Source organism: Echiichthys vipera (genome assembly GCF_963691815.1).
Source record: "Echiichthys vipera genome assembly, chromosome: 13".
In the NCBI taxonomy this organism is placed as follows: domain Eukaryota; kingdom Metazoa; phylum Chordata; class Actinopteri; order Perciformes; family Trachinidae; genus Echiichthys; species Echiichthys vipera.
This window is the reverse complement of record NC_139838.1, coordinates 27316112-27452502: the sequence shown is the minus strand read 5'-3', so window position 1 is coordinate 27452502 and position 136391 is coordinate 27316112. Positions and strand designations below refer to the sequence as shown.

Sequence of the window (136391 nt, the reverse complement as noted above, 5' to 3'; positions counted from 1 at the left end):
GTCACAGGCACATGAGTAAATATGTCTCAGCTGATAAGGTCGTGGAGATGCTGTTTTAAACTTTATTTAAACTTTTAACTTTGGCAAATACAGTTCAGCGCATTTCCATTTAGATTTAGATTTAGCCACATGTAAAATGTGTTTATAATAAAACGGAGTGGAAACGATGCACTGGTGCATCAAACTGGCCCTGTGCCGGTCGGGTTTTGGAGCGCACCCAATGTTTACAATTCCAGTTTACTTTGTTATAAATGAAACAAGAAAACAAACCAGGTGTGAACACACTCTTGGTCTCATACCAGACCTGCAGTGTCACACGATCATTCAAATACAAACTAAATATAAAGCCCAGACTCAAATACTTAGATGCCAATAGACAATATATGCATTTTACACAAGGCTTTACAAAGTAGGTACTGTGAGTTATGATAATATTACCCATTTTTCATTAGTAAAACATCAGTCAGATACTCTGTGACCATAAATGATCACGTCTCAGTGCCTTCACGATTTCAACCTTTTATGCGAAAGTGAATTATGAAGATCAAATTCAAATTCAAAAAACTTTATTCGTCCCCGGGGGTTGAAGTGTCCAGGGGAGGGTGTCAAGAGTGGGGAGGGGGATGGTCAGAGGGGTCAGGAGTTGAGGAGCCGGACAGCCCTGGGGATGAAGGTCGCTCTTCTCCTCTGTGTCCTGCAGCAGGGACAGCGAACACGGCGTCCTGAGGGGAGCCATTCAAACACTGAGAAGAGAGCGTGAGAGGGGTCCTGCATGATCCGACCAGCTAACCCGAGTGTCTGCTGCTCATGGATGGTCGACAGAGTTCTAACAGGATAGAAGTCAAGTCCGATTTATTTATATAGCGCATTTCATACGACAAGCGTGAACTCGATGTGCTGCAAGAAATGAAAACAAAGATACATTGTATAACATGAAATAGCATATAGGATAAAAATAATTAAACAAACATTAAAACAGGACATTATTCAATCATACAAGAATGTATTATCATCATCATCTAAAAAGGAGATAGTAATAATAATGATAATAAAAGTCTTAAAGCAAACAAACAGGGCAAAAATAAAACTCATTCTCTGGTTTTTAGTTGTAGATCGGCAGAAATACGTGGAGGGGAAGAGGCTTATGAAATACAACAAAGGTCCCAGCTAAATTTGAACTCTGGAGGGTGTTGCAGTTACACGCCGTCACATGATACAGTACATACTCAGGCCGCCAGACCACCGGCATGGCCCCCTTACCTTATTCTTTCTATGAGTTATAATTCTGATATTTCCAACAGCATGTGAAGGCAGCATAAGAAGCAGATTACAGGTATGGTGATACTATTTGTACTAACTAACTATTTTAAATCAGTCTTTGGAAGAGTTTGATACTAAAGATCCCTGAGGTAAAGAGTTAAAATGGTGATAAGAACGCTTTTAGGTGTAAAGTGCTTGGATCCATTTCACTTGGTGGTTTCTGTCCATCCTCGCCCCCCCCCCTTCTCTCCGCTTACGTTACTACTGGTTAGGTTCTTGTTATCTTGCTCACAGCCCATCTCACTCACCACGCTGACCTCCTTCCAGGCTCACGTCTCTCTGAAGCGTCTCTCTCATGCTGTTTGGCTGTGACCTCCTGGCTAAATATAGACCGTGGCCGATGGGACTGACGTGGCAGGAGAAACACAAACCTGGAGACAAGCTGTGCTCACAATCACACTCGAAGGCTCTTGTTCGAATACACATGTGTCCGCTTGTACACACAGGATGTCTACGCTGCGTGTGCAGGAACGCACAGATCTGATGTCTCACGCTGCTTTAAAGTGAACCCCTGACGTCACACATTCCCAACGTCATCCAAGCCGCTCAACTGCACCGCAGGGAATCCAATGATCCTCATATGATGGCGAATATGAGAAGTCATGGGAGCACAAATCTTGAGATTTTATTAAGCTACGACTTTTCTTTTCGTGTCAGCAAAGTTTGCTACAAACTAATCTCCCCCAGTGTTACATAGACGTTTCCCTACAGCACCTGTCACTCACTGATAACCGGATACTGCTGGCCTGCTAAGTAGACAGCCTAAAACACTGGCTAATGTCCCAGTGGTCCATCAGTAAACAATCCAGTACCGGATCAGCCATTTTATATTTGCCATTATGTCTCCACCAACAAAAGTGTCCCACTGCCACTGGTGGGTGAAGTGTCCAAGGACAGAGATTATTTTTCTATGTTTTTATTGTTATTTCACCTCCGTTGTCAACATCCTCACCTAATTTCTCAGGTTGTCCTCCTTCACTGTTTGGCATTACACCTGCGAAAAGTAATGCACAATTTCATTCATATATAACCCCCGTAACCATGATCCAGGATGTTCAGGGCTGCCTCTGTGGAGGAGGTCCGGTGTCGTAGTCTAATAATAATAATGGATTGGATTTATATATACTGAAGGCGCTTTACAGAGTCCAGGTTCCATTCATTTACACAGACGTACATGTTGGTGGTAAGCTACAATAGCAGTCACATCTGCCCCGGGCAGTCTGACGGAAGTGTGGCTGCTATTCAGCATCTATGGCCTCCCCGACCACCTCCTCAAACATACACCGGTCATCCACATACACACAGGGCAAGGTGGGCGAAGTGTCTTGCCCAAGACACAATGACCATGACACAAGTAGGGCCCTTGTGACCCTTCAGACATTGGCGGACCCCCACAACCAACTGAGCTACAGCCACCAATCTAAAGCTGCGAGCACACCGCACGCAATAGACACGATGAAATCGCAAGAAACACAAGTAACGCTCTGCTTGATCCTATTTGGAACATCGTGCCTCTCACGCGTTTGAAGCATCGAGGCAGTTAACAGTCAACGTCTAGCCACTGTTGTGCTAAATGGGAAGCTATGCTCGTGCTTACCAGGCATCTGAATGCTTAAAAGCACATAAATTAGCTCTCAGGTGAAGTGTGTGTGGCCCTTAAAGGAGCCGTTGTGTTGCAGTGAGATCAGGCCTTCATTTATTTAACCTTCTCCCTTTTACCTGCTTGCATATCGCCAGACTATTAATCACATTGTTTTTGCAGGTGCTTGTTTTTGAAATATAGAGGAGGTCGAGGTTGATGAACAGGTCAAACACATAAAGGACTTTCACCCAGGAGGCCGCTGTTTGAGTCCCATGTGAAAGAAAAAGTCAACGTCAGGTTCTGCACTTCAGGGCTGGCGAACTGATCGCTCGTGTTGCTGGACATTTGTAGAATAATGATAATGACAATGATGTGCAGAACCTTTCCTAAGATATTATATGAATTGTCTTCTGAGGACACATTGAATCTCTAAATTTGTCTTAACATGGATTTAAAAAATTCAGGTAAACTTCGACAAAAAAAAAAGCAAACTTGTTAATTTTTCCTAATTTCCAAATTTCTCACTATTGGTGACAGGTTTTCAATGTTGATGACGCACCACAAAGACAAGTTAAACACAAAAATAGTAAAAAGTCTTGTTAAGTAACTTGATGACTGATGGGATAAAAAAAAAAGCGGTAGCAAATACCAAGCGCAGTGTCCCTAGAGATCTGTCAATGAAATGTGTCCATGGTAGATGGGTATGTAATGGATCCGACACTCATGCAGGGGAGTTTGCGTCACAGACTTTAAATTAATGTTCTCATTTTTTAAGACTAGACATCTGCTCTTTGTCTCACCTTCACCAAGTGTTTAATTGCCTTACCCTAGCATACACACTTTATTGACCATATCCACAATCTTTCCTAAACCGTACCGCAGTCGTCAAGTGCAGAAAGAATACAAAGTTTTAAAGGAGATGATAGAGAAAGGTGTGAATGGTGATGCATCTCAGCTGTCCGATTATAAAAAAGAATTAAATAAGAATGAGGAAATCATTAATTGAGTTTACAGCCACATTTCAAAGCGTGCAAGAACAGATGGGTGTCATCTGCATAGCAATTGAACTGAAACCTTTTTCTTTTTAAATGACCAGGAGGTAGAAGTTAAACAATGAATATAAAGGGGCCCAAAACAGAGCTCTGGAAGACACCATTCATAACTGAAAAGGACTGTGGTGTTGGACAGACTGTACTAAGATATATGCAGACTCTCCCTCCTCATGGCATATGGAAGGATTAAGGATTTTTTGACGGATGCAGCCGTGTTTTAAGCGCAGATGTTTCGGATACTGGAGGATAGACTATCTCACGTATCAAGGTGCTAAGTGCCTGACCTCTACTGTAGCTGCTAACTGACATTCAACCACACATGACCTCTTCACAGTAAATGGTCGTTTAGTTACTTTTGAGATAGGCTACGTTAATTCAGTCTTATCAGTTTGCTCCACATCGTTTGACTGTTTGATACTCTAATGCTGCACAGTGTGTGCACGGCCAGATCTGGATTTCAACCGCACCCCCCACAAGTCATTCACTCTTAACATTCAATCCACCAGAAAGAAAATACACTCCTCCGTTAAACATGAGAACTTGACAAGTGAAGAGTGTACTCGACGAAAACTGATATTAAGCCCTTAAATATTTGCAGCTTTACTGGCTTAAACCCAGAACAGAAGTGTGTGACAGACGTTAGTTGGACATTCAGAGCTGGTCTCTCTACAGTTACACCGACGAACACCAGGCGTATGTTTAAAAACGGTCCGACTCATGAGCTCAACGACGTCTAGACAACCATGAAAAAAAAGTGCTTATTAAAAAGGACCTTATAAAGCTTCATCTACAAATACATGTGAGGGAATATCAGATGTCTCTATACATAGAAAAGGGCAGGGCTCCAAGCATAGACACACATTAAAGAACAAAAAACATACAGTATATGTACATGATAAAGTCATGATAAGACTTCAAGTATATTCCCCTTTTTGTAGGGAACTACAATTCTTCTTGGGACTAAATTGCCCATTTTCTTTGTTTATACAAGTATACTTTTAGGTATATTCAAAGTGCACGAGTAGTTAGACAATATGTTTACATTTTTTACTCCAACTATACAAATTAACTTATAGGTATACTGTTATTTTACTAGTTATATATTTGTTGCCCGCTTTTTAAGATATTTTATATGAAGTACAAGTAAAAGCCACATATGCTTAATTGTGCATTTTTAAGTATATCTCTGATAAGTACATAAAAAGTAAACTGAAAGTATACTTTGTAAGGCAAGGCAAGTTTATTTGTATAGCACAATTCAACAAAAAGGTAATTCAAAGTGCTTTACATAAAACATTAAAAGCATTGGGGAAAAACACAAAAATATATTTAAAACATATAAAAGGTCGTCAAAGGCAAGAGAAAACAAGTTACAGTGCACTGATGTTTACTGAAAAGCAGCGGCAAATAGAAAAGTCTACAGTCATGATTTAAAAGAAATGAGAGTTGCAGCAGACCTGCAGTTTTCTGGAAGTTTGTTCCAGATTTGTGGAGCCTAAAAACTGAACTCTGCCTCTTCATGTTTAGTCCTGACTCTGGGGACACAGAGCAGACCTGTCCCATGTTTAGTCCTGACTTTGGGAACCTGTCCCAGAGGATCTGAGGGGTCTGGACCGTTTGTAGCTGAACAGAAGATCTGAAATGTATTTTAACCCATTCAGTTCTTTGTAAACCAACAGGTGTATTTTGAAATCAGTTCTTTGACGGACAGGAAGCCAGTGTAAAGATCTGAGGACTGGAGTGATATGATCAACTTTTTTGGTCTTAGTGAGGATTCGAGCAGCAGCATTCTTGATTAACTGCAGCTGTCTGAGGTCTTTACATTATAGGTCTTTTAGGGAGACCTGTAAAGACACCGTTACAGTAGTAGAGCCTGCTGAAGATAAATGCATGGACAAGTTTTTTAAGGTCCTGCTGACACATAAGTCCTTTAATCCTTAATATATTCTTGAGGTGATATTTGTTTTAATGTAGTCCATGACTACACATACGTTTCTGGCTTGGTTTGTGGTTTTTAGCGTTACCATTTAAAGCTGAGTCTAAACTTTGGATTGTTCATCCTTGGCTCCAAAAACAATTATTTGTAGTTTGGAAGGAAAGGCAAGTTCATTTGTGTGGCACAATTCAACAACACGTTGAACATTGGAAGGAGTATACTAAGGAGTACACTAATCGCACACTTGAATAACTTTTGGTGAGGGTTTCACTGTACTACTTTCAGTCTTCAGTATGTTCAGTATTGGTATGACTCATGTCACTTCTGCTCATATTCATGTGATTTTAGGGGAGTCTTGATTCGGCCACAAACAGGGGTCGCACAGCCGTGACAAAAGAGCTGCATGAGGGGAAAAGTGTCCTGCAACACAATCAAAAAACCCATCAAACAAAAGCGAAACATGTGTCTCAGGGAGGAGAAAGCAAGCAAGTGAGCTTCGAGAGGTTTTTTAAAAGGAGCTCTTGCACACAGGACCCAGGTGTTGCGATTGTGGCTGATGAGCCCAGGTGTTGCCATTGTGGCTGATGAGCCCAGGTGTTGCCATTGTGGCTGATGAGCCCAGGTGTTGCCAGTGTTGCTGATTAGCACATGTGTTGCCTCTTTAATGATGACTCCCTGCCACGCCCATGTCCAATACTGGCAAATGGGGAGTAACAGCGATGTCACAATGCAACATGAATGAATTAAACTTTGTCTGATGCTGTGTGGACTAATGCATACTTAACCCTAACATTTAAATTAAGTTTAACTTTATTTTTCTGATCAATTTAAAACTGTATACACAAATAAACGTCCAAATCTGCATCTCTGAAATGTGCATTCTGATTCTGTTTTTTCCAGTACCTTGACCGATTCAAATCTATTAAGCTAAAGCGGTGATCTGGCTCGACACTCGTCTCTTGACCCGTCTAAAACACACTACAGTAACATGAACTGATGTCCGCAAACATCTGACTCCCTGCTACCCTCCCCTGTGTACCCCTCCTCACAGCCATTACCACAGTGCATATATAGTAATAAAGTTTACCACCAAGTATTCAGTAGACGTGTTCTCCGGCTCGCTTTAGCAAAAAATCAGAAGAAATTTTCTAAATCGGCAAAACCACTTTGCTAAAAAGTGAGTTTCTCCTCATCGTACATTTAGTGTTTTGGGCCAGGACTTTTGTTTTTCTATATATTTCATTACATTTAATTTACATACAGGGGAAAAAACAGGAGCACATGTGGAGAACAATCAAGAATTTGGCATTTACGGACTCAAAACATCTCAAAGAAATGATTTGGAAGACATTTACTCACACAATGTTCATTCATTCATTCATCTTCAACCTCTTGTTCCTGTCGGGGTCGCGGGGGGCTGGAGCCGATCCCAGCTGACACGGGGCGTGAGGCGGGGTCCACCCTGGACAGGACGCCAGTCTATCACAGGACACATAGAGACGAACAGAGACAGACAACCATTCACACCTACGGGTGATTTAGAGTCATCAATGAACCGAACACCTGCACGTCTTTGGACTGTGGGAGGAAACCGGAGAACCCGGAGAGAACCCAGTGACTTTTCTTTCTTTTTTTTTACATATTTAAACATTTCAAAGTTGTATTGTTGCATAATTGCCCATCATATCATTCTAAATATGGTTTTTGGGCACAAGTGGGTTAAAGATGTGTTTGTACTGAACACCTCCTAAATGTAACATCAGATACATTTTGAACTTGATCTTAAAAGAGAGAGAGAATCAAAAGGGGAATAAATAGATTGTATATAGAATCAAACACACTGGGGTCTTTTGGATAACACTTGTCCTTTAGTAAAAATCATAAATGAGTGCATGCATAACACATGTAATATCGAATTATCCCTTTGTTGAGAAATGGATCCCAATGAATTCGTCTAGGATGCCTTTTACCTTACACTCATGAATGACTATATCCTATAATTTAGATTTTGTAGTAGTAGAAACACATGTAGAAACACTCTGCAGTTTAAGGTTCTATACTTTTATAAAACACGTGTTTGAAACAGACGTCAAACATGAATCCTCAGTCCTGTCTATGAAGTTCAACGTGTGTTTGAGTTTCTCGTGTGTTGCTCCGGCGGCCCAGGTTTCCTGTTGTGGGGTCTCCCTCTCTGCGAGCAAAGGAAGGATTGAGACAGGAGGAAATGAGAGCGTAATCTTGACTGACAGACCTTCCCGCTGGCATACGGACGTCTGTCAGCCGTTATCAGTGAACGCAGGCATGCGCTCTTTACCACCAAAGAGCCCTGGGAGGAGACGCAGCCGGACAGCGAGCGTCAGACTGAATGAAGAGAGGAAATTAAAATGCAGGATGTCTTCACAGGTGGCAGACTCCTGTTGACTCATGAAAGCTGACACAAGGCGGTAGCTACTATCGTATCGTATTGTGTGTATGACAACTGTGGCGCTGGCTTCAGACATAATAATACGGGAGAGCCAGGTGCACCATGGGAGAACCCATATCACACAATAGGATGATATGATGGAGGTTCCTCCCTGGGGAAAACATGTCATCATGTGTTCTTTATTTCCCACGTATCCTCCAATCCACTGTGCATCTAGGCCGTGGGCCATGGATTATAACGCCGCTGTGTTTCCCATTAATCCCATCAAAGGTAGCTCACCCAATGCGTATACCAAGAAATTATTATTAATATTCTCTCCCGCCCGAGCTCATTAGTGGTTCTTCCCCTCAATCAGCCGGCTCCTTCTATAGGTTTTAGTGGCTCAGTCCATAGATGACTCTGCTGGGATCCGGAGGGTCGCCGGCTCGAGTCCCCGTGTGTGGAACATGAATGAAGTGTGGACTGGTGGCTGGAGAGGTGCCAGTTCATCTCCTGGGCACTGCCGAAGGTGCTATTGATCAAGACACTGAACCCCCAACTGCTCGGGCGCTGATCCATTGGCAGCCCCCTCGCTCTGACATCTCTCCATTAATTGCATGTATATAGGTCCTGTTTGTGCATGTGTGTATTTCGGGCCTGGAGATCTAATCTCTCCACCTGGTCCCGGGTCTTCCCCGAGGCCTCCTCCCAGCTGGACGTGCCTGGAACACCTCCCTAGGAAGGCGCCCAGGGTTCATCCTTACCAGATGCCCAAACCACTTCAACTGGCTCTTCCTTTTCTTTAAGTCTCAAATAGAGATACTACAATTATTAAAACTTTACAGCTTAAGAATTCATAATGCAAAGACTAATAACTGACCTTGTTTGCAGTTCAATAGCAGTTCTGTTGCAGTACCACAGTTTTTTGGGAGTAAGAATGTGCACCATGTTGGTTCTGCACAGTTACACAGATATACTGTTGGCTTTTGTAGGAGCTGCTGTGCCCGCTCCGGCGGCACAAAGACATACAGACAGCGCTGTAGCGTTAGAAGGGTTTCCAGACCAGAGAGTGAGGCCAACTAATTAAAACTTTGACACCAAATCTCATTCCTCGCTGCTTCAGCCAAGCACATCTCCATCTCCCTCGTGCTCCGTCAGCAGATCTATTGTCAGCGGGATTAAAAACTGTCACTTTTCCCCTGGGCTGACAGTCCCTCCCTGTGTGTCTCTCCGGAGAAGACATCGCAGCATCAAGAGACTGCACAGTCTTAATTGCTGCTTGTCACTGTCTGTACCTTTTCATCAACCATCTATCTATCTATCTATCTATCTATCTATCTATCTATCTATCTATCTATCTTTCTATCTGTCTATCTATCTATCTATCTATCTAACTATCTATCTTTCTATCTATCTATCCATCTATCTATCCATACGTTAGGAAGGAAATGTAGCCCCTCGTCCCTGTATATGAGGGAAACCTTATTGTCCTAAGAGTTTAAATAAAGGTTGATTTCATTGAATGATTGTAGCCTGGACGTGATGATCCAGGTAGTGAATATGACAAATTTGGAGCCTTTGCTAGCTTCAGCTGAATTTAATGTGGGCGACAAATCGCGCACTTCTGCCCTCGGACCGACTTTTTTGAGGGTGGAAGTGCGGTTAACTGCCTTTATTTGGTTGCACACTCAAAAATGGCCAAACCGTTGCTCTATTATGAAACCTGCTCCTAGTGGACACTCGAAGAACTGACATTTTTGGCACTTCGGTATTGGATCAACAGGGGAAGTTGGCCTCTCTCTCTGGCCAAGTCAAAAATGGCCAAACCGTTGAGTGTGGATCAATGGACACCGGGAATGGGAGTCAGTAACAGGGTTTTTTCAGAGGTAACTGACAAGGGGGTCAGTCTCTAACCGAGCACTCCCGTGTCAAATAGTGACTTCTTAAAACACATTTTCGTAGCTTTTATGTGATGTCACCTTTTATCATTGTCACCATAGGGCGCACTCACACTGTCCATCCGTACCATGCCCAAACAGGTTCCATGGGTAAAGTCTAGTTGGTTTGACCAGTGTGAGTGCAACCGCACCGCACCTTGGGAGAGAGGGGCTTTTGTAAAGCACGTTTGCACATGTACGAGCAGGAGGCCTACGGTGGTTCTGACGCCATTTTATGTGTGCCTGTTGGGATATAGACTGTCCGCACATGGTCCCTCTTTTTTTTCTGAGTGTGCCCTTACCCTCTCAACTGTTCATTTCATGTAATTTATTTGTCTTTTTACCGTGTTTAAAAGGCGTCAAATCGTTTATCTTGCTTGGTTGATGTGTATAATTGTGTATATATTTGTATGCGCTTTTGCTGTCAAAGCACTTTGTAAAATTTTGTTCTTAAAGGTGCTATATGTTGTTAGCACCTTTAAAGGTGTTGCTTTCGTTGTGGAAGCGTAGGCAGACCCTGTTCATATACTGGAAAACTGACTCATATGGTTCAGTTTGAGAGACACTGACACCCTGGAGTCGCTGGTGCACCGACACAGGACTCAATAATCCACATGACAAGCCATTTTTAATATAGAACTTTAATGAATATATTTATATATTTATATATATGTATATATACCTCATATGTTTTGTATTTTCCAGCGTGGATCAGTATATTGTATTGCTTCCCCTTTACATTATTGTCCTTTACGTGTGTCGGTCTGTGGAGTGGAAACATAGCGGGTTTCCACCTGAAGAGTTTCAGGTTGGACTGCTGTCAGTAGCCAAAGTGTTGAGAGAGGAATCTGGCTTTAAAATGGCTTTTTTCACATCAGGATAAGAACTGAGAACAAAAGGAACACTTTACAAAAGGTAAAATATAAGTTTAGGAGGCGCATTTAGTGATTTTATAACAATTCACATATATCTCAGAAGCATGAGGCTTATTGTTTACCATGTAGGAACCACTGACGACACCAACACACATCACGTTTAGCCCACTCTCCCAGCACTTAGGCTACTGACGACGTCCCAGGCAGGCGTTTAGCCTTCATAGCCCAAAGTTACAGGTGTAGGAACTCAAAGAACATTTAGGATATCTATACACACCACCACGCAAAATAAATAGATTAATATAAATTCTATCGGCAACAGTTATACACTAGTCAGAACATTAAAAAACACTGATTATTAGGCTACGTTGGTAATGTTTAGAAAATGTAAAACAGAAAAAAACAATATCTTCCAAGGAATTTAAGATAAAATGATGATGGAAGAGCAACGGTGGAGGAATATAAAAGATGAGAGGACAAGAAACAAAACCAAAAAGGATAAACGAATGTGCAATTAATAAGGGAATAAAACAAATAAGTAAATTATAAAAAAATAATTGTACAGAAGGAGCAAATATTTGTAAACATAATAAAAAAATTCTAAGAAAGAGAAATTATTTTTAAAAATAAATAAGACAAAAATACATTGAAATAGATCAAAATCAGTGCAAAATAACATTAATTTAAAAAAAAAAGGAATGCACAAGAATGTCTACAAGGTTGCCCATGAGAACAACTAAAACGGAGGAAATAAAATGACAAACGCCATCAATCGTCGCTCCCGGTTGTTCAAGGAGAGCTGCTCAGTAACCAGACGGGTTTTACTGGACGGGCGTGAGTGTGTGAGTGCAGATGAAGCAGGGTGTTGCTGAAAAAAGAGCATGCACGCTCAGTCAACTCTCCCCGCACACGATAAACGATAACGACAACGATCTAAGGATGAACTTGCACATCCTCGCCCTCCCTGTGCACATGCTTCCCACCGCTGACATTAGTGTACGTACGCAAGCAAGAGAAAGAAAAGTCCTTGAAAGGAATATAAAAAATTACAAAAAGAAAAAGATCTCAAAAATGTATAAATACCCTGCAATAACCATTACGATCATAGAAACACCAGCGACATATTAATACTCAAGGAGTTACAATCTCATGTAACCTAGAGATGAGAATCAATCACTCAGAATGAAGAGACAACCCAAAGATTACCATTTACAGACATTATGTGCTTTCATTGAATGGATCGATAATATACTCAATAATACATTTATTATTCTAGTTTGTGAAATAGTACATAGTTATAGCTGAAAGAGGGACGGAGGGAAGGGGGAACCGAAGCTAGCTGACGTGCTCTTTTCCTGTTCCCTCCTCCTCCAACTCGTCGTCGTTGAGTTCACTTTGCAAAACGCAGCTGACCCAGAAGTTCAGTACGTTTGTCCGAGAGTCAGATTCAGGACATGTGAAGATGTTCAGTCCAAAATCAACACAGAATATTTGTACTCTCCTTGAAATGCCTTCAAAAATAAAGACTGCACTTAAAATTGTTTTGTTAGAAATTCTATTAACGTCACTAACGACTAAATGTGCTTTGCTTTTTAGTTATATACTCGACGTGGACTTGGTTGAATTTTCATAATTGGAGTAACACAATTTAATTGTTTAGCTTCTGATCTGAGTTCTTAGTTAAACTTCGCCCCCTGAGTGTAAACTGCATCGACCCCCCGCTTTGACTCTTGTGGTTGCAGCCCTTTGCGGGACCACTCAACGGATGCTGCCCTGTAGCCTTTGGTATCCAAACATATTCATAAACAGTCATACAAACCCTAAGCATCAAACAGAGTGCGTAAAAAGTCCATCTTAACGTGCACTTCCATCGACCTAAGAGGTGCATAAACAAGATATGATAGAACTGGGTACAGGTTCGCGAAATCGGTTCCAGTCGGCAGACCTCGGAGCATAATAGCGACTCAAAGGAAGAATGGTGCTCCCAACGTAGTGAGGTGGAAGGTAAGGTCATGGTGGTCATGGCGGTGGATGGACGTATACATCTGACAATAGTACACAAGACCATCACAGTCACAGAGCTGCAGGTACTGCCTAATATTGACATTCAACCGATGCTAACAGATTGTCCCCCCTGCTTCTTCACCCTGCTCACTGTCACCAGCAGAAACAAACTCCTCCAAATCTGACACACAGCAGCCTGGATGATCAGCCTCCCCACCCCCAGCCTCACAGAAAACAAATGACCTGGCTATCATACGCCTGGCACATGTGATAGCCAGCAGCCCGGATCACCCCCTGAACCCACACTTCACTCTCCTCCCATCTGGCCGCAGATAAAGGGTGTTGGACTGGAGGAAAGCCCATTTAAAAAAAACTTTTATCCCCTCAGCGATCACAGCACTGAACAAGAATATGCAGATGATGGTGTGCTGTATATGTCTATATGTTGATCTGGGTATATGTGTGAAGAGGGTCTATTTGTGGGGAGAGGGTGTGTTATCTCTATATGATGTCCATGTGTTGTGCCTTTTTAAATGTTCCCTTGGGGAAAACAAAGAACCTAACCTAACCCAACATTGTCCTCTGGCTATAGGGTTGGATACAAACCACTTAAAGCTCATAACTTAAATTTAAGACTTGAATGCCGAACATTTCGTGATGCCATTCATATTGGTTAGGGAATAAGAAACCAGTGAAATTATCCTTGAAATAAGAAGAGTCTACATCCATTAACTCTTCATACATTTGAACGAAGACTCGAGGGATTTAACGTCAGACGAAGTTACGCGTTCAGATGGACGTTTGTTGACTCTGTCAGCTGGCAGTGGTGCGATGGAGGCAAACAGCGAGAAACTTGAAGTCTATGGCTGTGTGCCGTTCACTGGGAGTGTGGAGAAGGCCCATCTGCCACTGTCACTACCTTCGACACAATGAACAAGAAATAGGCTCACAGTGTGTCAGCCTGTTTTCTGTGTGTGTGTGTGTGTGTTAGTAGTTTAGGCTGAGGTCACTCTCTTGGAACCAGAGGTTAAAAAGCTACTGTTGACCTTGATTTGAGGGTCAACTCATCACTGAGCAGCTTGTTACTTGGCTGAATGTACCCGACTGTGGCTCAAACCATCTGGCCATTTTGTTATTTTATTCTTTAATAAGTTTAAAAGTGTTTTGGAATAACAGAAAGCATTGCTATGGTGGTTTGCAGGTTCAAACTGGACGTCTTGCTGCGTAAAACACAGATTTAGTCCAATCTGAATCTTATCACAAATCACAAAATCAAAGCTTAGTGATTTCTACTTGTGAGAGTGAACTCCAAGTTTAAATCCCAGCAGCAGCTGATCAAACGTGGAGAGGAGAGTAAATGTTGAGCTTCTCTGCCGCCTCAGAAAGGCACTTAACCCCCGACTGCCGCACCGTGAGTCTGGTTTAACTGGTTTAACTCCCAGTTTGCATGTGACACAACCACTGCCTCGTGCAGAATCCTCCACCGCACCATTGCTGTATAATTAACTTTTAAAGCCAAAGTCATGACCAGTTTAAGGCGGTCGTCATGACTTTGCACATAATATCAGGTCTTCTGTGACTGTTAATGATATTGGTAAGTACTTATGGCAGTTAGATACCCCAGGCTCAAGGACAGAAACATTACCGTTGAAGTGTCACCCGCACATTTTCGGTCCTACCCTCCCTCTCTCTAAACTCAGATGTCGCTTAAACTCTGTCTGAGGTTTAGTTTTAAACTGGTGTGGTCTTCCTGTTCAGTGTATCTGAGTTGCTATCCCTGTCCCTTTTGGCCGTCAGTCGGTCCAGGGTTCCCATGTTGCCCCTGTCCCTCTCCATGGTGGCTGTCGACATCGGAGCCGCCTGGGTCGGAGTGACAGCTGAGGTGGAGGTATTCAGCGGTGCGGCATTCTGGGCTACAGCCGCTGCGGCCGCCAAGTTGGACTTTGAGTGAGATGGGAGCGTGCCGCTGCTTATCACTGCTCCTCCTCCTCCTCCGCCACTGCCGCTGGAATCTTTTGGGAAGTAGTTGTGGAGCTGGTACAGCGTGGCGCGGTCCACCGTGCCGTACAGAGGTGGGGCGCCGCCTCCCAGGCTGCCCAGCTTGGAGTCCCTCGTCAGGGTGTACATGGAGATGTCGCCGCCGCCTCCGCTTCCACTGCTGCTGGTGTGGTGAGGGTTGGGCAGAGTGGCCACAGAGAAGGGCGGGGCGGAGGGAGGCAGGCTGAAGGTCTTGGACGTGCCGATGGGCGAGGTCTCCGGTGAGCGCGGCGGGTCGGTTGAACGGGAGCTGGAGCGAGAACGCCGTCTGAAACGGTAGCTCGGCAGCCGCAGCATGGCGTGCGTGGTGCTCTTGAAGAGGTCGGTGCGGGAGCGGCAGCGCAGCTCTTTGTTCTTTTCAATGTAGATGTTGACGGCGAGGACGCCCACCATCTCGGCCAGGATGAAGGACAGCCCGCCGAAGTAGAAGGACCAACCATAGGAGTAGTGCCACTTCTTGTCCTCGTCTTTCTTGGGGGAGATGTCGCTCAGCGCTGCAGAGATGTACACGATCACTCCTATGATGTTGCTGAGGCCTGAGGAAATAAACAAGGCTTGTACTGTAAGTGCTCCTCTGAGACACATTAACCTGCAGCTTCATTAAATTGTTTTCCAGGCGGGGAAACTGGAACTGTTTCCTTTCAATTATGCAGAGCGGAGGCAGGCGCATTATGAAAATCAATCTGCATATCATACATATTAAAACTCCTTATAATGTCTGTATTAGACAGATAGATCTGAAACATCCAAGTGTGAAATAGGACGGTTTCATTTTAGGTTTGAGTGGAATAAGACACATCAGAAGACACTTAGGGCGTACCCACACTGTCCTTCTGGCCGGGGCCAAAACCGTTTTTTCAGCTAAAGCCTAGTACCTTTAAGCAGTGTGAGTGCACCCGTTCCGCGCATAACTGCGGCCAGCGGGCCGTCCGCGGCCCGCTTGAAAGAGGTGGGCTTTAGCGGAGCCGTTTGCACATGTACGAGCACGAGCGTGCGCACGTGCACGAGCACGAGCACGAGCCCTACGGCAGTAGCGTTATGTCCGCCTGTTGGGACATGTAATTAGAAGGACGGACCATGCGCGGACATTTAACAACAACAATGGCGGTGAAAGGTTCACGTTGGTGTGATGCGGAGGTGGAGTGTTTACTGCAGATTTGGTCGGATGAAAATATTCAAAAGCAGTCGACAAGACGCACAAAAACTCCGACGTCTGTCGAAAGATTTGTAAACAAAGCCACACACACGCGATCAATGCGTGTGACGTGTTACGGCGTGATGGCGTATGGACAGCAAGAAGCATTGGCCGGCCCTGGCAGTGCGAGTACAAACGGGGCTGGGGCGCGGGGGGAGAGGGAGGGGGACAAGTACCCTAAAGCACGGGTCGCGGTGCGGAAGGACAGTGTGAGTACGCTCTAAGAGTGATCGAGCCACAGCTAAAACACTAAAGATAACACATTGTGAGTCCAACGTTTGCTCTAAACGGTGAGAATACCCACAAGAAACTTTATCTCTGCCAAAACACAACAAAGTTGCAGTCTTACCTGCAGCTACAAAGAGAATCCCTCCGCCGAGAATGATGTTCCTTTTGCTCTTGTAGAAGCTGCTGGAAGCGACGCACACTCCCCCCAGCAGGAGCAGGATGGCGCTGAGGATGGGGAAGATGCTGGAGGCTCGCACCACACCTGCAGACGAGGACACAAAACACATCCGAAACGTTATGATCAACTTTCTCTGTTTTAGTGTCGTTACGTTTTACGTGCAGTGCAAGAGAGTTGAGGGTTTAACACCACATGAAGGTGCAATGTTAACAGCCTTGTGTGTTACCAAGACGTGCTCTACTTGACACTACAACTTGGCACACCTACGTAATATTTAGTTCATAATGGAGTTTCACACATTTGAGCAGAAAACATGCATTACAATTGGGAGGTTTTTGAGATCTTATATATTATATATATGTATTTTTCATTATAGAGCAGATCGAGTTGGTACATTAATACTGTGAAAGCATCAAAACGCTCAATACACAGAGAAATACACTCAGCCCCTATTCAGCAACTCTTACTTTAAACAAGCCGTCAGGACTTCCTGTACAGTTGTCATGGCACAACTACACCAAATATAGGTAGAAAGTGTCGCTACAGTGAATCCAAACATGTTCCAGTAGATTTCAGCATCTTGAGTATAAAGCAAAATGTTGCATTTCATCACTTAAAACCCCTCCACAGTCAATTCCTCTGCAGACCATTGTTCATCTCCCCCCGGTCAAGTAAGGAGCAGTGGAGACACTGTATCCTGAGAAAATGTCCCTTTGTCACTTTATATCATCACTGCATCACTTTATTCAGTTGTACTGTAACTTAATGCTGCTACACTTCACTGTGTTTTACTGTAACTTACTGCTGCTACACTTTACTGTGCTTTACTGTAACTTACTGCTGCTACACTTCACTGTGCTTTAATGTAACTTACTGCTGCTACACTTTACTGTGCTTTACTGTAACTTAGTTCTGTAGGAAATGCTGCTACATTTCACTGTGCTTTACTGTAACGTATCTCAGTAAAAATGCTGCTACACTGTACTTTACTGTAACTAACTGTAACTTAGTTCTGTAAGAAATGCTGCTACACTTTACTGTGCTTTACTGTAACATACTGCTGCTACACTTCACTGTGCTTTACTGTAACTTAGTTCTGTAGGAAATGCTGCTACATTTTACTGTGCTTTACTGTAACATACTGCTGCTACACTTCACTGTGCTTTACTGTAACTTACTGCTGCTACACTTTACTGTGCTTTACTGTAACATACTGTTGCTACACTTTACTGTGCTTTACTGTAACATACTGCTGCTACACTTCACTGTGCTTTAATGTAACTTACTGCTGCTACACTTCACTGTGCTTTACTGTAACTTAGTTCTGTAGGAAATGCTGCTACATTTCACTGTGCTTTACTGTAACGTATCTCAGTAAAAATGCTGCTACACTGTACTTTACTGTAACTAACTGTAACTTAGTTCTGTAAGAAATGCTGCTACACTTTACTGTGCTTTACTGTAACTAAGTTCTGTAGGAAATGCTGCTACATTTCACTGTGGTTTAATGTAACGTATCTCAGTAAAATGCTGCTACACTGTACTACACTGTACTATACTGTACTTAACTGTACTTTACTCTAACTTACTCCAGTAAGAAAGGCTGCTACACTCCACTGTCACTTTATATCACCACTGCATCACTTTATTCAGTTGTACTGTCACTTACTGCTGCTACACTTCACTGTGCTTTACTGTAACTTAGTTCTGTAGGAAATGCTGCTACATTTTTAACACTTATAACTTATCGCTCCTTCTCACTTATCTAGTTTGTACTTATTTTATTTCAACACGCTGCTAAACTGCACGCTGCGTATTGTTGTATATTGTATAAACCTACGTTTAACCGCAATGTCTGTTGCACTCTGTCACACTTGGTTATTGTTTGATTTATTTTACATTAGCTTTGTTTTTATTTGATTTATGTTTTTATGCTTATTGTTACTCTGATCCTTTCCCACCTTTGTACTGAAACTGTTGCACAATCATTTCCCTCGGGATAAATGAAGCTTCTTGAATCTTGAATCTTGAGACACCTCCCACCTCTAAACAGTAGTGATAAGGTAGAGACACATTAAAGAGATTAAAGTGTTGAATAGCTCCATCTCTAGCAGGGACTCGGAAAATCACAGTCTCCAGCCGGTCTTGAAGGGGACTTCCTCAAGCTGTGTTAGCTTCTGTTTGACTCTGAAGGGACGAGATAATGCTGCGATAAGCATTTATTCATAGGAGCTTCGGTCAGACATGGCAAACATTGGTTGCAAATAAGTATTTTTTAAGAGGAACGGGGGACTGCGTGGGTGGTGTTTGCCTCCTTCAGCACTATTTATTGATTATCTGGAAAAGGAGCTGATGAGAAACAGTCTGAGCTGTTTGGGGTTTGTGGTGATTCTCTGACCTTTGGTTCGCTCGTGGGACGAATCCCGACCGTGTGGTACCTCAACAGAATAATGAGTCAAGTGATAATTATCTCCTCCAATTAAGGTCGAACTTTTCAGTCCTGCTTGGTTTGCAGAGCGGCCTCGACAGAAAAAAAGGCTACATAGATCAAGTGTGCAAGCAGCTTATTACGACCCATATTTCTTAGGCAGTGAACTCTAGTAAATAGTAAATGGACTTTTACTTATAAAGCGCCTTTCTAGTCTTCTGACTACTCAAGGAGCATTTGCAGTGTTTGTCACATTCACCCGTTCACACAGACATTCACTCTGATGACAGTGGACATCTACATACCATCTATTCCAACCATTCACACCACATTTACACACCAATGCGCAGCACGATCAGCTGAAATAAAAAATCTGTGATAAGAGAAATCATCAGTGAATGTGTGCATGGGTTTATCTTTAATTGTATTTATTGTTATTTATTTTGTTTTAATTGCTCACATGATCAAAATAAAATAGAAATACAATATAAAGAAAAAAGGAGGTTTTCAACATAGTCACCATTTTTGCATTTTTACCAGAATGTTTAGAAAAATGCTATTAAATATATGTGAACGATTGTGCAGCCTTTGCAGTGTTGCATAGCAAAGCAGACGCAGGAATCCAAGGTGGCATCGCAGCCTCCGTCACAGAAATAGAAATCTTTACGTAATACATAGATGGAAAATATACTTTGCAGACTGAAGGGCGAACTGAAATTGCGCTCGCAAAGGAGGCAGGATGTGAAACCTGCACTGAAAATAATCCATTAGTGAAGGCTGTTCTTTCAATCCATCTGTGCAAAAAAGGCTTTCTGTACACCCCCAGACTCCCAACCTCATGCACCTGGGCATTTAAACACACACACACACACACACACACACACACATACACACACACGCACACACGCACACACACACACATACACACCTCCAGGAACGCTTTGCTTGAATCTGACATCCGTGCATTGATGTCCGCCCACCATCCCCTTCTGTCCTTTCTGTGTCCGTGTGTGATGGAGACTGTAGTGTGTGTGTGTATGTGTGTTTGTGTGTGTGGTGTTCTGTCGTACATTTGTGAAATGTGTGTGTGTGTGTGTGTGTGTGTCACTCACGCAGCAGATACTCTGCAGAATCTTGGTCGTAGTCTGCGTCGTCTGGGAAATGATTGATCTGGGAACACACACCTCGCTTCAAGCCTGAGAAAAAAAAACGACAGAGAGGAAGAGGAGAGGGTGAGGGTGAGGAAGAGAGGAACACAGGTACAAGACAGAATGAGTCATGTCGCTTGTCTCCATCTGTTTTTCCCACTGTACCAATTCTGCCAGAGAGAAAGTGAAGGGGAGAAAGTGAAGACAGACGTAGGAATGACCAACGAATATGTGAAAAATGTGAAAGAGTGGTGAAAAAAAAGCAGCAAGGGGAGAGTAGTGATATCTGGAAGAAGAGAGGTAAATGGCAAGGGAATGGAAAGAGAGAGAGGAAAAAGGAGATGAAGAAAGAGAAGTGAACAAGACGGACAGATGAACTGATGATGAGAATGCTAAACATTAGTAGTGGACGATGAAGACAGCGAGAAAGACCCGAGCTGAGTCTGTAAGAACAAAATATATTGTCCAGCAGGATTCTTACGGATGTCTTGGCATCGTTACCAAGAGCCAATCACAGAAATAGTTAGTGAATAGTAGATGAACGTTGTGAACTAATGCCTGGTTCAGACTTAATATCAGCCCGATTATAGCCCGACCAGGCCGCCGTGGGGTGTCGGCCTGGATTGTCGGCTGCGTCAATTGGCCATTTTATCCTGTGCAGTGAGTTATAGTAGATGACAACTGACGCCGAGACTAGCATGTTCAAATTTGACCTTGGTTTGGGTATCGCTAGTCTTGTGAGACCGTGATCGTGCGATCTCCATTGTATTTTACTCACAGATCAGTCTGGTGACGTGTGGCAGAGAAAATTTGGAGAAGTTTGCCAAGTGACTGAACCAATCAGCGTTGGTTTAGAGGCGGATTTAAGTGACGAAACGAGAAGTGACTGTTGAGTGTAAACAACATGGAGGCTTCCTAGGATGAGATGAGCAGCTATGGAGCAAGCCGCTCACTAACTCTTTGTTCTCTGGATCCTTCTGTTGAATATGGACCAGGCTCCTGAAATTGGGCCTTTGATCTACCGGTCAATCTTCGTTCCTACCCTCACCTGTGGTCATGAAAGCTGGGTCAGGACCCAAAGAACGAGGTTGCGGGTACAAGCGGCCGAAATGTGTTTCCTCAGGAGGGGGTCTGGAGTCTCCCTTAGAGAGAGGGGGAGAAGTTCAGCATCCGTGAGGAACTCGGAGTAGAGCCGCTGCTCCTTTGCGTTGAAAGGAGCCAGTGGAGGTGGTTCAGGATCATCTAGTAAGGATGAACCCTGGGCGCCTCCCTAGGGAGGTGTTCCAGGCACGTCCAGCTGGGAGGAGGCCTCGGGGAAGACCCAGGACCAGGTGGAGAGATTAGATCTCCACACTGGCCTGGGAACGCCTCAGGATCCCCCAGTTAGAGCTGGTTAATGTGGCCCGGGAAAGAGAAGTTTGGGGTCCCCTGCTAAAGCTGCTGCCCCCGCGACCCGACCCCGGATAAGCGGCTGAAGATGAGATGAGATGAGTTAAAGATGTTGTTGGTGCTGCAGGTGGAGCTGTAAAACAGATTAAATGTAGAGTTTTCTCTTTATTCTTTTAGGCTTGTCTTGTCTGATGCCTACCTCGACCATATGGCTGGTACAAACACAACTGAACGAGCGAATGCCATAAAATACTCTGCACACACAGCAGAGCAGCTGGTATCATTTTTCTCTCTGTGGCATCATTATTTCACCAACGATTAATGGCACAATAAACCTTGATCGTTCTGACAGATCCATGCTCTGTTTATTTATGCTCCACCTGCCGGCAAACGTTCCCCCCTCCATTTAGGAGCCCGCGCTGCCTGTCATCACTTTGATAAGTGCCGGATTGTGCCCTGGTTGTAGGAAAAAGAGCGCACCCACTCTATAATCCCTGAATCTGACACAGTGATCATCGTTAACAGAGAGAAATATTGTGTATTAGAGGCTGAACGAGAAGGTGAAGGCTAAATGCTAAAGTCGGCATGCTAAATTGCTAACAATGTTGACATGCTGACGTTCTATATGGGAATATTTTTCAAATCAAAGTAAATCCTGTACTTTTTCTCATCCATAATACGATACAGAGGAAACTAACAAGAAAATAAAGGAAAAGATAATAATGCAGGTTTAATGATTAGCATAGTAGCATGCTAATTGGCAATACAGATAAAGTACAGCTGACTTTTTAAGGTACATTGTCAACATATAGGAAAAATAACTACTTGGAGGTGATAAGTCTCATCTAATCTCATCTTCAGCCTCTTATCCGGGGTCGGGTCGCGGGGGCAGCAGCTTTAGCAGGGGACCCCAAACTTCCCTTTCCCGGGCCACATTAACCAGCTCCAACTGGGGGATCCTGAGGCGTTCCCAGGCCAGTGTGGAGATCTAATCTCTCCACCTGGTCCTGGGTCTTCCCGAGGCCTCCTCCCAGCTGGACGTGCCTGGAACACCTCCCTAGGGAGGCGCCCAGGGTTCATCCTTACCAGATGATCCTGAACCACCTCAACTGGCTCCTTTCAACGCAAAGGAGCAGCGGCTCTACTCCGAGTTCCTCAGGGATGCTGAACTTCTCACCCTATGATGATAAGTGTGTTTAGTAAATTATTAAAATTAGGATATAAAATGAGGATACGCCATCAAAGGACCATGACTGTCTGTATAATATTGGATGATTTGATTTGAAGGATGCAGTATTTCAGTGTGGGCCACAGTGGTGGACGGACCAACATCTCGCCTGATGTGGAGATAAATCTTCCATGATGCCCGAATCAACAAGAATCGAATCAACGATGGTTACAACAACAAATGCTAACTGCGTCTTCCTCTCCTCTGTGTGGTGTTGCACAGTTAGTTGGCTCTCCACTCCCTCCACCACCTGCCATTACCAGACACAGTGAAAGCTTCAGCCTGGGAGGAACCACAGCCTGCTTCGGTTTTCTCTTGTGAAAAACTGAAACTGCATCTGAACATCTGTTAGTGAGAGGGACTTTTGTTTGCCTCGACAGCTATTTTTACATGGACAAAAAAAAAAACATCAAGAGGAAAAGTAAGACTCCATGTTTGCAATAAAATGAAAGACAGGAAAAACAAAATGGTCAGAAAAACAAAAAGGTCAGCCAGGAGAAATCTGGCAAAGTCAGCTCTTTTCCAGAAGGACTATCGCATACATCGCAGACACAATTCATTAAACTAATTAAATAGTTCTTCTAAAACAGGGGGGTCAAACTCAGGCCTGTGGGACAAATCTGGCCCGCGGTGTAATTATATTTGGCCCCAAGATCATATCATGGTTCTCTGAACGCCGGCCCGGGAGTATAAAGCACATACACGTCTACTTTTCTGTTGACCAACATGAGCATCCATGCTACCAGTCTCTGCAGACAAACTGAATCCATCCCCCCCAAAAACGACCCAAAGAAAGATGGAGGACAGGAGCTTTCAGCAGATGATCTGTGTCTGAAGGTAAAGAGCTGTTTGTCACCGTGGCTGTAACCAAAGAATCAAACAGAAGAAACACCACGACAAGAACAAGGAGCTGCATTTGAAAAGGTTCAACGTTACACATCTGGAGAGAAGGAAAACATGCACATTTGCAGGCTTTTTTTGTAGATATTGGCAACTTTGTCCCGGTTTATAAATGTGGCCCACTGTGAGCTGGAGTTTGACACCGCTGCTCTAAAAGGACCAGAAACTGGTTTAAAGAGGGAAGAGGAATCCACCAATGGGCCCAGGAGACAGCAGAGTGGGGTGTAAGGGTAGAGTACCTTGTCTAACACCTTGGATGATGTCTAAGCATCTGGCAGGAAAGGTATATGAAAACCTGGCAACGCATGTCACACCACAAACCACAAGAGGTCTGTCCACATGAAATAGCAGGCAAAACTAACTTCTAAATTTAATGAACTCATTCTAGATGAAAGTTTTGTGGCTTGAAATCCGAAAGAATCATCCTAATTTGATTGAGGAGCAGAAAAACAGTGAAAAGGCTGCTGTGCTCTTTTATTTGTTCTCGTATTCATGCCAATTGTTCTAATGCCTCCTAATGAATGTGGTAATTCACTGGTGTTAAAATGCAACTTGTCACACCTTTAACTCCAACACAACAGATCGCTGGAGCCTGGAGACTTCATCTTGCGTATGTGTGTGTGTGTGTGTGTGTCCTGTGCTATTAAAGCTGTCCGTTGGCTGTAGCAATGCAGGGAAACTACTTGATCAGTCAGTGGATGAGTCACCACTCATATCTGAGCTCTTGGGCATCGTGATGAGCTTCATGTTAAATGCACAGTGTGAGTGAATATACTGTATATGCATACGCGTATAGTGTTTGTATGTGTGCAGCAAAATGAGTCAAAGCTCGGATCTTTTCATCCTGAATTCCTCTTATCTGTGATGTGCAACAATGCCACAATATAGCAAAAGAAGTAGACACAGGGAAGGACGTTAGGTTTTCTAATGGCCACAAAGCCGGCACAGATCAGCTGGCATCGACGTGCGTGCAGTGACAGTGTCGTACCTGCACCTTCAGCCCACTTCAGACCAAAGATTTGCCACAAAGACCTTTGGGAAATGTTGCAGGCACCTGTTTCAACAGCCATTAGCTCTTAGCAATGTCTAATGTCACATCAGCAAAAAAACCCTGCTTTGTCGAAATGGCAGCTTTGGACGAAGGCTCAAGGAGCATGCATGCAAGAGAGAGAGGGGGTTGAACGAGCTAGAGAGTAAATGAAGTGAGGGAGGGTTGCAGATCTGCACGTTTGAAGTAGTTGCAAGAGTCAACTTGTCTCGTGAATCGTTGGCCTGAACCGGACTTCTTGTAATCAGTTGATAACATGACTGACCTCACAATGAATCCAAAAAGATAATATCTTACTGGTAGTACGTGTGTGTGTGTGTGTGTGTGTGTGTGTGTGTGTGTGTGTGTGTGTGTGTGTGTGTGTTTGTGTCTGTGACAGAGAGAGAGAGAGAGAAAGTAAGAGAACACCTATTTACGTCTGTTTTGATTACACTGATGGACACACTGACCTCAACAAGACCATCAAGTGACCAGCGCAGAACACACACACACACACACACACACGCACACACACATAGCTGTACCTTCCAGGCAGCAGATCCTCCACAGGCCGGAGTGGGTAAGCGCTCCAGGGTCTTTCTTGTCCTTGTTGCTGGACTCCTCCTGTGAAGAGTTGGCCGTGCTGTTGCAGATGAAGGCGCGGGCGTACAGCCAGTAGTCTGTACCGATAGCCACAGTCATCAGGGCAAAGGCCGCAAACGCCCCCATGGTGGTCAGCAGCACCTGGATGCCCCGCTCACACCACACCATCGCCGGGCGTGGAAGGAAACTGATGTCTGACAAGAACACAGACATGGAAATCAGAAATCAGAAACACGGGATAATTCTTTGTTTCAGTAACCATAGCTAACTAAAACTCATCCTTGAATGATTTAAGGTTCGTCCTGTTGGAAGTCTTTAGGTTTACTTTACTGTTACCATTAAAAAACAGTATAAATAATATCAGCTGTGGCTGTACCACTACTGTATTAGCATGTTTTTTTTAATTATCCAAGGCACTTCAACAAAAACCTTTATTTTGTAAAATAAAAAAATTAGAGAACAGTGTTGATTGTGTCAGAAGAGAAGATTTCAACAACTTTTTCTTCTAGGGGCGCACTCACACTGTCCATCCGTCCCGTGCCCAAACAGGTTTCACGGCTAAAGCCTAGTTCCTTTGACCCGTGTGAGTGCAACCGCACCGCGTCTAGCTGCGGCAGGCTTGCCTGCCATGGCCCGTTTGGGAGAGGTGGGCTTTTGTAAAGCATGTCTGCACATGTACGAGCACGAGCGTGCACACGTGTACGAGCACGAGCGTGCACACGTGTACGAGCGCGTGCACGAGTCTGTTCCAGTATATTCAGGCATTTATTTGCATGAATGTTCAAAAATGCCCTCAAAGGTTGAAACTGAAAAAGACACCCTAAACATAAGACACATAACCACTTTTGCATTCCACCCTGTTCACAATTCATGTACTGAACTGTCAAATATTTACGCATTAATAGAACTGCTGCCCCCTCCACGAGCTCCTGATGTGGTCGAGTCGTTCCACTGAATTCTGTGTGAGTGGTTTTTTTAAGGAGAGAAACAGCGTCGTACGCTGCCTGAAGCTGTAGAGGAATGTTGGCAGCATGCAGCACATGAACAAAATGCCGACCTGATGCATCAACCAAAATAAAAAAACATCAAATGTGGGGATAAAAATGAAGAACGGAGGGTGGGGGACGGCCTGCCGAGAGACAAAGACAATCCTCCTTTGTGAGTAGGTCAATGAGTCTCGCTGAGAAAATTTAAATAAAGTCAGAAAACCCATTATTTCATACATCAGTGGGTGCTCTCAGCAGGTAGGCACATGTGAATTCTGACCTTCCTGCCAAAACCTGGATTTTTCAAAATGGCTCACTTTAAGAGGTGTTAAGAGCGACAGAGTTTGATGGTTTCGAAGAAAAGTATTTGGAATTTGATTGCTGATAAGATCAACAGGACTTCAGGTGGGAAAAAGTCTATTAACCTCAGGCGGAAAAAAGGGCAACTGCAGAGGCGCGAGAAAGAAAATGTAGCAGGCTGCAGGAGAGTAAAGTAGACAAGAGTGGACAATGAGAAGAGAGGAGAGGAAAAAAGAGACGTAAATTGACGCTGAGAGGCGACGACAAGAGGGAAATTGAGCTACGACACATCTGTTGTGCTTCAGGAAACATAGATGAAACATCCGAGGAGAGACGGAGGGAGGAGGGGGTTCTGCAGAGGCTCCTTTTAACCATTTAGTGCCTGGGTAAGATTTGAGGGTGGACCCTGACAATGTGATGTTCGTTCTGTTCGGCATCCCAAAGTCAGGATGTCAATATAAACAATCGCCGCACGCACTGAGGATAGTAAATCACTGCGTGGGATTTTTTTTTTTTAACTATTTGGCTAATTCAGCGGGCCTCGGGGTGGTTGCCATGGCAACACAAATCCCAAAATAAGACCACTGGTACTCTGACCCTGAAACTGACCCGCCTGCTGCCTGAGGTGAATCCTGTACTGACGGCAGAAATCACGACACTGGGCAGTAAACGGGAATTGAATTGAAATGTCAATAAATATTTTTAAATTAAACATTTAAGTTTTCTTTTCTTCTTTTAATTCATTGCATTGAACTTATTTAAGTGCTACATGTTGAGATGTTCCCACTAAACATTTGACGTCGGATAGACGTGAAGATCATGTTTATCTATTTGACGTCCAACCATGTCCCAACTTGGACGTCCAACCATGTCCCAACTTGGACGTCCAACCATGTCCCAACTTGGACGTCCAACCATGTCCCAACTTGGACGTCCAACCATGACCCAACTTGGACGTCCAACCATGACCCAACTTGGACGTCCAACCATGTCCCAACTTGTTCGTCCAACCATGTCCCAACTTGTTCGTCCAACCATGACCCAACTTGGACGTCCAACCACGTCCCAACTTGGACGTCCAACCATGTCCCAACTTGGACATTATATCGACGTTCTTCGTTGACCTGGGGACGTTTTTGGACGTTATTTGAACGATTGACAGGTGCAGGAAATGTACATGAAGTGTTTTTTTTGTTACTTTACATTTTCCTTATTTTCTTTAACTGGCTTATTTTAAATAATACAATTATTTATTTACGCATATATGTATTTTTTCATTTATCTGTTTTTTTTAACTTGGAAATGCAATTTGTGGAAAATAATTTCATGGTCGCGTGTCCTCCTTATTATGACAGAACTCTCAAATACTACAGAGCCAGAAAACATTAGCAACAACATTAGCTAATGTTAGCGCCTTGGCTAGCACCAATCAACCCGTTGCTGTTGCTGCTGTTGCTGAGCTGTGGCTCAGGTGGTAGAGCGGGTTGGCCAATGTTCAGAGGGTCGGTCACCCTGCCTTGTGTCATGATCGTTGTGTCTTGTCTGAATGCTGTATGTTTGAGGTGGTGATCAGAGGGGCCATAGGCGCTAAATGGCGGCCTACGGAAGGGCCATGCTATTCGTAGTCTAAATTCAATATTGAAAAGACATCTACAAAAGACGTCATGACCGAAAGAACGGGGTCGCAGGTACAAGCGGCCGAAATGTGTTTCCTCAGGAGGGGGGCTGGAGTCTCCCTTAGAGAGAGGGGGAGAAGTTCAGCATCCGTGAGGAACTCGGAGTAGAGCCGCTGCTCCTTTGCGTTGAAAGGAGCCAGTTGAGGTGATTCAGGATCATCTGGTAAGGATGAACCCTGGGCGCCTCCCTAGGGAGGTGTTCCAGGCACGTCCAGCTGGGAGGAGGCCTCGGGGAAGACCCAGGACCAGGTGGAGAGATTAGATCTCCACACTGGCCTGGGAACGCCTCAGGATCCCCCAGTTAGAGCTGGTTAATGTGGCCCGGGAAAGGGAAGTTTGGGGTCCCCTGCTAAAGCTGCTGCCCCCGCGAGGTAAACGCCGTTTGACGCCCGGTCTGACTGACTTGGACATTTGCGTTCTCAGATACTTTAAGTCTAGATCATTTCAGGTTTGCAGTGCATGTGTGAAAAGGGTCGTAGCATCTTCGCCGTACTCGATCCTGATTTGTTAAAACTATTCACAGGATCCAACCAATCAAGGCGGCTTTTTGCATGGAAAGACAACATAATGCAAACTGAATGACACTTCAAGTTTCCCGTGGATCACTACAACACTGCAATAGCTGTTCAATTAAACCCCCGCTGCATATTTTTTACAGCATATCCCCCTGAATGCTCTGATCACGTCTCAGCGCTCCCGTCAGTCATCTCTAAATAAGAACAAGCATTTAGTTTTTGCCCACACACATGCCAGCGCAGATCCATCAAAACCACCTGCCCTCTGAATCCACATCTGCACTCTAGTGTGTGTGTGTGCGTGTGTGTGTGTGTGTGTGTGTGTGTGTGTGTGTGTGTTACCTGGGGGCATGTTTCTGCCTTTGGCTTCCATCTCTTCTCCCCCCCGCTGCTGCTGGTCTTCTTCTTAGTCGGTGAAGAGCGCTCCGTAGCACCAGTCCGAGCAGCCTCCATCCACCGTTTATCCTTCTTCTTCTCTCCCTTTCCCTCCGCAACTCTGCCTCTTCCTCTCTTCTTATCCCTTCTTTCTTCTTCTCCCTCTCTTTACCTTGAGCACTCCTTCTCTCCTTTCCGGTGAGCAGGGGGGGGGGGGGGGATACTTCACTTGGCGTCCTCTCCTCTCATTGAATTGCCATGGCAGTCATCTTAGCTACTGAGAGAAGGAAGACAGAGGCGGAGGGGGGCAAAGAGCAGATGAGTAAGAGAGTGAGAGGGAAGACGGAAAGAGAGGGAGAGAGGAGATGAGGAAGAGATAGGAAAGAGTGAGAGAAGAGGAAATTGAGGGAGGGAAAGGATGAATTCGATTAACGAACGAGACACAAGTCTTGAGACCAGGGGATGCTCCTGTACACAAGCACCTGCCATGCAAACATGTTTTCTACACGACAACGATGATGACATGTCTATGGATAAAAAGACAAACAAACAAACAAACAAACAAACAAACATCCACAACCTGATGCCGACGGCAGCAAACGAGCCCCCTGTCAAACAAGAGAAGCTGTTTGTCTCCACTGAGAGAGAGAGAGAGAGAGAGAGAGAGAGAAAGAGAGAGAGAGAGAAAGCAATAGAAAAGAACAGGCGATGCGAGAGAGCGTGCTCTCTTCCATTGCCATGGCAACAGTGAATTCCAAAGTCTACGGCGGCGCTGGTGAGTGCGAGCGTGTGTGTGTGTGTGTGTATATATATATATGTGTTTGTGTGTGTGTGTGTATACGTGTTTGTGTGTGTATATATGTGTTTGTGTGTGTGCTGGGGGAGTGAATTGCACTAACACACACACACACACACACACACACACACACACACACACACACACACACACACACACACACACACACACACACACACACACACACACACACACACACACACACACACACACACACACACACACACACACACACACACACACACACACACACACACACACACACACACACTCTGGATGTACACGGTTGCATATAGCACATGAGGAATGAACATTCACGGTAAAGATGACAGACGTGTGAGTCGTTAGCGCCGCGGTCGCAGTGTCTCGGCACTTGTTTCGTCCGTCCAACTTTCCTCGCGTCGGTGCGGCGGCTCAGTCACACGCATTTAGTGCCGTTTCATGCTTTGAAAACACACAACGCAGATCCCTTCAAGATCCCGAGCAAGTAGGGAGGCAATGCCTTGCTCAAGGTCATTGTGGCAGAGCGGCTGCTTTCACATCCAACATTTCAACAAGCGAGAGTCTTCCTGTAGAGAAACTCCCCGCTGGCACCCACACAGGGTCGGGTTTGCTAGTTTTTTCTTTTGCAAGCTGTTACTGAGACTGCAGGGGATCTCATCAACAGCACATCTAGAAGTGCTGTTGACCACAAACTCCCTTTGGAGTCTCCCAAGAAAAATATAGTGTTATTCTACTATTCTACAACAAATCTCCAGGTTTGTGAATTTTGAATGTTGTCTGGCAGCGGCTAGACTACCAGGGCAATTGTATCCAGCTACAAATCTTCATTTAGACAAAGTTTGGGTTAAAGAACTGTCGAACTTCCCATTTCCTCCAGACAGTCTGCATCAGGGATGTCAAAGTGATCCAGTAAAGAGTCGCTGTGGCTGCACGTTTTCATTCCAACCAAGCAGGAACACACCTGACTCGACTTACTCAATCACCTGAACTGTCTTCACACAGTTTATTTGTTGGACCAGGTTTGTTTTTGATTGGTAGGAATGAAAACCTGCAGCCACACGGCCCTTTACTGGAGCAGTTTGACACCCATGCTTTAGATGTTGTTACCGCAATTGTTCCTCTCACCTTATCCAAGTATTTCCTTGAACCAAAGCTGTGATAGTATTTTTTTGCCAAAAGCCTGAACGAAGCAAAACCATCACAGAGTCAAATTAGAAACTCTCAAATCGATCTTTTGTAACTGCTGTGGAGAGCTGTGAATATTCTCTGCTGTTGAAGACCATTTGGTGAACCAAAGTTCGTCTCTCATGAGAGTTCTTCACAGGTCCAACATTTTGGACCAGGCACAAAACAAATATGTGGAAAAAGTAAATGTCAAACTAAATGTCAAGCATTAATTAAAACCTGATTCAAAAGAACCTGAGGTCCCGAAAAATAAACAAACGTTGGCATTTTACATTTCTGCAAAGCCACAGAAATGTTGACATCTCATCTTCAGCCTCTTATCCGGGGTCGGGTCGCGGGGGCAGCAGCTTTAGCAGGGGACCCCAAACTTCCCTTTCCCGGGCCACATTAACCAGCTCTAACTGGGGGATCCTGAGGCGTTCCCAGGCCAGTGTGGAGATCTACTCTCTCCACCTGGTCCTGGGTCTTCCCCGAGGCCTCCTCCCAGCTGGACGTGCCTGGAACACCTCCCTAGGGAGGCGCCCAGGGTTCATCCTTACCAGATGATCCTGAACCACCTCAACTGGCTCCTTTCAACGCAAAGGAGCAGCGGCTCTACTCCGAGTTCCTCACGGATGCTGAACTTCTCCCCCTCTCTCTAAGGGAGACTCCAGACCCCCTCCTGAGGAAACACATTTCAGACGCTTGGACCCACGACCTTGTTCTTTCGGTCATGATTGAACAGGAAGTAATGAATCTAAATAACAAACAAAAATCAAAGCTTGTGAGCGAGTGAGTCCATCCAGAGAAAAGAGTCCACACTAACACTGAAGCTTAATGAAACTCAGCACCTCCACCCCTTCCCCAGCAGAGAGAGTTTAACTGCACATCAAACTAATAAAATAAATAATATATTGAGACAATAGAATCACGTCTTTGTCATTAGATCATTTCAGAGTTTCGTCATTAATGTAATGTGGTCTGAGCTTTATTGGATGGCTCATCTAGTGGTTTTTAGAGGACTTCAGCTGAAAACAGTCCAAGATTACACTCTGTATTCATCCGATCGCTGCCTTTTTAAAGCCCCAGAGGACGGCCTGGGAGGGCCTGCAATCAGTAACAGCAAACCATGCAAAAACAGGAACTCAGACAATTGTAATTAGTGCCCTACAATGAACCTGCCTCTCAGGCCGACAGTGTGGATTATGAGGAAGGTTCCTGCAGCAAGACACAGAACAAACACATGGCAGAAGGGCACGCCGGCGGCAGCACAGATGCATGATGCAGAGGACGAGAGTTCAAGGACAGATCAGCCACGCTCTGCATCGTGAATTCAGCGACGGTTTGAATCCTGCCGTGAATACAGAGGAGCAGCAGAACATGGACGTACTGGAGGGGCAACATAGTGTTAGGGCGCACTCACACTGTCCTTCCGCACCGGGCCAAAACAGGTTTTTCGGGTCAAGCCTAGTGCATTTGACGACCGTGAGTGCACCCGCTCCGCGCATAACTGCGGCCAGCTGGCCGTCCACGGCCCGCCTTTGAGAGGTGGGCTTTTGTAGAGCACGTTTGCACATGTACGAGCACGAGCGTGCACACGTGTACGAGCACGAGGCCTACAGCAGTTCTGACTTCATTTCCTGTGCGCCTGTTGGGACATAGAAAAAAGAAGGAGGGACCATGCGCGGACATTTAAAACGATGGCGGTGAAAGGTTCGCGTTGGTGTGATGCGGAGGTGGAGTGTTTACTGCAGATTTGGTCGATGAAAAGATTCAAAAACAGTCGACAAGACGCACAAAAACTCAGAGGTCTACGGAAAGATTTGGAAACAAAGCCACGCATCGCCATGACGTCATCAATGCGTGTGACGTGTTACGGCGTGATGACGTATAGGCAGCAAGAAGCATTCTCCGAGGCCCAGGTAGTGTGAGTACAAACGGGCCTGGAGGGGGGGACAAGGACCCTAAAGCCAGGGGCGCGGTGTGGAAGGACAGTATGAGTGCGCCCTTAGTGGCGAGCAATCATATAAAAGCATGTCCAAAGAGAGTTGAGAGGCATGAAGGGATGGATTTTCCTGTGTTTGGTGCATGAAGAGCAACTTTGTTCAGGCTACATGTCCAAATTACACTATAAATACCAAAAATACAGCACAGAATGTCTAATTTTACAAAAACGTTGAAAGGTTTTGTGTAAACAACTTTACAGAAACATGTTATGGGAAGATTTTAAACATTTGTTCTCTCTCTGACGGTGTGTGTGTGTTTTTAGAATATGTAATAATGACTGAAATATTAAAGGATTTTAACCAGGAGAGTGCACAGACACACATGAATTGTGTTTGTTTGTGTGCCTGAGATGACACATGTTCCTTATTTTATTGACTGCACATTAACTTGAGTGTTGAAGTTCTGAAGTAACAGGGATGCTGAGAGTTGAACTGCTTTTGCTGTTTGTTGATCTTTTTCGTGTGAATCAAACCGATCGCAATCAAATCGATATCGTGCAGAAACTCCAGCTGCAGCAAAGTGAAACTGGATAGGTAGGAAGCATGAAGGAAGCAGTTACATCCAACACTCAGTCAGAGAAATCTAAATCCAGACGCCCTCCTGGAGCCCACACAACGTACATCCCGCCTGCACAGCAGATCCTACACATACTATCACAGACTGTTCCAGAACAAGAGGACACAACAAATGAAACACATCCATCAAGTCGATCGTTCGATGTTCTCATCATGTCATACTTATAATCTCCTTAAGAGAAGAGCTTTACATTCATCGTACACAGTCTAAGAGGCTCTGTGGTGATATAGTGACCCTGTTGCCCTGTGTGATGTTTGCATCTCGTGTTCATGTGACATCCTGACTTATAGTTCTGATTTTATAGCATGCTTTGAATGCATCATATTGATTCCCCCCTTCTAAGGGCTGCCTTACCTGCAAAGCGTCTTCATGCACATCTCTCTCTCTCTTCACTTTGTTTCTAACTACTTTTCTTTTAATCTTCAAATGGACACAAAAGCAAAGCAGTGCGCTCGTTCCCAGATGCTGTTGTCGAGAGTACAACGTGTACCTGTGGTGCGCGCCTCTCCAGCTCTAAGCATGCGCACACCGGCGCGAGTGAACCGCTGTCACGCCGGTGATTATAAATAATAATAAAGCGGAATGAATCTGGTTTAAACTGTATTTTGATCATTTAAAAGCTTACCTTTGCAGGAGCAACTTTCGCAGCTGGTGCTGATGCAGGTGGCGACAAGGCGCGTGATTGTGTGTGTGTGCGCGCGCGCGAGAGAGAGAGAGTTGGAGAGAGAGAGAGAAAGGAGAGAGAGAGAGAGGGCTAATATATACAAATTTAGTATATTATTCATTCAATATTTGCTGCAGTTTTTCTACAAAAAATAAAACATGTATAGCAAGTTCTGTGTAAAGTAGTCAGAGTGCAGTAGAACTGGACACGTGTTGACTGCTGTTGTGCAATAAGAGGAACAAGCTCTGAAATGTTGTTTGTGATGATTCAGAATCGACTTTATTGCCAAGTTTGAAATCAGAACCTATTGGGAATTTGTCCGGGTGTTGTGCCGTATTCAGCACCCCTGACATGAAATGCATCCCCTCGCATTATAGGTGATATTCTGGATCAGAAGGCTGTTGTTTCCACCTATAGCAGTAGCTTACATACAGGTAACCCACAAGGGTCAGAACATGTGTTACTTACAGTCTTTAAACTATTTTAAAGAGTTAAAATCACAATCTCTGATTATAGTGAACACAAAACAACACCTTTTTGTGTGTTCTGTGGAAATAAACTGCAGCCATAATTACAAAATGAGTGAAATGGATCTTTTGAGCAAGTTTAATGTATTTGACTCAGCGTTTCCTAAATATAATCCCAGCTTTTCTTGCAATTCATTGGTTCAAAAGTGTGTTTTTAATGTGGTTACCTGTATATAAGCTACTCCTATAGGTGGAAACAACAGCCGTCTGATACAGAATATCACCTTTAATGCCAGGGGGTGCGTTTCATGGCAGGGGTGCTGAATACGGCACAACACCGATGTTGTGTGCACAGTGGATGCAGAAAAATACAGAATATACGCAGAAATAATACACTAAATGTAAAAGCTACACATAAATTAGGATATTATGACCAGGCTCATCTGATTACATCAGTAAAAGTACGACAGCTGCCTATGTTTTTGTTATTTGATGCCTTTATTATTTCTGTATTTGATACAAATATTGATGCTAATAGATATTATTATAGTAACTGGAAGTGTGTCTGTCTCTGTCTTTGTGTCTGTCTCTGTCTTTGTCTCTGTCTTTGTGTCTGTCTCTGTCCATCGGTCCGTCTTTTCTCTCTCTCTCTCTCCTTCTCTTCCTCTCTCCGGTGCAGACAGATGTCCGTCCTCCACAGAGCTGGGTCTGTCTGACGTTCCTGTCTGTTATAGTGAAGGTTTTCAACGCCACCGTACTCTACGGGGGAATTGTTGGGTCTATGTTTATCATAGTGTGGTCTTTACCTAGTTTGTACCTGTCAATATAAATCAAGTTTTTAATTAAGTCTGGGAACAAAGATATCCCATTTCTGCACAAAAGGACCTAAGCACACGCCATTCTTTGAATATAGTAACCACCGGGGGAGCTTTGACGTAAATGCATGATGAGATGTGTGTCTGTTGCTGAGTCTCGACCCCTTCAGGTCCATGCAGACTTCCTGACACAGGTCCGTCATCCATTCCCTCCCTCCAAACTCTTAACCCTTCCCTCGTGATCATCACGGGGCTCCACCTACAGTCTATATTCTTAACTCATATCTTTGTTGGTCGGCTCTTTGTTAGTGAAATGATTTGGTATAATAAAGGTTTCTGATGTCATGCCTATGAAGCTTATTTGAATTGGATTGACAGTAAGTGATGGAGGTGGGAAAGGGAGGATGTCAGGGCCGGATGTATGTGCGTGTGTGTTGTTTTCGTTAATCAGAGATGGATGAACTTGGGACAGACTGGAGCTCTCTCTTAAATGCATTTATCAGCTTTTGTAAACCGTTATCCAAGCACATCGTTTTCCTGCTCCTGTACCTGTGAAGCTGTGCTGTGGGGGCTGCAGACTGAGGGAGCAGGTGCATCAGTATGAGGTGTGGAAAAAAAAAGATCTGACAAGTCGGTCGAATCAGAAGACAACAGCAAGGTGATGCTAAGAATTCTGGGTCCTACACAAATGGCTGTAACCTCTGGTATATTTCAGGGCTCTAATCCTCTCCTGGCTCAGTGGATTGGTCGCAGGTCTGTGGGTTGATTGGCAGCAGGAGTGGAAGTAGAGTGCCACGCCCACACACACACACACAGACAGACATAGACAACAAACAGGGGACCAACAAGCAACACCAGGGAGACGGGACCATGGCAGGACATTAGGAAGACCTGTTCTTTACCCAAACCAGAGCGCCATTACTCATCTATCTCACTTCCATTAAGAAGGGGAGGTGTTGAAGAAGAGCGGTCTGGTTACTTATTTTGACCTTGACATGGAAGAAGCACAGTGGTGTGGAACTCCAAAATGACCTGAGTGCCTAATAATGTGTGTCTGCAGGGGTTTGATGGTCCCTGTGTTACGATGGAAAGGTGCTGAGATTTGTGCTGAGTTTCCGGTCACAAACTAAATTTAATAGACATTTAATGCAAATCTTTGTCAAGATATGAAAGCAAAACCTTCACATGATGACCCACCAAGGGCATTTGGGGGGTTGATAAAACGCCCGCACTTCCTCGACAGAGTTTTCCATTTGGATTTTGTATTTTCGCAGAAAAATTAACTCTGTAGCAAAAGAAAGTTTATGATACTCATAGTTTTGTTCTACACAAATGGCCGCTGTAAATGCAGTCGCCAACTTCAGCTTCACGTTGATGTTTAATGTCCCCAAAACCCTCTGTCGTCTCATTTAGCCGCTTGTTAGCAACCACCTTTTTAAAGACACAAGCTAAAAAATGTACGATGTTGTAAGATCTAAACATGGAACGCTCTTAAACATGTGTTAACCGTAGACTTTATTTCCAGTAACCCATTAAAAAAATACCCATGGACTTCGAGACAAGGGAACCGGAAGTGCAGAAGGCTAACGGTTCGTGTCCACAGTGGCATTATGCACGCCCCGCTCCGCAGCATTTCACGTGTGATCGGATCGTCACTGCCAGTTAAAGTTCTCTGATATGATGAAAATACCAAAATTTGTGTCTGGAAACACTTTATGTGAGAAATAAGCCGTGCAGTCGGTGCAGCTGTCTTGATTTCACATCAACGATGGTGAGTTTAAATTATTTTTGTACGTTTTCCAGATGTGCTGTTGCCTATGATTTACATTAAGTCGCCTGGAAATCAACCTCTGCCGTACCACAGTGTATTTTCAGGCTGCTTACATAAATAATGAATGGGAAGCGGTGGAATGACGGCCCCCGTGGACTTGTACCTTGACTCATTTCCAGGCATCGGGACTCGTTCCTGCAGCATTCAGTGTAACTCTGCCATTAGGGGTTACTATAGCAACTGAATGTTCATCTGACACCGACGGCTGGTGGCAGAATAAAGAAATCAATAGTAGTAGTAGTGGTAAGGTTGTATTTTTAAAGGTGTATTTCAGCAGGATTTGGATGGTGGCTGATTTTATTCTTCTTCTCAATTTCAAAAAGCTGTGGAAAAGTCCAAATGTGTCCAAAAGATGCATTTCATATAAAAATTAGAGACAATTAGAGAAGCCGTCTCAGGAGATGCATTCAAGTACCATCAGGATTTGATGCAATATGACATCATGCATATTTTTGTGCTCGCTCTCGCTCTCATTGTTGCCGTCCAACAAAGAAGTCCAAGACAGAAGAAACAAGAAAGGAAGGAGAGAAGAACGACAGTGGAAAAGAGAACAGACAGGGAGAACAAGACAGCCTTTACAGGTTTAATAAGCAACAGTGAGGGAGCCAAACGAAGACGGATCGTCAATATGGATCAGAGGATTGCCAGGGGAAGGGGATAGTTAAGATGTGTGTGAGTGTGAGTGTGTGAGTGTGTGTGTGTGGTGGGGGTACACCACACACACACACAGGAGGGGAGCCAGAGTAATAAAGACAGACAGATAGGAGATCAATGCCCAGGCCAGCAAGACAAACATTTAGAAATGAAGTGCAGTCCTCACTGTAGCCACGGTTAAAGCCAGTCAGCCAGAACTTCCAGTGACATTCACAGTCCAGTCACACGGCGAGCAGCAGCAGATTACACAAGACCGCGGAGACTGTCGCAACAGGGCAAGAGCCGAGAAACTTCTCACTTCAGTGCATGGGAACAAATATTAGCAGTAAAATGTGCCGCAGTGTCCTAAAGTCAGAGTATGACTTTTGTAAAGAAGGGTAAAGTTTTGTTGGGCAGCAACTTTTTCCCTGCTGATACCAACACGTTCTCATCTCGTCACATTCGGCCGCTCCGTCAGGACCCCTTTGGCATCATGGTTCAACATGCAGGGCACGGCTGGGTTTGGGCAACTGTTCATGACGTCTTTAAGAACTACATAGGTTGTCTACGTTATTCAACATAAGTCAACGATGACTTTTGGTTTCACACAGGACACATAAGTGGTCTCCTATGGGGTGTACTACGAAGCTCGATTAGTGGGTTAGCGGGGTATGTTGCGATCAAAGCCTGGGTCAGCTGTGACACAAGAGTCGCTCCCTTTTAGCGTCGCTGTATCACCGTGGTAACCTATGCTTACAAACAAACCCGGACGGGAGGAGGTTATCAGCTGAGACTTAAAGCTTAGACCTAGACTTTCGTGTTGGATCGACTACTTAAAGCTAAGTGCAGCTCACTAGACTTCCATTATGAGAGATACAGGTTCTTATCAGAAGGTGTTCTCTGTTGGATCGTCCTCGTTCGACCTTTCGTTGGCAATGTTACTCAAAGAAGCCGTGCAATTAGTGTTTCACTGTGATTCTTTGTCACTGGTACATTTTATCATAATGCAGTTGTTGATGCTGAAACTCTGAGCAGAAATACGGTTTGCTGTGCTATCCGCAAGGTTGTAGCTGTGCTATCCGCAAGGTTGTAGCTGTGCTGTTCGCAAGGTTGTAGCTGTGCTGTCCGTAAGGTTGTAGCTGTGCTGTTCGCAAGGTTGTAGCTGTGCTATCCGCAAGGTTGTAGCTGTGCTGTTCGCAAGGTTGTAGCTGTGCTGTCCGTAAGGTTGTAGCTGTGCTGTGCGCAAGGTTGAAGCTGTGCTCGACTCAGTGCTCAATATGTTGGTGAAGTTTCACCCACTCAAACTGTTAAGGAAGTATTTCATAGTGTTTCAAGTGAAATGAAACTCTTGGCTCCGTGAGACAACGGGAGAGTTGAGGCAGCACGTTAGCCTTGAAATTCTGTGTGTGGGGTTTGTCTTCTTTGCGATGTGCATTTTCATGTAGCTTAAAAAATCCAATTCTTATGTTACGTAAAAGTTATTCACTAAAGGTTACGGGATTACGGCCAGTGTGGTGTATTGCACCTTTGCATTCTCTGAAATATAAAATAAAGCAGGTTGGACGTTGCTTTTTGCATTTTTAAATCATCGTCACTCTTTTGGGATTAATGGTGACCAATTCTCCATTTGGCCCAGTTATTTTGAGACAATATGCAGAATCTCTTCACTTACAGATGTACACGATATGCAAATTTGTTTCTGCCATCACACCTTTATAATGATTTGAATGATCTGCTGCTCTTGAGTGGAATATGCAGCCCTTGATCTATCCGAAAGCTGAGTCAAATGACGCGATACAAACCCCTTTTTATGAGAACATGCATTGAAACTAAAGCAGAAGCCCTGGCCTGACAAATAAACCCGAAAGTGAGCTTTACGGTACTGTTTAACTCTGATTGCGAGTTATCCAAGGAAACCCTGGGTAAGTTCTTTACCCAAACCAGAGCACCATTACTCATCTATCTCACTTCCATTTAGAAGGGGAGGTGTTGAAGAAGAGGGGTCTGGTTACTTATTTTGACCTTTTGACGAACAAGTAGTAGCCCCTTGTCTCCCTGTCAACATATTATTTGAACACTCTCCATGAGTTTATTTGGTGTTTCTTTTGGTGTGTTTGGCGCCCCTGCACACCTGATTCCTATCAACTAATCACACCTGTGCCCTGCTCTCTGCCTGCTGACTCTAATTGACTCGTCAGGGTGCCTCAAATGTTAAAAAATAGCTTTATGTTAGGGCTGAGTTGCCTTGGTGTTCAAGCCACTGTAAATAAGTGTAGCTTGGATCTGCGTCCTCTGGTCAGAGGAGTCTGAAGTGCAGCTGTGAGCTCAGCAGTGCAGACAGCATTACATCACTCTCACTCCCATGTAACACCAAGTTTGAGAGGAACTTACAAACTTTATAATTAGCGTCAGGCCACTTTATCTGAAATCACACAGGAGCAATAAGGTCGTCCAGAATCAAATTGGTGCTCCAACAAAAGGTGTGCTCTGTTATTTGGGCTGATTAGACTTTTTCTCCATAGGTGTGAAAAAAAACACTTCACTAAACACTCGGTATGATTGGATGCCTCTTATATCGGGCAGGACTAATGATTCCTCTGACCTCAGCTTATCTGCAGCCAAGTTCAGACTGAGAGGAGCCCTGATTAGCTTCAGTGCAACATCATAATGCACGGTTAGCTTTCATTTTAACATGTTTAATTCACATTTCCTCACAAACACTGTGGCATTTATTAACTAAATGTTTACAATGCCCAAACCAAAAACTAAATCAAACTGAATAAAAACAGCAAACAAATGAAAACTGCAGCTTTCTTTCAGCCCTCTTCCTCCAAAGAATGTATAACATGTCTGCAACATGTGCACTGTACCCAGATGCACAAACAACAGTGCTGTACGTTTCAATTCAATATCGCTTATTATTCCACAAACATGCAACTTCAATGGTCATTTAGTAGGCAAATGTGTTATGCAAAGGCTGACTCATGCTTTAGTAATGCACCATAATGCATTTCAATTTCAGGCCTGTGATTGTTACATAAGTGCTGGTATCAGCACATGCAAATATGTTTTTCCAACTAATGAGGCTGACTCATTTTGTAACTTCGTCTTTGTTTTGTCCCTTCATTTGAAACACATCCATGTCCTCGGAGGGACACATTCTTTATTCATAACTATTAAGTTCTCAGTTTCTGTACTAAAGGAGCAGTTTGAGTCATTATTGGTTAAAAAAAATAACCTGGAACTGTATTTAGTCCAGTCTCTGAGGTCATGACAAATAAGGTTCATTTCAACAAATGCAGCAAAGATGTTGACGCTAAAAAAAAACGTTGTCGGGTAAACTTTCCCTGACATTAGAAATAATAATAATGACTTCAGAAATAATCTGTATAGGCCCCGAAAGGCCCGTCGATGTAACGTGACACTATTCAAGAGGAATAGGAGTCCAACAGATGACCAGGAAGGGACGGGCTTTAAGCAGCCTGGGGACAGTGACCAGCTGCCACCAATACTATAATGAGCTTCAGCTCCAACCAATCAGGGACCAGCAACACACACACACAGAAACACACACACACACACGCATGCACGCACGCACACGCACACACACACACACCTTAACAGACTTAATTGACATCACCTGAGGTATTTGAGTACGAGACGGCATATCGTGCTTTTTAATCAACTCTTTAATCAATTTACCCCCTTTTTTCTTAAAGAACAGAAGTTTGAGTCCCATAAGTGTGTAAAATGAGAAAATTCAGAATTCTATCAGAGGACGAACAAAAGTTATTTTGTTTTTTTACATCATAGATTATAAATCATAGGAGGAAGTTTGACTTTAAACATCAGCATGCACGAGCAACATTAACACAAATGTGCTCATCTGTTAAAGGGGTAAAACTGCGGAGGATGAATGAAAAAGTTCTCTGAATATTTTTAAATTTAAAAGATCCTTTAACTAAACATGTTGTCCCCGTGTCTGCGTGGGTTTTCTCCGGGTTCTCCGGTTTCCTCCCACAGTCCAAAGACGTGCAGGTGTTCGGTTCATTGATGACTCTAAATCACCCGTAGGTGTGAATGGTTGTCTGTCTCTGTTCGTCTCTATGTGTCCTGTGATAGACTGGCGTCCTGTCCAGGGTGGACCCCGCCTCACGCCCAATGCCAGCTGGGATCGGCTCCAGCCCCCCCACGACCCCGACAGGGACAAGAGGCTGAAGATGAATGAATATTGAATCCTATAAACTTGACAACTAGCTTGATGCACGTCTTGTATAAACGGTTCTATAGGTATTACATTTGGTGAGAACTGTGCGAGGGTCGGGGAAATCAGGGGAGCTCATCACGTGTTTGTGTTGTGTGACAAATATAAGAATTGTCGTCTTCTTATCTGCTCCTTTCCATTCATGTAAATGTTTAAATGTATTGTAATTTATCAGTGTGTGTACAATGTAATGAAGAGGCGTTTTCATGAAAGGAACAAATAAATACAAATACAAATACAAACATGATACGTTAACAAACAGGAGGCTGTAACCAGGCAAGCTTTATTGGTTTCAAACTTAACAAAACACTGCTGGCAGATAAAAACCACAGTCCTGGATATAGCACATCTGCAGGAATCATGAAAACAATTAGTCACATGAATTAAATGGTCAGATATCGAGTCGGTCCAATGTCACGAGACCCAAAACATACGTAAACGTTTGAGATGTCTCCGCCTTGATAATGTAAACAGGTCTTGGGTAGACTGTGTACAGTGTTCAGTATGAATATTTACACCTTTTTATCACAGTTTGAAGAAACGTCTGCGTGGAACAAAGGAAGTAAACGTTTGAAAGTAGCGTCTCGCTGCAGCAGAGCTCCACGTCTCTGCTGAGAAGTCCTCAGACACACGGACGCTTCTGATTTATTTGTACCAGAAAACGGAAAACAACTCCTCAGAAGTCAGCTACATAAACATATCTATCTATGCGTGTGTGTGTGCGTGTGTGTGCTCACTACACGGCATGAATGCTCAGCTTTGGCAATTAAAACAAACATCTCAACACATCAGCAAAAAGCTCCCATACTCAGCTGCTTAAATGATTTCCTATTTAATTTCCACACAGCAAATATTCATAAAAGACGCTAACACCGCGGTAAACTTGCTACACTGTTTTGTCTCTCAACAGTACCGCAGCTCGTGAGCCTATAACACCCCCCCCCCCCCCCCCCCCCCGCAGGTCTAAAAATGGCTACAGACAGTGCCCTCTGCTGGACACGATTGTTAATGACTACGCTACAAAAACAAGCTTTAACTGTCCCTTTAAGACACGCTGCAACACGAGAACTCTAACGGGAGGTAAACTGAAACCTTCTGCTACAATATCACTTCTTGGTGCGGCGGTAGCTCAGTCCATAGGTGACTTGGCTGGGAACCGTAGGGTCGCTGGTTCAAGTCCCTGTGTGGACCATGTATGGAGCGTGGACTGGTGGCTAGAGAGATGCCAGTTCATCTCCTGGGCACTGCCGAAGTGCTGTTGTTGGGCAAGGCACTGAACCCCCAACTGCTCGGGGCGCTGGTCACTGGCAGCCCCCTCTCTCTGACATCTCTCCATTAATTGCATGTATAAGGTGTGTGTGTGTGTGTGTGTGTGTGTGTGTGTGTGTGTGTGTGTGTGTGTGTGTGTGTGTGTGTGTGTGTGTGTGTGTGTGTGTGTGTGTGTCTTAATGAGAAGAGTAAAAAAATTAAATTTCCCAGTTGCGGGATGAATAAAGTAATTCTTCTTCTGTGAGCACATGATAAAAAACAATACATGCAAACTGTCTGTGGACACCTCTTGCCGGTGTGTTACCATTTTTTAACCTCAATGAAGCGAACACAAACGAAATGTGTGCAAAGATGTAGGATCGTACTCCAATTAACGGCAGCTGAGCTCCTCCATTAATAATAGATTAAACCAGCAGGTACATTGGGATGCAAAGCCATCTGTCTCAGTGCCCTCGGGTTTTCAGTTTGCCTCCCGTCACGTAAGCTTGTGTTCGTCAAAGTGCCGAGTCCGTACTTACATCTATTCCCTACATAAACATTTATATTTCATTTTGCGTAAAACCAGGAAGAGTTGGATCCCATTTCAAATCTGTCAATCCAGGAAGCACGTCAACATTCAAGTAAACAAACGGTTTCTCAACTGTCAGGAGTAACGTTACCATGGTGGATGCATGGAAACGTGTCTCTGACTGTCCCATTATTGTTGTGACATACCTGTATTTTGTAATGTGGCTGTGCAGAGCAGTGTCGTAAACAGGTGAACCAGGTAACTTTAGGTTTTCTGAACTAAATGGATTCAAATGGAGTGCAACCTGAACCTGGCTTTAAGAGGTCTGGGGCCTCCGTACAGAACCTTTCCATGTCTGAAACTCCGTCTTGTCTCAGTTTAGGACGGCATTTAGTATTTTTGGTTTCATAGAAGCATGTTTCTTGCAGCTCATTTAGGAAAATCTCATTTTAGGACAGGAATGTAGTCAAACAGAAGCGTCCCGATTTACAGTGGGGATTTCCCAGGTGGGTTAGGATGGCTGCATGGCTGCCAGTTCGTTGGACTTAGGGTGCATTCACACTGTCCTTCCGCACCGGGCCAAAACAGGTTTTTCGGGTAGAGCCTAGTGCGTTTGACCAGAGTGAGTGCAACCGCTCCGCGCCTAGCTGCGGCCAGCTGGCCGTCCACGACCCGTCTGAGAGAGGTGGGCTTTTGTAGAGCGCGTTTGCACATGTACGAGCACGAGCGTGCTCACATGTACGAGCACGATCACGATGCCTACAGCGGCTCTCACGTCATTTCCTGTGCGCCTGTTGGGACGTAGAAAAAAGAAGGAGGGACCATGCGCGGACATTTAAAACAATGGCGGTGAAAGGTTCACGTTGGTGTGATGCGGCGGTGGAGTGTTTACTGCAGATTTGGTCGATGAAAAGATTCAAAAACAGTCGACAAGACGCACAAAAACTCCGAGGTCTACGGAAAGATTTGGAAACAAAGCCACGCATCGCCATGACGTCATCAATGCGTGTGACGTGTTACGGCGTGATGACGTATAGGCAGCAAGAAGCATTCTCCGAGGCCCAGGTAGTGTGAGTACAAACGGGCCTGGAGGGGGGGACAAGGACCCTAAAGCACGGGGCACGGGACGGACGAACAGTGTGTACAAGCCTCAAAATTCACAAGTGGGGATTTACTGACGCATTTTATCTTGTGGAACAAAACAATAAAATCTCTTTGAGTGTGTGTTTACCACAGACCCTTTCAATGGCATGTAACCAAAAAATCCATCCAAAAAAAACGTATTCAGCATTCTTAGTAATTTCGGGGTTTAAGGACTCATTCCTGCAGAATCTTATTCAAAGACACTGCCGATATTTTGTCTCCCACTCCACCGACACAATCAAGCTAGTGCCTCCGATTCCTCGTAGCGTAAACTGAACGCCTGTCTTTTTTTGTCTGTGACCCCAGGCCAGCCAGTGACAAGTCAAAGTCGTTGATATTATGGTTTGTCCATCTCGAGTAGACACGAGTTGGTACAGTCCAATCAGAGCTGCAGACAGCCATGAGTTCAGGAAGTGCTTCTGTAACATGTAATCTTTGAAAACTGAGGTTAAGATCGGACAAGCAGTTAGGATCATTTTCTGTACGGAAGCCCCGGTTTCTTATATCAATATATACAAACCTAAGAAATTAAATCCTCACCACCATGGCAACGGCATCTCCAAGGCAGCCATTTTGATTGCACCAGGGGTGACCCCCGTGGAAACAGACAGTCCCTGTTCAGTCACTTTAAAAATTCTCTCAGTTTCATCCCGCGACATGTTGAACATTCATCCCCGAAGCTTCCCTCTCAAATACAAACAGCTTAGAAAATCCAATAGCTAAAACATCTACAACATACTGTGATATTTACACCCCGTGATCGATACGTTTCTGTAACACTGGTTTCAGCGTGAGGGGGAAGAGTCGTTTCTCTACAGCTGAAGTAAAAACCTCGATGCATATACAGTTTACGGCTGATTGTGTGTGTAATAGTTGTGTTTGTAGGTCACGGTATGTAATAATATGGACATTCTTTATCATCTCGGCATCATCCTGTTTCTTTTTTAATACAGTTTTTCCATGAACAGGGTTGGGAAGTAATGGATGGTGTTGGTGGTTTTCAATTTACAGATAAATGGCAAATATACAGCAAAATCATAGTTACTGATGTTACACTACAGTTGAGTAGGGATTGGGAACATGGTCTACAACAGGGGTGTCAAACTCAGGCCCGTGGGCCAAATCTGGCCCCGCGGTGTAATTATATTTGGCCCGCAAGATCATATCAAGGTCCTATGAGAGCTGGCCCGCGAGTATAAAGCGCATACTACGTTACTTTCTGTTGACAAACATGAGCATCCATGCTACCAGTCTCTGCAGACAAACTCAACCCACCCCTCCCCAAAAACGACCCAAAGAAAGTCTTGTCTTGTCTGCAGAGAAAACTTAAGAAACACCACGACAAGTACAAGGACCTGCACTGAAAAGGTTCAACATTACACATCTGGAGAGATATTGAGTTTGGCCCGCAACGTTGTCCCAGTTTTTAAATTTGTCCCACTGTGAATTTGAGTTTGACACCGCTGGTCTACAACATGGGTGTCAAACTGATCCAGTAAAGGGCCGTGTGGCTGCAGGTTTTCATTCCAACCAAGCAAGAACACACCTGACTCGACTTACTCAATCACCTGAACTGTCTTCACACAGTTGATTTGTTGGACCAGGTGTGTTTCTGATTGGTTGGATTGAAAACCTGCAGCCACAGCGACTCTTTACTGGATCAGTTTGACACCCATGGTCTACAACTTAAATATTGTTTGCAGTTTAAAGGTAAAACGTGAAAACTGTTTCCTGTACACAAACTAAATACATACGGAAACGTGGCTAAGACCCACTGGCATCACCTTGTAACTGCGTAGCCCGGTGATGCTTCACTTCCTGCAGTTTTAAACACGTGGCAAACATTATATATTCAAACAAAACTACTTGGTTAGGTTTAAGAAGAGATCGAGGTTTGGGTCAAAATAAGTGCGCTTATGTTATGTAACTTGATGTGGTGAAAGTCGTGGGTTTGTCTGACCCATTCATCAACCCGGACTTCCTCCCTGCATGGACTTTGTTGCTCTTTTTACGACGTAACCTAACATCCAAGCGTCTAATGTTGCAATGACAATAACAATACCAGTGTCAATGCAAGCGACACTGGTATTGGCTTCAGTTTGTGGGTCCGTGTGTGTCATCACGGCAACATGTGGTCCTTGAAACCTACGCACCTACTGTAGTGACAAACGCCAGGAGGTTTGGAGTATTTTGCCAGGTGTCTGCCTGTCTGTCTGTCTGTCTGTGGACAGATTCTGTCTCTGGATAGCGTCGCGACCGCGCAAGATGCAGGGAACTTTACAGGTGTGTAGTTGAGACCAAATTGAAGGCCAAGCTCAAAGATGGCCGCGGTGCGAGCAAGAGCGTGGGAAGTAGGGGCATAGTAAGACGGTTTTGTTGTTTTTTATCTACCACCTGTCTGCGATAGACTGGCGTCCTGTCCAAGGTGTACCCCGCCTCACGCCCCATGCCAGCTGGGATAGGCTCAAGCCCCCCCCCCCGCGACCCTGACAGGGACAAGCGTTTGAAGATGATGAATCTACCACCTGTTTCTCATAAGTCAAAGTAACAGGAGTCTACTTTTAATTTCTAATTCAGCCTTTTATGAGCGCTGCTTTCATGGTTTCACCGTGTATTTAGAAAGTGAGTGACGTAATGAGGTGACCTTCCCAACCGTGTCCATGGAATTACAAAAAGATGTTAAATCTCAGAAGGTATCCTTAGTCCTTGTTTGATGAAAGGATAATATAGCTAGATATACTGTTTCACTTTGTTGTTCTCTTTGTGAATGGACAGAGTTTTGGAAATGATTCAGCTTCCTGTTTCCTGTGCTGCTTCACCCTGTCACCTGTGTATCACGGCCCCGATGATGAATGTACCCGTCTTGTTGCTACTAATCATCGTATCCCGCTCTCCTCCCCTCCTGTGTTCCCTCCCGGCGTGTTAAAAGTTTTGTTAAGTGTCTTCATCTTCGGGCTCGGCATCAGCAGTGAGTCATCCCTCCGCCCACTTGCTTCTCCTCCCCTCCTCTTTTCTTTCCTCCTCTCTCCTCTTTTTGATCTCCTTAAACATCCCTCCTTCTGCTGCATCCCTCCTCCCACACACTTTGAGGATACAGGATTCGTGTGTGTGCGTGTGTGTGTGTGTGTATGTGTGTGTGTATGTGTGTGTGTAAGAGCTGTAATGGATCCAATCTAATCCCCCTGGTTGTGATTCCCCTCCCCCCCTTCTCTGCGAACATAGCCTAGCATGGCGAGGCGTTCATTCGCATGTGCGTGTGATAGCGTGGAGGAGGCACGGCTGAGGGTGGCATCCCCATGGGCAGGGACTGGGGCGGGGGCCCGCTTGGGTGAGGGTGGGAGTGAGGGTGGCCGTGGCCATGCGATGCTCTGGATAGGGTGGAGGTGGCACCCAGGTGGAGGGGGTGTGGGTAAGAGGAGGAGGTGGAGGAGGAGGAGGCCGGCTGCAGCTGGTAGCTGGCTGCTGATGAAGGCCCGGAGGAAGAGGGTGTGGGCTGGGAGCTGCTGCCACCCTTGGGTTGCGCCTTCGAAGGTGGCGTCTGGTTGAGCTGGATGGAGATGTCAGAGGAGACGTCGGAGGCGCTGCGGCCCCGCTGCGGCGGAGGCCAGGAGTCTGGATGGAGAAACTGGCCGCTGTAGTCGCTGCATTCAGACATGCGGGGGCGGTAGAGGGCGGGGTGAGGCCTGTACAGCTCCTCCTCCGCATAACGCTTCATGAAGAGGTAGACGGACATCACTCCTGCACCCTGGGACACATGGACACGCACAACGATACAGTGGTTACTGCTACATCATATACAACATACATACTGTATCTCTTAAGTATAGACGAGTCCGACAAAGTACTCGAAGTGAACAGGACGCCAATGCTGCGGTGGCGTCTCCCTCCAGTATGTGCGTGATGAATGGGAGCTGTCATTATAGATGTACCTTTTCTACAACCTTCTCAAACCTTGACCTCATGAAGAGTGCTTGTGATTATTTACCTCAGCTACTTGACGTTAACGTTGTGCTCATTAGGTTGTCCTATTAGAACTTACGTTATATTTCACAATCAAACCACACTGAGTGAATTTAGTATGTGCGACCACGGCAGCCTTGATAGAGGCGTCTAACGTTAGCTAGCTAAGCATACTTAGCTTAGCTGACATTACTTTGTCACTGATTTAAGCGAGGCAGCCGCATGCTGTTCACTGTAAGACTGACGAGTGTGAACCAAAACTGAGCGTGCTGTTTCTGTTGGGAACAAAGTCCCCTCTGTTAATATACTTGATCCACTTCCAGAGAACATCTGCACGCCCAGGGAATCAATGTAGACCGTACGGCCTCATACAGGGGTGCTCTTCATGAGGTAAAGGTTTGTGTCGTTCGCATTCAGTTTTTTTCCAAAGTTCAACTTTCCCAATGCTGTTGGAGCAGCAGAGAGTTGCACGGGTTCTTCACGACTTCCCTGGATCGTTGTCAAAAGTAAAGCTGCATTAAAAGTACAGGTAAAAGTAGAAAAGGTTCACTTATAAAGACAGCTCCCATTCAAGCCTGCGCACACTGGAGGGAGACGCCACTGCAGTAACGACGGCTCGCCTGATTCGTCTATAAGCTCTGTAAGTGGATTTACTCTTCAATGAAAGCGTAAAGTGTTTTACTGCCCTCTAGGGTTGAAGTCTGTTGCACCAGACCACGCCCAGCCAGGGGCGGTGAAACTCATAGTAACCTGCTTTATCTTTGTCACATGTTTCACGGCTCCGCCTCTTTAGGAGACCAGCTGCAGGTCCTGAGGGTTTTGAGTCCAACGGGAGAAGTGAACGTGAACAGATTATGACTTCGCACCATAGTCAGTGAAGTCAGTAATGACATTGATGGATCAACTTCGCCTCAGATTACTGATTTATGTAATGCAAAATATGGCTGAAAAATAACATTTACTGCGTCCATTTAGGAGCGCGGACATCTGAACCATTTCAATCTTTGGTATAGAAATAATCTTTGGCTCCGCCTCCCTAAAGGTGCACTGAAACACCAGCGGTTCACTTCTACTTCACTGCAGCGAGGTGAGAAGTTGACTCATTCCATCAGGGTTATTCCTGGGCTTAGTGACTTGACGTTTATAACAGAAAGCCTGAATCGTGCCTGTTTGGTGTGGGTAGGATGTGAAACGTAAGATCTTCCCAAGAAAGACAGCACTCCAATTTGAGTTTTTGTCAACACACGGAAGTTCTGGGCAGGAGGTCGTTCTTCAGTGTGTATTCTGGCAATTTCCCAATCGATACACACGAGTGGGGTCAGGGGGAGCCACAACCTTTTATTATAACTGTGACGTTGCCAGAGTACACACTGAAGAAGCGCCTCTTCCCTCAAACACTTGTGTGGCACTAAAAAATCCAATTGGAGCGCTGAATGTCTCAGCCTTTCCTTTTTTATGATCTCCATTAAGGATCCAGAGCCCTCACTCTTTCTCAAATCCACCAACTCTGTGGAAGTGCAATACCGATTATATTCATATGCACCGATACTTTTATTACTCACTCCTGTCGGCACGTTATATCTCACAAAACACAAATTGTTGTGTTATGCTCTTGTTTTTATTGTTTTGTTATTATGTAGATCAGTATATTGACAGTAGTGGGGCGGCAGTAGCTCAGATCCATGAATGGAGCGTGGACTGGTGGCTGGAGAGGTGCCAGTTCATCTCCTGGGCACTGCCGAGGTGCTGTTGAGCAAGGCACCGAACCCCCAACTGCTCGGGGCGCCGGTCACTGGCCGCCCACTCGCTCTGACATCTCTCCATTAATTGCATGTATATAGGTCCTGTTTGTGCACGTGTGTGTATTTCGGGCCTGTGTGTGTGTAACGTGAAAAATTTGAATTTCCCCGTTGTGGGACTAATAAAGGAATTCTTCTTCTTCTTCTTCTTCGTAGTAGTAGTAGTAGTAGTAGTAGTATATTGAGAGGCAGCGCTGGGGATCTTTTCAAATGCGTTAAAATTAAAACATTTTATTTTTAAATTCAAATTAGATAGAAGGCAAAATATTTCAGTACGTGTTATTTCAGTCATATTTAATAAAAGGGGTGGAATTTAATACGTTTATACTTCTTCCTACTCCTTTTAGTGAACAGAATTTATATTTTTTCAGTTTACTTTGTTAAACTTTGTTATTGTACATTTATTTTTCTCTATGTGTTTTTTCCCCCCTTTTCTTTATGACTGCCCATTAATGTATGATCATTTTGTTTTTCCACATATTCGAAATGAACTAAACTAAACCTAACTAAACAAATAAATAGTTCACCCCCTATTACCTACTGGCTGCAGTAATTGGACATTGTATTGTATTTATTATTGACTGACTGTCGTCTTGCGTTGAAAGGAGCCAGTTGAGGTGGTTCAGGATCATCTGGTAAGGATGAACCCTGGGCGCCTCCCTAGGGAGGTGTTCCAGGCACGTCCAGCTGGGAGGAGGCCTCGGGGAAGACCCAGGACCAGGTGGAGAGATTAGATCTCCACACTGGCCTGGGAACGCCTCAGGATCCCCCAGTTAGAGCTGGTTAATGTGGCCCGGGAAAGGGAAGTTTGGGGTCCCCTGCTAAAGCTGCTGCCCCCGCGACCTGACCCCGGATAAGAGGCTGAAGATGAGATGAGATGTCATGCTAATAATGTGTATCTGATAAATATACACATCAAACAGCGCTGAAAGTCTATTTTTAAGTCTATTTCTATCAATGAAAGCTCAACATGAATGAATCCAAATGAGCTGCAGACGTCTCCGCACATCCCCTGACTCACAAAGGCGTTTCTGAAACACCAACAGGAACAGCCTCCCTTAAACTGCGACACACTGCCACCAGGAGGGGAGGAAATTAAATAATCCCTAGTCATTTTTGCTGAGAGAGCTGACAGAAAGGGCTCGCCGCTCAAAATGTATTCATGTTTTTTAAGCGGGGCATCTGCTGAGCATTCACAGCTCATTCACTATTCATCCACAACATCATCGTTACAACCGCCCTGGAAGTGTACGCGCGCGTGAAACAGCCCGTGTTACGCAGCTCCAGCAGAGATTAGAAGAGGAGGAGCGGAGAAAAACAGGAAAACGAGGAGCATGAGGGAGGAGGAGACGGTAGATGGTGAGAGGAAAGGTAACAACGGGGAGAGAAGGGAGGAAAAGAGGGGAGGGGAGGAAGGATGGATGAAGGGAGAACGATAAAGATAGAGTGATGGAAGAAGCAAGGATAGAGAGATAGAAGATAAAAAAGCAGGAGATGAAGAAGAGGAAGAGAAAAGATAAATGTAGATGATAAAAGAAGAGAAGAGAGGGAACGGTGGATAAGGGAAGAGGAGAAGAAAGAATGAAGAGGATAAGGAAATGGAGGAAAGGCAGAAAAGAAGAAATAGATGAGGAAGAGCGATACGAGAAGGTAAAGATAAAGAGAGGAGAAGAGAGAACAGATGATGAGGACAAAAAGATAAAGTCAAGTTGGGAAATAACGAACGGAGGAAGGGAAGCACATGTGAAAGAAGAGGAGAGTAAAATGGGAGAAGGCAAGAGGAGAGGAGGAGACGGTAGATGGTGAGAGGGAAGGTAACAAAGGGGAGAGAAGGGAGGAAAAGAGGGAAGGGGAGAAAGGATGGATGAAGGGAAAACGATAGGGATAGAATGATGGAAGAAGCAAGGATAGAGAGATAGAAGATACAAAAACAGGAGATGAAGAAGAGGAGAAGAGAAGAGAGGGAACGGTGGATAAGGGAAGAGGAGAAGAAAGAATGAAGAGGATAAGGAAATGGAGGAAAGGCAGAAAAGAAGAAATAGATGAGGAAGAGCGATACGAGAAGGTAAAGATAAAGAGAGGAGAAGTGCGAACAGATGATGAGGACAAAAAGATAAAGTCAAGTTGGAAATAAAGAACGGAGGAAGGGAAGCACATGTGAAAGAAGAGGAGAGTAAAATGGGAGGAGGCAAGAGGAGAGGAGGAGACGGTAGATGGTGAGAGGAAAGGTAACAAAGGGGAGAGAAGGGAGGAAAAGAGGGAAGAGGAAAAGAGGGAAGGGGAGAAAGGATGGATGAAGGGAAAACGATACAGATAGAATGATGGAAGAAGCAAAGATAGAGAGATAGAAGATGTAAAAAAGCAGGAGATGATAAGAGGAAGAGAAAAGATAAATGTAGACGATAGATAAGAGAGGCAACTTTAAGGAAGAGAAGAGAGGGAACGGTGGATAAGAGAAGAGGATAAGGAAATGGAGGAAAGGCAGAAAAGAATAGATAGATGAGGAAGACGAGGAGGGATGAGCGATACGAGAAGGTAAAGTGCGAACAGATGATGAGGAGAAAAAGATAAAGTCAAGTTGGGAGATAAAGAACGGAGGAAGGGAAGCAGATGTGAAAGAAGAGGGGAGTAAAATGGGAGGAGACAAGAGGAGAGGAGGAGACGGTAGATGGTGAGAGGAAAGGTAACAAAGGGGAGAGAAGGGAGGAAAAGAGGGAAGAGGAAACGAGGGAAGGGGAGGAAGGATGGATGAAGGGAAAACGATAAAGACAGAATGATGGAAGAAGCAAGGATAGAGAGATAGAAGATGTAAAAAAGCAGGAGATGAAGAAGAGGAAGAGAAAAGATAAATGTAGAGGATAAATAAAAAGAAGAGAAGAGAGGGAACGGTGGATAAGGGAAGACGATAAGGAAATGGAGGAAAGGCAGAAAAGAAGAAATAGATGAGGAAGACGAGGAGGGAAGAGCGATACGAGAAGGTAAAGATGAAGAGAGGAGGAGTGAGAACAGATGATGAGGACAAAAAGATAAAGTCAAGTTGGGAAATAAAGAACGGAGGAAGGGAAACAGATGTGAAAGAAGAGGAGAGTAAAATGGGAGGAGACAAGAGGAGAGGAGGAGGGATGAAGGGAAAAAGGAGGGGAAACAGGGACGAGTCATCAGGACTAAAAACTAGAAAGCACTCGGAGGAGATGGGGAAAAAAGAGACAGAGAGGAGATAAGACAGGAAGGCAAGAGGACAGGGAACGAGATAAGAGAAGAAGAAAAGAGAGAGAGGAAGGGACAACAGAGGATTAAAGAACGGAAGATAAAAGGAAGAAGGAAGAGACAAGATAAAAGTAGAGGACGAAGAGAGAGAGAGAAGGAACATTCGGATGCATTTGAAGCGGGGCTGCGACCGAGCTGCTGCCCTCAAGTATTCAAGCTATTAACATTTATGAATATTGATGCAGGCAGGATGACGGGCTCCTACGCAGGCACTTTTCAATGTGTGTGTGTGTGTGTGTGTGTGTGAGAGAGTGTGTGTGTTTAGCTGGATAAAGCCATTTTAGTAGTGAGCTACAAGCAATCTGTGTGTCTGCGTTTGTGCACATGCTCGAGTGTGTTTAGCAAAACGGTGGTTGGTCCGCATCCAAGTCAGGATCCAAACAATCTGTGTGTGTGTGTGTGTGTGTGTGTGTGTGTGTGTGTGTGTGTGTGTGTGTGTATGTGTGTGTGTGTGTGTGTGTGTGAGAGTGTGTGTGTTTAGCTGAATAAAGTCTGCATTTGAGAAGCGAGCTACAAGCAATCTGTGTGTCTGCGTTTGTGCACATGCTCGAGTGTGTTTAGCTAAACGGTGGTTGGTCAGCATCCAAGTCAGGAACCAAACAATGTGTGTGTGTGTGTGTGTGTGTGTGTGTGTGTGTGTGTGTGTGTGTGTGTGTGTGTGTGTGTGTGTGTGTGTGTGTGTGTGTGTGTGTGTGTGTGTGTGTCTGTGTGTCTGTGTGTCTGTGTGTGTGTGTGTGCGTATTATCTCCTTTGTCAGTTACACAGTGTCAGTAAATGTTAAGCATCAGTGCACATTGGTGTCACAGTGAACCGCGAGTGTGTGTTTACTTTAACACATCTGCAGTGTGTGTCTGCATTTGTGTACATTAGAGATCGACCAATGTGGGTTTTTTAGGGCCGATCAGCTTTAGCCCACGACGATGAGTGAGATGAGTGAGATTAGTGATGAGTGAACTTCAAAAAGGCGTCTCCAGCAACACACACCTGCCTTCGGACGCCTGATTGGAAATAAAGAAATCGGCGAACGCAGCAGCACGAAAGTTGGCCGATAACAACGGCACGCCGACGTATCTGTCCATCACTAGTGTACATGCACTACACACGCAAATGTTTATGCATGACAAAATCTGTGTGTGTTTGTGTGTGTGTGTGTGTGTGTGTGTATTGTGCTTCCATTACCTCTTTGAGCAGGAAGGAGGAGGCGGCGAAGGCGAAGGACCAGCCGTAGCGGTAGTGGAAGAACTGCTCTGGCTCTCTGGGTCGATTCATCACCTCGTCATTAATACTGGAGATGTACAGGACCAGACCTACCACCAGACTGAGACCTGCACACACACACACACGCACACACACACACACACTGATTACTACAGATACAGAAGGTTTCATGGTAGTGCACTGCACCCTCAGAGGCTCATTTGTCCTGTTTGAGCGTCAAACCTTCACCTCCTGCATCTTTAAAGTGAACACACACTCTGTCCATGGTGCTGACCTTACTGACATCCTCACTGCTCTTCCAGCCGTGTGGATGTTAGCTGACAGCCAGATATCTCGTCTCGTCAAACCTCCTGGAGGTCAAAGAGAAACTCATGCGGAAACTTTTAATGAAAAATCACTGTAGGTACACTTTAAAGCACCAAGTGTTCGGGGGCGGAGAGGTTGTTCTGAGTGGAGCAGCCGGGCCAGATAAACTCACTGAGACATTATGACATTTAGTTATTTTTGTTTCTTCCATCCCTCACAAAATTCCTACAAACGATGGAAAACTAGAAAACCCAGGAGGCTAATGCTGCGTTGCCCGTGTTACCCTGCAATAATAATCCCATTTGAATAGGTTTTTATTCTCTTTGTGTTGTGCGTGCTCTGTAGCTGGTGGAGCTAATGATAACATGTCCTCCTTGTACTGTAAATAGGCTGAGAAACCCCAACAGCAGGCTGTGCTGTATTACAGAGATAAACAAGGACAATCACACACACACACACACACACACACACACACACACACACACACACACACACACACACACACACACACACACACACACACACACACACACACACACACACACACACACACACACACACACACACACACACACACACACACACACACACACACACGGACACAGTGAACCCTCATTAGGAGTGTGAGTTCCTCCACCCCTGTCGAGAGACTAAACCACTGCAGCTGACCTCCAAAATCCTCCAGCAGCGAAAGTCTGACACGCAGAAAAGATGCTTTGAAAAAATCACCTCACAGCTCTTTTTCTCTCAAAAACACACATACGTGATTTGTTAACGTACAGTACAACGCAACTTTATCAGTAATGAAACACATAAAAACTAGTCAGCGTGGACTTTCATTACAAAACACGTTAAGCTGGATTTAGGCTTTAGAGTTTAGGGGTGTCGCAGAGGCTCTGTGGCTCCGTGGAGCGGACGTGCTCCTCCTAAAATATGTTACTACACGTGCAGAGGATGCGACGTGATCGGAGAGGTATCACAGGTCCTTCCTTCCTGCTGCTGTCAGACTTTACAATCAGCACTGCTCCCAATAGACTACTGACCTCATCCTGTACCCTGCACTGTGCAATATGTCTGTACTATGGGCACTTCTGCTTTTTGCACTATTTGGACTTATTTAATCATATTTATTCATTTTTTACAAATAAACAAAACAAGAACAACTGCACTATATCATGTGTATATGTACATATGTCTATTTCTATTTCTTCCCTTTTAAATTTAACTTTATTGTTTATTTTTGCTATTTTTTACCTTATTTTGTCATATTCTGTTGCTGCTGTGACAAAAGAATTTCCCTGTCTGTGGGACATTAAAGGTTTTCTGATTCTGATCGGTCAGACAGCCCGTGCTGCTTGTGGTCTGCACTTACAGTATATCTATGACTTATATATAGTGATCTAGCGAAGCCATTTCTAGTGCTAACTCCTCCTCCCTTCTACCTTGAAACGGTTTAATGTAACAGAGGTGGTGTTAGCAGTTACTAGAAGCACTGTCTGACTTCTAACAACCAGTGCAGCTGCGTCAATGTCAACTATATTTGCAACCCGTTCTCAATCCCAACTTGTCAAATACAGCAGTTTGGTCGGTGGCCCTCAGCGTCTGATAACGACTACTCTGCCTCACAACACATCAGGCGCTCTCCTCCCCCACTGCTATCTCTGCTATCAGGCTGTGTCAGCGATGTGGAGACGCACAAGGCACCCTTTGGTGTCCGTATGAGACGCACCAGGCTCAGTTTAAGGCGTATTCAAGGGTAAGGGTAAAACAAACACATGGTTTTGACCCAAGAGATCAGTCTGTGTCCTGTGTGAAACCACAAGTTGTGTTTACAGTCCCCCTCCACTGAAAAATATGTTTCTGTCCTCTAAAATGTCATTGACTTTAATGACTTGTGCTTTAAACTTGGGTTTGATTGACAGGTAACCTCCGGAGAGCGTGCTGCAGAAAGAGACTTAAAACATAAAGACTTGAAACACGCTCTTTATTTCATGTTTTATCAGTCACTTCCATAATACGGAGGTGATGTCAAACTGTTGGATTTAACTGTGAAAAATGGAAAGAGAATATTAAAGTGAGACTTGTAATTCTCCGTGTTGGCCATCAGATGGCAGCGTTGTGACTGAATGCACACCTCAGCTCTCTTGTGCGGGCGACACGTGCATGAACACGCGCACACACATTCACAGAGGGAGAGAGGGGGAAAAGAGAGAGAACTGGAGGAGAGAAGTTAAGGACAGACAGGAGAAACGGGAGGAAACAGCTGCTCCACAGCCGCCATGTTGAAATGTCAGGCTGGACTGTGACTGAAGGGCATTTTTCATGACACTCGCTGACTGAGACAAACTGGTTTTGCTACAGAGTGGCTCTAAAACACCACTGATTGTTAAACTTAAATATATAACAAAATAAAGAAAGGATAGAAAGCATTTTGTGCTTTTGTCCAACAGCTGCCAGTGTGTTAAATCTGCACACACACTGATCTGGTGTGTGTTCAGATCTGTATGTTTTGATTTATGTGTATGCATGCATGTGTTTTCCTCCATCTTGGCTCGGTGACATGCCCATGACATCATGGTTGTCGCGTCTGTCCAAGTGTCCAGTCAGCAGTCCACCATGCTAAGCTAGCATCTGTGAGGTAAAGCTCACTCGTGCAAAAAAACAACAACCACGAGCTGCAGAAACAGGAAGGTGATGTCATCCTGTCTGCTCAGAGCAAGAGACAAAAATCCAAACAACCCCTTAATCAGCTGAACGCTCGACCCTGCACTCGAGGTAACTGACCACAGACGTCACCCAGCTGTCCTGCAGCGACACGGGGAAGTGATGTCACCCTTTTGGCTTCAGTGACTCTCCTGCACAACAGGACTCGGATACACATGAAGCAGGAGGTTCAGTGAGAGAACAGAGGACACACGTTTATCCTCAGAGACACAAAAAGATGAATTACATGAAGGTGCAAACTTCTTATTTGTTATGTCTTTTTCACTTAAAAAGGAGCAGTGTGTAGGATTTGAACTGGTTGTAAAAATAGAAGAGAATATTGCTAACAATGGTGTCATTGTTTTATAATCACCTGAAACTAAGAATCTGTGTTTTTAACGAGCCCTTCATATCTACACGGGGAACAAGCCATGTGGCACCACCATGTGGTATAGCCCAGAACGGACAAACCAAACAATGGCTCTAGAGAGGGTCCCTGTTGTTCTGTCACCTAAAGGCCACCGTAGATTCTCCTATACGCTGGTAAAGGGAGGGGTGAGGGGAGGGGCATTCAGTTGCAATCTGCAACCTTACTGCTACATGCTATTCAGAGTCCCTCAGTTTAAACGCAACAGGCAGATGAATTCTTTCATACGTTAGTGTATCCTGCTATTTTAGACCCTTCGTCTGCAGATTGTTGGTGTCTGGCTTTATGTTGACTTGTGTGCATCTTTGAAGCCAATCAAACAACGTTCCTTTCCTAAAAAAATATGCATGCCAATTTAAAAAAAACTACATAATCTTCCCTTCTAATGGCCAATTGCCGTGTTTTGGTGCATGTGAAACACCATGGTCAAACTCCTGTGGTTCATGTTTGAGTGCAAGTCTTTCCTAAGGTTCCTTTTGTCAGGAGCAGGCTCTTAAAAATACACTGTGGCCAAGAGTATCACTCACTCACTCATCTTCAACCTCTTATCCGGGATCTAGCAGGAGAACCCAAACTTCCCTTTCCCGGGCCACATTAACCAGCTCTAACTGGGGGATCCCGAGGCGTTCCCAGGCCAGTGTGGAGATCTAATCTCTCCACCTGGTCCTGGGTCTTCCCCGAGGCCTCCTCCCAGCTGGACGTGCCTGGAACACCTCCCTAGGGAGGCGCCCAGGGTTCATCCTTACCAGATGATCCTGAACCACCTCAACTGGAGCACTAGGCTCTACTCCGAGTTCCTCAAGGATGGCCGAACTTCTGACCCTATCTCTAAGGGAGACTCTGGCCACCCTCCTGAGGAACCCCTTCGCTTTATCGCACCGTTGTGACGAAAAGAGAGCTGAGTCAGAAGGCAAAGCTCTCGATCTACCTGTCAATCTTCATTCCTTCCCTCACCTGTGGTCATGAAAGCTGGGTCATGACAGAAAGAACCAGGGTGCGGGTACAAGCGGCCGAAATGGGCCAAAAGTACGTGTCCACTAAAACATTACATAGATGTGTGTGATGTGATTGTTAAACATGTCATTCCAAAATCATGGACACTACTTTACTCCTCAAACAGCCTCAACTCTTCTGGTTTTCTTACTCTGGGATTTGCCCCCATACAGCCACAGGCGCTTCAGTGAGGTCCAACACTGATGTGGGGCAATACGACCTGGATCACAGTCAGAGCTCCAGTTCATCCCAAAGATGTTGGATGAAGTTAAAGTCAGGGCTCTTTTCAGGCCAGACAATGTCTTTACGGAGCTGCCTTTGTGCATGTGCCTTTGTGAAACTGGAAGGTGAGTCCGTGTCTTTCATACAGTCTGCCATGTGGGTCTATAAAAGGGTGTGATGAACCTTTTCCACACAGCACTTCCAGCTACATAGCTCGTATAGATGTGACTGAACTGAAGGTTGGTGTCCAGTCCGCTTACTGCAGCAAGACAATGTGAGATTTTTGGCTCAGACCAAAAACGTGTCATCCTGAAGAAAACCGACCTCCTCATTACCAGCTCTCTGACTGAAATGTCAAACTACAACAAAGTCGCCTTCCAGACTGTTTGGTTTAAGTCCTCACTTTTACCCAAAAGCCTGCAGCGAGACATCACATCACTGGCGCCCTGTGGCCGCCTCGGTGGAGGGCAATTATTAGGAATTAAATCCTGTTCACTGTTCAGCCAGCAGCAAGAACAAGGTACGGTCTGACGAGCTGTCAACTGGAAGGGAAATGAGATTCTTCCATCCACTCAGATGTCTTCATTAACCTTGAAGAATGGTGAGTCTAACAAGCTTGCTTCTCAACCTCTGCTCCGCTGCATCTTATTTAATCCGACAGGTGAGGGAGGAGCTTAACAGGGACAGGGACAAGCGGTTGAAGATGAATGAATGAACTTCATACATCTTACCGTAGCTGTTTGACTCTTAACAAGGTGCTACAAAGTCTTTGCACACACTGTTTATATATTGTGGTGCTGTAACCTGCAGCTGTGACGGTGTCTTCAAGGACAACCGGCAAAACAAAATGTTGAAAGCTGCAGAACATAAAAGAAAACTGATGTTGCAACAGACAGTTAGAGGACAAGCCGGTCAAAAAGTAATCCCACAAACTGTAACTTCAGCTGTTCTTAAATCTCCGATACGACACCAGCTCTGAAGCTTTATCATCTGTAGTAACGGGAGAAGTTTTAAGTCTTCTCCAAAGCCTTCGATTTAAAGCGAGGCAAGGAAAAGAGTGACCCCAGAGCAGCCGAGGAGAGTTCCCGGCCCCGATTCAGTCACTTCATCATAAACCTTTGGGGGCGCGTCCGGCCGGGACACAGAGAAATAATCCTCACAGCGCTGCATCTGCCCTATTAGTTGGACGGAGTTTGCTGTATTTTACTTTTGGCATGAATTCACTAAGCAAGGCGCATTTAGTATTCCTAGAAAATGTGGTCGATCCTCACAGATTCTCCCACCGCTGTGTACTGAGGTTTGTCTCCCAGGCTGCTTTGCGACGACTCCGAGACACAGCAGAGTAATTGGAAAGTGTGGAAACAAACCGTGACAAGAAAAGCCTGCAGTCTGTCGTGGTTCCACAGGAGGATAAAATTTGTGTTGTGTGAATTTTTGATTGTTAGCGAACCTCGTTTCTCCTGCTGTGAAACGAGGCGGGACGGACTTTAATGACTTGTTTGTAGTGTACGTTCCCCCCCCCTCTGTGTGCGCCTTGTACCTGATAGTATGAAGAAAATCCCGGAAACAAAGGCGAGGATGGTGCGCTGCGGCCGAATGTGTCCAATGTTGCTGATGACGAAGGCGGTGAAGACGAAGAGCAGGGAGACCATAGGGAAGGGGGTGGCAGTTCGGACCATTTCTGGAGGACAGAGAGGACGTTTGGAGAAGAACAGACGTGGTTAAAAACAGTGAGACACGTCTTATAACCCACAAAGGGATGCCAGGTTGCAATGTGAGGTGAATTTGAGTTCAAGAATTTCACGTGTTTTCCTGGAAACTCATAACCATAACGTGCAAAATGTAGAAAATCCATGATTTGAATAACTAAATAGGTATTTTCTGATTAGGATGCCCCCCCCTCTTTAAGTCACTTAGTCATCTAATGGGCCATTTGGATCTTTGTCGACCAAGATCTCTTTGGTCGATTAGTGTGTTTATGCTTTTTCATGCTAAATAAATTACTATTATTTCTGAAATTGAGGATAGCCCTTTTTCTGATGACGGGTTTTTTAAAAAACCTTTTTATGTGTTTTCAAATACCCATTTTCATTTGTCTGGCTCCAGACCTCAGACTCCGCCCACTCCACAGACTGATTTGTGTGGCATCGTGACACGAAACTGTGGTTTTATCAGTTAAAACAACACAGAAGAGCCAGTCAGCACCGTGTGGGGAGTAACTATTACACAATCAGCGCCATGATCAGAACTAACACTGTTGTCAAGATGTGTTTTTCCATTACTGGCCAATCACAACCAACTTTAAGCTAAAAGTGCTTCCACAGAGTCTGTTGTCGCTACTGTTGCAGCTGTAAAACGGTGAATACATTGTTTTGAGCGTCCAAGTCTGATAACCCCTCGGAAATCAGCAGCATGATTTAATTATTTTACCCCTGTTCAAGTGAGCATAGTGAATGTCGACGCTCCTGTCTGACATGAGGCAACAGGTGTGTATCTTTACTGCACACTCTTAAGCAGAGGTCTGCAGGAGATCACTCAGGGTTACGTTGAACGAGGCAGCGTATGATTTATTTAGCGACTTCTCCCACGGTGCAACTGCAGTGTTATGACTCGTGCTCTTACCCGAGGACATTTATCCAGCATTAAATGGACCAAATGCCCCCCCTCCAACCTCCACCCCCACCCCCCGGTGCCTCCAACACCAGTGTGTTGTACTTCACAGAGATGGAGGGCAGAGCACTCTGAAGCCAGTTCACAGTGTCAACATCTTTAATCATTAAAACAGCTCAGAGACAGGATAGCTCCGCGGGGACCTTCAGCGAGCTCCTCACATTCATTCACTGTTTGGCCCAAAAATGATTCAGTGAACACGGGGGTCTTTAAAGATAAACATGCTTTCTTTGGCTAGCATAGTTAGCCTTGTAGAAGGGAAAAGAAGCTTAAATCAAATCGATTGTGTTGATATTTTTTTACTTAAGGGGGGACTACCGGAAAAAAACATTTTTTTAAAATGCACAGGTTCATTTTGAGATGTTAGGCTATTTTGCTTCAAAGAAAACAAGCAAATACACATTTAGGTTGGTTGCTTTAGGCTGTGTTTGGTGTAAACCCGCGACACATGTTGAGTATCATTTCTGGAAATGTTTGAAAATTAGGTCATATTTCCAAAGCTTGTATGAAATATTTATATTTACATGTGATTGTCCTTCAGGGCGGGAGATCAAGAATAAATCAGGAACCTTTATACATGAGATAAAGAAATGTTCTGCAGTGGGACTCCATTTCTACAACACTCAGATTTAACGTTTGGCCTCAGGATCCCCCAGTTAGAGCTGGTTAATGTGGGGTTAAGGGAAGTTTGGGGTCCCCTGCTAAAGCTTCTGCCCCCGAGACCCGACCCCGGATAAGAGGGTGAAGATGAGATGAGATGAGATGAGATGACCTTTTATATCTGCCGCTCTAATGCAGTAACGGCGTGGCAGTAACGATGTGGCAGTAAAGGGGCGGGTTAAGTTTTGGCTGCACTTGATAACTGCGGATGCCGTGTGGCTGCAGCAGCATGCGTGAAGCCTGTTGACTTTTAGGACTTGAGGATAATACACCCTCCGACCACAGATCAGGCTATAATGGCCGCTCTCTGCATTTCTGCACACTGACTCCGTTTTAGCCAAAAACTAATAATAAAAACAACAAAAGAGAGATGATTGTTTTCTTTGTTTACTCAAACAAACTGTGGATAAAACACACGTTGGGTTCTCTTGGAAAATACCTTAAATAAGCCCCGATGAGGACCAACAATGGTCCGCATATTTTTGCTTTTTTTGCGGTTTAAAGTGCAATAAAGTCGGAGTGTTAGGGCGCACTCACACTGTCCTTCTGGCCGGGGCCAAAACCGTTTTTTCAGCTAAAGCCTAGTTCCTTTAAGCAGTGTGAGTGCACCTGCTCCGCGCATAACTGCTGCCAGCGGGCCGTCCACGGCCGGCTTGAAAGAGGTGTGCTTTAGCGGAGCCGTTTGCACATGTACGAGCACGAGCGTGCGCACGTGTACGAGCACAAGCACGAGCCCTACGGCAATAGCGTTATGTCCGCCTGTTCGGACATGTAAATAGAAGGAAGGACCATGCGCGGACATTTCAAACAATGGCGGTGAAAGGTTCACGTTGGTGTGATGCGGAGGTGGAGTGTTTACTGCAGATTTGGTCGGATGAAAATATTCAAAAACAGTCGACAAGACGCACAAAAACTCTGAGGTCTACGGAAAGATTTGTTAACAAAGCCACACACACACACGCGATCAATGCGTGTGACGTGTTACGGCGTGATGACATATGGACAGCAAGAAGCATTGGCCGGCCCTGGCAGTGTGAGTACAAACGGGGCTGGGGCGCGGGGGGAGAGGGAGGGGGGACAAGTACCCTAAAGCCCGGGTCGCGGTACGGAAGGACAGTGTGAGTACGCCCTTAAAGTAAATTATTCTGATGTCTCCTTAAACAGGTTTGCTGTGCTGTGAATCACATTTAAAGCTTATATAAAGAATATAAGTTGTAAATCTTAAAAGGTAAAGATGGTAACGACGATGGTAAAATCCATCAAACTCAAGTGATTATGATCTAATGTACGTGCTCGTGTATGTGGGGATGTGACTTACTGAGTATGTTGGCTGTGTTTTCGGTGGTGATCTCTATCTCTGGCTCGGTAAAATACTCTGACGCCACGCATCTGCCCTTCTCTGGTCCTGAGAGAGAAAGAGAGAGAGAGAAGGGAACAGAGGAGAGAGAGATGAGTGGGAGGCATTTGTGTCTTGTCTGGGTCAAACACAATATGGAGATATTTAAATATGGAAATGAAACCAGAATAAACTAACAAATAACAAAACAGAAGTTTAGAAAACAGTGAGAAAGGGCAGACGGAGAGGCCGAGAATGAGACAAACAAAGAGATTTCCAAAGGGCGAGTGAAAAAGAGAGGTGAGAGAGGATAGAGAGACCCCAAAAGAGATTATGAAGAGAGGGAAACGGAGGCAGAGGACGGAGAGAGAGAGGAAAAAGTGAATAAGACGCAGGAGACGGATGAAGGTCAGGAGGTTCAGGAGAAAACACGGACTGGGCTGAGAGAGAGGAGCTGAATACAGACGCGATAATTAACATTAAACTGTATGTACACACACGCACACACACACGCACACACTCACACACACAGGCACACACACACTCACACACACGCACGCACACGCATGCACACACACATGCACGCACACACACACGCACGCACAAACACGCACGCACACATGCACACACACATGCATGCACACACACACACACACACACATGCACGCACACAGGCACACACACACACACACAGGCGCACACACACAAACACACGCACGCACGCGCACACATGCACGCACACAGGCGCACACACACACACACACACGCACGCACACACATGCACACACACATGCACACATGCACGCACACAGGCACACACACACACACAGGCGCACACACACACACACACACACACATGCACACGCACACACACAAACACCTATATACGCACAAAAATATGTCAACAAAATGATGCATGTAGACTTTTTCTCTCCTTTCTCAGACACACACACACACACTCGCTCTCTCTCACACACACACACACGCACGCACACACACACACACACACACACACACACACGGCTGTTCCAAATGCCACCAGCGTTTTCTCCTCCTCTGACCTTTTGTACCAGGCGTCAGACAACAGGGAAACACAAACATGGCCGCCTCCCCAGAGCAACACCATCCTGACCCGAAACACTGAGACAGCTACTGCAATAAGGACAGTTATTTGTATCTGTGGTGGCCACCCTGCTCTGTGTGTGTGTGTGTGTGTGTGTGTGTGTGTGTGTGTGTGTGTGTGTGTGTTCTGTATGCATGAATGAACACTTATCTTTTTGTTTTGTTTTTTGAATGGGTCGCCACCATCTTTAAAGGCAAAATTCAACCGGAGGTGACACACAGCTCTACTTGTTTGTGTTGTCTCTGCTTTAAATGTAAAAAGTGACATTTGAACAGAATCTTTGGCTGTAAACCTGCAAACGTTAGATGTGATGTCAGGGGTTTAATAGCCATCTAACGCAGGTGAGTCTGACCCTCTGTCCATGGGTGTCTAAAGACAAATGGACGCAGCGTTCGAGGACCCGTTCGATCGAAAGCTGCTCAGTGTCACATGAGGCCAAAAAAGTTCAACTGATGTTTATTAAAAACAGTAAAAAATACTTGGCTACTTCCTGTCGAGTGCTTCAGCTATGGATATGGATAAAATGGTTTAATCAGGAGGCTCTTCTAGACTTTCTAAACCTTATCGGACTAAATGGATCAAATTCTAATAGTGACAAACGTTTCACGGGGGGTTCAATGTCCTCAACCCAACTCACATACGTTTTTTTACGGGACCCTTTGGCGTCACTTGTCAATGCTCTGGGTAGCCCTGCGTGTCGAACACACAATGCTCCTCTACAGTTGTGTGTCGTGTTTTTAACGTTATGAATTCAATCAAAACAACATGGTTAGGTGAGGGTTGGTAAAAGCATTGTGGGTAGGGTTAAAATAAGTGTGTTTGTAATGGTTTTGCTGTTACTTTGACCCATCTACCACCCAAACCTGCCTGTGCTCTCCTGTACTCTCATTCATGCCACCAAGGCCTGATAACAAATTTTGCAGGGCAATAAATGTCCCAGAAATGATTGCGAGAAGCGATAATATCCTCGTTTTGAGGCCATTTTCAACTGATATAATGATAATCACATATAAAAATGGAAGTGCACCCACAAAACAACCAAACACAATCAATAAAAGGGACTCCATCAGGTGAAGTGCTTCACCGCGGTCATTCAGTTTGAACCCGATGTGCTCCCACATGGCAGCTGCGGCGTTCGGCTTTGAAACCAACCCCATCTTTGTTTTTATACCTCCAAATCTCAACTAGCGTGTCCTCTAACTTGCCCCTCACAGGGCTCTCATGCTGCACTCTGGGGAACACCAGGGGCGCCAGGGCGTGCGGACGAGGAGTGACTGACACAAAACGAGGGTTAACTGCACCAAAGTGAAAACTCATGTCGTCCAGTCTCTTTCATAGAGGGACACAAAAAAAGTTATCGCAGTATCGCAGCCGGCTAAATGATCAAGTTATCATGCAATTAGCCGCCTGCCCATTCATTGTTCTACATGTTGCCCATGTTTGTTGAAACAGGTCTATAAGTGGAGTCATGGGGGACTCGTCACATGTTGGTCTACATACTTTAGAGATGTAAGAATCAGCAGATAGATTGTTACCAACCGGCCACGAAGCAGACCCTCCAGAGGCCGGAGTGAAGCGCCATCTTAACCTCGGTGGTCTGGTTCTGCTGCAGGATGATTCCCTCCTCCATCAGCAGCCAGTAGTCTGTTGACACGGCGACGCCGACCAACAGCAAACCGCAGGCACCGAAAATCGATGAGAGCAGCGTCAGAGCCCTCGTACTGAACGAACTCATCTGTGGAGACAAAGGAAACATGGGTCCTGATCAGATGTGGGATCAGGAGAGAACATGGATACATGCACGGATTCAAATGAATAAACATAAGAAGCTGATAGGAAAGAGTTCAGTGTGTTTATTTAAGGATACGTGATGAATTCAAGAACAGAAACAAGCCAGTGTGTGAGAAAGAAGAGGCGATGAGGGGACGGACCAAGATTGATTTAACTCATTGATCTTGGAAATCTTAAAATATGCACGGGCAGATCAGAGAGGTGCGGAAACGGTGAGTGAGGAGCCTCTGATTTGAATCCTTCTTGACATTCATTGACTCCAGCTGTTAAATATGCATGAAATATCGGACACGAGACGAGATGAAAGACGATGGGAGGGAAGATCTGCTCAGAAGAGAGGAGGAGAACAGCCTTGGACGAACTGAACCGTTTTCATGTTGAAAATATCAAAGCACTGAACGGCTCTTCGTACCGAACGTGCTGTTTTTTTTATTAACATACGCTCGAAAAGCTTTTACAAAAAAGCGTGGAGTGGCGGTTCTATGAAAGGTCTGGGAGGTAGAGGACTTTTTGACAAATAGTGGAACTGATAAGACGTGGCAGGGAGAAAGGGAGGCTGTTAGATGGGAATTAAAGAAAAAGGTTTTAAGAAGAAACCATAATGAGGTCGTAAGCCAAACGTGTCCAGGTCGTTGTTCTCCTCAAAGCAATTTCAGTCAAAAGCAACTGGACTTGGTTATTTGTCAAGGAAGACGTTTCACCTCTCATCCAAGAGGCTTCATCAGTTCATGTACGCATCTGACCAGGACCAGGACCAGGACCAGGCTGGGACTGGTCCAACTAACTGGTGTGGAGATCCAGGTATTTAACCTCTCACAAGGACAATGATGTCACTGAAACCTTTTGTGCTCCAAGTGCCAACGACCGTCGTTAGAGTGGCAGTCGTTGGTGGGAAGTTGGTTTCGACTTCGTTAGTGCTGGTCCAGTCCAAGCCTGGTCCTGGTCCTGGTCAAGTCTGGTGCTCTATTGAGTCTAAATGACAGTCGTTGGAGTCACAGGAGGCTGTTTGTGAACAGTTGTTCTTTGAGGTTAGATTGTTGAATGAAGGGATGTAAGGGCAGCATTGTGAAATGGAGATAAGTGGTGTCTCAGACCTCCTCCTCTGGTTAGCGATGGTTTCTCTACTTTTACTTAGATGCTTCTTTTACTCCTCTTTCAAACCATCTGTCCTCTCTGTCCAGGATGTAGACATTGTGTCCTCAAAGGAGTGGGCTTTCTCCTCGAGGTGTAAGTGGACAGCGGAGTCCAGGCCTGAGGAGTACAGGATGAAGGCCCTCATCAACATTAACCCTTCATTATCAGCACTGAGGGTGACTAGCTGAAAAGAATAATACCCACAAATATTCAGTCCATCTCCAGGATGGAAAACACTTTCTTCACACCACAACGGAGGAAGAAAGCAAAGGAGGAGATGGAGGATTTGAACACAAACAGCAAGAGGTGAATCCTCTGAGATTAAAATAAGACAGAGTTGGACCCAACAGACAATAACATCACACAGAAGGCGAAGAAGAGCAGGTTATTCCTTTAAACACTAAAGTGACCAAGAGTGACAGACTCACATGCTCCTGTTGGGATTACTTTGTTAATGCTGGGTGCCGGCATTAACTAATCATCCACCACAAACCAAAAGACGGTTCACAGACACAGAGGTCTCCATCATCTCCCCTCAAGTGGGAACAGAACGTCCAAAAATCCTCAACAGACGATGCACTTCCTGCAGCAGCTGCCAGACACCATCAGCGTCTGGTTTGCTGCTGCCACCATCGAGCACGAGGGCAAAGTGCAGCTGATTATTTGCTCCGCGGAGGAGGCGATTGGTTGCATTCTGCTATCCTTCCAGGAGCTGTACGCCTCTAGGACCGGGGATGGGCAAGAAAGATCAGGGCTGGTCCCTCCCACCCCACACCCACACCTACATTAACATATAGTATTTTAATTGTATCTATTTCACATTTTTATGGTCATTTTTCTATGATTTTTTTTGACTGCAGCTCTTTGTTTCTTTGTTTTGTTTATTTCATTTGATTGTTTTTTTTTGTGTGCACCAACTGTGGCTCAGTGTAAGAGTGTGTCGTCCTCCATTCGAGAGATTGCGGTTCGATCCCCACGTCGAAGTGTCCTTGGACAAGAACTGAACCCAGAATAGCTCCTCGTGCTGCACATGGGTGTGTAAATGTGGTGTGCATGGTTACATTAGACGGTATGTAGATGTCCACTGCCATCAGTGTGAATGTCTGTGTGAATGGGTGAATGTGACTAGTGTGTCAGAAGACTAGAAAGGTGCTATTTAAGTGCAAATACAAATTCCTTTTACCTGAAAACCTTGTTAATTAGCTAAATTTTGAATCTTTGAAAATGACGAAAGCATCTTATTTATAATAAAATCATTGTTTGATCCAGAGACAGAAAAAAAAAACATTAAAAAGGTTAAAACTTCACTCTAAAACAGACAGAAAACGTGGCCGTGATCACAGCCCGATGTGTCTGATCATCCACTGAGCCCGCGCTGGTCTCCTGCAGCACAGTGTGTGAGGCTTCCAGGTAACACGCAGTGCAGTTTTACACTCACTAGGTGGCAGAAACGCTGTCTCTCCTATGCATCATTTCAGATGACACACTGAGAATAATCCCCAATCTGTCTCTCTCACACACACGCACACACACAGACACATACACACACACACAGTGATTACTACAAATACAGAAGGTTTTATGGTAGTACACTGCGCCCTCAGAGGCTCATTTGTCCTGTTTGAGCGTCAAACCTTCAACCTCCTGTATCACACACACACACACGCACGCACACACGCACACACACACACACACACACACACACACACACACACACACACACACACACACACACACACACACACACACACACACACACACACACACACACACACACACACACACACACACACACACACACACACACACACACACACACACACACACACACACACACACACACACACACACACACACACACCCTCATCCATCCAGTCAAAATGGAGGTCACATTCAACATGAGGTGGTCTCTGTCAGTGAAGCCGGCGTTAGAAAAACCATGGACTGCTAACGCCAAAACAGTAAACACCGACCTAAAATGCTGCCGAACACACTGGTGGACTGAGCAGACACAAGCGAGGCCTCCCTGAATCCAATTGCCTTTTGTATTACTATCTGACATTTATGTTAAATCAAACTATTTTCACATGACCCTAAAGAAACTTGTCCTGGCTCTGCGACAAGGCTGCATACAATCACATTAACAGCCAGGCCACATGCCGCGCACCCCCTGCAGCCACAGTGCAAACTATTAATTAATTCAATAAAACATGCCGTGGGCTCAGTGTGCATTTATAAATTGTCTGCAGTGCTGTGAATAAACAACATTTATGGAAATATTGACACATGCAGTCTGAGCAAATCTATACTTTGGGCAACACGTGACAGGATGTAGGTGTCAGAGGAATACGTCGATGTGTTAATGTCAGCGTCAATATCATTTCTGATGCTGTGATTTCAGAGCCGTTTGTCTTTCTTTCCCTTCTGCAGTGGGTTATGTTCGGATTTTTGAGGAGTTTTTTTGTTTGTTTGGTCTCTAAATCTCATCTCATCTCATCTCATCTCATCTTCAGCCTCTTATCCGGGGTCGGGTCTCGGGGCAGCAGCTTTAGCAGGGGACCCCAAACGTCCCTTTCCCGGGCCACATTAACCAGCTCTAACTGGGGGATCCTGAGGCGTTCCCAGGCCAGTGTGGAGATCTAATCTCTCCACCTGGTCCTGGGTCTTCCCCGAGGCCTCCTCCCAGCTGGACGTGCCTGGAACACCTCCCTAGGGAGGCGCCCAGGGTTCATCCTTACCAGATGATCCTGAACCACCTCAACTGGCTCCTTTCAACGCAAATCTAAATCTATGGACAACAATTCACAAGAGAAATATTTCTAACTGAATTTGCTCTTAATGTGTTTTATCTTCTGATTTATATCCTGTTAATAGAATAGTTATTGCTTTTCTGTCATTTGTTTTTATGTGAAGTACGTTGCGGGGAACGTAGACTTTAAGGGTCAATGAAGGAAGATGAAGAGACAATTTATTGTGAGTTTATTCCAAATCATTTCCCTGCAACAAAGGCCGTCTTCAAGATGCCTGCACAAACGGCGCCCGCCAGAGAGAGCGCCCTGAAGGTCAGGCTCTGTAGAGTTTAAATACGGATAGCGCAAACAGCCCAGCTGGCATGACGATTACAGCTTCATACCAGAACACAAGGGCGACTAGAGTCATGATTATAAATTTCAGTCACAAGAACTTTGTTTTTGCATAATTAACATTGCATTGAATTTAAAAATACAGTTAATTATTGTTACATATTATAAAGAGCAGAAAATAACGGAGGTATTTCTTTAGATCCCGTGATTTTATTGTGTAACATCGTCTTATTTCAGCTGCAAGTCACGACTATTTGTCATGGATGGGACTCTATGAAGGTTGAAAAAGTGTGCTGAAATATGTCTGTTCATTTTGAAATTTAACTGGTGGTTAGCACTGTCGCCTTACAGCAAAAGGGTTCCTGGTTCGAATCTCGGCCGGGGCCCTTATGTGTAGAGTTTGCATGTTCTCCGGTGTCTGCGTGGGTTTTTCTCCGGGTTCTCCGGTTTCCTCCCACAGTCCAAAGACGTGCAGGTGTTCTGCTCATTCTACATATTCAACCTTTAATGTCTTTGCCATAGAAACAATACCCACAGGCAAAGTAAAACAAAGGCCCTAAGAGTGCACGCCATGTTTGCAACGCATCTACAGATGAACGTTATCTCTCCCTTTTGAACAGCAATATATATTTCAATGTATCCATTCAGGATAAACATGTAAAGCACATACATACAGCCTGAATACAGGAAATTGGTTGCCTGTTTAAAAGCATTTTTACGGGTCAGCTGCAACGGCTAACGCTAACAGCTAACACTAACTGTCAGTCAAACTCCTCTATTACCTGTTTTTATGGCATGATTTTCTGGAGGGGACGGGTTCAAACAGGCTGAAACAGACTCTGGTCTCCTGGAGCTACTGGGCCGGGTCTGACCAACCTGGCAACCCCACTGCTGGAGTTATTTTCTTTTGTTGCGACTACGATCTTGAGACACTAGATGGCGGTGTTTTGCTCATTCTACATATTCAACCTTTAATGTCTTTGCCACAGAAACAAAACCCACAGGCAAAGTAAAACAAAGGCCCTAAGAGTGCACGCCATGTTTGCAACGCATTTACAGATGAACGTATTCGCTCCTTTTTAAACGGCAATATATATTTCAATCCATACATTCAGGATAAACATGTAAAGCACATACGTACAGACTGCATACAGGGAATTGGTTGCCTGTTTAAAAACATTTTTATGGGTCAAACAACTCAATATTTTACTACAAATGTCTGAGATTGCAAACAGGATGCGGAAGGAGGTTCAGGGAGTTTTAAGACGTTGTTTACGAGGCAGAGAAAGAGAGGAGCAGAGCCGATAACAGAACAGCCGAGAACGAAATGAACTCAGCAGACAAGATCAGAGGGGGACAGATAAGAAGCGAAGAGAAAGTTGCTGTCAGGCAGGAAGAGAGTGAGGAGTGACCTCATCACACGAGCGATACGCCGCAGAGCAGATTCAGCGGTGTCAGAGAGGATTCGCTCACGCAGACATGAGTCACACGTTGCAAATATTTGATATGGTAAAACACCCCTCGCCTCAGGTGAACCCAGCCAATCAAAGTCCCCCGCAGAGATAATGTCACACACATCGGGTCGATGCGGTGGTGTGCGTGCAAATACGCACTGGCAAAAAGGTCACATGACGAGAAACATACAGTACATGTGCAAACACACGGAAGACCAGAGGAGGTCTGATCCCTGACTTAAACAATGCCCCAATATGAATTATACAGCAGCGCCTACAACTCAATACATCAAACGTGCAGCAGAACATACAGTGTTAGTGTGGGAGGAAGGGGGAAGAGAATGCCTCTGCAGAGTCAAACACGAAGACGTCACCGAAAGACGTCGGAAACTTTGAAACGTCAGTGCCTCGTTTAACTAAGACGGAGGTGATTTGCGCTCGGCTCGTGTAAATAAGCATCGGTCTTAGTGCTGGAAATGTCAGGCTCGACATGAGAGGCAGTCAGACGCTCAGAGCTGCTGAGTCAAAACACACAAATCCATCCTCCGCTCGGAACAGAGGAGACAGAGCCGAGTACCTGCAGGACTCAGATAACTGTCTCTCCTGCGGGCTCAGACGGCACGCTGTTTAACATTCGTCTTGACTAAAACACACAAAGTATAAAGGCTTGCAGACATAGTGCCGGCACAACGATGAAGTTGTTTTGTTACATTTTGAGATGTTGTTAATTACTTCTATGTAACACTGTGAACCCGTGACCTGTAGGTGCTTGTACTTCGGTACATGAATCAAGCCCCCACACAGATTTCCTGGTTGATCCAATCAGGAAGTGCCAACGACTGCAGTTCTCTGAGTGTCCACTAGGGGCAGGTTTCATAACAGAGCAGTTTCTCATTGAGCCCCATGTTAAACAGGGCGTTTACACAGCATCATTAAACCTGTTTAAGGACAAAAGAACATTCTCATCTGTGTGTTTAGCTCATATCTCCATGACAACACTGAGGGGGGTGAATATTTTTGTACCAGGCTAGTTTATTATTTTATTGGAGGTTAAAGATTAGGAATAATTAGGGGCGTGGCCTCTTGAGTGACAGCTAGCCTCTGACCCTCACTTCTCCTCGGAGGCTACTTGTCAGGATTAGCATGCTAACTCTGTCATCTTGCCACCATTTGTGTGGTGTTGTTACCATAAATGACAAGATGGTTTATGAACATAACATGTTAGCTCTGTTATGCTAATTAAATAGCGGCACTTGCACCATGACTTGCAATATAACCTGTATCTATGACACATACATTAGATGCTAATCTGGATCTCCGGGGAGGATTTGGGTCATGTTAAGGGTCGGTCTATGGGCATGGTACTGTGTTGAATATCAGTTTGAATCATAAATCATAAATGCTGGCTGCGTGCACTTGGCTCCCGGAGCTGCTGTGTTTTCCACCAGAGACTGACACAGGAGTGCCTGCACTTGACTCCTGTGTTCTCGGCTAGAGACTGACCTCCCGTGTCAGTCTCTGCCCTCTAAAAATCCTGTTCCTGTGACAAAATTAAACAATAACTCCCACTCCTGTTTATCTAGCAGCATGTGCTGTTAGCCTAGCTTCCGGGCGGTGGTGCTAATGTGGCTAATTCAGATTACGTCAGCCAGATGGACGTATCTCCCTACACCGAACGTCACATCAATGCCCTTTTTTGTTTAGAGGAAATGAGGCAGAGTCCTGTGTTTGGGGAATCCATCCACCCTCTTCCATAGATGTTAGATGTTAGCGCTTTTATAGCCTAGCAACTGATTTTCAACCAGATCTGTGTCACTGCAGTGAACGGCGACCGGAGCTCCCCGCTTGACAGCTCACCCGCCATCATAGTCGACCAGATGATTTGTGTAAACTGGTTGAAATATAGTCAGTCTCTCTCTTTAGCATTTGGCTGAAACCACAGCAGAGCACAGACTGATGGAAAACGTTAATGTCAGAACCTGCTCCTCTCCATTTGCCAGTAGACGCGTACGCCTTTATGTTTTGTTCGTTCGACATCACAAATGCACTTTAAAACAGGGTTAGTAAAGAGTAGAACGCAGCATGAAGGCCAGAGACAATGCTACTGTGGTTATTTGTTTTATCTGTGGCTTATTCAGGCTCTCTCTCTCTCTCTCTCTCTCTTGGTGCCGACTAATTTGAAACGATCTTCCAGTGCTGCTGCTTGTTTCTGGAATTTCCGCAGAAGGCCTCCCTAAAAGGGAGTGCAAATCTGAATATCATGTCACGTTTCCGTCTCCGCTGATCGGAGCTGGAGTCGATAAATACCCATGACTAATCATTCAATCATTTGTCCCAGGAGTGAATGGGAATTGTAACCTTTCCCGCTAAAGTAGGGGTGTCAAACTGATCCAGTAAAGAGTCGCTGTGGCTGCAGGTTTTCATTCCAACCAATCAAAAACACACCTGGTCCAACAAGTCAACTGTGTGAAGACAGTTCAGGTGATTGAGTAAGTCGAGTCAGGTGTGTTCTTGCCCATGCATTAGATCGTATGTACAGGTGTACCTAATCAAGCTGCCAGTAAGTGAGTGGCTATCAGCTTGTTCCAGCTCTTCAATGAAGCAGATACAGAAGGAAATATATCAAAATCCAAGTCCTGAGTCTTAGAAATATCCAACATTTTGTGCATCATTTTATCAACATTTCCTCCAAATCCAACATGGCTTATGTTGGGTTTTTTTTAAACATTGTCTGCACTAGAAATTTCAATATGTCTATTTGTAAGTACAGGTATGTGTAAAGCATTGCATAGAGCAACCATTTGCTGGGTTGGAATGAAAACCTGCAGCCACACGGCCCTTTACTAGATCAGTTTGACACCCCTGCGCTAAAGGAAAGGGCCAGATGTTAGCGGTGGGTTTTTAGGGTATTTATAAACCGAAACATGCGGTGACTGCTATTTGGCTTTGGTAGATGCTCTAAATCTTGTGTGTTTTCCTCGTGGAGATTATACAAACATACAAAATGATGTGTTTGACCGACCTGGTCATCAATTTCTCTTTCTCAAACTGTGACTTTATAACAGACGGACGGATGCCTGTGGAAATGTGGGTTTGGAGGACAAGAACGGTTGTGATGGGTCAGTGCACTAAATATTTTAGAGAGACACACACACACACACACACACACACACACACTTAGATAGCGCCCAGCAAATGGGCTGGGATGAGATTCTCTTTGTAGTTTAAGCCTTGAGAATAAAACCACGATTCCCAGGTGGCTCCGGCCGCTAACTAACTCTGCGTGTGCGCTGGGAGGATCCAGAAACTGAGGCGATGTAATGAATTACAGATGAATGGAGCGGCGGTGCTTAGGAACAAACAGTCCGAGGTAATGGTGTGTGCGAGAAGGAGTGAGGAAAGACGGGGAGAGAGAGAGAGAGTAGAGGAGAGGAGGAGAGAAGGTGGACGCTTGTGAGGAAGAAGTTAGGAAAGGAGAGGAGGAGGAAAGCAACGAGGAAGTGGAAAAGGAAAGTTGAAAGGTGGGGAGAGGAGGAGGGAAGGGAGAAGGGGAGAAAAGGAGAAGCCATCAGGAGGGGAAGTAGGAAAAGAGGAGGAAAGGTATGAAGGAGTGGTGAGTAAGAAGGTGAAGGATGAATAAATATGATGTAATATTTTGAAAATATTTGTTTAAATAAAACAGAAAAAAACGAAAATCAAGGTCACGTACTGGAATAAAATGAGTGACTCTAAGTTTTGCATGTCCGTGTAAATCCGTGTTCTCTATTTATATGCTGTGTTTTTCTCTCCACCTTGAAATGTTAAGGTCAATATTTTCCTTATTTATGCTACGATTTGGGGCGACACTGTGGTAAAGTGGCCTCACAGCGAGAAGGTTACAGGTTCGCATCCCTGCTGGGGCCCTTCTGTGTGGAGTTTGCATGTTGTCCCCGTGTCTGCGTGGGTTTTCTCCGGGTTCTCCGGTTTCCTCCCACAGTCCAAAGACGTGCAGGTGTTCGGTTCATTGATGACTCTAAATCACCCGTAGGTGTGAATGGTTGTCTGTCTCTGTTCGTCTCTATGTGCCCTGTGATAGACTGGCGTCCTGTCCAGGGTGGACCCCACCTCACGCCCCATTTTGTGGAATGGCTCATATGAACTGTCAGTGGTAAAATCACTTAAATCCACTTTGCTGATTAATTATGGTTTGTTTTTAATCTCTAGAATTTACGTTAATTGAACAATTGACATTGACTGGAGAGACTTTTGTTACTGACTGCATTGAGCGACTGGTTTAATTGTAAAGCTGTTTTTGACTCTGTTCTTCAAAGTTATCACCCTACTGTATACCCATACCTGTACCATCCTGTTCAATCAAAGTAAAGGATCTGTATGAGTTGTTCAGTGTCCTCTGCAGTCCTCTATGTCCCCTTGAGTTCAGGCAGGCATCGAGGGGAAAGCCAGTGACTCCACAAGTATCGTTGGGGCGGCAGTAGCTCAGTCCATAGGTGACTTTGCTGGGAACCGGTGGGTCGCTGGTTGGAGTCCCTGTGTGGACCATGAATGGAGCGTGGACTGTTGGCTGGAGAGGTGCCAGTTCATCTCCTGGGCACTGCCGAGGTGCTGTTGAACTGAACCCCCAACTGCTCGGGGCGCCGGTAACTGGCAGCCCCCTCGCTCTAACGTCTCTCCATTGATTGCATGTATATAGGTCCTGTCTGTGCATGTGTGTGTATTTCGGGCCTCTGTGTGTGTGTGTGTGTGTAAAATGAAAAATAATAATAGAGTGAAAATTGAATTTCCCCATTGCGGGACAAATAAAGGAATTCTTCTTCTTCTTCTGTGTTTAGTAGGACGCCATATCTCACAACATAAACTCGTGTGGACGGCCCCAAAACCACACTACACCTGCCAACAATCTCTGAGGTTAAGTGTTAAATGTTTTAAACGTTACACGTAAATGTTGAAGCGTCACCGTATCTCCCGCTCCAGATTCACTCTGGTGCAGCTCACATCATGAGTTCAGTGGATGACGGCGGACATTTTGCCAGTGGGTGGGCGGTGAGCGTTTTGAGTGGAGCGCCTCTGAGCGGAGGGGAAGAGCAGATGCTGTCACCGCTCCACTCTGCTCACATGCTCTGTCTGCTACCGTGTTACTGAGGGTGAGGCTGACACAAGGGGGAGTACTAACTCCATTGTATAGCAGCCACACTGAGCCCAAGCGTTGGCCGATACTGGTTATCTCAACATGGCATTAATCTGCCCTTCACTAATAAGCCTGTGACTGTTCTCATGTGTCCAGATCCTCCCCAAAGCAGTTTCAGTCAAAAGCAACTGGACTTGGTTCTTTGTCTAGGAAGACGTTTCACCTCTCATCCAAGAGGCTTCATCAGTTCATGTACGCATCTGACCAGGCTGGGACTGGACCAGGACCAGGACCAGAACCCGGACCAGGCTGGGACTGTTCGTGTGTTCATGTTTAAAACTGGAAAGGCCAAGTGGAGATTACTATTTCAGATTTTGAAAGTATCAGCTTTCAAAATGTCAGTTCTTGACGTTTCCTTGATCTAGTTTCTGTACGATGTTGAGACTGTCCGTGTTTGTCCAAACTGACCCGACGGCCTTCACAAGGACCTCTTGAAATCATGTGAATACCGACTGTTGACTCTGTGAAGGACGCAGCGTGATGTTGATACAGCACCTCAAAACCTTTCAGGAAGGATGTTAAGGCGGAGAGTTCGGTCAACAAAGCTGCCGGCTTTAACTCGGTCAATGTCGGTCAATGTTGGTTTATTAAAATGTGAAAACACCACTTCCCTGTCCATTGCACACTTTTTTAACCTAAACCACACGTCTTTAGGAGTCAATATCTTTTGTCTCCAGGCTCTCCTCCTGATGGCAAGTGTCCCTTCGGGAGGGAAGGGGTGGTCAGAGGTCGGGGTCAGGGGTCGGGGTCAGCTGCAGTGCTTATTTGCGCTCAAGGCTACTTCAGCAGAGATAATCTCACTGTTCCTGGTTTCATTTCATCTCTCTTTATTCTAGCTGCTGCTGCCTGTCTTCTTGTTGTGCATCATCCCCTGAATGCGTCCATTTTCTCTGTTAACAGACAATAAACTGGTAAATAGAAATGACTTCACATCATCACGGACCCGAAGCATCGTCAGCTGTGCCCCTTCAGCAAAATTGTTCAAAAGTGAAAAAAGTCGTCGCAGAGGGTTAACTTTTTATCTGCTGCCTCGCTTCTTCATTACAAAGCAACAGGCTCGGCGTAATTGTCCTCGGCAGAATTAAAATTTTGATTTGGATTCCTTATTAATTCTGTTTAATATCATCGGAGGCTTAGAAGCATCCTGAATGAAGTCCAACTTAATGAATGAGGGCGCGTTGCTAATTAAGACATTAAAGCAGGGTTGTCAGTGTAGGAGTGCTAATAAGTTCCCTTAATCAGGAGCTTTGTACGTATGAATTAAATCCCGGAAATAGGTCATTTACTTAATAAAGAGCCCATTGTTGAGTACAGTGGGAGAGATGTTTCTTTATATCTACCATCAACGAGCTTCTTTATTAGTGATTCTTGTGTTGGTAATCGTGCGTCTCACTTAATGAATAAAGACATGATCGTAGCCCTCTGTGAGACGCACAATGAAGGACTGAAATAAATTGGGAATCAGATAAACATAGAGCAATAATAAGGGATTAATACGGGATATACAGAATTTGGACATGTAATAAAAGTGTTGCTGAGTTATAAAACAAAAGATCACGGTAACTTTTACCTCTCAGACTTATAAAGAAAGACTTTTGGAGGTTAAAAAAAGAAGCATTTTTCTGCTTAAACCAGAACAATTCATCTTTTTTTGTGTCCTCTGTGTTCTTGTCACTTCCTTTTTACATGAACCATCAATTGGCAGAAAAGGTTACGTTTATAATCCTGTGAATGTTCTCATGTGTCCAGGTCATCGTGATCCCAAAAGCAATTTCAGTCAAAAACAACTGGACTTGGTTATTTGTCTAGGAAGACGTTTCACCTCTCATCCAAGAGGCTTCATCAGTTCATGTACGCATCTGACCAGGCTGGGACTGGACCATGACCAGGACCAGGACCGGGACCAGGCTGGGACTGGACCAGGACCAGGACCAAGACCAGGTTGGGGCTGGTCCAGGACCATTACCAGGAACAGGCTGGGACTGTGCCAGGACCAGGACCAGGACCAGACTGGACCAACTAAGCTCAACTCAATCCCAGGAGATTCAACAATCTAACCTCAAAGAACAACTGTTCACAAACGTCCTGTGACTCCAACGACTGTCGTCAAGACTCAATAGACCACTAACCAAGTCCAGACCTACTTCCACCAACGACTGGACCAGGACCAGGACCAGGACCTGGACCTGGACCAGCACTAACAAAGTCCAAACCAGCTTCCCACCAATGACTGCCGCTCTAACGACGGTCGTTGGCACTTGGAGCACAAAGGGTCCCAGTGACATCATCGGCCTTGTGAGAGGTTAAATACCTGGATCTCACACCAGTTAGTTGTAGGGACTGGACCAGGATCAGTACCAGGACCAAACTGGGACTGGTCCAACTAACTGGTGGGGAGATCCCCTGGTCCAGTCCAAGCCTGGTCAGATGCGTACATGAACTGATGAAGCCTCTTGGATGAGAGGTGAAAAGTCCAGTTACTTTTGACTGAAATTGCTTAGAGGATTACGTATATAATGTTTTTCCCTTTCTTAATGGGATACAGGCTCCACTGTACTGTATATGCACACAAGTCTCCGTCACAATTATCCTGGTCATTCAAAATAAAGCATGAACGTTACCCAGCAATTTATGTGATGTCATTATTTAGAGTTTCTCTCAGCACCCTAAACTCTGAGTGACTTCCAGCGTCCTTGTTTGGGATTAAGAAACATTTAATTTAAAATCTGATGACGGACGAGTTGTTTGATCAATTTAATCCGGTCAAAGTCCAGTTTTTGAGTGTCGAATAAGTCCTGAAGATTGTTTATTTCGTCATGAACATTTAATGTTATAGAGAAATTAAAGCTGATATTTCACTGGCTTTATAATTAATTTCATTCCAAGTTCTGCTTCAAGGGCTGGTCAAAGCAATGACAGGACTGATTGACATGAGTGACCTTTGGACTTTATATCCTCACTGTTAGAGGTGACAGCTAAATTAATTCAAAGTATTCCACACCAGAGTTATAAAGCTGCTAATACAGCGTACGCTCTAAAAGAACATTTAGCTATAAAGTCCTACAATACCGGTTGCCGTTGCCATGTTGATTGTCAATGATCAAGTGCGCATGCAGGTCACTTCAGTAGCTGAGCTGTTCACACAGCAATCTGTAGACAGGCCACGTTTAAAGACGTAATGTGAGCAGACAAACAAAAGATCGGATTTGAGCGATGAATTGAAATTGTGCATTAAGACCTGCAGTGTGAACGAAGCCTCAGGAGTCCTCTTACTTCTGTCAGACTGGAGGCGATGCTTTTAGAGCTTTAACTCTTTGTGAAATACTCTCAGACAAATCTAGGAGACGACAATAATGACTGACCTTAACCCAATATCAGTCACCTTTAGGGCGCACTCACACTGTCCTTCCGCACCGGTCCAAAACCGTTTTTTCAGCTAAAGCCTAGTGCGTTTGACCAGTGTGAGTGCAACCGCTCCACGCATAATTGCGGTCAGCTGGCCGTCCATGGCTGTGAGATGTGGGCTTTTGTAGAGCCTGTTTGCACATGTACAAGCACAAGCGTGCGCACGTGTACGAGCACGAGGCCTACGGCGGTTCTGAGGTCATTTCCTGTGCGCCTGTTGGGACATAGAAAAAAGAAGGAGGGACCATGCACGGACATTTAAAACAATGGCACTGAAAGGTTCACGTTGGTGTGATGCGGAGGTGGAGTGTTTACTGCAGATTTGGTCGATGAAAAGATACAAAAACAGTCGACAAGACGCACAAAAACTCAGAGGTCTACGGAAAGATTTGTAAACAAAGCGACACATCGCCATGACGTCATCAATGCGTGTGACGTGTTACGGCGTGATGACGTATAGGCAGCAAGAAGCATTCTCCGAGGCCCAGGTAGTGTGAGTACAAACGGGCCTGGAGGGGGGGACAAGGACCCTAAAGCACAGGGCACGGGACGGACGGACAGTGTGAGTGCGCCCTTAGTTTAAGATTTTCTGGGAATAAAGGCCCTGGACATTAGTTAACACAAAAAATTTTAAAATACTCTACTACAGCCTTTTGACAAGCCACCAACAATCTTTCATAAGTACCAGTCCAAGTTCTAGTCCTGTTCTCCGACACTAATATGAATTACTATTCATTACATGTCATTACTCACTATAACAGGCCCCCTGGAAGGATTCAGATTTTGGCTCCCAAACAGAAGATATGGTGACGACATGAAGAAAAAATCAGATGAAACAGATGAAAGACGCTGCAGCAACGGCAGGTCAATATCAAGCAGGGCATAGCAACTGCTGAGCATCACAAAACTACACCTCCCATGGTGCCGGGCGTGTCACCACAGATGGCGTTCCCAGGTTAGACTGCTAGCGTTGTGTGTGTGTGTGTGTTTGTGTGTGGGGGGGTGTGTGTGGGGGGGGTTGTTTCCTGTTGAGAACGCAATATGTCCCTCTGTCAACCGTGAGGGGCTTGTGCCAACTTGCGAGAAGAGAGATTGACATTTAAAGATGGGAAGAACGGAGAGCACGATGAAGAGAGGTGAGGATTTATGCAGGAAGGGGGGATGTAAGGAAAGACAGAATAAATAAAAAGGGAGAGAAAAAGGAGAAGGAAGAGGAAGGTCAGATACATCTGCAGTATGAGATGGAAAAACAAATTTGTAAAGAGGGAAGGGACTAAGGAAGGGAGGCCGGGGTAGGACGCTGGAGAGAGAAGAAATGGGATTATTGAAGTAAGGATAGAAATGAGGAAAGAAAGGAGGAAGGAGAAGGAGAGAAAGAAGAGTGAAGGAGACAAACAAACAAATCATGTTTCAAAATAGCATCAAAACACGAGACCAGACATTCGTAGGACCGACGCTGAAACCACGTTCCCATCTCAGGGAGCCGCACGAAGACTCATTTCTCAAAGCGGTACTTAAGACGATGAAAGCTTTGGGAAACAAACCCTCGTCCTGCAGTCTGTAGAACGACTGCTCGACTGATAAAGATAATTAGCTTATGTGGTGGGTAAGAAAACACACACACACACACACACACACACACACACGCATACACACTGGAGAAAATGAGGCACGGCCAGCAAGAGACTGTTAATGTGCTGCGGAGAGGTAGATAGAATAGAGGGCGAGATAAGCAGAGATAGAGCGGGAGAGAATAACAGGCAGGGGGAAGAGAAGGAAAGGAAAGGGTGCTCACAGGGAAAGACCTTGGCCCAAAAACAGAGGAAAGTCCTTGTACCACACACATGCGTACTGTACTGTACGTCACACACATGCACCAAGGCTGGCAGTGCGAAGTGTGACACATCCTGGGTGCCTCCACCACCCAATCTCACACATGCATTCACCTTCAGTTCCAATGTTGTATAATTTGAGTTGGAGGTCACATCAGGCTTCGGCCGGAGGGGGAATCGACCTTAAATGTGCATGATACAAACACTGAATATGTAACTGCTGTCGAGTGCAGAGCAAGCATCTCCAAAAGGTCTTTTTGTCAGGAAAAACAGCTGTTTTCTGCTCGACTGCACGGATTTATTTTTAGTTTAGGTTTTGACTCTTGGATTGAACCTGAGATGACCTAACCTGACTCCACCAGATGGGTTGATTCGCATTTGCTCAGCACGTCCATCTGGGACCTCTGGTTTGGAGATCTGTTGGGAAGGGGTGAAAATACTGGTTGCTGATTGGATAAACCATCTGTCTATCACCAACATACTGGCCAAATCAACCAATCAGATCAACGAAGCATGTGACGTGCTAACAGCGTCAAGTCAAAGCTCAGAAAGTAAACCACATGTGTATAAGCCTGTGAATGTTCTCATTCGTCCAGGTCGTCTTTATCCTCAAAGCAATTTCAGTCAAAAGCAACTGGACTTGGTTATTTGTCTAGGAAAACGTTTCACCTCTCATCCAAGAGGCTTCATCAGTTCATGTACGCATCTGACCAGGCTGGGACTGGACCAGGACCAGGACCAGGACCAGGACCAGGCTGGGACTGGCCTGGTCAGATGCGTACAAGAAGCATCTTCCTAGACAAATAACCAAGTCCAGTTGCGTTTGACTGAAATTGCTTTGAGGAACACATGTGGGTAAAGGATATTTTCCCTTTGTGTAACGTGCATTTACGGATCAAAGGCCCAATTTCAGGAGCCTGGTCCAATTTCAACAGAAGGATCCAGAGAAAAAAGAGTTAGTGAGCGGCTTGGCTCTTGAGCTGCACTCATCTCATCCACGGAAGCCGCCATGTTGTTTACACTGAGCAGTCACTTCTCGTTTCCTCACTTAAATCCGCCTCAAAACCAACGCTGATTGGTTCGGTCGCTTGGCAAACTTCTACAAACGTTCCCCGTTGCACGTCATCAGACTGATCTGGGTAAAATACAGTGGAGCTCGCGTGATCAGGATGGTTTCACGAGGCTCGAAATGACCCGACCCAATGGGTGAATGTGGGCCAGGTTGCATAAAGGCAGATTTTGTGTGTTGCTGACTGCAAACACGTGGTTTGGGACGTATTGGAAACTCGTCCCCTCACACCTTTCTGACATCAACAGGGAGCGAAAACATGCAGGATTTTATCTTTTGTCACTAGTCACACAACTATTCAATATGTTTTGTACGTATAACCGCTGTGACACTATGAATGCCTTTGAGGAGGGACTGCATGATAGTGTTTTCCCTTCTCCTCCTTTGTTGGATTTACAACAATGGTGCAAAACACACAGCTCCTGGAGAGAGCTCAGAAAGGCGGTATGTCATAGCCGACCTTCCGATCATCGGAGCTCACAATGTCAGCGCCTCGCTCTTACTTTTGAGAGGAACTTCTACATTAGAAGCATGGGTCTAGCCACTTTCAAACATGCACGGCAAACCTGGAATGATCTGGATATTACCCAGCGGGGTTGGATGCATGAACACAAACGTCCGATTCAGTCGGACCGGGCATTTTACGGAGTTTACCCGGCCAGCTCCACGGTACAAAGATGGATTAATCTCTCTGAGTGGGCTCATGTATGAACACAGACATTCATTCTCTAGAGTATTCACAGAGAATTAAAAAGGGGTTGATGATGTTTATATCATGCAAAAGGCAAACAAAAATCAGACGGTAAAGAGGCAGGAAAATGTCGAATTAGAGAGGCGACAATCTCCGGACCTGATTCTCCTGACATTGTGCAGGGTTCATACGTGAAAATGGCTTCGAATTTTACCCAATTTTGTTGTTTATTGCATTTCCTAAACTGTACTTCTGTTGCTGTCACTGTGCATTTGCTGTTGGAGGGCATTCGATGTCAGGTGGAGCAGGTGGTAATACAAATAATGAAGAGCAGGGCACACTAAGAGCGTTTCAACAGAAGTGACCTCTGTGTTTCCTCTTCTCAGAACTTCTCAGAGGGATTTCCTTCTGTTGGAAGATTCATTCCCAACATTATTAATTATATTAACTATTTACGTTACGACTGTGAGAAGCATAAAGCACGACAGAAAGTCAAATATTGACCACAGGCACTCTTCTTCCACCCAGTCAAGGTCTTCCTTTTACCCAGCCACGTTACAAACACACTGATACCTTCCTGAAGGTGTCGTTCTCCTGCATTAATGAGGGAGACTCTCTGGATTTGAGTCCAGAGAGGTCTAGAAGATGTTTCATGCATTGAGCTAAAAAGTAAAAGAAAAACCACTCTGCAGCAGAGAGTCCTAAGAAAGTGTGTGTCTGTGCTGCATTCATGTCACATGAAAGTATCATATCATCCGTGGACTTCCCTCCAAGTGGTAATTGCAGCTGGGGAATATTGCATTATCATAAAAGCTCTGATAAATCAAAGAAACAACACAATATTTCTCCGTCAGCAAACCCACCAATCAAAGACACTGCACTGTATTTGATGCTAATGTGGTAAACGCAAAGTATTTCACACTCCCTCACGACCAACCCATCACTGAACACCATAGATATTCATGCAAGGTGTAAAACACTTATTACCAGTGACCTCATCACTGGGCTTTCATAGCCTCAAAGAACTGATGAAAACCAAACTTATCATTGGAACAAAAATCTACATTTATTGACAGGAAACCTTCTTTGGGACAAATTTGAGGGCTACTTTGAGTTTTTAGTTCAATCCGCTAACATGGAGGGGGGCGGGACTTACGACCTATCCAGCTGTTCAGTCTGACGTAACACCCTTTCAAAATACGATTTCCCGGTCCAAGAGCTACGTTGAAATAAAACAGACCCAACGGCCGAACATGTGAACAGTTACGATCACCTCAAATGTCAGTTAGACACCATTTACATCCTTAAGAAAAAGAGGTAAAATGACAATTACGTTGTTTTTTCAACACTCAGATCTGTTCAAACAACAGGGGACACGGCACCGAGGCCTGGACTGGCTTGGACCCGGAAATCGTATTTTGAAAGGGCGTCACGTCATGACTTAACAGCCGGATAGATGAGAGTACATGAGTACACATGAAGCCACGCCCCCATTACAGGGAAAAACTGCCGACTTTGACTGCCGGTAAATACAAATCCCGTCGTAATCTGTCCTGATTTTGCCTATTTTACGTTAACCGGCCTAGAAACCTCCTGCAATGGCTAACTTTAGTCAGGCGGACAGCTATATTACAGCGAGAATGGGGTAAAGCAACCCACTCAGTGTCCAGAGGTGTCATACCCACACATTTCTTCTACCTCATGGAATCAGTAGGTAATGCAGAACTATGACAACGACCCCTCTCTCTGTCGGTAACACACCTAACTTTATCCGCCATCAGGGGGCGGCTGAGATGTTTCGGCTTCACTTGGGGAGCCACCAAGGCGTCCATCTTTGTATACAGCCTATAATTCGTATGATATCTTATGATATATGACACTCGACCACTGCCTGACTATGACGATTAAGTTTATGCACCAAAACCATTTGGCTAAGATCAGGAAAAAGGTTGTGGTTCCCCGTAGTACTCTCAGGACACGAGCGGCGGACCCCCGGTGAAAACCCTGTGTGTGCCTCCACCCTGACCCTCCTGCCTATGAAGCGTTTCACACTCTTATGATTCACTGCAGTAATTAAAACATGGATTGAATTACAGCGCATTAGTTTTTGTGGTTATCTGTAAGAACAGAGAGTGAGGACAGCCTCAACAGCGACGGTCTCCATCTTGAATGTCCTTAACGATGGTTTGCACGTCGTAACCATGGTAAATCTTTTCCGTCCCTGCCTTCCAGTCCACGTGACATCAACGCAGCATTACAGCTAATGCAAAAGCTTTCACATACTATAAGGTTAAACCGCTCCATTGTGATACACTGTATGTGGGAGTCATTTACACACATTGTACAAACATGCCGTTATAAGGTCTAAGTTAACACTTTAACAAACTGTATGGCTGTATTAGAATACACAGTGATTGTGTCATTACAGTAGATCTGTATGCTGCACTGCAATCTCTGCAGACCTCCGTTGTCTTTAACAGAGTAGTGTAAAGGGGTTCACTTTAATTACCAGAATATATATGGAGAGAGAGAGGGGGGGGGAGAGGGAGAGGGAGAGAGAGAGAGAGAGAGAGAGAGAGAGGGGGGGGGGGGGGAGAGAGAGGGGGGGAGAGGGAGAGGGAGAGAGAGGGAGAAAGAGGGAGAGAGAGAGAGAGACCCAATAAGAAGTGCTGCAGTCTGCTGGAACAGTATCACAGGATGGGTTCCCCCAAGAAGAAGCCAATACTTTTTAGAGCACACACACACACACACACACACACACACACACACACACACACACACACACACACACACACACACACACACACGTAGCCACACAATCACACACACATACACACACACACACACACTGTAGCCACACAATCACATCATCCACACACACTTTGCCTCCCCTCCCTTTCGACCCCCTCCCTCCCCCTCTCCTCCGCGCGCCGCTGGGAGCCTGCACGGCTTCACCGCGCTCCTCTCCGGACTCTATATTGACCGTTCAGCGTTACGGCGGCGTGCTCCTTCCAAATGCAACACACCGTACATCACCGTACAGTACATTCCTCCGCTAACAGGCCGGGAAACAGCCGCGCACACACGCTCATCGGCGGCTGTGTCACTAAAAACAGCGCACATCCCCTCTCTCCTCAAAACGAGCTGAGCAGAAAGACTTGAGGCTTCTCTTATACAACATCATCCCTTGCTTTTTTTTTTTTTTTAATGAGGATGAGGGAGGCTAAAAAAAAAAAAAATCCTGTCAACACAGTCACATGCATGAGCATCATCTCTCATCCCTGCAGCCGGAAAACAGAAGTCTCGACGTGCGCAACCGAACAAGCGGAGCTTCGCCTCAACAAGCCTGAAGAAGAGGGGAGAGAAGGGGGAAGTTTGGAGTGAGGTGAGGTGGAATGGTGAGGGATACATGGGCGGAATGGAGGGTTTGGTGATGTCCAGTTCACATAAGGCAGCAGAAGCTTTACTCACCCTGCAGAGCGGAGAGCTGGTCGGACGGTGCAGCCGACGGGAGATCTGTGCGCACTGGGAAGCCTGGCACCAAATTTGCAGTTCCCCCCTCTCTCTCCCTCTCTCTCGCTCTCTCTCTCGCTCGCTCTCTCTCTCCCTCCCTCTCTCTGTTTCGTGTTCCCCGTATCTCCCCTCTTTTCTCCCCTTATTTCACTCCTTCACTCCACTCTGCTCCTTCAGCACTGCGGAGAATCGGTTGAATGAGCTTCACTGTAGTTTGGGTATAGGGAGGTGGGACTGGTGTGTGTGTGTTTGTGTGTGTGTGTGTGTGTGGGGGGGGGGGGTACAGTCATGTAGGCTAGAGGGAGAAGAAGACGAGCGCGCGCACACACACACACACACACAGACAGCATGGCACGAGAGCGTGCTGGCCGGAATTGAGGACACATCATGCGATCTGACAGCATGACTGATTCAAACATACAGCAACAATCAGCATCGTGTAACTCATTAATGAGCGAGACACACAAACACGGACCTGCAGTGTGCGCGTGCATTCATGTCTTCAACATATGAACTGAGTGAATGAATCTTCAGCAGGGAATGAACTCAGATGGTTGGTCTCTGTGAATAACCAGCACAAGCAACACTTTATCACATGTATTTAAGTGTGTAGTTATAATAAATATGCATATAATGAGATAAATAATAATAGGGACCCTTATGTTATGTAAATAAGTTGAAATCTATAGTAATTGTTAGTTTTTCTGTGATTTTCTGGACTTTAAATTGACATGTGTGTGTGCTGGCACAGTTAATTATTGATTTACATCACACACACGCACACACGCGCGCGCACCAACAGCATAACTCATTAAAAAGGTACAGCAGTAATTTAAAATGTCTAAACTTGCATCTGAAATTTAAAAGATCAATCTCTAAACAGAATCATTACTGTGAAGTGCCAGAGGTGTTATTGGTTCATAAATGTGGGAACTGCTTCGCATCAACATGAATCCACTGAAAACGTAAATATGTTCGGTAGAAACACGACAGAACGTCAGGTTAGAAACCTAGCGATCGTTCAGTAATACGTCTTTTTAATGTTTTTTAAGGGACGAGAAACTAATAATGACCTGGAGATTTAGGTTCAATCGTGCTACGGCCCACTGCTCATGTTTAACCAAGGCCCCCTAGAGGGTTCATCTGGTCCCTTAGGGCGCACTCACACTGTCCTTCTGCACCGGGCCGAAACAGGTTTTACGGGTAGAGCCTACTGCGTTTGACCAGTGTGAGTGCAACCGCTCCGCGTCTAACTGCGGCACGCTGGCCGACCACAGCCCGTTTGGGAGAGGTTTGCAGGAGGGGCGGCTGGCCCATAGAGGGCGCCGCCCCTCCTGCTCTGCATCGAAATTAATATATTTTGTTGATTTTATTTACTCATTATTTTCATCCTATGGTTACAATTGTGTGGTGAGTCTCTGACGGTCACTGGTCGGTGTTTTTGCAAAACATCTTGCATTTGAACTTTAAAACACATTAAGACACATGGAAAAAGAACAGGATGTTACATATTTAAACAGAAATGTGTGCATGTGTCCCCCTGTGCTTTTGCATGTGATATTATGTGTGTGTGTGTGTGTGTGTGATTGTGCTTGTCTGTTATGCCTCCATACCCTCTTTCACGGTTGAGTGGCCCCATCAGCCCCTGGCGACCCACAGACTGATACAGTAGGCTGTGTTGCCCTGTGACTCACTGTGTGTGTGTGTGTGTGCGAATGCACAAGTACATGTGTGGGCAACAAGGGAATTCGTCCTACCTGCCAACACTTCCCATCCTCACAACACACACACACACACACACACTCACACATACACACACACTTCTATCATTTGTACCCACACAAAAATATTTTATGTTTTTTTTTGTTGTTTTCAGTTGAAGCATCATCCTGGGCTGAAACTGTGATTGGCTGATTATAGTTCCAGGCACGTCCAGCTGGGAGGAGGCCTCGGGGAAGACCCAGGACCAGGTGGAGAGATTAGATCTCCACACTGGCCTGGGAACGCCTCAGGATCCCCCAGTTAGAGCTGGTTAATGTGGCCTGGGAAAGGGAAGTTTGGGGTCCCCTGCTAAAGCTGCTGCCCCCGAGACCCGACCCCGGATAAGAGGATGAAGATGAGATGAGATGAAGGTCTTTACTGGAGCACAAACACACCAATTCAAATCAAGGATGTTCATTTGAGTAAGAAGATTTTGCACAGAGGTGGATAAGAGGGACCACCTTTACATGCAACCAAACTTTACTTAACCATTACCAAAATTAATATAACCCAACCGAATTAAATGTTTGTAATTAAATCAGTGCAAGGAAATTATGCTAAGTGTGGTTCTTTGGTTTCTTCATAGTCAAGATGCTGCAACACTACACACCAAACATTGTCTTAGATAAAATTACCCTGAAATAAATATAAATACAAATAAACCCCCCAAAACCGAATCAGACAGGAGTCAAACAAAGGGTATTATATGATTATATTTAGTGTTTTTGAACCAGGCATCAGTTAGCATTGATGGTTTTACATGCCTGATCGTGACTTTCATCAATTGCATTGTTGCTGCACACAAAGATGTCGGAAGTAGACAATTTAGCAACATTTTGGCATTGGAAATGTCTTTAAACATCAATTTCTACCAAGGTTAGGCAACTAAAACACTCGGTCAAGGCTAGGGAAAAGATTGTGGCTAGAATTAATCAAAAGGCTTATGTTAACTGCAACCGATAATGTGCTCTACTACAGTAACTTCAGGTCTGTAACAAGTTGCGAACTCGGGTCTCCTGTATTAAAATCAAGTTTCACACCCTCATTTTCTTGACCCACTGCTTGCTGGAGTGGTAATGAACATTGACAATGCATCAAAGACAGATGTAAAACAGTCCATTAATCAACAAAATGGGACAAGAATGTGTTTACAGCCTTAATATCCTTTAGTAAGAGGTTGAGCTGTTCATAAAATGATATAGAAACAACGGTCATCCATGTTTGCTGCACTGTTTCTGCACTGGATAGCATTTCTTGCAGGACTAATGCAGCATGGGTGCAGTTGGAGGACTGCTGCAATGACACACAGCACAGCGGCCAGTGATGCATTTGCAAATACCATAAGGAAATCCATATCATCTTAAAAATTGTGCACGCCTGTCTCTGTATATCATCATTTCGAGTGCAAACGGAGCCTGATGTGAGCTGACATGTGCCGTGTGGTCTCTACAGGGTACAGAGTCAACGGTAGTCACATAATTCAGTGCACGCTGGCGCTTCACAGCCACTGGCCTACATTCTCGAACATGTTTCAGATCTGCCTTCAGAAAAAAAAAATAAGCCTCAAAATGGGTCGTCCCCACTTCAGGTAGGCTCTCATCCCTCAGCGTTACAGGACGAGCAATCTGCTTCCATATGTCCTGTTCCCCGGGGAGATCTCTAAACTTTTTATCCGGGGCTGATGGTGCGAGCTGGAGGGACGAGGGTTTCATCATCTGCACAGCTCAGGCGTCATGGGGAGTGTTATCTCTTGCAAAAGTGTTTCATTTTCTTTGACCAATGGTGTGTTGGTATCTTTTGACTCTGGTAACCATGACAAACTCAAGGTTTTTGACACAGTTGATCATTTTGTTTGCTTGAATTGCCAACAAATATACTTCTTTTTGTGCTGTGGAGTACCACAGGGTTCCATTTTAGGCCCTATTTGATTATATTTAATCACCCAGCTCTCTTTTTTTTACAAACCAACAACCCTTATCTACCATTATATATTAAAATACATTTACTTGCAATTATGTCAGTCATCAAAAATACACTTTGATTTCCAACACTCTTGCGCGTTGGGTTTTTTCCCAATGCTGAAACACTCCTGCTGTTAAATAACGGGGGCAGTTTCCATTATCTAACATGTTTTCAACAGAAGCAGAAGATCTTTAATCATGTGAAACTCAATGTTAAGTTGTTTGTTTTTTTTCTTTCATGGTGGAAAACTCAAACAGAGATAATTAAGTGAAACTCCGCTTCTCAGTGAAAACGACTCTAACGAGGCCCAGAACAGCAGCGTTAAAGAACCTCCTGCCATTTATGGACTAGTGTGTGACTCATAATCACAAACATAGTAATGGCGAGGGAGCACATGGCCTATTTAACTGGTTATTCCGTAGTCAGGCCAACTGGTCCCGAGTCAAATTGCCTTCTGCTGCTGCACAGATCAGGGAAGAACATAACTATGGTGCATCCGTCAGACTTTGATGCTGTCTTTGTGTTTCCCAACTGCTCCAAATCCGACGTATCTGTAAAGAAAGTGTCACACTTTTAGCCATTGGGAGGTATATAAATATAGTTCCCTGCTGTACCCAGCTGTTTGCAAATTAGGATTAGTTGGGGGACTGCAGAAATCATACAGATTCAACTGTGTTTTAAAGGTTTCATGTTCTAAATCAAATCAAATCAAATCAACCTTTATTTTTACGGCACTTTTCATACAGAAAAGTATCGCAAAGTGCCTCACAGAGATGTACAGAACAAGAGAAACATCAAATAAAAGCAGGAGAAGAAAGTTAAAAGAACCCTCCCACCCCCACAGTCATGCACAGAGACACACACACATATGTATACGTTCATACACACATGCACACACAGCCACGCTGACACACAGACACACACACTCACACCTACACAAACACTTGCTGTCACCACAGAGACATGGCCCGGGCAGCGCGACGTGAGGTACACAGGAGGCTAGAGGGAGCTACCTTTGGGTAGTGTTTGCTGCTGTACTTGTTACCCCCTTTAGACATATTTTCTGTGTCAACCCTGGAGTAAAGACCCTGTTAGTGTAAAATACTTTACTTTTCCCAGGCGCTCTATTGTACGGTTAACAAAAAGGGTTACGTTGAGAACAACGGTAAATATCACTGAATCAATACCCCTTAAAAGACGCAGAAGTCTGTTATAAAAGACAAAGCACTGATCAATCATTACGCAAAGGTTAGAGTTCAGAAAAGGACACTGCTAATAGGAAATCTTAAAATGGGGCATTTACAATCTATATATGTATTGATCCAATCCTCATAATATAACTATAACTAACATGTCAGCATCTGAAGAACTGGTTTCTGGCAGGAAAGTGACCCACACTGGACTAAAACACCAACTGGCCTAAATGTTGATGTGGAAGAAACCTTTTATTAGGACGTGGTATTTTTGAATTGTGGAATATTTCATTTCCTTTGCGTTGAAAGGAGCCAGTTGAGGTGGTTCAGGATCATCTGGTAAGGATGAACCCTGGGCGCCTCCCTAGGGAGGTGTTCCAGGCACGTCCAGCTGGGAGGAGGCCTCGGGGAAGACCCAGGACCAGGTGGAGAGATTAGATCTCCACACTGGCCTGGGAACGCCTCAGGATCCCCCAGTTAGAACTGGTTAATGTGGCCCGGGAAAGGGAAGTTTGGGGTCCCCTGCTAAAGCTGTCAGCACGACCCGACTGAAGAGGCTGAAGATGAGATGAGATAATAGGAATTATGACCTTCTAAATAGCATTCACATTAGCGATGGTACTTTGCAGGATCTCAGGTATATCTGACTTGGACGTCTCACATCAGCCAAAGTCATTGTTCGGTGTAATTAAACACACATTTAATGTATGTTGAATTGTAAATGCACATTTTTTAAATATGGTCCGGGCATGGAAATGGACATCACAGGTCATTCAAATAGGAATCTTTCACACCTCTAACATCCATTCTATGTGATACTGTATACTTGCACCATAAGGCTCCTCTTTTCTAGGTTGACTAAAGGCATTCGTTCTTCATCGCAGAATACTTTGACTGTGTGGTAATGATCAGTATAAGAGTGTCTAAGGATGGCTTTTTCATTGAGGCCATCCCCTGTGCGAGTAAATTATCTGCAGATTAATCCATACCGGGCTTAATCTCAACACCTATTTCCAACTCAACTCTGAACAAAACCATTTATCTCAAAGAACAGAGCTGAAGGGGGGGGGGTTACTCTCTCGACTGAATCCCAATGAGCCTGATGTTCGGATGGGCACCGTGAAGCTGGCAGCCTGGACTGCAGCAGCAGTGGCAGCTCGATCAGCGCTGAAGACAAGCTTCTGCTTAGCAAAGCTCGTAAAAGCTCCCAGGAAACCTACTACCTCTACCGGAGGCATCTTTAAGAGCTCCGCTGTGGAGTAACTGAAGGAAAACTCCCTTTGCACCAAGGTACTAAAAAGATAAGTGGGAACTGATCCACAAATGTAACTGTCCACAGTTTAATGCTCACCACCGACATTAAGGACATTGCTGTTTGCACATAAAAGAATCAGTGACAGAGACAAGAGAACATTGTGATGGGGAGTTAATAAACACGGGATGCTTGTACAGTTACATCCCCAAAACACCCTGCAAACATGTTAATAAAGTGAAACTCTGCAGGGAGCAAAAAAAGCTGCATAGCAAATTCAGCAAGCAGAGTCGATATAAATACTCTTCCTTCATCCTCTTCTGTTTGTCTTATTCCTTTGGGGTCCCTCTCGCCCCCTCTTTCCTCGCCCCTCACTCTATTTTTAGCTCGCTGCCAGGGAAATCCAATCCACAAGCAGCGCTATTTATAGCCAGCTGTACATTGATCTACACACGTGAGCAGCGGCACAGAACGGAGGGATTTCTACATCAATGGACTGCAGACGCTGGTGGTGTGGTAATGAGGGAGGGTTAGCTCCCTCATTACATCTGCGGTTTATTGGCGTGGTAGAGCACTGTATGTTTACTTCAGACCCTTTATCATTGGGTTACGTCTGCACTGGTGGATATAATAGTAATGATGGATTCCAGTCTTTCCACAACCAAATCCTGCTTTAATGCAAGACACACCGAGCCGATGGTTGACTGTTGGTTGCAGTAGTGAGTGACAGCGGGCTTAATTTCCACAGTGCGTCCAACCACTGTTGGCACCATAGACTGTACATTTAAAAAATGGGTTTAATTAGTTATTGAATGCTTTAAAAACAGGATGAAATGTCATGAGTGACAGCCGTGATTGACTCACGATGTATAGACGTCACTACAGCACACACTCTTTACAAAATTTCAACATGGCGGTGCCCGTGTCCTGGATAATTTGCTTTACTTTAGTACAGCGGGAGGAAGTCGAGAGGCATTGTCCATCTTAAAATAGAGTACATGGTTGTCACTCATTGGACTTTCATCGGTTGTTTTTCGTGAAGCTGCCGGAGCGAGAAAAGAAAACTACTAAATTCAAGAGGCGAGTGAGATCAAAAACAAATATATATCAAGTAAGATTCTTGTTCTTTTGTGACGAAAAGAGAGCTGAGGAAGGCAAAGCTCTGGATATACCGGTCAATCTTCGTTCCTACCCTCACCTGTGGTCATGAAAGCTGGGTCATGGACGAAAGTACGAGGTCGCGGTACAAGCGGCCTAAATGTGTTTCCTCAGGAGGGGGTCTGGAGTCTCCCTTAGAGAGAGGGGGAGAAGTTCAGCATCCGTGAGGAACTCGGAGTAGAGCCGCTGCTCCTTTGCGTTGAAAGGAGCCAGTTGAGGTGGTTCAGGATCATCTGGTAAGGATGAACCCTGGGCGCCTCCCTAGGGAGGTGTTCCAGGCACGTCCAGCTGGGAGGAGGCCTCGGGGAAGACCCAGGACCAGGTGGAGAGATTATATCTCCACACTGGCCTGGGAACGCCACGGGATCCCCCAGTTAGAGCTGGTTAATGTGGCCCGGGAAAGGGAAGTTTGGGGTCCCCTGCTTAAACTGCTGCCCCCGCGACCCGACCCCGGATAAGCGGATGAAGATGAGATGAGATGAGATTCTGTGTGATATTTCCTAAGTTTCTCGGAATTGAAAGATCCTATGTGATGAACGGTTTGAAATAATGCTTACAAGAAAGAAAGAATCATTGCAAAAACACAGCAGGCAGGCACATACTCCCCTTGCAATTAATAAGTATTAACATGAATAATTTATCTAACCGTGAATGAAGCCTCGCTGACACTTCAGGGCCATTTGCACTGCAGTTTGCCGCCTCGGTACATACCGTACAGTAGAGGCAAATGTCGAACTAAGCTACACACACAGAACTGTCCACACAAACATCCAAAACAAAGATGACAGGAGCATCATTTCACTATAATTATCATAAGCTGTGTAAATGTCAAATGGCTAAAGTGTGTTTGTGCTTATATTTGCATGTGTTCGTGCATGTGTGTAATCTGCCTGTGTACATACAGTGCTGCTCTCCATGCTGACGGTGTTTGTCTCTCTGAACATTTGCACTGTTATGTTTGTGTGTGCATGTGTCTTACTGCCTGCACGTGGCATTAACATGGACTCTGGATGATCCGACTGTATTCAAGTGACACAAGCACCCAGCCTTGAATGGTTATACCGCGGTTGGATTGCATACATTTCCAGAAACACCTGGCCAGCACCAAGATGCAGACAAACTAAAGAGAGTGAAACATCTTGTTAGGTAAAATATATACTACACCACCACAGGAACACATGGTTCTTTCTTTCCAGCATTAATCGCAAAAATCGCAAAATGGTACTAATGTGTAAGAAGAACGTGTTGGAGAAAAGGAATAAACCTGGTTGGAAAACACCAACTTTGCTTCTCTGAATACGCTCTAAGTCATTATCTGGTTGCTGTGAAAACGGTGATTTCAAAGAAATTCCCAGTGGGAAAGCAACGTGGGGTGGAAGAGGTGAAGGATGGAGGGAAGGAAACAGTGATGAAGAGATTATAAAATCAGAGGCAAGGTCTGAGTGAATTAACGAGGTGGGGATGTTATTAGGGAGAGAGAGGGGGAAAGGAAAGGGAGGACAAGAAAAGGGTAAACAAAGATGGAAGTAAAGACTTTAGGCGGAGTAGAAGGAGGTAAAGAAAAGTGAGAAAGGTAGAGAATACGGACAAGATGAACAAACGAAGGGGTTAAATGAAAAAGCCGGGGTAATGCGAAGACATGAGGAGGCTGATGAGGAGCAGTTGGAACGGAGGGAAGAGCAGCGGGTAGTCAGAGAAGAAATGTTCAACAAAACACCGAGATGAAAAGACGAGACAAATGAATTATGTGTATGAGACTTGAGTGGGACTGACAAAGAGATGGACTGGAAGACAGACGTGTTTGGGGCCACTCTTTGTCCTCACTCCTAAAAAGGTTGAGAGCGTCGGTCATTTGGTCAGCGCTCTCACAGATCGACCGGAGGCTCTGCAGGTTTTTCTGGATGACCTGAAAGATGCTGTACTTTCTGTAATAAACAAATTTATTCACCAAAGATGTAGGGTTACCATGCGACAACGCGTTTACTGGGAACAGATCCGTTTTTGGCAGCCTGTCCCCAACTGGTGCTGTCCCGATGTTAAAAACAGATCCCAAGGTGAAAATATAGGCAACAGGACCAGGCAAACGGTTGGCTTTCTTACTGATAATCCAACAAAAGGCAGGAATTAAAGGAACAACATTGTTAGTGTAGAGTGTAGAGTTAGCCCTAGCGCTATAGTCCAGTAGCATGTGCAAACTTCCACTGTATGTGCAAACTTCCACTGTGTGGAATATCAGACAGGGATTTTTATAACAACCTTATACCCCACAAAATAATGTAAGTTAATGGCTTTTGAAATACCTTCAATGGGATAGTTAACCAATGTTTGCTGCTTAAATGAACACAGCCTAATCCCTCCTCTACAGTTGTGCTCTTGAGTTTTGTAAGCACCTTCCAAAGCCTTGAGTTTCCTAATTACAACGACCCCATGCAAACTGTTTTAGCATGTGGAGAAATCCAAAGCTTGACACACCTGCATAGCTGCCAATGCAGTATTTGGGTGCACAAATTATGAATAATCAAGGTACATATGACGCATATACGCAGTAAGACAGATTTCTAACATGCAAGTTCTATGTCGGGTGACACGGTGGGGTGGTGGTCAGCACTGTCGCCTCACAACAAGAGGGGGAGTTTGCATGTTCTCCCCGTGTCTGCGTGGGTTTTCTCCGGGTTCTCCGGTTTCCTCCCACAGTCCAAAGACGTGCAGGTGTTCGGTTCATTGATGACTCTAAATCACCCGTAGGTGTGAATGGTTGTCTGTCTCTGTTCGTCTCTATGTGTCCTGTGATAGACTGTCCAGGGTGGACCGTGCCTCACACGCGATGTCAGCTGGGATCAGCTCCTGCCCCCCCGCGACCCCGACAGGGACAAGCGGTTCCGTTCAGTTGGGAAAACATGTTGAGTGAGGAGAAACAACAACTTTACAACAGAAGGCGAAGGTGAGTTAAAATACACCTTTATTTATATATCTTTCATCTACTTCTGTTACGTTCCTCATGTACTAGCGAGTCCAACACAGACTTTATAAAAAATGGACGTATCATCTCCGTTGAGGTCCGTTCTCTCAACTTAATTCAACTGGAGTCGCCATCCTGTCAGACTTTGACTCCGCCTCATTTCCTCTTACCAAAAGATACATCCATCTTGCTGACATATACCTCCGAGGTAAAGTGAGGACCTCTGGCTAGCTGTCATTCAAGAGGCCGCGCCCCTAATTATTCCTTACAACCAATAAAATAAAAACTAGCCTGGTACAAAAAAAATGCACCCCCCTCAATGTTGTCATGGAGACCTAAACATACAGCCTACAATGGTTTTTTTTTGTACCAGACCTTAAACAGGTGTGATTATGCTGTGAAAATTACCTTTTTAACATGGGGGTCAATGGGAAACTGCTCTATTATGAGACTTGCCCCTAGTGGACACTCAGAGAACTGCATTCTGAGGAAAGATGGTAGATTCATTGGATCTTGTCTCCCTCTGTCTGACACCAGCCTTTTGCCCCACCTATCAGCGTGGCCACGTGATCGGATATAATTACGCTATCCTTTGTGTCGTTCGACCTGGCGTCCCACTCCATAAATAAAAACGTCATCATCCTCCTTAAAAATCCATATGCTACTCCATTGTACTTTATGAACTGGCAAACAAACTGAACTGCGCTAAGCTACGGGATAGAGAAAGAGCATCAGGGGAGGGATGACAGAGGCAGATTGATTGAGGGAGAAAAGAGTGATTTTGCTGCTTCGACAGTCTCAAACAGGAAGGTCAGCATCTTCAAAGGACAGTCGAGAAAAACTAAAGGCAAAAAACAGGGAGGAACACGGAGAGAGGATGGGAACCAAGAAGGATAGGGATACAGGAGAGGGTACCGCATTGGTACAACTAAATGAACCAAATAATAACTTTATAATTAGCTTAATTTGCTCTAATTAGATCACATCTTAGCAAGTGTGGAACTTACAATATGAATGTAGGAAAGCTTTGGCTGTGACGATGACCAAGATGACTGGGTTCACCCCAAGATGCCAGGCTTGTAATGTGAATGCAATGAGAGCCTTTCTGTGTGATTTAAGTCTCATGGTTATGATTTCCCAGTTCCCTTTACGTTGACAGAACTAACAAAAAAATTGGCGTCATTGGTTCCACAATAATCTTTCAATATTTCGTAATTCGATTGGACCGAGAGAAAACTACACTTTAGGTGTAAAAGAAATCTGAACCGGATGTAGGCCCTTGAAGTCATTTTTGCTCTCATTTGGAAAAACTTGTGGTTGAAGGAGTCCGAGGCAAGCATACGATGTGACTGTATGACTTAGAGCGCACTCACACTGTCCTCCCGCACCGCGACCCGGGCTTTAGGGTACTTGTCCCCCCTCCCTCTCCCCCCGCGCCCCAGCCCCGTTTGTACTCACACTACCTGGGCCTCGGCCAATGCTTCTTGCTGTCCATACGTCATCACGCAGTAACATGTCACACCCATTGATGACGTCATGGCGATGCGTGGCTTTGTTTACAAATCTTTCCACAGACCTCTGAGTTTTTGTGCGTCTTGTCGACTGTTTTTGAATCTTTTCATCGACCAAATCTGCAGTAAACACTCCACCTCCGCATCACACCAACGTGAACCTTTCACCGCCATTGCTGTTGTTGTTAAATGTCCGTGCATGGTCCGTCCTTCTATTTACATGTCCGAACAGGCGGACATAACGCTACTGCCGTAGGGCTCGTGCTCGTACACGTGCGCATGCTCGTGCTCGTACATGTGCAAACGGCTCCGCTAAAGCCCACCTCTTTCAAGTGGGCCGTGGACGGTTTTGGCCCCGGCCAGAAGAACAGTGTGAGTGCGCCCTTAAAATCTTGTGACTACACATTGATACGGAAGGAAAGGTTGTTGATGCAAACCAGGCAGACCGTTACTCGTGACAGTTTGTTACAGCTGTTTTTGACTGTAATTAATTGCTGTTTAACCTTCTTAAAATGGGTTCAAATAGCAAATGTAGCTAGCGGCTAGTCCTAACGGGGGGTCATAACCTTTGTCAACCTCTACTGGTGGTGACCAGTACAAGAAAATACAAGTCAAACTGAAGAGAGAATAGACAGAAGTAGATGAAAATCAATATGACTTCACCCTTTCTTCTATTATCCTATACATCGACACATTCACATGCGTGCACTGTCGCACTGGGTGTGAGGCCCGGCTGTCCTTGAAAAAATGTGTCATCAGCATGTGCATTATTGTTGCTGCTGCGTAAGCTGTCAATACTGTATTGTACATCTCTGCACCAATTATGATTGTTGCTGTAGAGCGAAGGAAAAGGACGGGAGAGGAGGGAGGATGAAGGAGAGGTGAATGAGAGTAGAGAGGGAAGGGAGGTGGCAAAAGGACGGAGGGAACAATACAAACAGGCGGCAGAATGGCTGCCGAGAGAGAGGGGGGATGAAGGCAGAGATGAGGCTAAACGCTCCGAAAAATGAGTTTCTCACATTCTCCTTTTTCTCTCTGAGTCTGAAAAGTCTTTATGGTGTGAGAAATCCTAGTTTCAATCATACAAACTCTCATCGATCCGGTAAAATGCAGGAAATCAGTCGACAAGATCAGCACAGAACCACACAAACATCATGTCAACAGAATTCAGCACTGACATTAAGAGTGGTGCCCGGAGACGAGGAAGCAAAGAGAGGGACTCGCCGTGGGAGAAGGAGAGATAGGGAGATGAGGAAAGAGGAAGATAGAGAGGGAGGAAGACTAAGAGGGAGGGTGGATTTAAGTAGAGAGGGAAATTAGTCGTTTGCAGAGGGTGCGGAGGATTTCAAAGAAGCATTATGTCTTGGCTTAGGCTTTTCTCTTTCTCTTAATCCTCCCAACTTCCACGTCCTGTCTCACAGAAAGGAAAGTCTCTGCAGGAACAACAGTGAGGATCCACTAAATTTATTCCCTCTATGGCGTCAGCGTCTCTTATCACACAACTTCGGAGCCTCGCTGATAAAGCAGCAAGAACAATGATTAATAAGAGAAGCGTTAACAGGAGAAAAATATTGAAAAAAGTGCTCAGTCAAAGCGTGCAAGGCGCTGAAGCTTTAATATGCAAACTGAGTTGAACTTTGCTTATGTGTTTTTGGGTGACGTAATGCTTTCCAGAGACAGCAGCACCCGCCTCAGGCCGCCTCTGTCCAAGAGCTGGCAAACACTTGAAATAAAATATGGCAGCGATCAGACTGGAGGCAGAAACGAGGCGAACTGACGTGGTCATAGTTACGTAACACGTGACACTGCCCCCTGTCCCCGAGTGTTTTCAGTGACTTTGGAGTATTAGCGGTAATCGGCCAATCGTAGCCCTGTGAGCCAAGGTAAATGGTAAATAGACCACAAAAGGGCTTTAAAACACATTCTCACACACATTCGTACACTGGTGGCAGCGGCTGCCATCAAAGTTGGACAGATTAAGAGTTCAGTGTCTTTGTCGAGGACACTTTGACCCTTACTCCAGAGGAGCCAGGGATCCAACCAGGAACTTTCCAATTACGAGAGGACGGCTCAACCTTCTGAGTCGAGTCGCTCTTCTTCCTGAGCCGTGGAACATATTCACATCAACGGGTTTGTATGATATCTTACAGGAAGTTACGCACAACAATTCATATGATATCTTACTAAATAAGACGGGAACAGATTTGTATGATAACTATTCTATTCAACGCTGTGCAAAGCTGATGGGAAGTGCAGCGCGACAGTAACTTAGGAAGGAAGTGGGAAGACATCTGGGGAATTATGGAACAATGTTGAGTGCACATAAGTCGACACGGTGGTGTGGTGGTCAGCACTCTTGCACAAGACAGTGCTGAGGGTCTTCTGTGTGGAGTTTGCATGTTCTCCCCGTGTCTGCGTGGGTTTTCTCCGGGTTCTCCGGTTTCCTCCCACAGTCCAAAGACGTGCAGGTGTTGGGTTCATTGATGACTCTAAATCACCCGTAGGTGTGAATGGTTGTCTGTCTCTGTTCGTTTCTATGTTCCTGTGATAGACTGGTGTCCTGTCCAGGGTGGACCCCGCCTCACGCCCGATGTCAGCTGGGATCGGCTCCAGCCCCCCGCGACCCCGACAGGGACAAGAGGCTGAAGATGAATGAATGAATAAATGATTGTTTTGTACTGTTGCTACGATGACCTCATTTCCCCTCAGGGATAAATAAAGTCATCTATCTATCCATCCATCATCTCAAATCCAAATCAATAATATTAAATTGATGACACAAAAGTGCTGAATTATTTTTTGATAAATGTTTGATGCTTGGTTGATTTTGTAATTGGTGTTTAAATTAATAATGGACCGTAATTCAATTGACGACCACAGTAATTGGTCAAATCACGACTGGCTGACAAAGTTAGCTTAAAGAAAGCTAACGTCAAACTGATAATGCGTCGTAATGAACGGGCAACTCAGTCCAAATGTGATGACTTTAAAGACATTTATAAAATGCCATAAAACCTTCTGACATCAACGCTGAATAAACCAACACATCCGTCTTCCAAAAACGTGTATTCCTCATATCCCATGAAAGTTAAATAAATACAAACAGATGTCGATGTTTTTATTTACATGAGCAGACGTGTTTTGATTTCCATGAAGAGAGAGAGAAGCCTGGTAAACAGCGACTCCCTCACTGCTTCCTGTGAGAGAAACGCTGTGAGCCACGTTGAGTCGGCAGACGCTGCCAAAGCCTGAAGGGACCTGGAAGCTCTGAACTGACTATATTTAAACACACACACACACACACACACACACACACACACACACACACACACACACACACACACACACACACACACACACACACACACACACACACACACACACACACACACACACACACACACACACACACACACACACACACACACACACACACACACACACACACCCTTGGTATCATCTTTGAAATAGACTTTTGACCATCACATCATTTAGCTTTTGTTTTCTTCAGCCAAGAAATATCGCAGTAATAATTTGTATCTTGTCTTCTACGGATATTAAACTAATAATTCACTCTTTCATTTTCCTGTCGCCTCACAGCGAGAGGGTTCCTGGTTCAAATCCCGGCTGGGGCCCTTCTGTCTGGAGTTTGCATGTTCTCCCCGTGTCTGCGTGGGTTTTCTCCGGGTTCTCCGGTTTCCTCCCACAGTCCAAAGACGTGCAGGTGTTCGGTTCATTGATGACTCTAAATCACCCGTAGGTGTGAATGGTTGTCTGTCTCTGTTCGTCTCTATGTGTCCTGTGATAGACTGGCGTCCTGTCCAGGGTGGACCCCGCCTCACGCCCAAACAAAAGTGGCAGCTCTGTGGAGAGAGTTGATGGTTCAATTTTAAGGGAGTCTGAATCATAATTATATATAATAAAATCATTATTTTTGTCAGAATTATTATTGATTTTAACTTTTAATTGACAAATGATGGTTACAAATAGTTTTTTCCAAGGTCATCTCCCACGCTACTGCTATACTTAAGTATGGCTGATTCTTTGTGTGTGTGTGTGTGTGTGTGTGTGTGTGCGTGCGTGTGTAGAGGTCAAAGCTGTCTGACCCATTTCTGGCCTCCTGCTCAGCCAGATGAGCAACAGAATGTTTTTTAGCCCTCGGACACTCAGCTCAGGCACATCTGTGACAGACTGCAGGACTTGAGGCTGGACTGTGTGTGTGTGTGTGTGTGTGTGTATGTGTGTGTGTGTGTGTGCGTGCGTGTGTGTGCGTGTGTGTGTGTGTTTTTCTTGATATCAATGCTTACATCTGCAGGTAAAAGAGTATTTATTCTCAATTAAAGTGACCATGATAATTTTCATCACATGAAGTAAAATGATAATAATGTGTCTTTACAGTAAACAAACATTCATTAAGTGAAAGAATGGGTCCAGAAGGTTCTGCTGCAGTAACATGAAGGTCTCCTCTTTGGTGGTAGACATCACTCAAGCATTCAAGTTCATTAATTCATTCATCTTCAGCTGCTTGTCCCTGTCGGGGTCTCGGGGGGCTGGAGCCGATCCCAGCTGACATAGGGCGTGAGTTGGGGTCCACCCTGGACAGGACGCCAGTCTATCACAGGACACATAGAGACGAACAGAGACAGACAACCATTCACACCTACGGGTGATTTAGAGTCATCAATGAACCGAACACGTCACCTCTAAAAATGTTTTGAAAAGCACTTTTTTAGAAATTTAACTTGACGTCATATGGTAAACATAGAATTGTTGTCATTTTTAAATGAACAGAAGCAGCAGTTCACACTTGGCCTGTGTAACCTGATAGTCCCCTGGTGGTAATATAAGTGTGTATGTGTGTGTGTGTGTGTGTGTGTGTGTGTGTGTGTGTGTGTGTGTGTGATGATGCTCTGTACATGAACGTATGTGACTTCCTGTAATACTATTTACTTTTGTGACTGTTCAAAGTAATTTTCACACGTGTTTGCATTCTTTGACACCGTGTGCATCGATGCATGTGTGACTGCTTGAGTCTGAGTGTTCTGCCTTTGCAATCAGAAACACCATCATTCGGGATTCACAAGAACCTGAGGAGTATAATAGAAAAAACAAACTCAAAAATATGTAGTGGCAGTGTGTTGCCACCAGCTGGCAGCAAACTATCCTCCCACTGATGTACTTTTCATGTACAGTATTCTGTCTCATAGCAAGACAAAGCATATGTTTCCTATAGAAGCCTGTTTTTAATGACTGGTGTGGTTTTGTGCCTTTACCTCCTGACAACACAGAACAAACAGACAACAGTTTCAGCAAAGAGATCGATAAAGTAGCACACATGACCTTAAAGAAAAAAGGTCGTTTTAGTGGAAACAGGAAGTTGTGTTTTTCTCCTCTTTTTATCTGATAATGATTCTTTAAATGCTTTCTACAGTCAAGAACGCTGAAGCTTGTCTTCTTCTTGTGGCGGCAGTAGCTCCGTCCGTAGGTGACTCGGCTGGGAACCGGAGGGTCGCCTGTCTGAGTCCCTGTGTGGACCATGAATGGAGCGTGGACTGGTGGCTGGAGAGGTGCCAGTTCATCTCCTGGGCACTGCCGAGGTGCTGAGCAAGGCACCGAATCCCCAACTGCCCTGGGCGCCGATTCATAGGCAGCCCCTTCGCTCTAACATCTCTCCATTACTTGCATGTATATAGGTCCTGTCTGTGCATGTGTTTGTATTTCAGGCCTGTGTGTGTGTAACATGAAAAATAACAGAGTGAAAAAATGTAATTTCCCTTGCTGGATAAATAAAAGTAATTCTTCTTCTTCTTCTATATATTGCTTCACTGGGCATTTAGTTACGCTGCGCCCTCCGCATGGAACCAGCTGCAGAATGAACTGAGACTGAAAGAGCTGGTTTCTCTAAACAGACTCTTCTGTCTGTACATGCTTTGTTTGAAGATGTTCTGATTGTGACTGTATTCATAAGTTCTCTGATGTTTCTGTAATTGTGAAAGTGTGTTGCTGCCTGTCTTGGCTAGGACTCTCATAAAAGAGATTTTTAATCTCAATGAGACTTTGTCCTGGTTGAATAAAGGTTAAAAAGATAAATGGTTGATTTGACAAAATTATATTTTAGTGAAGGAAGAAGGTCTTGTACTTGAATGGTGATCCTGAGGTACAGGAAAAACAGGTGAGAGACTGGAAGAGAACAAGAAGAGAACATGTGGAAGCAGCCTCACTGAGGCAGAAACGACATAACTGGAGCTGATGAGCTGATTGCAGACAGGTGAGCATGATGAGCAGAGCCAGGAGGACTGGAGTCTACAGCAGCACACACAGACGAGGCGAAACAGACAAAAACAGGGAAGGGGAATTACAAAAAACAGGAAAAAATACTTTAGTTATGGCAGAGCCGGACCAGATTCAAAGTGTGGAGCCCCTTTGTTAATTAGGGGTCAAAGCCCGAGGGGGCTGGTGCCACGCAATGCAGCGTGGCCCCAATACCAGCGGGGATGGGAACCCTATTGCCTACTGGACCCCCCCAATCAGTAAAACTCACACTGCAGCCTACACCATACAAGTTATGTAGCTGAAACTCTGAACTTTGGTTCAGACCCCTGCACGTACGGCAGACCCCAAAAATTACACATGTTCACCAGCAGGTGGCACTCATTAGCCAGTAACTCCCACATCGTACCTCGCACATTCAAAATTCTTACGTTCAGGCGTTCCCTGAATGTACGTGAATCTCGGGATATAGGCCACGGCCATTTCCACCTTGACTTTTTTTTGCGGGATTGCGATTTATGCAAAAGGTACTTTTTCAAACTTCGCCTAGCCCAAGTGTCCGATCAAGGTGAAACTTGGTACAGCTAATGTTTGGATGGTCCTGACCAAAAGTTATACAAAGAATTTTGATACTTTCATAAATGCTTATGTTATAATTTGATTTGATTGATTCTGTTGTTGCTGTCCTAACTACTGTTCCGTAGCTTTGCCACTTTTCCTTGTTTGTACATCCATGATTCCTTTCCTCGATATAGTCATTTCTCTATCATGGATGTCGCATCAGTGTCACGCTCGCATGCCGACAGGGTTTATCTGACACTGAAGCAAGTGTGTAGTATTAATTTAAAAGCGTCCAGCGGCAGGGCAGACAATGACAGACAGCTAAACTGTTAGTAAATGCTTCGGAGACGTCTGCGATCTCACCTGGTTAGTCCCACTCACGAGAGATGAGAACAGAGGAGAAGAGGAAGAGACACAAGGCAACAGGCATTTAACAAACACACATCTGGCCTCAAACAAACATCTGACCTCACGTCAATTAAATATGACATGTGACACAGCTGATTCCTCTGTCCGCTTTTTTTATACAGCTATTTTATGCTGTTTTCTTTCTGTCACGCGTCTTTAACACTGAAATGACTTCCTCAAAGGTGAATCTTTGTTTATAGCTCCTCTGGCAAGCCTCCTGGATCTTTGCTCCTCAAGATGCATTGTAAGAATTCGCAACAACCTTTAAGATGGTGTGCTGAGATCGAAAGAGGCATCATATCAAGGAATGAGACACTGCTCATGTACTCCATTACCTCCAGGGTGCCTAAAACGTTATTGCACCATATGCATCATGTTAATGCATCTCAACCCTTTAAACTTCCTCTCATGATGTTTTCACACTGGTGGAACTACTTAATGAGTTAAATATTTCTGTTCACCTCAGTGAAATTTGTCTTTTAAAACATGCAGTTGCCAGACAATGAAATTAGTTTTTGCAGGTTCAGACTGTGTCCCACTGGTGGCAAGAGTCCACAACACTTGACCATCTGTCGAGTGTCACTACGAGCTCCCACCATCTGCTGTTCCAGGTGGGAGCGTTCGTGTATGATGCAGTGTGTACAAGGTGGCCGTCTCATCACCTATACGACCTTTACACCCTCTAACCCCCACACACACACACACACACACACACACACACACACACACTCAAGCAAACATGCTAAAATAGCAGTCCTGCAGATGAGACAGAGAATAAATTCATTTGTTGGTTTTCACTGTCCAGGGCGAGGCCGGTTAATGCCCATGTTATGAAACTTAGGGCGCACTCCCACTGTGCCTCCGTCCCGTGCCCCGTGCTTTAGGGTCCTTGTCCCCCCCTCCAGGCCCGTTTGTACTCACACTACCTGGGCCTCGGAGAATGCTTCTTGCTGCCTATACGTCATCACGCCGTAACACGTCACACGCATTGATGACGTCATCGCGATGCGTGGCTTTGTTTCCAGATCTTTCCGTAGACCTCAGAGTTTTTGTGCGTCTTGTCGACTGTTTTTGAATCTTTTCATCGACCAAATCTGCAGTAAACACTCCACCTCCGCATCACACCAACGTGAACCTTTCACCGCCATTGTTTTAAATGTCCGCGCATGGTCCCTCCTTTTTTCTATGTCTCAACAGGCACACAGAAAATGACCTCTCACCGTAGGCCTTGTGCTCGTACACGTGCGCACGCTCGTGCTCGCACACGTGCAAACGTGCTTTACAAAAGCCCACCTCTCTCAAACGGGCCGTGGACGACCAGCTGACCGCAATTATGCGCGGAACGGTTGCACTCACACTGGTCAAACGAACTAGAGTTTACCCGTAAAACCTGTTTGGGCACAGGACGGATGGACAGTGTGAGTGCGCCCTTAGAGCTCTTTAAGTCATCCAATAATTAACACGGTTTAATTGCTGCAAAGCTGTACGGGGAACATTAATATATTTTTTTACTTCAAGCTACACATGATTTTTCCCCAACAGCTGATGATGAGTCGTCACGTATTGACGTTGCTTCAAATGTGTGTCTCTTTGTATTGGGAGTGGGTTTTTTCCATCTTCACTCTTTTCTCACGCAGTTTTTTTCCAATAAAACATAATAGCAAACTGAAAGTGGTATTGATTAAACGCTGCTTTAACCGTCATTTTTAAACTGTTATCTGCCAATGAAATGCTCGGAGGGGGCATCTTTTGTGTGAAGAACTTCAGGAGAGTTTTTCTTTTAAAAGCAAAACGTTTTTTTTTTGATGGTTTACCAAAACACGATAAAAGCCTGAGTTCATTTTGACTGTGGTTATTCTTCCGTCTGAGGCGCCAGTTCTGACTGTGCCCACTCAAATTGGATTGCATTTATTTCCGAAGATAAACAGATGTTTGTTTCCATTTTCTATTTTTCCCTCTGTCTTTTCTTTGACTGTCCTCTTTAATAGTTTTTCATTTTGTTTTTAAAGACTTAACCCTCCGTTGTCCTCATTTTCTGTATACACCCTGTGTCCTCGGGGTCATAATGACCCGTGTCCATCCGTCTTCACTAAACCTCTAATATAAGCAGCTTAATTGAATTTAAACACTTAAAAATGTAATCTTGCTTGAAGAAACAACTTGTCATTCACCACTAAATGTGTGAATAACTGATTTTTCCCTCTTCACTTCATTTCTATAGCTTAAGAAAATAAAAAAAACGTGCAAAACAGAGTTTTAAATGCATTTTTATTCATCCCAATGACTCAGTTTGAACAATTGAAGACAATGTACAATACAAGATGGGTTGTACTCCTCCCCATCTTCTTCTGATACATCCTACACACTCATGGCTTCAGCACAGACAGAGTTTAGGGCCCTGTCGTCTGCAGCACCTTTATAATCTCTGCAGTCTGCGATAACACCTGTGTGTTGTTTACGTCTGCTACTGTCTCGTTCACGTCTGCTACTCATTGATCTGAGACTGATCAAAGGCACAGCTGTCCGCGAGAAGACCACAAGATCTGTCTTGTTACGTCTGCTACTGATTAAAACAACTAAACATTGTAACATTCTGTGGTTTGTAAATAACTCTGTGACCTTGATTTCAACTCTTTTTGCCTCATTTTGACCCCAGGACGACCTTTGCACCTTTTTTTGTACAGCTTACATGGAAATGTGAATAAAAGAAACATTTCACTTTTTCTACTGTTGGTGCCAATCTAGGAAAAGTCATAAAAGTTCAAGTTAAAAAAATATCGTTTAGGGGATTTTTGGGGGGGTTTTAACACAGTGGAGGGTCATTTTGACCCGAAGACAACAGGAGGGTTAAAAACACTTTTTCATGCAAACGCATTGAACTTTCAACTGTTAACTTGTCCGCGGTGATATTAGACGCTAAGAGCCAGTGCTCCGGGATCAAGAGCACCAAACTCTGGAGGTATAGTGCTGTGGTGGATTTTCACATAAAGCATTTCATATTTCATTCATTCCCAAAACTCTGAGACCGATCGGGGACGCGCTCGCCAAGTCCACAAGTCTGCCAATGTGCAATGAGGCCTGAGGGTTGTGAATTTTGACGGGTCTCAAAACCCTGAGACTTATCAGGGACGCGCTCGCCAAGTCCATGAGTCTGCAAATGCGGTGAAGTCCCAACATTTGTATTGAGGCGTCAGCGAGTCACTGGACCATCTTTAGTCTCTCCCTCAGATTTTCATTCAACTATCAATCATACACATTCATCATTCATGTTTGTCTGCACCAGTTACATGAAAGCATCTACAGATCTTTCCCTTTTCAACAATATCTTTGCATATATCTTCCTTTAGTTGTTGCTTTTTCCTGTTTCTAGAAGACCGCATTTCATATTTCATTCATTCCCTGGGTTGGGATGCAGGTGCTAACCCAGGGGTGTCGTAACATAATACATCTGCAATAGTGATGTAAAGGAAAGGGGTCGACACAAAACCAACATTGTCCAGGAGACCCAGAAAACACTAAACTAGAGGCAAAGGCTGTAAGTTTCCGTTGGACTGATCTAAATCACTTTATAGACTCTGTTTGATTCTTCTTTTCTGCTGTTGAACCTTGAAGCTGAACTCAAAGCAGCTTCACTGAACTTCTCTTTAATACTTTTTCACGCAAACGCATTGAACTTTCAACTGTTAACTTGTCCGCAGTGATATTAGACGCTAAGAGCCAGTGCTCCGGGATCAAGAGCACCAGACTCTGGAGGTATAGTGCGGTGGTGGATTTTCACAAACACATACCGCATTTCATATTTCATTCATACCTAAAACTCTGAGACTTATCGGGAACGCGCTCTCTTTAAGTCCACAAGTCTGCAAATGCGGTGAAGTCCCAACATTTGTATTGAGGCGTCAGCGAGTCACTGGACCATCTTAAGTCTCTCCTTCAGATTTTCAAACTATAAATCATACAAATTCATCATTCATGTTTGTCTGCACCAGTTACATGAAAGCATCTACAGAAATTTCCCTTTTCAACAAAACCTTTGCATATATCTTCCTTTAGTTGTTGCTTTTTCCTTTTTCTAGAAGACAGCATTTCATATTTCGTTCATACCCTGGGTTGGGATGCAGGTGCAAACCCAGGGGTGTCTTAACATAATACAATTGCAATAGTGATGTAAAGGAAAGGGGGTCGACACAAAACCAAAATTGTCCAGGAGACCCAGAAAACACTAAACTAAAGGCAAAGGCTGTAAGTTTCCGTTGGACTGATCTAAATCACTTTATAGACTCAGTTTGATTCTTCTTTTCTCCTGTTGAACCTTGAAGCTGAACTCAAAGCAGCTTCACTGAACTTCTCATTAACACACTTTTTCATGCAAACGCATTGAACTTTCAACTGTTAACTTGTCCGCAGTGATATTAGACGCTAAGAGCCAGTGCTCCGGGATCAAGAGCACCAAACTCTGGAGGTATAGTGCTGTGGTGGATTTTCCCAAACACATACCGCATTTCATATTTCATTCATACCCAAAACCCTGAGACCTATCGGGGACGCGCTCGCCAAGTCCACGAGTCTGCAAATGCGGTGAAGTCCCAACATTTGTATTGAGGCGTCAGCGAGTCACTGGACCATCTTTAGTCTCTCCTTCAGATTTTCAAACTATAAATCATACACAATCATCATTCGTGTTTGTCTGCACTAGTTACATGAAAGCATCTACAGATCTTTCCCTTTTCAACAATACCTTTGCATATATTTTCCTTTAGTTGTTGCTTTTTCCTGTTTCTAGAAGACCGCATTTCATATTTCATTAATTCCCTGGGTTGGGATGCAGGTGCTAACCCAGGGGTGTCGTAACATAATACAATTGCAATAGTGATGGATAGGAAAGGGGGGTGACACAAAACCACAATTGTCCAGGAGACCCAGAAACCACTAAACTAAAGGCAAAGGCTGCTCTGGAGACCTTTGATAAACAAAAAGGCTTCTGTTCATTAGAAAACAGGCAATGGACGACAAAGACACACAAAGTTCTCAGATAGTGTTTGTGTGCACACTTCACGACAGGGAGAAGCTCTCACTACCTCTGATGGTGAGATAATGAGTCAGCGCAGAGCACCGGCGACTCAGGGAATATGAAAACTCCCCACACCGGGGCTCAATCAACTCCAATCAGAGCCACACACACCTGAGCGCAGTGAGTCGATTCACTCACCGCTCTCACTGAGGCAAAAGATTGAGATCTTACAGGTATCAGGTCCAGAACAAGTTAGAAAAAATGCAAAAACAGAATAAAAAACAGAAACAATTTAACAACTGTTTCATTTTCTTGTACCTTATAATGTGCTAAACAAACTGTACTGTAATAAACATGTTGAGCCAAATCATCAGCACAGTTTTGAAGACATATCAGTCGTGATGTCGTGACCTTTCATATCCATACATTGAATTATCACTACTGCTTAGATCTGCATGATATGAGGAACATTTCTGCCTTATTCTTATTTTCATTTAAATGCATTAAAATGATCATGGTGTGATTTAGATAGATAGATGGATAGATAACTTTATTTATCCCAGAGGGGAAATTAGGTCATCGTAGCAGCGGTACAGAGCAATCAGAAGTACTAAAAATAAGATAAAATATAAGATACAAAATATGAACAACAATAAAATAAAATAAAAGTACAGTATTGCAGATAAAACACTATATTAAAATGTGCAATGTGGATTTTAATGTGCAAGTGAGATAAAGGTGCATGTCAGTGATCACTTTGAGTAGTGAGAGTTTATTTTTGCGAGGATCTGCACCAAAAAGATGTTTTTCTGGAGAATATCACGTCTCTCTTCATTCAGAATGTCGTTTTGAAACATATTACGCCTCCTAACTTCCAAACTGAGTGACAAGAAAAATATTTATTTAGTAAAATTAAGTAAAGTAGAAGTGTAAAAGAAGAAAACATTTAACATATATAAATTTACTCATAACAACATAAAAATATAACAAGTAGAGGTAAAAAGTCTACTGAAAAATAATTACTCCAGTAAATTATAGATACCCAACATTTCTTACTCCATAAGATTTGAAATATGTTGTTTCTAGCGGCCTCTGTGGCGGTAAGATGTAACTGCAGGCGAGCCTGTTCTTTAAGAGCCCCTATGTGTGTGGTGACAATTTTTTTTTTTGCTCTTTTGTAAACTTGTAAAACCCTCTGGACTTCCCGGCTGAGCCGCTCAGTCGTAAGTACTGTGAAGTGCTCACTGTCATCACGTCAAGACTGAAGGGCAGGAGACTGCAAAGCATCTGATAGACGGGCCCCTCGTTTCATTCATTTTCAAACTCGTTGAGATTTTCTGGATGTTTAAATTGCTGGGGTCAAATTGACCCCAAGGATAAACGCTGTTGGTCACATTTGAGGGGAACAGGAGGGTTAACTCACTCTTTGATGGATATTAATCTTACTAATCTTACGGAGTACAACTTTAAATACGATAACAAAGTATTTGTGCTTCGTAACTTGACACCTCTGCTGACATACAGAATAAAGAAAATAAACCATTTGTTGATTTTGTGTCGGCTACTGTGTCTCATTCATTCTCTCTATCGTACACACACACACACACACACACACACACACACACACACACACACACACACACACACACACACACACACACACACACACACACACACACACACACACACACACGCAGCCCCAGAATCACATTTTCACCCCCCTCCATCGTACTCATTGCAGCTCGTCTCCTCTTCTCTCTCTGATATAGTCTTGCTTTGGGGGGGTGCTGCATCTCCTGCTGACTGTCATCAGCGAAATTTTCACCTACACACACACACACACATGCACTCACAAACACACAGACACACACAAACAGTCTTTCTCTCTTGCCCTCCTGCAGTTGCCGATATTAGGCAGGCAGCACAGACTTTATTACCGCACCATGAGATCAAATTAAAGGTTCATTGTCCTTCTTCAAGGTCCTTAAAGTCCCGACCGTGGTTCGACTTTGCTGCCTGCGTATTTTAAACATCCGTTATGGATAAAAGCGACAGCAGATTCTCATAATAAAGGCAGTGCAACAGCAGACACACTTCACTTATGTGGGTCTGGAAAGGCTCAGTGGGAATCTGTCTGACACATGATCGGGCGTTCTCTCTCCTTAAATTGGCTGAATCCAAACGTCCACCCTCGGCTGAGCCGTTCAGTCGTAAGTACTGTGAAGTGCTCACTGTCATCACGTCAAGACTGAAGGGCAGGAGACTGCAAAGCATCTGATAGACAGGGCCCCTCGTTTCACTCGTTGCCGTGGAAACAACAATCATGAACATGATGATTGATACTGCGGATTTTTCTTATCTTATATATTTGTCATTTCACTGCACAGGTTGATGCAGTAACAACAGACATTTAGATTAACTCTGTCGTCTAATGCTTCTACATAATTCTGTGTGTTTGCACGATGTGGTTGAATATTACTTCTGCCCTACATGACTCATGAAATGTTGTAGTACAATAATCGTTTTGCACATTAATGACAAGTTTGTTTGTTTGTTTTTTAGTCTAAAGTTGGAAAATGACAAATGTACGGTCGAGTCTGCACCCCACGCGGACTCTGGAAGTCTGCAGAACGAGTGCTTGAGGTCTGAGAATTGTGGATTTTGACGGGTCTCAAAACCCTGAGACCTATCGGGGACGCGCTCGCCAAGTCCACGAGTCTGCAAATGCGGTGAAGTCCCAACATTTGTATTGAGGCTTCAGCGCCTCACTGGACCATCTTTAGTCTCTCCTTCAGATTTTCAAACTATAAATCAAACAAATTCATCATTCATGTTTGTCTGCACCGGTTACATGAAAGCATCTATGGATCTTTCCCTTTTCAACAATACTTTTGCATATATATTCCTATAGTTGTTGCTCTTTCCTGTTTCTAGAAGACTTTTCCATTGTGAATCAGAAGCATGAAGCTCAGAAGGTTGCGTTATCATCTTAACATTGCCTCACATGTTCTACAAGGTAAATCAGTGTGGACTTGTGTGTGTATATATAGAAGCTAAATACAAATGATTGATCATGCTTTCACATTATTATCAATTTAAAACAGATGGCATGAACGATGTTGCAGATAAGCTTCAGGTTAAACCGTGTACAGCCCTAGGAAGGGGAAGCTACGGAGTAGGGAGTGCTCTTTCTACAGGAGCTGGTGGTTCATTGGAGGAACCGTGTGACTAGGGGGGGGGAGGATTTCACTCGTGAATCAATGTGAGCCTGTCTGGGAATGATGGACTTTCTAAAGCTTGAACCAGCGACCGCCTCAGCAACATTCTGAACCAATCACAACAACCAATGAACTTTATTGCTGTATAAATTAATGTGAAGGGGGGATCGGCGCTCCTTCTGACTCTTTGGTTGCAGCATCAGCTTGGCAGAAAGCCAGGGTGACAGCGATTTCTGACCCCAGAGAGACCCCTTGGCCAAGCAATACAATTCTTTGCTGTTTTTAAATATAAATAAACCTTTAAACTTTAAGAAGTAGTCTAGTTGTTCTTGAAAAAAGTAAATGACGGTCTCTTGTTGTTTGAACTGCACAAGGTCTTGGTGCTGCTCCTACTGTTCCATCTACACTTTATTGTGTAGTGGAAATTAGGATCAGAAGCATCTCTAACAGAGAACTTTATAAATGAAGATTAGTCTGCGTTCTTTTCTCTCACACACACGTGCGCGCAAACACACACACACAGGGGCGGAGTGGCCAACACCCGTGTGTTGACCGGCCCATTGAGTTAAAACTCTTCAGAATCAAGCACGTTCCTGTGAAAATCTCAGCAATCTCTATAAACTGTAGACACAGAGAATCCAACCATTGTATATAACACTTGTTGTGTCTCTACATCTCACTCATGGTTGCTACAGTGTCACACTCACTCTCATTAAACCAGCCTACTGATTTTTGTCTAGTTATTTTTATTCAGACGTTTCAGAACTTTCATGACCACAAATATAAAATGGCCAACGATTGAATTTGTTTTTTGGTTCATAAATTAATGTAGAATGGTCGGAGCAAAGCCTCATGGGAAATGGGAACTGGGTATCGCTCCAATGACCGCTCCGCGTTTATCCAATTAACAAATGGGGATGAATGAGCGGCTGTCAGATGGAGAGAGAGCGGGGAAGGTTGGAGTAGAAGATTTTCTTACAGTGGAAAAAGGAATCGGATTTGCTCAGTTTCACCTGATGGAGGGCAAGAAGAGAAAGGAGAGAGGAGGGGCTGAAAAGGCCAAGATGAAGAAGAAGCAGATGCTGGAGGAGAGTTCATCAAAATGGTCAAAAATCACAGATTTATTCCGAAACAACCAGGCGTCAACGAGTGCTGCAGGTGAGTGAACAGGAAAGCGGTTAGCTCGAGCTTTGACATTGTTGCGAATAAGCTAAAAATTTGAGCTGAGTTCTTCATAGTTCCTCCTCAGTGGGGCGGTGTCGTCATAACACAGTCTCACACACACACACACACATACAGAGACACCCCCCTGTCCTGGTGGAGGGGATGGGTTGGGCCTGTTGTGGGTGGATGCAGTCAGAATTGTCCCGGTGGAGTTCCCACTCCGCCCCTGCACACGCACACACACACACACACACACACACACACACACACACACACACACACACACACACACACACACACACACACACACACACACACACACACACACACACACACACACACACACACACACACACACACACACACACACACACACCCTGTCCTGGTGGAGGGGATGGGTTTGGCCTGTTGTGGGCCGGTGCAGTCAAAATTTTCCTGGTGGATCCCATTCCGCCCCTGCACGCACACGCATGTACACACACACACACACACACACAAGCACACACACACACAAAAATGAGTCCAAACAGTCTCTTACAGTCGTCATCTCGGTTGCTTGGCTGCAGCAGCGCTGATCTGAATCGTGGCACTTCATCTCAGTCTGTTTCCATTGTAACTCACCTGCGTCCAGTTCAGTCCGCTCCATTGGATTTCTGTCCAGTCCACTCACAGTGCTCGCTCTCCTGCAGTCCAGCACACACGGCACAGCCCAGAGTTAAAGTAGAGGCACGACAGCTGGCCAGCAATTACACTGCTGGCCCCGGTAATGTGATTTATTAGGTCAGGATGGAGCAGCGAGAAAGTCACTCAGGCAGGTCGAGTTAGAGAGGATTCCCCCTTCCTCCCTCTCTGAGTGGGCAAATCCCTGCATGTGGCGCCCTCATGTGGAGGGAACGCTGAAGTACACTCTGGACCTGGAACACTACACTTCATCTCCTGCTCTCAGAGATAAGACTTCTGGATTACTGATCTGAGTGAGGAAGCTGTCAGCTGTAAACGGCGTAGGACTCGACAAGGGAGAAGGTTTATATGTGTGCAGGAGTCCAATATAATATATTAAAACTATAGGAAAAGACTATATGCCACATAGATTCAAGATTCAAGATGTTTATTGTCATATGTTCAGTTAAGACAGACGTCACACTGCACAATGAAAGTCTTACTTTGCACATGGTCACAAAGAAAGTAAAGATGAAATGAGAATTAGTTTTAACTTAACAGTGTCAGAAATATAATTTTAAAAAGGCTACAATAAAATTTACATACTTGTACTGTATTAGGTTGTGTCTGGTGTTAACTGAACACTTTTGTACGTTTCTTGATTTATATATTAAACCTGTCTGCCCATGCTTTTCTCTGTGAACGACTCTTAACATCTCATCTTCAGCCTCTTATCCGGGGTCGGGTCGCGGGGGCAGCAGCTTTAGCAGGGGACCCCAAACTTCCCTTTCCCGGGCCACATTAACCAGCTCTAACTGGGGGATCCTGAGGCGTTCCCAGGCCAGTGTGGAGATCTAATCTCTCCACCTGGTCCTGGGTCTTCTCTTGTACCGACTAAAAATAAAACAAAATGAAAATGAAAAGATGATAAAGATTAGAACAGATCCAAGAGTACAGAGCAGCAGCAATGTTTGCATGTTAATCAGTTCTTTGTGTGTGTGTGTGTGTGTGTGTGTGTGTGTAAATCAGTTCAGGGATGTGAGGGGGGGGGGGGTCTTGATGAGGGAGCTGTCCACCAGCCTGACGGCCAAGCGCATGCATTGGTTTCACAACTCGTCTTCCCCAAAGTGATCTAGTTCATGTTTTGGTTTTGATACCAGGTATGTTTTTTTTATTTCATGATCAGCTCCTTTGAAAATAAAAAATACCTGCAGCTGCTGTTATATATCAGAGTTCTTCACTCGGGAAGGTTTGATGCTTTAGGGAACAGGACGCGTTGACTTTACTAATGAAAGCAAAGTGAAACCATGACATTTTATACACGAGAGCATTGCTCGGGGTTTCCTTTTTCTATGTGGTCTCATGGGAGGGCGTATAAATAGCACGCCACTTTTCATGACTTTCATGACTTTTCACGTGCATGTCTACGCATATTAAGCTTTTCGTGTGTCATTTAACGCCCGTAGTTCCCCAGGGTTAGGGTTAGGGTTAGGGTATTTCACGCTCGTTTTTCAGCCATCCTTCACATGAAATATTGATTTAAAAACAACCCTCTGACAGAAAGCTCCACCACTTCGTATTTCTCCGCAAGGTGGCGGAGAAATACGACATTTGTGCGTCAAATGACAACGCCATCTCTGCACTATACAAGTCAATTAAGACTACGTGGCGTGAAATGACACGCAAAAATCAAGACATGCGTTGTAATTATACGCGAGATGGCTTGAGAGAAATAGCGTGTCATTCACACGCCTTTTGGTGATACCAGGCTGCCTTTTTTGCTCAAAACAAGATTGTTCTGCTCAAGGCTGGCAATCTTGAGAATCAGCTGTGGTGAGAATAAACATGGAGCCCTGAAATTTACTGCAAAATCACAACCAGAGCTGTTTTAACAGACTGCTAAAACAAACAGCTGCACTACCACAGAGGGTCATTTGACTCAAACAAGTGGTTCTAACCGTATGTGTATCTTCTTATTTGGGTGTTTCTCCTGTGATGGCTCCTGCCTCTCCATCATCACACGCTCCTTTTACTTTCACCTCACTGTAATTAGAGACGGATCATTCATGGTTCATTTGCAGTTCATCTCAGGCCACTGCTCCCCATCAGCTGCACGACACTTCAATCAATGTTAAATCAGCTCATAGCTTTCACAGGAACGGGAGGGGGTCGGGGGTCAAACTGAGCTCAATATACTCCAAGGGTTTCAATCCCACCTGTGGGATAGGTGTGTGTGTGTGTGTGTGCGTGTGTGTGTGTGCGTGGCAGGCTATGGCTCGTGCGAGTGTGCAGGTAGAAGTGTATCATGAGAGGATTTCAATTATAGGTATGTCAGCGTTCGTGGGTTGATGTCACATATGAGTTTTTCGATCATATAGTACATGTGCTGGTGTGTGTGTGTGTGCTGGTGTGTGTGTGTGATGACTTTGTCACTAGAAGCTCTTTTTCATTTGGTGCCTCTGCCTGCAGCTGCGTGCTGTCACCAGAGGCCAGCGAGGAGCTGATGGGGAGCGTGAACTCAAAGCAGACTGCCCTCCTCTGGTCAGTGGGGGGATTATTATCTGGACTGCCCAGTTAAGGTCAGTAAGAAAGGTCTTTATTGCACTTTACAGTAGATCACAATGGCCGTACTATTAAATCTGCTGCAGGTTGAAATGTTTATTGATCAATACAAACAGTTCAGCGGGTTCTTTAAAACTGCCTTGTGGTGCTTTATTGCCCACGTCCATAACAGGCATATGTAATTTATACGCAATATAAAGGACGATCAGACATCATCTATCATTTTAACACCTCATGTGTTTTGAAAAATACACTGTCAAGAACTGTCAAAGTCTGTTCCAAGATCATTGGAGTTCAGCTAACGGACTTAAGCTCGATCTGGAGAAAACGACCCTGCCTTTGGAAACATCTTAGAGCACTTTAATGTTATTTTTTTTAGTTCTCTTGATGTTTTCTTACACATCCGTTTCCACATGGATATATTAAACTCAGTAAGAAGCTCTTCTCTCGCTTGTATTTCTTCTTGCAAATGCTGCAAATCTTCCAAAGGGCAGAAACATAAGCCTGGAAGTATATCAGCTATATCTATCTTTGGAGTCAGACCCCACATGGATATTAAGGTTACTTTCTATTCTCAGTACATTCAACATCTCTAAGAAATCCATCACCGGAGATTGTTTTCTCCACCAACACACAATCATTTTACCCGGATTCAACAGCTTGTTCGACATGTCCTGAGCCGAGAGAAGATGAAATGGAAATTGACATCTGTGCCCCTCCAGGCGCCATAAGAAAACTCGCTGTTTGCAGAATGACAACACCTTTAGTTGACCAGCATGCACCTCTCCTGTTCAGCATTTGATTTATGATCTCCTCTGCTTATCATCAGCCAGCTGCCGCAACGTGAGGTCCAGTCACGTCCTCACCATGCGTCACTGTGTATCACACATTTATGCTCCTAGAGGAGACTTTCACACACGTTTAGGCTCCTAGAGGACACTTTAGCACACGTTTAGTCTCCTAGAGGACACTTTAGCACACGTTTATGCTCCTATAGGACACTTTAACACACGTTTATGCTCCTAGAGGACACTTTAACACACATTTAGGCTCCTAGAGGACACTTCAACACACGTTTATGCTCCTAGAGGACACTTTAGCACACGTTTATGCTCCTAGAGGACACTTTAACACACGTTTAGTCTCCTAGAGGACAATTTAGCACACATTTAGGCTCCTAGAGGACACTTTAACACACGTTTAGTCTCCTAGAGGACACTTTAACACACGTTTAGGCTCCTAGAGGACACTTTAGCACACGTTTAGGCTCCTAGAGGACACTTTAACACACGTTTATGCTCCTAGAGGACACTCTAGCACACGTATATGCTCCTAGAGGACACTCTAGCACACGTTTAGTCTCCTAGAGGACACTAACACACGTTTAGGCTCCTAGAGGACACTTTAACACACGTTTATGCTCCTAGAGGACACTTCCACACACATTTATGCTCCTAGAGGGCACTTTAGCACACGTTTAGGCTCCTAGAGGACACTTTAGCACACGTCTATGCTCCTAGAGGACACTTTTACACACATTTAGTCTCCTAGAGGACACTTTAGCACACGTCTATGCTCCTAGAGGACACTTTAACACACGTTTAGGCTCCTAGAGGACACTTTAGCACACATTTATGCTCCTAGAGCACACTTTTACACACGTTTATGCTCCTAGAGGGCACTTTAGCACACGTTTAGGCTCCTAGAGGACACTTTAGCACACGCTTAGTCTCCTAGAGGACACTTTAACACACGTTTATGCTCCTAAAGGACACTTTAGCACACGTTTATGCTCCTAGAGGACACTTTAACACACGTTGATGCTCCTAGAGGACACTTTAGCACACATTTAGGCTCCTAGAGGACACTTTTACACACATTTATGCTCCTAGAGGACACTTTCGCACACGTTTATGCTCCTAGAGGACACTTTAGCACACGTTTATGCTCCTAGAGGACACTTTAACACACGTTTAGGCTCCTAGAGGACACTTTAGCACACGTTTATACTCCTAGAGGACACTTTAGCACACGTTTAGGCTCCTAGAGGACACTTTAGCACACGTTTAGGCTCCTGGAGGACACTTTAACACACGTTTAGGCTCCTAGAGAACACTTTAGCACACGTTTATACTCCTAGAGGACACTTTAGCACACGTTTAGGCTCCTAGAGGACACTTTAGCACACGTTTAGGCTCCTGGAGGACACTTAAACACATGTTTATGCTCCTAGAGGAAACTTTAACACACGTTTATGCTCCTAGAGGAAACTTGTCATGTTGTGACGCCGTATAACGGATATGTCTCTGCTTCACTGTCACTGGCACCTGAAGTGAAACCTTTCTCTGATTGCTGTTTCCACAGAGGAGCCCTGCAGCGGTCAGACATCAAATATTGTGAGTCAGAACAAGCTGTTTTCTTTCTTTGGTGGTTTGTTTTTAACCACAATGCTTTCACAACCCTTTTTATTGGTTATGGAAGAAATACTGAAAGTAACCAGCAAATTAAAAGATGAATTGTAGCGAAGAATTTGAAGACGTTGCTGAATACGTATCATTATCTTTGAAATGAATGAATAAACAAGTGCTGCTTGTACCATTCAAGAATCAAAGAATGGAGGAAAAACTCAGTTATTTCATTCCCCTTTATTTATCTTCTATTTTTACCAACCTCTCTGTGTGTGTGTGTCTGTGTGTCTGTGTGTCTGTCTGTGTGCGTGCGTGCGTGCGTGCGTGCGTGTGTGTGTGTGTGTGTGTGTGTGTGTCACGACTGGTGTGATCACACTAAACTGAAAGATGATTAAACATTTTAATATATTTTAAAGATTCAGAAACAGCTATTTGACGTGTTTTAAGAAATACCTGCGTTGCTGCTGTTTAATGTTCAGCTCAGGTTCAGGTGGAAAGAGTTACCATAGCGACTAATAGGGGAAAGAAAGGGAAACTCTAGCGTGGCTGCAAGAGACCATCTAACCCATCTCTTTCCCTCTCTTTCATCTCATCCAGGTCCTTTTGCTCGACTCATCTTCTCGTCTAAACCTAAAGAGTTCAGTGCATTGATCAGGTCTTGCCTCTTTTACTATAAATTGTTGTGAGTACCACTTTACAACCTGAAACTCCTCCACTGTGTTGCTGTGTGATGGATGAATGGCTCCATGCGTGCAAGGACATGAATGCATGTGCATCATGGCAACATCTGCATCAACAGACATTTCTTTCTAAGCAATGGATGATTATAACAGACTTTCCAATCTACTGTAGCTGCCGCTGCATCATGTTTGCATTTTAAGAGAAGAATCAACATGAATGTGTAATAGAGTAACTATCTGTATTTGGTCACATGATGCTATATAAGAAATGTCTCTAATGAAATGCGCAACAGCACGACTTTAATAGCTCGATCTGACGCGGGATGAAAAAAGCAAGCCAGCTGTCAAGATGAATATGGGTTTGAAGAAGTGTTGTGACCAAATGAATATGGGTCTAAAGGGAATAAAGAGGAACTGAGCCAGTATTAGGATGTGGAACAACGGCGATCGGCACTGTCCTCACCCCACCTTCCCGTGCATTATTCATTCATTCATCTTCAACCGCTTGTCCCTCTCGGGGTCGCTGGAGACGATCCCAGCTGACATCAGCCGTGAGGCGGGGTCCAACGTGGACAGGACGCCAGTCTATCACAGGACACATAGAAACGAACAGAGACAGACAACTATTCACACCTACGGGTGATTTAGAGTCATCAATGAACCGAACACCTGCACGTCTTTGGACTGTGGGAGGAAACCGGAGAACCCGGAGAAAACCCACGCAGACACGGGGACAACATGCAAACTCCACACAGAAGGGCCCCAGCCGGGATTCGAATCAGGAACCCTCTCACTGTGAGGTGACAGTACTAACCACCACACCACCGTGTCGCCCCTCTTCCCATGCATTATGCTTTGTGTAAAGTAAAATCAATGAACGTAAACGAAGAAAGGGACTTTGTGTTTAATTGAAGTGGATGGAGATGTGCGAGTTGTGGAGGTTGCACCCTGTAACGTGAAAGGTTATAAACAAAAGTTTAGAACTGGTGACAACAGGCAGATTTCCCTGAAAGGTGAGTTATTATTACGCCTGATATACGGAAACTATGGAGGAATGGGTGGACGGATGATAGCAATCAACTTGGTGAGTAAAACGAAATCAAAACCGATGGGAAGGAAATGTAAAAATGTAAGAAGTGAAAACGTGTTTTGAAGTTTCTTGCTCTTCCGTCATTAAAAGAGGACTCAAACTTGCAAAGTCAAACTTGACATCTCATGAACGGTGAAGTAAAAAGCAATAAAATAAGAAAAAGTCATGGAGAATAAAGGGAATACGGAGAGGATAAGGTCAAAGATAAGGACAAGTAATCACAATAAAAAGGTGATTGACATCCAAAGAGGCTGATGGACGTCATAATCCATCAGCCTTTTCCTCCGTCCTCCTTTCTTCTTTCCATCTGTTGTCTCTCTCACTTTGCCTCAGCCGTCTGTCTATCAGCCATTTCTCGCAATCAAACGTATCTCTTCGCTTCCCTCGAACTCTCCGGGTCTGCCTCGGTGCCTTTAATTCTGTTATTCCCTTTCCCTCTGTCGCTCACTGTCGATCCATCTCACCGAGTCTCTGCCTCTGCCGTGGCCTGATTTCCACTCCACTTTGTCTACAGCGACAGAAACAAAGAACAGCATGTTTCCTTTGTTTGATTCCTCACAATGGCGCCACACCGTATCCAAAGAATACATAAATATATCCAGGAACACAATCTCAAAGATGCATTCATACTCAGGGAAGAAGGTGCAGCACACAGTACCTGTCATCTGATTTTAGTTGCACATATCTTCATTGGCAGGTCGAGACACAGTGGCAGGGGTCTGTCTTTTCTCTGAGTATGTGACAAAACTGACAATCATGTTTGACAAGGATTTATTCAGACAAATATAGCATCTCTCCTACAGTACTGAGGAACATTTGTCAGACACAGTGAGCAGCTTGAAGTTGAGTTATGCAAAGAAGATGGTAGAAGATGCACGGATGAATATTTGTTTTTTGTGATGCAGGAGCGAGTTCCTTTACGATATCATTAAAACGCCTTCTCAGCTGTTCAAAACACTCAAACATTCATTCATAATTACATTTATTTTTGGATCACAAGGGAACAAAGAAAGCTGGCGTTCGTGATCACCAAAAAAAAACCTCAATAAAGCACCAACCCCCATCCTAGGATGGATTTGTGGGGTAGCCGTGTGGCAGAGTGAGACTATGGGCGCACTCACACTGTCTGTACCGTGCCCCGTGCTTTAGGGTACTTGTCCCCCCCTCCAGGCCCGTTTGTACTCACACTACCTGCTTCTTGCTGCCTATACGTCATCACGCCGTAACACATCACACGCATTGATGACATCAGATCTTTCCGTAGACCTCTGAGTTTTTGTGCGTCTTGTCGACTGTTTTTGAATCTTTTCATCGACCAAATCTGCAGTAAACACTCCACCTCCACATCACACCAACGTGAACCTTTCACCGCCATTGATTTAAATGTCCGCGCATGGTCCCTCCTTTTTTCTATGTCCCAACAGGCGCACATAAAATGACGTCAGAGCCGCCGTAGGCCTCGTGCTCGTACACGTGCGCACGATCCTGCTCGTTCATGTGCAAACGTGCTTTACTAAAGCCCACCTCTCTCAAAATGGGCATGGACGGCAAGCGTGCCGTAGCTAGGCGCGGTGCGGTTGCACTCACACTGGTCAAACGAACTAGCTAACCGTGAAACCTGTTTGGGCACGGTACAGATGGACAGTGTGAGTGCGCCCTAAAAATGCAATTCATTGCAGTAGTCACACACACACCCTAATACTTTGGAAGGAAGTTGCTGGAACCAATAGAGGACACCCATGAAAACATAAAGAAAGGTCCGCACACTTAGATACAACTTATCCGCACGTTGACAAGTTATGTTTGAGCTGAATGCTGAAGTCTGACGGAGAACTTTCAGCCTGAAACATAACTCCGGGATGTGCCAATAACTTGAAACCACACATGACGACATATTAAACATACTCGTATTTTAGTCTCAGCAGGTAGAAATGAGCACAGATTTGATAGCTCAATAGAAACGGAGGCAACACACTGAGCGCTGGGTACGCTATGATTGCAGTGGCTTCGCTAGGCAACAGATGAAAAACTGAGGACAGAATTGCCTCTTTTCCATGTTTAAAAGGGAATGAAACTAAGGAAAAATCAGGTCAATAAGGGCTGTTAACTGTGAAAGGGAACATACACAGCTCCTACAGTACAAGTGTGTATATGTATATATATATACACACACACACATAGTTAAAGCAGTAGCTTCTTATCAGTAATTGAAATAAGAAGCTGCTGCAGATGACTTTTACAGTACCAGTAAGGATGGACTTCAAGATGCTAATTAATATTATGAAGTATAACTTAAGTATTTAATATTTGCACCTCATGATTTAACATTCAGGTCTATGAGCACCTGTGGAACTGTAGATGATCTGCTAATGCAGCTGCAGCAGAGTTACTTGTGTAATGGTTTTTAATGAAACTGTAAAGACCCATCATCCAAAAATGGCTTCTGTAGTTTAAATGATCCCTTAATATCACTCTTGGACGGATTCAAAACCATTCAAAAACCAAAGGGAGAATTAAGCCAAAGTTAAAGGAAAAGGGAGGTAACTGATCTTTTTTCATTATGAACTGCTGCTGTGGTGCAGGGAATATCTTCACTATATTTATGAGATTCAGAGTTTTTATAGTCGTCTTGGCTTTCAATGAATCAGACCTCCAAAAACTTTTTTTATCCACTGCTGAAAGTCTGACTTCAAACCGTGTGTCCAGAGTTACTTTTGGCTCCTGTGTGCACCTGAAACCCTGAACTCAGGCTGCACTGTTCAGTTTTTTAAAAAAGTATTATGACGAAAGCAGAATTGCTCTTATTCCACACTGTTGGAAATGACTGGTTCAACAAGAACATGGTGGAATATCCAATACGCCCTCATCATAGAAAAGTAACGTAGCATCTCCGTCAGGGTCCGTTCCCTCAACTTGATCCAACCGGCCCCCACTATGGGAGTCTCCATCTTGTCAAATTTGACTCCGCCTCCTTTCCTCTAACCAAAAAAGGGCATGTATGTGACGTTGAGGGGAGGGCGATACGTCCATCTGGCTGACGTTTACCTCCGAGGAGAAGTGAGGGCCAGAGGCTAGCTGTCACTCAAGAGGCCACGCCCCTAATTATTCATAAACTTTAACCTCCAATAAAATAAAAACTAGCCCCTCCCCCTCAGTGTTGTCATGGAGATATGACCTAAACACACAGACTAGAATGTTCTTTTGTCCTTTAACAGGTTTAATGATGCTGTGTAAACGGCCTGTTTAACATGGGGGTCAATGAGAAACTGCTCTGTTATGAAACACTTTGAGAACTGCATGTTTTGGCATTTTCTTATAGGTATGAGGACCAAGCCCCAAACCAGGAAGTCACTGTGTTTTGGGCTTGGTCCTCATACCTAAATGACAGAATAGGACTCCCAAAATGACATATGGCGGCCATTTTAAACACAGGACTTAACACGGGGCAGCGGTCGCAGAGATAAGCTTGTTAAATGGAACTACTTGAGTTTAAGCAACAAAAATACGTATACGTTATTTTTAGGCAACCAAATTTCCTGGTTAGGAACAGTCGACAGATTTGCTTTAAATGAGTTAGGGATGTTACTTTGTCACAGACTTCATGTCCGTAAAGTCACTGTTGACTTTGGGTTTTACGAAAGGGGTAAGAGTCCCCCACCCAAACCGCCTCCCTGTGCAGTCAATGGGGCGAGAACGGTCTGAGAATAATACATTTAAATATATAAATTTAAGTTTTGTTGTTATTAACTCACGTGAATGATAACAGCAAGGTCAAATCCTCCAAACACACAAACATCGTAGGCACTGACATACATTTCCCAAGAAGTAGGACACAGTGGAGGGACAGAGAAGGGATTTCAGTCACACCCAACGGGTCTCGTTTTTCAAGTTGATCCCTCTCGTATCCTCGGAGAATAACATGTGGTCATAGTACCTCCGCAGTCTCCATTTGTCAACCCCGTGACAGTGAGAGGTTTGGGAGTTGAGTTCCAAAATGAGCCACAGCTTTCCCAACGATTCAAAGTGACTAACCTTGACATTGGAAAGGACTTTTTAAAGCACATTTATGGTACTTTTTAAAAGCACTGTAGTAAAAGTATTGGCTGGAAAGCTATTTATTAAATAAATTAAAGTAAAATAAAAAATAAGGTGTATTCAAAGTCATTATTTAGTCAGGAATATTAGATTGATTAGATTGATCACACCCAATTATATGTAGACACATCTCCTGACTATTGAGTGATAATGGAATTATGGAAACCTGCAATTTAAGCCCCAATCGATTTGGTTCTACGATTTAATGCATGCTTTTCCCTGTTTTGTGTATCTTCTGTGGATCTCCTGGTGTACACGTGCAATTTATTTCTTTGGTGATTGCATAATGTTGAGCTTACTGTAGTCCCCTATTCTATGATAAAGCTTACAGCTATGGCTTATGAGCCCTTATGAGCAATGTTGTTATTGTTAAGCTGATTTTGTTCTGCTTAATTCTGCTGCTATAGTCCGAGTCTGACGGGGGATCATCCTGCTCCTGATCCTCTGAGCTTCTCTCCTCTCCGTTTGTATCATTCATGTCTCATCAATGCATGTTACTAATTCACTTCTTCCCAGGAGTTGTTTGTGCTTTGTCGTCTCGCAGGTCTCTGCTGATGGTGGTGGTGCCTGCTGCCGTGGTCCTGTGTGTAGGTCTCTGCTGATGGTGGTGGTGCCTGCTGCCGTGGTCCTGTGTGCAGGTCTCTGCTGATGGTGGTGGTGCCTGCTGCCGTGGTCCTGTGTGCAGGTCTCTGCTGATGGTGGTGGTGCCTGCTGCCGTGGTCCTGTGTGCAGGTCTCTGCTGATGGTGGTGGTGCCTGCTGCCGTGGTCCTGTGTGCAGGTCTCTGCTGATGGTGGTGGTGCCTGCTGCCGTGGTCCTGTGTGCAGGTCTCTGCTGATGGTGGTGGTGCCTGCTGCCGTGGTCCTGTGTGCAGGTCTCTGCTGATGGTGGTGGTGCCTGCTGCCGTGGTCCTACATGACGCTTCCTGCTGCTGTTATAATCTAACTTGTTTCCACTATTCTGCTGTATTAACCGCCATAACATATAAGTCATATTCACATTACTATAGATATCATTATAGTTACTGGAAGTGTGTCTGTCTCTGTCTTTGTCTCTCTCTGTCCATCTGTCCGTCTTTTGGTTGCAGACCCCAGCCTTACAGCATGGTGGAAACACTATCGCCCTCTAGCAAAGATAACATGGACACAAATATCCATTCTAAAAACTTTTTTCTACTTAAAAACAACTTTCTTACCAGTTGTTGAAAATGTCAGTCATCTCTTGATTTATAAATGGGATTTAATATCTTGAGAGACCAGTTTGCTGTCATGGAAGACAACAACAAAACAAACACCAGTGATGCATCCTTGGCGACGTTTTGGATGAAGGCGCCGGGGAAACATTGGAGAAAACAAAGAATGCTGCAATAAATCATCTGATATCACAAAAAAACTTTACAGAAGTCTGTCAAAACTTGCTGAATCTGCAGATTATTGGATCGATATGTTAGTACGGACTGAGAATCGGTTATTAAAATATGGTTGGGTTTAGCCACAATCCAGATATGAGACAGTAATTGGGGCCTTTAGTTAATGAGCAGTTGGTGTCAAGGAGCTTAAATTAAACCGTAATGTGATCCAGTGATGTTCTGACAGTACGCTCTTGAAAAAGGTCTGATCAGGTTCACCGAGGGTCAATATTCACTTTTTATTTCCCCTTAAAAATTGAACTAACGAGCTTCCGCAAGAAGGTGAATTTCAGAGATGAGGATGAAAGACAGAGGAAGAAGAACGCAAATGCATTTTTCATCAAAACAGCGCCGACTGTCTTGCATCAAAGAGAAGAAATGAAAGGGAGGGAAAGGGGAAAGACTATTTCTGGTCATCAGTCCGCGGACACGTGAATATGTGGATGATGCTTTTCCAGTTCTGACACTTAAAGGGGAACCTGACTGGTGTGTTAATGCGGAGGTTCTCCGGTAGTGTGGTCGTTTAAAGACTGATTGATTGGAAAGGTAAAACCAAGCTGCTATGGAGGCAATACAGGATTCAAAATCCAGAAAATAACAGACAAAACCATAGGCAAATCAAACACAACGCCCCATTTTTGGAAGTACTACTGCAGTGCACGTTCAGGCCGATTTCTTGGCCCATGAAAGAATCGCTCATACAATCAACTTCACACTCGACACCGTACTCCCGTGGGTTCTCAGCGATACACCGGCCACATGTGAAGCAGATGGGATAAATGGTTCTTGAGATACCTGAAGAACAGTAATACGTACATACCATACACCAGGGCTGCCCAATCCTGCTCCTGGAGGGCCACTGTCCTGCAGGTTTTAGGTTTCTCCTGCTCTAACACACTTGAGTCTAATGATTTTCAAACCTGTGACGAGCTTCAGCTGCTTGATAACGAGCACATCATTAGATTCAGGTGTTGGAGCAGAGAGAAACCTGAAACATGCAGGACAGTGGCTCTACAGGACCAGGGTGGGGCAGCCCTGCCATACACAGAGTGAGATTTCTTCTTCTATAGTTAGATGATGCTGCTACAGCGCCACCTATTGGCCAAATGCCAACAAATCAGGGCTACTCATATCCACTAAAGGTGTTTGCAATAGCACAAAGCATTCAGGGGGTACAGCGTGTTTTGGAAGAAACCCTGCCCACAACAAAAGGTCTCAAATCTAAAAAGAGATGTTCGGCACCAAATTTGGCGATGATTTTTCCAACATTTGTAGGAGGAGTAGTGACAAAAAACAATTTGGATACAATTCAAAATGGTGTGAAAGCAATCTAGACACAACTTTGTGGCTTATAAAAAAAGATTCACCTGGAAAAAAGATTTGCTTCTGAGGCCAAAACTTAAAGTTTGTTGTTATAGTGCCACCAGCTGGCCGAGTCGCACTGGATAGACACAACGCACATCACCGGGGTCCGCAGCAACACACACACACACACACACACATGGCATTATGATCTCATCATCTCATCTCATCTTCAGCCGCTTATCCCGGGGTCGGGGTCGCGGGGGTGCTGGAGCCGATCCCAGCTGACATTGGGCGTGAGGCGGGGTCCACCCTGGACAGGACGCCAGTCTATCACAGGGCGGCATTATGATGTCTATGAGATATTTAGGTTAATCTAATCCCCCCCAGCTTCACACGCACGTACGTGTCTGGCTCTCACCACCTTAGAGCACCACTGTTCATTTTTTGCACCTCTGGAGGGTTTTCTGGTTTATTTTTGGGCCTTTTTCTCTATAATGATTAAATGTATGAATCAGTGCCGTGTTTATATGCCTTTTACTTTTACTTGCCCAGTTTAAATTCCATATTTAGATTATTTCTAACCTTCAAATCATCAAATAAAAGTAACTGGGTGTCTTTTAATCAACCCAACTCAGAGTGGGTGAGAATCACTATACTTTTATGAAACCGTATCATTACGAGAGTGTGTATCATTTAGCAATCGCGTTTCATGAAGTGCAAAACCAACTCAACCAATCAGGACACTAGGAGATTTCACTGATTAAGGCATCGGCAACAACTAATCAGTGGAATCATCTGCTGGTGTGTGTGTGTGTGTGTGTGTAGGGTTGATGAAATGAAACTGAGTGCAGACACGGTGGTGGCTGCTTCTCCCTGTGATTTTATGTAAATCCGACAGACAAACAAACCTCTTCATTCTGTGCCTGATGCAATGTGTCAAAAAGCTGCCAGGGCTGTGGAAGTCTTCCAGCGTGTCCTGAGGCTGAGAGACTCGTCGCCGCCGCCTATTCCTCCTGTTACCTGCGTTGCCCCTGGATACGGTGGAGATCTCGTTTCCTCTCCTCCCATCACGCCCTGCCTGTTATTCCAGGCACGCAGCCGGGAGAGTGAGAGTGTTCAAGAGGAGAGTCACAAACTGACAGTCAAATACTGACATACAGAAAGGGGACATGAATGTAAACACACACACACACACACACACACACGCACACACACACACACAGACAGACGCAAACACACGCACACGCACACACACACACACACACACACTCGCACGCACAGCCAAGAGTATCAGGTTTTTATATCAGATCAGAAGATTCCCCTTCCCCACAATTGAAGTTGACTACATCGTGTGTGTGTGTGTGTGTGTGTGTGTGTGTGTGTGTGTGTGTGTGTGTGTGTGTGTGTGTGTGTGTGTGTGTGTGTGTGTGTGTGTGTGTGTGTGTGTGTGTGTGTGTGTGTGTGTGTGTGTGTGTGTGTGTGTGTGTGTGTGTGTGTGTGTGTGTGTGTGTGTGTGAGAGAGAGAGAGTGTTTGCTCTTGGTCAGTAGAAGCCGAGACATTTTAAAAAGTCAAGAACATGAAAACTTAATGTGCACTAGTGTGTGAAGTGCTGGGTTTGTGGTTGAAATCATGAGTGTACACAGTAGCACACACGTATTTCTGTGTGTGTGTGTGTGTGTGTGTGTGTGTGTGTGTGTGTGTGTGTGTGTGTGTGTGTGTGTGTGTGTGTGTGTGTGTGTGTGAAGTTGAAAGCAAAGAGCAGCATCATGAGTGTGAGCATGTGCGATGAACACATCATAGACGACGTACCTTCAGATGTCAGGATGTGTCAGAGGGTGAAAAGCAAACAGCACAGTTGGAGCTCACTTTCTAAACTAACTATAACACGAGTCGCTGATTTGGAGGATAATCACATACCACAGCTACGTCTGATTCCTCCGCATAGATCAGCTTCACTCCACGTCTGAGAAAAAAAGTCTATTGAGCAGTGCCCATCTCCTGACAGTCCTGTCTCAGCTTGTGTAAGGGGAGCAGAAGCTCTCTTCAAAGCCACCAGACACCAAAGACAGAAACTGTACTTTTACCTCACAGAACGCGGGAGTTGCTGGTCTAACATTACCTCACTCAGTTACTTTGTTTGTGTTATTGTGTGTCTTTGGTGAATGCTTGCTGCTAGTTTAGGCTATGTTCCATATTATTCATGAAAATCTATTGTTGTGTTTTGGATATTTGTAATTCATAATCATAGTTTTGTCCAGTCACGCCATTTAGTCTCAACTGACCTGTATTGTGCAGAGATGGCGTTGAGGGAAAACCCACGTGAAAGAAAGCTCCACCACTTCGTATTTCTCCGCAAGGTGGTGGAGCTTTCTTTCACGTGGGTTTTTTTAAAATCAATATTTCATGTGAAGGATGGCTAAAATGATGGGCGTTAAATGACACGCGAAAAACTTAATATGCGTAGAAGTGCACGCGAAAAGTCATGAAAGTCATGAAAAGTGGCGTGCTATTTATACGCCCTCCCATGAGACCACGTAGCATGATGGTATAATGGCGTATTTGTGCATGTGGACCCTGTGTTAGAGACCTTGTGATGAGAGAGGTTCAGAATGTCTAAGGCATGTTGTGTTTGGTCTAAAGACGTCACCCAACCGAGGCTTAGCGCGTCCTGTCTCTTCCTATAAAAGACTGGGCATAGAGGGACGGGGTGATGTGAAGAGATGAAGATGGGGGTTTAGCATGTGTTATAGTAGTAGTGTTGTTGCCTGACATGCAGTTCAAAAGGTTGATTAACAGTTGGACCTACCAGTATAATTTGTAACACCACAGTTTAGAAGCCAACCCTGGTCCAAAATGTCATGTTCATGAGTGTGATGTGTGAACCTGACGTGTACAATACAAATGCCTACAGTTAATTATGGTAAAGTACATTAGGACACATCTTGTGTTTGTTCAAGCAATGACATTCATTAAATGGATTCCATATAAATTATCGTGGGGTTATTAGCTTTGAAATAAATCGTGCAATAGAAATACTTTTACCTTTTTACTTTTGAGTAAATTTCAGAGCCCGTACTTTTTACTTTTACTTGAATGAATATTTGGATCAGTACTTTCACTTTTACTTAAGCTGTCTTTTACACAGGTAGTTTAACTTCTACTCAAGTAAAGAATTTGGGTACTTTTGCCATCTCTGGTCACATATGAGCCACAAAAATCTGATTCAGGTCACTGTAACCGCAGTGTGAACGAAGCCTTAGTGTCATCCAGGAATCTAAAACACAAATAGGCAAACATAAGATGTGTTTAGGAGAATCACTGTTTTGCTCTCTTGTCCACAACCTGTGGGTTCCTCCTGTTACACGGATGATACTCCTGAATATTAAGGAGTTTGTATGATGCTCAAAGAACGATTTTTCATTTAACTTTAACTTGGATGAAGTTAAGGTGCGGAACGTTACTGTTCGATTTCCTGACACAGCCAGTCAGCACATCCATGCAATTTCATTAAATCAGAGTTCTGCTTTGTGAAACATGAGGCATTTATCAGAACGAGTGAGGGAAGTGTGAAAAGTGAGTTTTTAGAACTTGAGACACACAAAAAACAGAAGCTGCTTATGCGACACGGATAAGAGTGGTGAGAGTGAACCACTAAAGAAAAGGTGCGGCCCAGAAAACCAAATAATTAACTACGGGACGCTGCTTGAAAAGTACTTTTCAACAAAACACACTCCGTAACAACCCCAACGCCCAATCCAACCTCCATAATAAACAACGCAGAATGATCACCCTTTGACCGTGTCAAATTGAAATTGAATTCATGGCAGAGCCGCTGTGTCACATGCATATTAGGGGTGTCAAAGTGATCCAGTAAAGGGTCGCTGTGGCTGCAGGTTTTCAGCCCAACCAAGCAAGAACACACCTGGTCCAACAAGTCAACTGTGTGAAGACAGTTCAGGTGATTGAGTAAGTCGAGTCAGGTGTGTTCTTGCCCATGCATTAGATTGTATGTACAGGTGTACCTAATCAAGCTGCCAGTAAGTGAGTGGCTATCAGCTTGTTCCAGCTCTTCAATGACGCAGATACAGAAGGAAATATATCAAAATCTAAGTCCTGAGTCTTAGAAATATCCAACATTTTGTGCATCATTTTATTAACATTTCCTCCAAATCCAACTTGGCTTATGTTGGGTTTTTTTTAAACATTGGTGTCTGCACTAGACATTTCAATATATCTATTTGTAAGTACAGGTATGTGTAAAGCATTGCATAGAGAGTCTATTTTCTCTGTGCAGGTAATGTATGCATCACAATTGGTTGTGCAGAGAAAAATAACAGCCATACATTATGAATACATAGTGGCAATTTAATGAGACGACTACACTTCCAAACAGCTGGTGACACGGTGTCAGCATAATGTAGCATATGCTGTTTCCATCAAACAGATAATCA

At 44.6% G+C, this 136391-nt stretch overlaps 2 protein-coding genes across 2 annotated transcripts; both read right to left on the bottom strand.

The window, feature by feature from the left end:
- Positions 1 to 14841: 14841 nt before the first annotated feature.
- On the bottom strand, positions 14842 to 29321 carry LOC310955590 (voltage-dependent calcium channel gamma-4 subunit-like; the record flags this gene model as incomplete). The annotated part of the gene is made up of 5 exons (XM_083925505.1): positions 14842 to 15683; positions 16692 to 16832; positions 20289 to 20372; positions 25414 to 25665; positions 29291 to 29321. The coding sequence occupies 5 exons, from the start codon at positions 29319 to 29321 to the stop codon at positions 14842 to 14844; spliced, it is 1350 nt and encodes a 449-aa protein (XP_083781631.1).
- A 19365-nt stretch (positions 29322 to 48686) lies between these two features.
- Positions 48687 to 132983, bottom strand: LOC310955593 (voltage-dependent calcium channel gamma-7 subunit-like; the record flags this gene model as incomplete). The annotated part of the gene is made up of 6 exons (XM_083925509.1): positions 132960 to 132983; positions 67687 to 67882; positions 65007 to 65093; positions 61899 to 62039; positions 55669 to 55814; positions 48687 to 49208 (listed from the first exon to the last, which is right to left on the bottom strand). The coding sequence occupies exons 2-6, from the start codon at positions 67880 to 67882 to the stop codon at positions 48687 to 48689; spliced, it is 1092 nt and encodes a 363-aa protein (XP_083781635.1). The 5' UTR covers positions 132960 to 132983.
- Between the last annotated feature and the right edge of the window lie 3408 nt (positions 132984 to 136391).